The sequence below is a fragment of the Pezoporus flaviventris genome, unplaced genomic scaffold, assembly GCF_033815535.1.
Source record: "Pezoporus flaviventris isolate CSIRO_AGI_PZ_B2104156 unplaced genomic scaffold, CSIRO_AGI_Pfla_v1 ptg000031l, whole genome shotgun sequence".
NCBI lineage: Eukaryota > Metazoa > Chordata > Aves > Psittaciformes > Psittacidae > Pezoporus > Pezoporus flaviventris.
The window spans coordinates 22605066-22728483 of NW_026892579.1; the positions used below are offsets into that span (position 1 = coordinate 22605066).

Sequence of the window (123418 nt, forward strand, 5' to 3'; positions counted from 1 at the left end):
GCACAATCCTGATTCACATACAAGTATTATTTTACCTAGAATATCTTTTTCTTGAGTATATCTGTATTTATGTCATACCAGTGTTGTACAATACCCAGCCAATACTTGCTGCTTGGTGCATACCAGAAGTTGTACTTACAGCTCAAACTGAGCTTCTACAAAGTTGATGATTAAGCTGGATGCTAGCTCCTCATTCAGATGGGAAACTTTCATGCATCCAGAACAGCAGCTGATTTTAGTGACAATTCTTTCTGCTTCATACCACACAGATACCACAGCCAAGACTGATCTTTGGTTTACCGTATTATCTATGCTCAAAAGAACTGTGCGATTCCAAACAATTAACTGCAAAGATCTGCCTGCAAAACCACCACAGCTGGTGACTGTGTATAAATGAAGGCAATGCATCAAGAATACAAGGTTGAGTTTTTGAAACCCAAGATGTGGTTTTACACAGTTATGCTAGAATAAAATTCTACAAATACTTCTGGCAGCGCACTGGATGTCATCCCTGCCAACAAACACTAGCTTTTCACTCTTCCTCACCTAAGTTAAGAATGCATTAAGAATGCTGAAAGCATTCGATTTTTTTTCACCACAAATGTATTTTTGTATGTGTTTAGTGTATTTCAATTTGTACTAGTAATCACCAGTCAGATTAAAAAACTAGTCATTTTAAAAGGTGTATTTTAATAATGATTATTCATGACTGTATTTATCACTCTCAACTATTAATTACCAAATATATTTGCTGGATGTATGCCTTTTGTATTTCAATAAAATATAATAAAACTATTTACTTGAACATTTCACAGGGAATTGAACTGGTATCTAATCTCACACTGAAACACATCACATTACCTTAAAACTACACGTATATAAAGCTACAGCTGAAAGCTGTAGAGAAAGGGAAACAAAATTATATCTTCCCAGGTATCAAAGTCTGAATAAAACATAAAGCTCTTCCTGCCACACACAATCTCAACGTATAAGTGGTTTCACGCAGCATGGCAAGTGATAAATACATTGGAAGTGATGGCAACAAAGGTTACAAAAACAGTAATGAAAGCTAGAAGACACTTGTTTCAACAAATACTGAGAAATGAGGGAGCAAAACCATAGTTTTTTTAATACCAGAGTGTTATTTTAGAGGAACACTTACCTTCGAAGGTACAGACAAAATCTCTACTACAGTAGCTTTAAGTACCGCAAATTTCCGATAGAAAGGCAGCATGCAGCTCCAGCCCAAAATCCTATTATCCTATTCGTAAATTAATTTACCATTAACTTATTAGGCTTTAAATCTTTAAAGACAAAACGGCAAGAGAGATACAACTGATATTTCAATATGGAATGTATTTATTTATTTTATTTTTTTTTTTATTTTTCAGTACAGGATTAGGAGGTCATTTAAATACTTTAAATAAAGATTTTGGAGAAAACCCCGAAGAATTCAACTAGGTGAAGAAAAACAATCTTATCAGTGGATGAAAGACAAGTATTTAATGATCTGGTGATCTTGAAGACACATTCTCTAGGAAATTCCTATTCCTGAGTCACCTAACCAGGGAGGAGTCTCACATGCTAACTTTCTACCTTTCCTGTGCTTTGGGGAGTGTTTCATGCAGAAGATCTCAGCTATGGTGGGCAACTTCACTGAGGCAGGATGAATTATTATTTTTCCTTTTAATCAAACACACAGAACCAAGCCAACATGTTTACCTCATACCTGCACTTTAAAATGACAAATTAAATGTTTTGGTACAACCACAGATCAGAAGGGCATTAGGAACACTATAATTCTACAGATCAGCCCTCTCCCCGCACCTTTTATTTCCTCTCCAGATCAACCAGCAGCATAATTATCTGACACTGTAGACAGGTCTATAGAAACTACCTGTAAGCAGCTCAATATTGCCTGATGTGTAAAAAAAAAAAAAAAAACAATAAAAATCTGAAATGAATTGAAAATTAATTCTGCTGCACAAAAAGATCAGTAAAACTTGAGGCAGATCCTGCTTTTAGTGCAGAGAAAAAAAAAGAAATAAAACAAAAACCAACAAACAAACTGGACTACCCTGATTTTTGGAATGCATCTTCTGCCTGTCTAAGGCATACTGCAGGAGCAATGCAGAGAGGTGGGAACATCTCATCTGGGAGCATCTCATTTGAGGTCACCCAGCCACCAGTTCCTCTTCCACTATTTCAAAGTCAATTTAATTTCCCTGATAGCTGATATTTGTTTGCCGTTTAGTTAAGAGAATTTCTTGCATACCCCATTCTGAAAAACAGATTTTCTTTCTGATGCCAGTCAAGGAAATCCTGGCATAATCAAAGGAACAGACTGGGAAAAATCAGTTAACAGTCTTATTTATTTGAAGTTCCCCACGAGTGTTTTTACACATATATATACACTAAAATATTTAAGCATATATATGTGTATGTACATATACACATACTTACCATGTTCAGTCTCATATGATCTGTTTCATATATATATATAAACTGAGACTGAATATGTTAAGTCAAGAAGCTAAATCCAGATAGAAATAATTACAGGGCAGGGCACCTCCACCCTATCAGTTCAGTGATTTTTCTTCCTTGTATCTCATTAACAATCATAGCTTCTTGCAGTGCCAAGTTTCTGGATACTGGCAGTCCAAGTTCCAATTCAGTAACACATTAAAGCAGTAATCTTAATTTCATAAGCAGCACCCTTAGACTCATGCAACATTGTACACGTTTGTACACAACTTGCTAGCCAGCAGTCTGATGCACTTCTCCTTTCATCTTCCAGGCAAAATCACTGCTTCAGTTAAGAATTTGGGTAAAACGAAAACATTTTCTTGTTTGAAACCACATGACTGATTAGTGAAGCGGGTAGGTAGGGGAAGCTGAGATTCCCTGACATGGTGGACCCATAAACATTGCTCAAGTATCTCCACACGTATGACAGTAAGGGGTGCATTTATAACTGAAAGCAGACTGTGGCATGCAACCACGATCTGAGTTTGGAAAAGATGTATGCATTGGGAGCCTTCTCTGTGCTTCAGAGAAATTTATTAATTTAGTTTTTAAATGCATAAATATACTTAAGTTTCCAAGAGGTTTCAAACTGAACAAACAGCGAGGAAATTATTCTACAGTGTAAGCAAACTTTGTCAATTCATAGAAAAACAGCTCATTTTGACATCAGGTTGAATAGTAATTGGACATCAAGCTACTTATGTTTTGAGTTCCTATCAGAGAGATAATAAATAATCAAGTTTAATTTGTTGAAATAATGGCCAGCATGGTGAAATAATGTTTGCATAAGTGAACAAGATGCATTTTAAAACTGTATGAAATTAATAATTCCCACCCAAAAAACCTCCCATAACAAACTGCTTAATAAGGGAACTGTTGCAAGCTATGAAACCTGACAAAGGAGATTAAGATAAAGCTCAGTGTCTGAATCAATACAATATTGCAGTATACTAAAAATTGTAGCTATTTCATCAGCACATAGCATTAAGATGATTCATTATGTTATTGGAACAAAGTTTTATACAACCTATAGAAGATACAGACCTTGAGCTCATTACAACTAAAATAAACAGAATCTCTGAGGCTCAGGCCTCTTTATTCAGGTAAGTTATACTGCCACCAAAAAAGCTGAACATATTTCCCTTATGTTATCCTGAATCTTATATGCCTTCAGATACAAGTCTTGGACAGTTTTGCATAATATATTGAAATTACACTACCTGGATAAACAAACCGTCCAAGAATTCCTAATCAAAATTTGGTCAGGAAAAGAAAAGTATAAGGAAATTTGTACTGAAAGAGAAAAAAAGAAAAAGAAACTAAGAGAGAAGTGGTATAAACCCTAATGAGCAGTACATTCTTTGAGTACCTCCAATATTACACAATATTGACATATATGAATGCTCTTCTCAGAATGTACAGAAACCCATTTCTCTTAAACCAAGACAGAGAACACATTAAATAGGAATTTATGGGTCTCAAATTTAGGAGGATTTCCCGTCATTTTCTGGAAAAAGTCAGTAAAACAGACACTAACCAGTTTTCAAATCAGGACATAAAATGTCTCAGACTATATAAAAGTATACTCCAACTTCTCCAGAACAGAAGTCAAAGCTAAGGCCTCACGATTCCAGTTATTAGAAACAGCATATCCTCTTTACTAGGCCACCACTTGAAGCTGATGACTCAGTGTTTTAAAGAGGGATTTTACAAAAAGGTGGTAGCAATATGTACCCAAGTGTTAAGAGTTATAACAGAAACTGTTAAAGAAAATGCAACATATAAACAAACCACAACAAGCTACACTGACTGAAGTTTCTTCAAGGTCCTCAAACCTAGTAAAAGTCACTACAGAAATTAAAACGTCATAAAGTACAAATTAACAAACCTCATGATTAATAAAATCTGTTCACTTTATATTAAACATCTCTAATATGATTATAGAATGTGTTTATGTCCTCTGTCGTGCAGAGGAACTCTTCCCTTTGAATCACAGGCAAGGGTTCTCCTCTCAAACGCTACTGGGCAAAATGATCATTTATTTCAACAGGTTCTGCAGCATAGCTGTAGCATATGTAGGACGAGCTTGTCGGCTTTCAATGGCATTCTGAAGATACTGGATACCTCCACAGCGCTCCCAAATCTCTTCAAATTGTCTCGGCAAAATTTCAGCACCTCGCTTTCGAGTTAAGCCAGTCTCTTCAAGATTAAGCTCACACATATCCATATCATCCTTACCTGAAATGATGAAGGGAAGAAGAAAAAGGTTTTACATCATTCTAACAACCCATTAACAAAGACTGATTAGATCTTTCTTAATTAGATTTCCTCTCTCAAGCTCTGCATTGTTAACAGACTGCAGAGCTTATGAGGAAATCAGTTTGCAGAGAGAGATTTTTTTGGTTTCATTTTGTTGTGACACACAGAGCAGAAAAGCACATCAGAAAAAAACTAGTATCATATGCTGCAACTGACAAAATTGTGCTTAAAAAGCGAGCAAAAAGGAACAAAGGAAAGAAGCAGAGAAGATCAGCATGTTTATATATATTCTCCCGAAATCCACTGCAGGATGACAACTACATTTGTTTTACACTTTTGAGTTTTACACAGTTTTAAAGTAAATTTCTGTTCTTATTTTTTTTAAAAGAGGCAAAGCAACTAAAAACTTGAGACTTTTGATCAAGTGGACAGTATTCTTATTCTGTCAGCCTCCCAGGCTAAACAAACAGTATTTACCAAATGGGACTGACACAAGGAATCCAATGAAATGAGGAGTGTAGCTCACTCACTATATTTTAATCTTATTTTTAATAGGCAATCCATTGCATGTGATATTCACGACAGCAGAGCTACTTTTAGGTAGGGGCTTTGACACTGAACAGGCACAGTTGCTATATGGAATTCTATTAAAAATAATTAGCAGAAAACAAAGGAAGTTTTGTTGCTAGCAAAGCATCTCTTTGAAGCTAAACAAATTGGTTATGGCCTTTTCCTCAGTTTCTAAGTTAAATACAAAACCTCAAAACACAGAACAATAAACATCATTTCTCCAGTGTTTTCTCCCCTTCTATTATCCTCCAGAACAGGAAGATGCATTTCATTACCAGATCAATCTCTACCTATCCACTGCTGCATTTAGTTTCTATTTTAGATGTTTAAGATTAACAAGTTAGATCCCCATCTAGGCAGCATAAATGTGGCAAAAGCTTCAATTTGCTATCAGCACCATACTAAACAAACTGGAAAGGCAATATATCACACCCACAACTTGTTTTGATACAAACTGCTGTAATTTTCCAAAGCTGACTAAAAAACCAATGCAATGATAGGGAGAACTTTCACAGATGAATTGTGATGTTTATCTTCACACGGTCTCCTGAGAATAATCTGAGGACACCTAAGAAAAAAGCGATTCACATTTGGATTCCCAGATAAAGTACATGTACAAGTAAAACGCGTGATCGGTTACATCTCCAAGGGATATTTTGTAACAGCCACTAGTAACAGCAGTCCCTAATCCTCACATTCTGCCTATACTAGAACTGCTGATGTAAAAATGAGGATACAATGTGAAAAACCTGTATCATCAGCCTCTTCTTCTAAAGTTGTCAGCTCTGAACCTTTCCAACCTCTGAATTTTGCTTTCAATACCAACCTGCTACAAGAAGAATGGGTGCCTTGTCAGGATGGAGTTCCATTTGTCGAGCAATCCACGGCCCATCAAAATGTGCATACCACCAACCCTTCTTCTTGTTCTGGGGATCTTTGTATTGGTCTGCGGGACGGATGAAGGGAATACGGAAGTAACGCTGCTGCCTGTTCATTTCAATCTCCTGTTGTCTGCCTGGTAGCTGGGTGGTTGGATTCTGTTGAGCTATTGTACAAAAAAAAAAAAAAAAAAAAGCCAAAACATAAACAAGCGAACAAAAAAAAATAATTAGAAAAATTAGAAAACAAGAAAACTGAATTACGACTTGCCTGGTTAATCAGCAAAGCAAGAAAAAAAAACAAACCTCCAAAACCAAACCAAACCCTTCAAAACCTGAGAGATTCTCTGAATACAAGGTCATATGAAGTCTCACTGAGCCAAAAGACTACTCCCATCTCATATAATGCGCATTCTTCTAATCACTTTAAGTACCATACCGGTGAGGAAAGGCTCCCGTTAACTACTGTGTCTATTATGTTGCTCAGTGGCATTGCGTATGTTTAGACAAAACAAAGTGAGTAAAATAACACATTCTGCTTTAAATCAATATTTAAACTTAAATTTCACATATAAAATTTCTTACTAACCAGAAACATTCAGTCCATCTCTTTGCAAAACAAGGTCACAGAGCAAGGAAGCATTTTCAGTTACAAAAACACAAAGCACCACTTGAAGGCTTTTGACAGTCAACATAGAAGGGTGTTATAATACTGTTAAAAATCACTGATTTATTAGTAGAAATGCTGACAACAAATACTGCTTATTATAAAGCTGCCTCCCAACATACCTTTCTTCCTAGATTTCTGCATCCTACACTCCAGCATTCGAATTACTCTCTTGATCACTTCCTTTTTTAAAGAAATTTGTGATCAACAGACCAAACTTCTAGAGACAGTTATACAGAAGCTTCTTATATATTTTTGGTAAATGTTTCCCATGTGCATTTTTGCACTCCCTCGGAGTCCCACACTTTTTTTTTGAAATGTCCCCACATTTCAAACTTAGAAACTTTCTTTTGGACAAAAGCAAATACTTTATGTTAACCCATCAATTGATCAATCATCTTAATGTTATATATATACTACCATAATCAGGTTTAAATAGTAAATGCTTTTACAAGCAAGATCCTTTCCTTTAATAACTGCCTCCTTCAAAAATTTATTACTGATCTTGTTTTAGAAATACCCTGTTCAAGAAATTCTGAGTATGAATTTCTCCTCTACAAAGAAAAAAACCCAGTATTAACAGTTCCGTATTTCAGCTTAAAGGCATAATTGAAAGTTAATTCCTTTTTTCATCCATTGCCTATTAAACAGCCAAGCTAATTTTTGAGCTAAAATCTAATAAACTAAAAATGACTATCACTTCTAATAATGCATTTTTTACAGTTATGAACAAGACTAACAGACAGGGAGACATACCTTACAGTTTATTAGAAATTAATTCTACTTTCTGCAAATTGTCTGAACTTTCACTTTTTGCACTGCAATGGTTATTGCTAAGGCCTGTTTCTACACCTATGGATACCTAAATCCAAGAAGAAATCTAGAGGATAGGAATGCTAAGCAGCCAATATAGCTTCTACTTTTAAGTACTATGGAACTGCAGTGCTTTATTCAAAAGAAACCACCACCTGCATGTTAGTCTCTGTGCTAGAAAAATAGCTGTTATTTTGATTCCAGAGTTTTGCTACAACAAAGTCATGTGCAGACAGTAAAAAAATGCCAGAACAAGCAAAGTATTTCTTGGAAAGGGGGGTGGGGGGCCAGGAGGGAAGGAAGAAAGAAAGAAAAAAATAGGAGGGCATACCTTAAAGCAACGTACATAAAAAGGTTATTTCTTCTTCCTTCCCATGACTACTCAGATAGGTAGGATCTCATGAAGATGAGTACATTCAGAAATTACTAGAGTAACATGCAATTGCCAACAGTTGAATAACATCACCAAATTGCTAAAGAGACTGGGTTTTGGTTTTGTTTTTTTAACGATTAAATTTTATGCATATGTGTAGCAAAACACTGGATTAATTAAAGTTAGTATAAAGCTCTCAAGTCTTCCTATTCTTCAAAGTTAGCTTAAATAACCATCTTCCCACTTACGTGAATTGGTCAAAAATGGTGCAAAATCTGTGAACAAATATTACATGTTGAACAAAACTTTAAAGTGCTGATCCTTTATAAGTTATTGGTTCATTACCTCAATATTTTTTACCAATGTTGGTGATAGACAAATGGAAATCCTACTTACAAAATGACAGATGTTGAGCTAAGTATTTTACTCATTTTTTGCTCACAGACATATGTAAAATGTCTCCTTTTCTCAAGTTTCAGAGATATCCAACTGATTCTATTTCCATCAGGATTTAATTTTGGAATTGATTACTTCAATGATTTGCAATGCCTGTTATGAAACCTCAGTTGTATAGATGCTAAACACAGGTTGCTGTGACAAATCTGCTAGTTAATTAACGTATTCCTTTTAATTTTTGACATTTCTGCTAGGAAAAAATTTCCAGACCTCCATTAATACCAAATCTGCCTATTCCAGTAATAAAACACAAACCAGTGTTTAGCTTCTATAATGAATGTATGAACTTAATTAAGGAATACCTGTAAAATCATACTACATCAGTGAAAAGACAGTAGGAAAAAACTGTATCACTTGAAGCACATATTCACAGACACCAGAAAGACTTTTAGCTTAAACAGCTAAGAAATCAGAGTTCCTTTCTACTCCCTTCTTACTTTCTACTCCCTTAGATCACTGTAATGCATAGATGTGAAAAGTACATGTAGTATAATTATTTGCAATAGGAAGAATTACTTCGGACATTAATGAGAATCTCTTCTAAGGTCACTCTCACTGACTTTCTTCCGAACTGCAATGTTTCTTTAGGAACACAAAGCTGTATTTCAAGAAAAGCAATGCAATGAAAAGCACTGAAAATCATGCTGTAAATGTCTGTGATAAGAACATGAATATTCCAAGCTTTGTTTACACAAATCCAAAGATTAGGTGCTCTTTAATACTCCCCATTGGCAATACTGTGCACGAGTATTTATTTTACCCATTTAACTCCAGACAGAACTTACAAACTCAAATTCAGAGCAACTTATCACTTTGCACAAGTGCTTCAAATGCCCTTTCCTGCTGTTTCAGTCATAAATTTTCTTTAAAACAATGTTATTAGGCACAGCCACAAGGACCTGAGCATGTAACTCAGTAAATTAATCAAGCGGAAAGGGACACCTCTGTGTAAGGACTAACACTGAGAGTAACTAGGGCACCTGTGCCCCTTGGGGTCTGTACCCCTCATGTCCTGGGACAATGCTCTAATCCTAGGCTAACGGGACTTTGGGCAGAGCATCTTCTGCCCTTTTTTCCCTTTTCTGAGCCTCTCCCGTTAACTGTGTGGCCATGAACAAAAGAATCATGTAATAAGAAGACAGCAGGAAAGAATCAACTAAATTATTATATCCATTTGCTATGATTCCATTAATTCCTCAGATTCCTTTTATAACAGACAATCACTGGACTTTAAGGGTGGGTGGCAGGAAGAGAGTAACAATTCACTCTGCAAATATTGCTCCAGAAACCAACCACCTAATTTTCAGGTCTGCAAGTGTTTAATATGGTAACTCCAACACCACCTTGTTGAATTTGAAAGGCACTCACTTATTCTCATTAGTGCACTGCTTTCACAATAAACACCCATCTATGAAATCAGCAGAATGACAGTCTAATAAGAAAGCAGGAACTACACAAAATTTGATATTGCAATTTTTGTTTCTGGGATGACAACACACATAAAATTTTAAAAAAGAGAACAGAACCTAAAGTACGTGAGGCTTACAGTACTGTAAATGAGGAAATTATTAGCACCTTTTAAAAGTATCTGCATCTATGTCTATATACCTATACCTTGTGAAAGAATAAAATAATGAGAAAAAAATGTTATCACCAACACTTCTGCTTGTGTCAGGACCCTAAATATAACAGCGTACTACATAACAGAACGATTCCTTCCAATCTTACTTTTCAGAGCATAAAAAAAAAAAAGAAAACCAAACAACAACAACAACAAAAAACAACCCATGCAGTTCTGTTAAACGGACTATTTGAAAACAGCCACAAGTGGTGTTCCCCAGGGCTCAGTACTGGAGCCATTTCTGCTTAGTATCTTTTTTAGTGATCTAGATGAGGGGATCAAGTGCACCCTCAGTAAATTTGCAGAGAACAGCAAGCTGGGCAGGAGTGTTGATCTGCTTCAGGGTAGGAAGGGTCTACAAGGGAATCTGGACAGGCTGGCTGGATGGGTGCAAGGCAGGTGTCAGTCTCTTCTCCCAAGTAACAAGTGATAGGACAAGAGGAAATGGACTCAAGTTGTGCCAGGGGAGGTTTAGATTGGATATTAGGAAAAATGCCTTCAGTGAAAGGGTTGTCAGGCAATGGAATAGGGTGCCCAGGGAAGTATGGAGTCACCAGGCCTGGAGATATTTAAAGGACATGGAGATGTAGCACTTATGGACATGGTTTAGGGCTGTACTTGGTAGTGCTAGGTTTGCAAGTTGGATTCAATGATCTTAAAGGTCTATTCGAACCTAAACAATTCTAAGATTCTAACTATTTTTAGAACCTCTATTCTACCCTTCATTATAATTCTGTGTACTAAACTCTAACTACTCTCAGAAAGCAGCATTTTTAATTACAGAGTTCAGAACAACCTTAAAAACAAGTCTCAAAAGTCTCAAAATGCAAACCACAGTTTCATAAATGGAAAATTATCATTTAGGAAAAATTCCAGGAACGGCAATAACAAATCAAGAATTATTTTTAACAGACGTGAGATGGTATGAGAAAAGGTTTTAGGGAGAGCTATTCAGTACCTCTGGGTCTCCTGAAAGTACTCTACTTTCTGCAAAGTATTTGTCAGTTCCCATCTTTTCAAATATTTACCTTAAATCAATATAAAAATACTCTTTAAAGAAACCCAAGAATTTCCTTCAACTTAGCAAACCCAAAAGTCATTCTAGAAATATTTTCTTTGGAGTATTGTCACCAAAATTATTAGAAACACAAAATTGTTTTCCCTTACCATAGTCTGTAACTGATTTGGGAGCACGCTGTTCTGCTTCTGCATTACGTTTCCTATTCTTGGATTTCCAAGCATGATACACCTTTAGCCTTCTGTGAAACTCTTCTCTGCAAGCTGCCAGCAGTTCAATATCTGTCTCAAAAATAAGAAATGAACAGAAAAGTGAGAAAAATTGGAAAAATAATTTATGAAATGATTTTCTATATTGAGGTGAAGAACTTTAGAGCACGTTTTAATACTAATATGTTGTATAATAAATCCTTATTCTCTGCAGCAACAGGACCTGTATTTTATGGCCCAGAAAGTCCCTTTAGTGCTATATATCATTTTCACCTTTAGAGTAATGGCAGTCCCCAAAGTAGCTGTTCTACTGTGAGATATGGAGCAGTGAAATATTACAAATAAAATTTTCACTTCACTAAATTTTCCTGTTGACTTTATCACAAGTCAAACAGTTCAGAACCAGATAAAATTTCACTGCTGAACTTTATGTCTGCAACTGAGAAAAAGAAAAAAAAAATGGCAATGTGACTGCTCAGATCTAGGTTCTTCTTCCACTTTTTTAGACATATTTTAGTTTTTCTGAATTTCATGAAACTAAGAGACTGAACAATTGGAAAGCTTTTTCATTAATATCTGAAGAGTATCCAAACTGGCTTCACTAGGGGTGAAAACAAATTAGCATTAGTATTACTGTACCACCTATTCAGCTAAAAACATTGCTCCAGTCTTTCAGATGTAAAAAAAATAGATGCAGAGTCAGAATTTGGAGCTAACTTCAGGTTTTAAATAAAAATAAAGAGAATGGGTTTGTTTCCATTTTCTACATCCATGGAGAAATTCTCAATTATCTTGAATCAGAAATTAACCAACTGCTTTCAATCAGAGGAGGGAATATTTAATAAAGTAATAATTACTGTGTTTCTATCTTCTTAACATTGGGGGAAAAGTAATAAATGTCCCAACTGTGAACTTCCCAAATTAAGTTACACATTCTGAAAATTATATAATAATCTGAACATCTAAGGCAGAAAATATCCTGTGCTTTACATGTCATTCGCTTCTTTGTGATTTGGTGACAGCAAGAAGTGATAGCAAAATATTTCTTAGAACACACATATTCTTGGTAAAGCACAATAACAGTGATTCACTTTGTGGAAATACATAAAACTGAGACAATTTAATTAAAAAATTAGAATGCGTATCTCATGGCCCAAGCAGTTTAACATCACAAATATGCAATCACTAAAAGAGGTAACAAAGGAAATTCTGTTTCCTCAATACGGAAATACGTTATTTGCTGTTCCCTTTAGGGTAACAGAACTTTGTAAAATTAATTTAACATTCATTCAAACCTGAATAAATTCCCAAGCAAGATTTTATCTCTGTCACAGGAAGAAAGTAACAATTTTCATATTAACTACAACTTGACTTCTCAAATCAGGTAAAAAAACCCAAACCAAACAAAACCAAACTTACCACAGGATGTGTTGATTGTATCACGAAGCTCTGCATACTTCCACTTACTGAGATCATGCTTCTTAGTACCAGCAGCAGCTTTCGTAGCTTGAACTGAAGGACCCCTGCAATTTTTTTAAAAAATATAAATGCATTTTTTAAAGTATGAAACAGGAACTTTTACAACAGGATGAACAGATCCCACAATCAATACTGCAACGTGCTTATTACAATGAAAACCAGCAGCAGAGAGACCGAATTAAAAAGCAAAGTACCATATTATTTTCAAGATGTCCAAATGATTAAGTGAAAGCACCTTTTACATCCAAAATCATATAATAACCTGATTTGTTGCCTAGACATTAAAAGGAGTTCTCATAAATAATGACCCCTTATGTGTGAAAAGATACATATTCTATTTATGTGTACATCACCCCATGCTGGTGTACATTTTTCTTAGCACTAGTCAAAATGCAGAATACAGGCAACAAAGAGTAGACACATATACATTTTTAGTTCCATTCATAAAAATAGATGAGGGAAAGTATTTCTAGAGTAGACAAGAAGTAAGAAAAGGTGTTTCTTCTGCTGTTTAAAACTGGACTAGGACAAAATCCTTGTTACAAGACCATAAAAAATATTCCATGTCTTTGACTCAAGTCAAAGTTGAGAGAAGAAATCAAATTAATTCTGTATTAATTATAAATTAGCTGCCTGACAAAGGCAGTATTTATTCACGGGAGGAGGGGGGAGAAGGAAAGAGGAAATCATCAAGAGGTACCAAGGCAAAAAAAAAGACCAAAAGAACTCTCAGAACTCAGAAACTCTCAGAAGAAAGGCCGACCAGTACAAAAAGAATCATCCAGAAACAGTGATTTTCAAAGACAAAAAGTATTCATCTTGCAGGTAGTATGCAAAGTCAACAGCAAATGGAAATGAGAAATCATTACTAAAATCTCCGTCACCTTAATATGTATAAGGTTATCCATATAACAAACAAACAAACAAACATTGCCTGTATGCATATAAAGATAAACCAGATTTTTTTTCTTATTACTTTCTTTTTTTCTTTAAAAATTGTAAGGATGAGAAGTAAAAGAACTCTCCCTTAGAAGGGGCAAACTTCCCATGATTGTTTGGATATAAACAAAGTTCAAAATACCTCAACATTCAGTTCAGAAGGAAGTCAAGAACAGCCGCATGATTTTACCAATCTCTGCATAATGCCCATGACTAAGAACATGAGGCAAACTGAATTATCTTTCAGGATCTCAGAAGATTTGTTCAGAATAAACTAGATATTTAACAGGGTAGCAAAATACTTGATGCAGTATGTCACATTAAAAATTCACAGGAGAGAAAATCAGGAGAAACTGGGCCTTTTCATTTAAAGTCTGTGCACAGCACAGTATTTTCGTGGGACTATTACCATATGACAGTATTTAAAATCCAGTTAATATAATTTTGAAGTTTATTTTTCCATAAATGTCTTATGAAGTTTGATGTTGTTTATTTTCCCTATTTAGTTGACAGCTCCATGTAAATGTAGCAGTTTTGAAAGCAGTTAACAAATGCAATTAAAGTTTCATAGAATAAAACAATCTGTTTAACCAAATGTTCTTTTTAATAGTAACTGAACCATCTCTTCAAATGTAATTAAAAATACACAATCTTAATGTTTATTGCAGCATCAGCTTAATTATGACTACTCATACTACTAATCTGACTCAACACACAGCTTCCAGTTATGGTGTCTGAGAAGTCTGACACAAAATTACCTCTTTGACTTTTAGTCAGTACATAGATGAGGGACACGAACTTTTCCTCACCCTAAGCACTACTTGTAAGTGTTAAACAAATCATTACAGTCTCCTTCAAAACACATATTTTAATATTTTGTTAGCATTGGCATACCTGTACGACATTAAAAGATTGCTGATAAATATAACTTCCATTGCCTGGTCTCTAACCTTCTTGAACCTAATTTGACAAATCCTATGGATTTTCCTTATTTAGCAACACTACCCACCACTCTAAGAGTTTGCTACATAATTTAGAGCAGCAGAACTAGGCTGTAAAATCTCTGGTTAAACTTGTAATCTTTAAGAATGCTAATCCAATTGAACAGCTTAGTCTTTCCATTCCAGTGTTACTGTGCACTCTGCAGATCATTCTTCTGTTTTCTACATGACTTTAAGCATAACATTCTGGCAGTAAGAGCAGCATCATACTTGATAACCAGTCTTCACTGTTCAGTCTTTCACCACTCAATCTGACAAAAGTTATGTATCATAAACAGTATTTTCAGACTTAAAAAAAATTGTCAGTCTCAAGTCAAGAGTTCCAAGTATATGAAAAGTGATAATGAATATGAAAAAAAAAAAAAGTTCAACAAGCATGCAGTAAGAAGTATTGTATTTAGAATTCAACCCAAACACAGAGCCTCTGTGTTTTGGCCCAAAGTTCTGTGATACTTTGCACACTAAGAATTGACCATTGTTATTGGAACTATATAAATATATGCAATATAAACTAGCCATCTAAATTCACATGCAAATTTAATTACACACAACATTGTTTATTCCTATTCTTAAAATACCACTGCAAGAAATAAATTGGTTAACAGCTGCATTCCCAATTTTCAATGCAACAACTAGAAAATTCATCAATCACGTGAGACTGATCACTTTCAGACTACATATACACAGCATAGTACCTTGCTTAATAACAGATTCACTTTTTAAAACTAAACAATTTTACTTCTTACGTAAGCTTCAGAAAATGAATGTCAAAAGGTTATTTCTGTCCTCAAGCTGTACAAAATCATTTCTAATTACTCACTGATATGGAGGATATTATAACAATTTATTTTAACAGAGAATTAGTATTCTAACAGAAACTAGCATGAGACTGTTCCAAAAGAATTTATTCAGATCAAAATCTCCATTCTCCCTTCCTCCCGCATTGTGTGTAAAATGTTGCATTAGCATTCAAGAAATCTCAGAAGGGGATTTTGTTTAGATGTCTTAAGAGGGGTTTTAATATGCTTTTGACATGCTAATTTTCAAAACTGCTTTTATTTGAAGGAAATTGTAACTTGAAGATCACCTTATTAACAGCACTAACAGTTACATTATCATTAAATAACCTCATTAACTCAGTGGTGAATCTGTAGAAACACTCCTTTGAAAGATGTGGAGCCTAGTTTGCTATTATAATTATATGAAAGGTGAAAAGAGAACAGAGCACAAAATACCAGGGTATGTGAACTACTCTTATTCTTTTTTCTATATATTATCAATTAAAATAGCAGAAAAATAATTGCTGAAAAAGGCGTTGATAGAGGAGATTTATCTGAAAGAAATAATTGTTAATCTGCTTAGCACTTAAAACGCCCCAGATTCCAGTATTTTTCATTCCATAATAATTCAACCCATTTCATGTGTGTGATTTCTTTGTATAAATGATTGATTCATTTGCTGTTGTCTTCTCACCTACCTAGACAATATTTCTGACATTTCTGTGGCCATTTGTTCCCTATAAGAAAATTGATAAATAAGCATAAACCAAGCATACTGATATAAAAACAGCCTTTTTAACTTTGAAAGTCTCTTGCCAACTAAACTGAAGCTAATTCAAGGGTATAAAACAAAAGGCTATGTATTTTAAATCCCTTTCCATTCTAATATGCATGCATACATACAGTCCTGATCCTGCATAGAGAAATAAATCACACAGGGCAGGGAAAAACGGACGGAATGGGAAAATGTTTACACTAATTACATAATAGTCTTTAAATTGATATTATTAGGTATATTAGATTATTAAGTTGTTTATTAGACATCAGCAAAGTAGTGGATATAAGGTATTAAAAATCAATCTGAAGATTATTATGGGGTATTAGTAAATAAGAGGACAATATCAATTTTATTTGAATTAATTAGTATTGCTTTTTTTCCTATTAAGGAATTCAAATAGAAAAAAATGCCATACGCAGTCATTTGCAGTTTTGTTCCATCAGCTCTGTAAATAAAAGATATTTGTGTTAGATAGACTACTTCATAGTTACCTTTCTAATAATGTGAAAAAGTAAAAGGTGGGTCATAGCATTTCTTGCTCTCTCATCAAAGATTTTTAGACATGCTACTGTTGTACGTTATGCCTGGATAAGCACATTATAAGAAAAAACAGCAATTCTCTTGTAGGTACTCTGGTAACAGGACAAATGGTTTCTTCACGCAAGCTGTGAAAAGAGAGCGAGTTCGACTGCCTTACAGAAGACCAACATGCACACACATGCAGCACTGAATATGGTACAAACTAGAATTTATTTGGATTGCTCCATGCAAGGCATGGAACAGATATACTGACACCACCTTCACTGAGGCTACCTTATTTTGGTGCTGTATGCTATACTATATGCTTCAATAAGACACATAATTAAAAAATATTGTAGTTGAAAACAGATGGTTATTATTTAACTAATTTTTTATTTAAGTGCTAAGCACTTCTGTTATTTCACCCCTATGTATGGTAACATGCTTTCAAATTACAGATGAGTAATACAATTGGATGAAGTTAGGAGAAGTCCAGTGTATCCAGAACAGAATAAGCACAAATAAAAAATAGTCTATCCACTGCCACAACAAACAACTCTTCTTCTTTGACAGCCAATGAGTATATTTTTCAGAGAAACTACTCATGAATCCTTAAATATCTATGAAAACTAATGGTGAATGGAGCAAGGTATTAAGGAGAAAAGAAATGAAGCAGGGGCTACTCATTTTTAAATATGACAACAAGCAAGTATGACATTGTTCCCTAAAAATGAGCAAAATACAAGAGTTCCTTCAAAGTGGCACATCAAATTCACCTTGTTCTTACTATTTGCACTACACAGGTAGTTCAGCACAATGGAAAAATACCCCTTTATTCATGCCAACATAAATATAAGCAGGAAGTTATAATTTGCAAAATTGTGTGAAAACACTGCAGAACCAGTTACACTGCATTAATTCAATATGGAGTGATACCTGCTTTATCTAACAAAAGCAAAATTTAACAGAAAAGGCAAATATACATACATAAAACTCACAGTGATTTCAGTGTATCATATGGTAACACACCTGTTTTGAATACAGAAGATGGCAGAATATAACTTTTTTAGACTCTAATGAAATTTTAATTTACATCAGTTAAAATAAGTCCTGAAAATTTATATAAATCATGATGTGTTTTTTTCAAACCAATAAATAGTTTTAATTTCAGAGAATTCCCACAGTTTCTATCTTTTAGCCAATTCCTACAGTTAAGTGGAAATCTACCCCTGGATTTCCATAGAAGGCATTGGAGTCTGGAGAATGTTTTCATTTGTTTTTAAACAAACCAAAACAAAAATCAAATCAAAGCAGAAATTAAAAGCACTTTCTTCAATTTTTGGACATGCTTAAACTTCTTTGAAGTAGACTGCAGAAACTGAAGTGAAAAAATTTGCTAATGGCTAAAAAGCCCCTCATAATAAGCTGAAAAATCTCTCTCTTGCTTTTTCTAGATTTATATATTATCTTGTTCAAGAAAGTATTTACATCACTATGTTAACATATTTATACCATTCTGCACTTTCCAATCATTCAGGAAAGTATCTTCATGCTCCTACTGCTACCTACACAGTGAAGAGAAACTGGCAATCATAAATATCAGGATGGTGAGTTCATTACCATTCTGGGACTATACAAGAAAAACAAATACCAGAATCATCCATGAGCAGTTGGAAACACTGTGGAGATCAGAGCTGATTGAAAAGTTACTGAATTGTCCAAGTACTTCCTTCCTATTGCCTCCCTTCTTTTGTATTTAAGAGAATTCTGCCAGGTTGGTGCACTAGAGTGGCTTTGAGTTTACCTTTAAAGTATTGCACCACTATGCAAACAGGTGAAGTATGAAAAATCTCCTGAACGCTTCTGTGAAGCAATTGGACATCTGAGTATATCAAAATCTTATCTGAGACAATATGACAGCTATTTTATAAATGAGGACAAAAGCACAACAATTTTAGTGTGTCTAAAAACCAATATTATACATAACAAAAAAATTACCCAGCTATCTCACAAAGACACACAGTTATTTAAAAAGTATGTATCTAGATAAAATTTGAGTAACAAAGACAACAAAGGTGGGAGCTTGAAATTTCATGGACTCACTTGGGATTTTCTTACACCCCTTCTTTCAACAAGAACAAACTGGGCAGACTAGCACTAATGAAGTCACCAATTATGTGATCATGTTTATAGGTCTCCTTACACAATTTGACCAATAAGTACCATTTTTATTGAAACTTCTAAGTTGCTTCTAAAGCATCATCCTTTACATGTGAAGAGCTCTTGCTCTTCAGGCAACACGGATCCATATACCAAAAGCCAAGCACTTCTTATGACACATAAAAATTCACACAAAACAAAAAAGTGTAAAAATTTAATTTTCAAACCCATCTATGTTAAATATATTAATTATACCTTAAAAACCAATACAACTACTACTACTATAACAGAAAGGGTATAATTTATACTTACCACTGAAGAAATTCCATTCAGTAGTTTAAACGAGTCATAGAAATCATAATTTAAATTGGCTATCATCCTTGCCAGAACTCAAAAAGAGAACTGCGGTCATATTCACAAGCACCTACTAAATTACTGACGTAGCAAGATGCAAAATGGAGACAGTTTTTGAGCAAAAGCAAATTTTACAGGAGACAGAAACACTTAATTCCATACCTGCGCAATCCTAAATCAAGCTGAGCCTCATCATTGATGAGTTCTGCCTCACTCTGGGCAATTCTCATTGCAAGTTCATGATCACGACGTTCCTGTTCAAGCACTGCCTGGTGCTGGGTTTCCTCTTCTCGTTCTCTAGCTAGCTGAGCTTCAATTTCAGCCTGTTTCATAAAAAATACACCTTTAACCTTATCCAATCAAAATAATTAGATGATTTTAAGATCCCTTCCAACCCAAACAATTCTATGAGAATGCTATGTAAGCAAATTATTAGAAAAATATGCCAAGTAGTATATTTATAACTTCCAAAACATGCAAATTTATGGAACTGAAAAAGTATCAGCATTCTGAAGTAGCAGCAGTCCCAAGAAAAAACAGCTACAGCCTGCATCTTGGTTTTTCTATAGTTTATCAAATAATTATTGTCCACCACTCATATTTTGTTTTTAAATTATAGTGCCAATCAGTTATTCCTTATTTAAAAACATGAAGCTATTATGAATATCAGAGTTAAAAAGTTTTTAGGTTGATTCAAACTCATGATACACAGCAATACGGTTATTCCTCCATAATACTAACACAATACTCCCTTAATATTCTGCACTTGGCTTTATCGGACTTTGCAATAGGCATTGCTTTGCATATTGATCCGCGGTTCCTTTTGAAAAGGGATCAAGTCAAACACTGGAAAACTCTGTTTGAGGTTTTGAATTTAAGCAAATGGTCAAAGTCCAACCCATGGCAATGCAGAAGCAATACAGATATACTGCTTCTGCAGAGTAAAACTGTAATTGCAGTTTATCAAAGGGTCCTGCACACACAGTAAGTGAAATGCAGCCATCCAATTCATATTTCTGAAAGTCAGACACCTCAAGGCTTACAGTACCTTTCTTGGTGCCCAAAAGCCAACAAAGAAGACAAAGTTACTTCCCACTCATCACTGAAAATTTGCACCACTAACGCAATGTAGTAATATAAGTGACTTTATCCCATGAATCCCATTTTAGATTAGCTGACAGTAACAACCACCAGAATGACAGATAATGAGTAAATAACTGAATGTAAAAGAAAGGTAATCTAGTAGGGTATTTCTATCTGCTTTGTATTCAAACAGCATTTCTAAGTAAAAGTGTAAACTACATTCTGCATTGCAGATATTCACATCTCAGAAACAAAGAAACATAAAGATGGTCCCTAGAATGCCAGCAGACCAAGTTTTAAAACCTCCTGGCCATAGGCCATCTTACTTTCTCAGTGGACAAAGTTTAATTGATTTAAATTGCCTCTGAATGCAAACAACAGAAACACAAGTGTAAAGGGGACAAACAGCCTCAGAGTGAGAGTTTATGATGTGATCAGTAAGAAGTGTCAGGAATCAAGGGGTAGGCTGTGAAGGAGCAGGGGTTAAACTGCATGTATTTATTCTACATGAAAGTAGCCACAGGGGCTACTAGAGACAGTCCTGTATCCTCTCACTATTACTAATATTCTGAAAGTGGTTATGGTTAAGCTGGTACATGACGCAGCCCGAGGTCCAAGCACGATTTCTACTAAGGGAGTCCCAGACTTGCCTGACATAGAACATTGGCAAAAATTTCGAAGGCTAAGCTAGGGTTCTCCATTGTAGCGTATTTTTAACTTTAAAATAACTTTAAAAACCCCTTAAAAGCAAATGCACCTCTAGTCAGAAGACCAGAACTTGCATGTGAATTAGAAATAGGTGATCTGTGATGCCCTAATCATAATTTGTGCTTTACATTTATTACTAAAGCAATGCTGCTAAACGATTCTCAGACACATATTTAGAAACTGAAGCTGTTAAGACTCAGTGGAGGTCCTAAGCTGTGAAAAAGATTTTCTGAAAAATTAGAAAACAAACAAACAAAACCCCACAAAAACAAAACAGCACAACCGCCACACAGCTAAAACATTAACCTGAATACGCTTTTCTTCCTCTTCCCTCTTTTTCCTCTCTTCCTCGTCCTGCTTTCTCTTTGCCTCAATCTCAGATTTCCTATTACAAAAGAGAAGGAGGAAATGAAAATATGTTATTATGATGCAAGTGAACAAGACATAGGAAAGGATCTCCCAGAAAACTGAAGGGTAATCCAGAAGTCAGTACAGTCCTGATGACAGGACACTATACTGAAAGTGAAGAAACTAAGTTTATCTGTATTTGCAGCTGCATCGTATCATTTCTTCCATACTCTATTATGACTACACTTATAAATCACTGGGAAAGGAAATGTTTTGACATTGCATAGCACACCAGGAGTACAATGCCAGCAACTCTTTTAAGCATAGGACTGTGAAAAATGACCTCATTAAAATGCCTTTCCTATTTTCTTCTTATTCCATAACCAGCAACTTATTCAACACTCACAGGCGTCTTTCTTCTTCCTCCTTCCTTCGTTGTTTTTCTTCCTCTTCACGTCTCTTTCTTTCTTTTTCCATTTCTTCCTGGATGCGTCGTAGCCTCTCTGCTTCCTCCTCTTGCTGCTTCTTCTTTTGCAGTGCACTCAGAAGCTGCTCTGAGCTTCTCACTAGAGCATCATATTCTTTCTGTATCTGTTCCCTAGTCATTATAGTGGTCTGCAAAATTAAAATAAGAAGAGGTGATTATATTCTTTTACATTTGCACTTCACTTTTAAAACATGCATATTGAAAAAAAAAAATGAGAGCATTGAGCAGTACAATTAAATTACATATGCTCTTTAGGTTGGGGGAGCTTGAGCACTAGCTTTCCCTTTCTTCCTGAAATCCTGGAGATCCATTACTCCCCTTATTCTCCTCTCTCATATAAAACCATACAAATTAATCTCCATTTTACCTCTGAAATTAAGCATGAATTCTCTTTAAAACATGCCTTTTTTTTTTTTTTTTGAACCATGCAGTTTTAAGCAACAGAAATTAATTATCACCATTATCATCATTAAGGGCTTCCTACGTGCATTGTGTTTCATGTTGTTAGCTGCTAGAGTGGCTATTTACAGCTCTGCCTTTTATGTCATAGCACAGAATAGTCTTTCTTACTATGTGTGCTTGCATGCAGAAAAAGTATTGGACTGTGCTGTGAATAACTTCTTAAAAAAAGTTATTAATAGCAAATAACAGGTTGAAAATACAGCAATAACCTTCGCTACATGTGTAGCAAACCTCATTCATAGCTACAATTTAATTTTACGATTCACATTAAGGTATACTAATAAAACTACAATATGGGATGTTTGCTGACCTTTCGTGATGGTACGTCATGCAGATGATCATATTATCTTGTCTTAATTATTATCTTAAGAGATCTCTAAGTTGACAGGTTAACTCTATCATCTTTTCAACTGTGATTTTAAATAGGAAAGTCTTAATATGGTACACTAGGAAAGCTATAATTTTGCATGAAACAGAAATTCAACACATCAGTTTTTTTCTAACATTTGCAAACCCCAGCATGCTCTCATTTTGTCTGTGTGCTTCTGTGGTAAGAAATAGAGAACTATAGATCCTGAAGCATAATCAGCAAGCTGAATTCTCTTTACTATCAAGTCTGAAGAAAACTCATAAGTGGAATATAAATCGCTTCACTCTGTGATAAATGCTTGCATGTTTCAGTCCTGATTAATTTAAACCATTGCTAATATGAATTATTCCAATAATAAAAGCAACAAGCAAATTATTAACAACACTTTTCTCACAATAACAACATGCATTTTTGCTTTACATTTCCTAGTGCCAATTTTGAAAGACAGACAATATTATCAAAGTCTAAATGTACGCACCCAGATTCAGGACTCACTTCAGTAACACTCACAAGTAATTTTAAAGAGGATTTACCAACTGCCTCAAAAAATTAAGACCTCTATATTAAAATGTCTTTTCTATTAAGAAAAATACATTGGTCTTTAACTTAATCTAAAGTTTTTAAAAGATTCCAGCAATAAGAAACTATTTCTCTGTTTATTATCATACCTTAATTTTGGTCATTGATGCATCAATAGAATACTCCAGCTCCTTGACCTGCTTGCTCGTCTCTGCCTTGCCCTCCTTCAGAGCACTTACTACTTCATTAAATTTATCAAGTCTCTTCTTCAGTGTACGCACTTTTATAAGGCCATCAATGCTGTGAAGGTAAGACAGTTTATTTCTATCTTGAGATGTTTTTACAAAGTAATATTTTTAAAGTTCCAGTAATCATTCACATTAAAGAGGTAGATAGGGGATACAAGTTATGCCTTCTGATAAAACCCACTTTTTTTGAAATTCAAAAGTTATCACATGAAGTCACCAAGCAACGGAGACTTTTGTAAACAATATTTAAACTGATTAGCAGACAGCAACTCAAAATGTAAAAAGGCAGGTTTTTTGAGACTTCATGAGGGGTTGGGTTGTTTTGGTTGTTGTTTTGGGATGTTTTTTCAATAACAAATCACTAGTATCCATTAGAGGATTTTGACTGGAGTGGATAAAGGTTGAGTTGTTCCACTTATTCAAATAATGGGACTGCATCACATAAAACTTAACTACATGAACCTAGTCATTAGTCCCACAGGTGGAGGGGCTAGAGGGAGAAGTCTGGGGAAGAGTCCAAGAAAACATGGAGCTTTTTTTAAGAACCAATGCTGAAGGCCACACATACAAGTTACAACACTGCAGAGACATCTTCTTAGAAAGAAATCACTGAACTGTAATTCAGGAAAACAAGGCACGAAAAGTAGAAACTAAATCAAATCATTAAAGATGAGTACAGAACAGCTTAAAAATACAGGGCCATGGTCAGAAATGACAAGGTACAAAATGAAATACACTTATCAAAGTCTGCAAAAGAAAACATTTTATAAGACTAGAGAGTTGGATCTCTATCAAAGAAGAAAAAGATGTCAGCAGAATATAATGACTGAAGTGCTTTTTCTGCCAGTATTCCATGCAGTCACATTTAAGCTAATGGAAATATTTAATTTCACGAGAAGAGAAGACAGACGGAACACATAATTATTTTTAAGATGAAAAAGAAAGGGTGCCTATAAAGGAAGGTGTGAATGGGAAAAGGACAAGAAATAATGAGCTTAAGTTTCATTTAGAGAGGCTTAACTAAGGATTTCTAATAACTAGGCTATCACTGAAGGTCTTTATGAACAGACAGCTAAACAAATATCTCTTAGGAGGTTCAGATTTAATCTATACACCTTTTGAAAGAGAAGAGGAACACAGAACCTCCTAAAGTCTCTCAGTCATACTCAGCATCATTCTATGAATTCAGATATATTTAGTTAAGCATAGTAAATCTCCTCTTTACATTCACAACAAAATATTATTAAGAATCCATTTTCTTCAACCAAGGAACATTCTCTTACCGTGGTTTATGCTTTCTCTTGCACAGCCACATACGAATAGTCTTTTGTATCTTAATGCAGGCACCGGCTCGATACTTTATCTTATTTTTTACTGCAAACAGAAAAAAAAACATACTGAGACTCAACGGCTTCTACAATTTAACACAACTCCTTATTACTCACACACTCGATGGCTCAAAACTATGCAGACAACATGTGCTTGAGAGCTAGGTCTATACCACAATACTTAGGACACAGCAGACAACAGAATTCACAATCCTTAGCCAAGGCATGGGGACTCTCACCCAAAACAAATAGGAAGAATTCAGCACGTGCACGCTAGCACACATGCATGCACACACACACACCCCCCCTTCTAGATTCACAGACATCAGAAACCTCAGTGAAAAGTCACTGGACCTAGTGAGCAGGAAGTGCTCAACATAAAGTCTAAGTACTGTGCTAAAGGGTAATCAAGTAGCCAGTATCTGCTAGAGATAATAAAGTGCCTGCAACTTTGCTGAGGATTTCTCTGCAATACTGAAATTAAAGAATACAAAACAAAAACTCCAGCTGTTTCTCCAATAGTGTCTTCATCTTAAAACTCAAATGGCTGGGACCAGGAGAGCGGTTAAACAGAATAATGTCAAGGTACAGGTACTAGCATGTGTGCCAAGTAGCTCAGAATTGCAACAATAAATTTTTTACATGTCTACTAGATGAATCATAGACACCTAAAGATCAATGGTGCCTTCTGTTATCAACTGAGCATGTTTTGTGAACACGGTGGTTTTTAACTACTGGACTTAGATGATCACAAAGATGCACTCTACTTTTTGTGTACCTATTTCAACTTTATTCTGGATATAAAATTAGCTTCTAATTTCCTATAAAACACTAAAAAAAAAAAAGCAAGGGACATCATAACAATATATTATTTTCCTGGGTTGCTACTATTTGGACACAGTGACAGACTTTCTGTCCTATCTTTCTGACTAAATGGCATAAATTTCTAGGTCAAAAAATTATTTTAGTGTTACAATTTCTGATGTCTGAAACCTATATGAAAAGAACTTATAATTTCTATTTGCCCTAGTATAAATAGCAACAAATAGTATCCAATCAGTGATGGATACAGATGTCACAACTGTGCTGGCCCAAACACACAGCCAAAAGGCATGAGGCCTTTATGCTTTTCTTTCCCATATTAATGTATACTTTCCACCCTCCGTGTTATTATATAGATCCCTGACATCCTGCATCAGACCTTACCCCACCTCCCAGATAACTTTATTGAAGCACCCCACAAGCACCAGTCTCTATTCCACACCACCTTATTCCTACTCTGCACAGTAAACTGGGAAGGCCAAGCACTTAGGAACTGTGTATCAATAGTGATAGGCACTTATTTGCTCATCCCCAGTAATTGCTGGAGCAGAGAATGTTTGCCCCATAATTCAGGTCAGTGCTTTCAAACATGCAGTTTCTGTCTGAAGATGACAACCTCTGTGCAGGCACTTCCCAGAACTACGTGACTCCATGTTAGCTGAGAGTCGAACTACTGTTCTTTTCTGCTGATGCAGCAGTCTCTCCCCTGCAAGACCTGTGGCAGATAGTTATTTCTGTGCAATTGCCCAGACTTCAGCAAGCACTGAAGCAGACTGGACTCAGGAGATTGCTGGTGGGCTGGATGTCCCACTTTGAAAAACCCCTGCTCTAAGTCCCACTGTATGTCCCTAACATAAAGCATTTAAAAAATAACAATAAAACCAAATCTCACTAAACTTGAAGTCAATTGCTCAGACTTTAGTATGTAACCATCTGCTTACCCATCCTTGGCCACATTTCAAGGTGATAATAATTTCTTAGCTAGATTTTTTTACATTTTGATTTAATAAAACATGAAATACGCACATTTAATCACTGATAGAGAACACCACTGAACTTTCTTCCAACGACTGCAAATGAGCCAGCGATTTACTCGCTTCACGAGCTCTGCTAAGTGATCTGGATCAGACTTCATTATCTGATCAAACTCTGCAAACTAAAGAATAAAAAAAAAAAAGTTTTACAGAGCAGGAGAACAGAGAAAATTAGACATTATTAAAGAGCATGTTGAGTGTATGCAATCATTATATCAGTTTCAATTACTTCAAGTAAGCAGGTACATCTAGCATTGGTTTATTCTTTGATGATAACAGAAATGACTACAGGGTTTTTTTGTTTAATTGATGTGCAACACTTTGCATTTGAATAATCCAACAATTTATTAACCACTAAAAATATTTCTTGCCACAATTCTCTCTATATCATGAATACTTATTCTGGCCTTCCACAACTTTGAGACATGTATCTGAGAAAAAAATAAAGCCCTGAAAACACTTCTTAATTTTCAACCTTTGTGTATGAATCCAACTACAGGCAACCTTTTCTGAAAATCTTGCACTATTACTTTTCTGTTATTATGGCAGGAAGAACATTCTTCTGGGACTACAATAATTCTCCTTTCCAGTCACAACAGCTCCCTACTTCATCTTTCTCTGCATAGCAACAGCAATGCTCAAAATCACAGCAAGAGTTTTCAGCTATGAATAGATTTCACTGGAAAATACTTTTTCTTTGCTCTGACTAGCTCTTTTTCATAGTCAACATAAGTCTTAAGTGACTGGTAGCACATCTGGGAATACAAATATTGCATTAGGAATTGAGCAGCATTAGCAACAAGACTATGAAACAAACTAAATCAGTATTAATACTGGCTTTTTTCATAGAAAATGAACACTATTTACAAAAAACCTTGGGCAACCTTATTTAAGTTGGCCACACTTTTAGCAATGCTCTGAGCAATGTCACCTTCAGAGGTCCCTTCCAACTGAAATTATACTAAGACTTATATTCATGAAGTCCAAGAGAAACATTACCTTGCCAGGTCTAAAAAACACCTTGGTTAGCCCAAATTTGTAATCATTTTCATTCAGTCCCAAGGCTTTAAATAGTGCCTGAAACACCAAAAACAGTCAGGATTATATTCTGCCACCACTCCTCACCCTCCCCCAGTACATTTTCTGTCCTGGATATTATAGGTGAAGAATTTGTTTCTTACCTTGCAAAACAGCCTAGGATCCAGTCGAGCCAATTTTTCAGGCAAGTATTTCTTGTACATATTATATAGTTCATGAAATGAAGCTCGTGAAGGGAAACCACCTTGCATCAAATCCAGAACTGACACCATTCCTAAATTCATAGAAACACATGCGCAAAAGCTGATATCAGTAAAATGCAAAGGAAGCAGCAACTTTTATTATAACCAATAGTTTATGATGTAAGCCTTAAATATTGTTCAGAGATTAAATCACAAAGCTCAGATGGGACTTGATCGAGACTCTAATGATCATGTGATCATTCACAAAAGGTTAATACTGAACAGATAAGAAAAGCCTATATGATCTTCTTTCTATTGGAGAGGTAACACCCAATCTAATATTTCTCCTAAATATTTTTTCTTTTTAGCAGAATTGACATTTTTATTTTTAAAATAAAATGAAAAACAAGCAAATAATGCCCAACCGGGCTTTTCTTTCCATCATGTCAATGATATTTGGGAGATGTGGTGCAAATGCAATATCAAATACATATGCAGTGCTTGCTTTAGTGTGTTTGCACTGCTAGGTATCAGCTGCTAAGATGTAATTTTAATGTTGTTAACCCGCAGAAACCTACTACTAGGGATGTTAACGCAATTTTAATTGCTGAAAAATTGTTAAGCTTTTGTGACGATAACGTGACACGTTAAACACACGGGTTGGTCAAACCATCAGCCGCAGAACCTGGAAGTATCTTGACTTCAAAAAGAAAAAACATTAAGCGCAAAAATTAAGCACAAAAATACAGAAAAGCAGAAAAATAGTACTATTCAACTCTATCATAATATTTAATAGATCAAAGAAAACAGGTATGTTTCAATTATTAGGTATTTCAGCTATAACTGACTGCCCCTAAATGCACACGTTTCTAACACTTCACTTGCCACAGTGATTTAAAGGGATTCTATTGTTCTGGACCGTACTGCTGCCCTATTGACTTTGTGGGCAACACGAAGAGAAGGGGTTCAACTCCGCCTTGGGAAATCTAAATTTATGCACCAATATATGGCTATATGGCTTCTTACACAGGCACTTTGTGGCTAAACTCTCATTATAATCAATGGAAAAGCAACCAATGGAAATTACACCAACTCTTCTTGTGAAGAAGAGACATTATGGCTGTTCAGATGAATTATTTCTAGGGCTCTACTGACCGAGAGCTAACTTACTAAGAACTAAAGTTACCAAGAATCTAAATAACTGTTCATAAGACATAAATAAGCTACCTTCAAGAAAGCAACTGTTCAAACTAGGAAATTATTGCTTCCATCTCACATATTTCAAACTTAGGTCAATCTATAATACCCAAAGTAATAAACAGAAGAAGAACATTACCTGAACACTGAAGCTGAGAAAGAATCTGTCCTCCTTCAAAATGGTGATTTGTCATCTTTAAATTAGGTTTGATACAGCGAATAAAGCTAGAACCCTATTACCAAAACAAGAATTTAGAAGAATCTACACATTTTAAACCTTCTGAAATAGCAATTCATAATTTAAGAACTGGGGGGGAGAATGAGATACAAAATAATAGTATTTTAATAGAGAATTGCTGACGTTCTTTTTCTCTCACATATCAGTTTTGCACCCTAGCATTGGTCGTGATGTAACTGATCTCAGTGTTCAAGCTATTAATTGGACCCTCAACTTTAGAGTTTTCACTCAACTGTTCTCCTTAACATTAGCACAATCTAATTACAATTTAGCAGTCTAGATTCCACTACCCTCATTACCTTCTACAGGCACAAAACCTAAATGCCTCAGTCTTCCCAAGTTCACGTTAGTGAACATCCTGCCAGCCCCCTGACACTGGGATCACACCAGACGAACCTGACCTTCCTTTCTCCTAATTTTTACTTTTTATAATTTCTTTTGGCACAGTTTCTCTCTCCCTTCATGTTGTTCTAGTCTGCTCCTCTTTTAGCACCATGTGTGCTACCTCTACAATTTTGACCATTGCTTTGTCTGATCATTTCACATTCATTAAGAATGACATTTTTGCAAAACACCACCCAATTATTCAGATTTTCTTGCAATAGGTGGCTGTTAAAGGTAACTTATATACTAAAACTAAATTGGCACTTAGAAAACTGGTTTGCAGTGTCTTCTCTCTTTTTCCATCTTTCAGCTGAAAGACAGCACGTGCCAAGGGAGCTTGTCTTAAAAATACACCCTCAGTCACAGGTTAGCTAAATTCAGAGTACAGCAAGCCTGGCCACATACTTTTTTTCCTAGACTGGGTCTCAGTTACAGAGTGTTCTGTGTTAAAGAGATCATCTTTCTTTCAGACCAGCCTTAAGAGTACAGTAAAATCTTAGTTTCCACTACACTCCAGCACCTGTACCATTCGTTTCCCATGTTTCCCCCACCACCACTTTTTTTTTTTTTTTGACAGGGCATAACCTTTTATCTAAATTTATTAGAATATGCAATCAAGAGCAAGAAGAACGTGTTCCTACAACTCCAAATTCTAAAAAAAAAATGGGTATGTTGAACTACATTCCACAAACTCTCAAATTACATCTGCTAAATTAGCAAATATTCATTATGGGAATCTGGGTTTTTTTGACCATATGTGCATTTACAACCTAACACAAAAGTGAAATGAAACACTTTATTTTTAATGGCTTTACTGAATCTGAAAACAGTTAATAGTAAATTATCATCATGTTACTTCTACATAACATCTCTAAATCTTCTGCAAATTAGTTAGTCATCAGTGATAAGCAGGGAATGGAAGGAAGTAAAAGTGACAAAAAAGGAGACTGCAGCCCACACAGATTTCATATTGTTTACCCAAATTGTGTAACTTTCATTCTACAACTTTTTTAAAGGGGGAGAGGGAGAATGGGTGAAGAGGGGGGAAGGGGAAGGGAAGAGGGATAAGTAACTCAATAAACATCACCAGCACAGGAAGATGTTTCAGAAGTGTCATATAACATCAAACGCTAAAGCAATTACTTATCACATTTATTGTAAGCCATGTTGTTTAGATAATCTATTATGACATTATTTCAGAAAATTATTAGCCTGTATCTGCATATATACTTACCGTACTGTGAAGCTTCTCAAGAAGCAAATTTAATTGTGTCTGCAAAAGAAAATAGGTATTTCAAGAGGCTTACTACAACAATTACAGAAACATGCACACAGAACAGTGGTACAGCATTAATGCATGCATGTTCATTGTTAATATATCAGACAGAACTGATAAACATTCACAAATTTTAACAGACAAAACCATGCAACAGTTCATGAATGGTCTTGCGGGAATTGACTGTGTTTTAACAGTGCAACAATACTGTATGGACTAGTTACTTACTACGAAATAGTTATAAAAAAAGTGCAAGCCCATGTGTGAAATTAAAGGAAATAATGCCTATACAATACAATTATAAAGAAAATGAGACTGATCAGCAATAATTAAAAGAAAAACAGACTTAAAATTTATTGAAGCCCAAATTTAATCTATAACAAGCACATATTTGTATGTTAAGTAATTAACATAAAAAGCAGGTATGTTCAGAGTTTTCTTGGGTTTTTCTGAAGCTAAGACAATATTTATGTGAATGAACCTGCATAATATATTTTTATTCCAAACTTCCAAATTTTTAATACTGTTGATGACAATAGATTATAATTTTAAAATCACATTTACCAAAGTTTCATTTAAACATACAATCATGATAAAAGACCACAGTCATATAATTATCTGGGGGCAAGTCTACAGGATTTCCAGAGACTTAATACTACCAGGGAAAACAAGTTTCAGTTGCTATTGAATGTAACTGTTAGGGACTTAAAATATTCCAGAACCACATCAGGAAAACGTCTATACTTTTACTTTACAGATGTGTCTGCTTCACCCCATTGATTACTGCTGTGCCAGCCTTTCTAGTTACCAGCAAGCTTTAAATATATATAGACTGAAGTAAGACAAAATTCTGTACGTCCTAACATATTCCTCATTTTCCATACTGGAACCAAAATTGAAAGAATCTGACTTTTGACTGATATTTTTAACCAGATCTTTCAATTACTTTGAATCCAAGAAACCAGATTTGTATGGGCAATATGCATCACCTACAGCTGCCAGACATCCTTCCAGTGGATAAAGTCGGTTTATTTAAAGTATCATGGTTAGAAAAAGAGGAGTGCCACAAGAGGCATGACAAACACTAATAACCTCCTGCTCAGTTCTCACTTACACGTACCGTTTATATTTCTATTTGAATATAATCTTCATGTTTTCTTGAATTAAAAATACTTAATTTTGAAAGGGACAGCCTGATTTCCATCAAAAAAAAAACCAACAAACCACATTTCTGCTAGAGGCAAAATACCCCTTCCTTATACTCTGTGATTTGACAAGAAATAAGCCAGTCATTCTTAGGTAAATTTCACTAATTAAATGATCATATGAATAAAACATTCTGCTAAAACTACTGCTCTTTGAATTATCAAGATTTAGTCCATCATTACCATAGTAAGATAAAATCATCCCAAAGATTCTTGAGTAGATCTGATTAACTACTTAATCATTATTCCCTCAAATCATTCATGAGAATTTTAATTAGTTATAAGGAAGGGATGTGTGAAGGATTTCATAAAGAGAAGTCTCTGCAACATCATCCAATAATTTATGCAATTAGAAGAATTTGAGACAGACTGACATAGTGGTAAACAAAAATTCTTATTCTTAAAGGGATGAAATTTCTAATAAGATAACAGAACTCATTTTGATTTCATCTGAAGTGAAATAGTGAAATTTTCAAGGCTATTAGTGTTCATCAGCAGCACGTATTGTGTCTGGGAAGGTAATACTAAATGCATTACTGGAAGTAACACATACATTCAAAATGCCATGAAGCTTGAAAACATTGAAAGAATTAGATTGATGGGCCAGATCCAAAGAGGACTTCAGTCATGTTCGAAGTGAAGAGGTGAACATCCAAAGTCCAAAAGGCAATCCAAAACGTTCCCACTCAATTGCTGCTTAACTTAAAAAAAGTCTCCCTTTTCATTTCAGCCCTCCTTGGACTATGGTATCATTCACATGTCTACATCTACTGTACGTGGGGTGCTAAATATAAGAGGAACTGTAAACTCAGATGTAAGAAAGTAGAAACTATATCACAGAAATCACAATTGGTTTCATTTTGAAAATTGAATAATAAAAAACAACGGATCCTAGCTTCACCCACAAAAGACTCATGGTGCACGGTTTGCTCAGGAGATGGCTTATTTTTATGTAACTCCATTGTTCAGTCTGCATTCTGATCACGTATTTTATATTAAACCAATTGCTACAGTCTAATTCTACAACCGCTATATAATAAAAAGGAGGATGAAATAATCATCAGAGCAAAACTCAAGAGAGCAGGCTGTCCAATTCCCAGTTAAATACCAAAACCCACTACAAGTCAGGCTCTGCCTCTGGCTCCTAGTCTTCCTGGCCCCATGAAAATTTTACTTCTGGCTACACAGCAACCCGTCTGCAGAAAGGTCTAAAGAGAATTCTCTTTGGCAGAGTGAGCAATAACTTGGTGCTACAGGAAATACAACAGACATAAAACACTGAATAAAGTACAGACCTTAAGCAGAATACTGTTTCTACACAAAAAGCAAGTGCTGCTATCATATACTTCCCATTCTTCAACCCCTGCGTTATTAGAAAAGAGTTCTAAACAGTAGCCACAAGATACAATTATGCAAGTAGGAATTTATCTTGCCATCCTGATTCAGCAGTTAACCTTGACATGGAGCAGAAATGCTTCTCCACATAGAGTAAGCAGTGCCCCACTTCAGAGGAAATTTTGGACTGTCTAAGATCTGCTCTCAACACAGTCTGCGAAAGAAGTCTAGCTAGGAACATAATGCGGGGTTTTGGGTGCCCTAGGTAAGGTAGCATACCAAAAATGGTGCAGCACTTGACTTGAAAGGATACAAATCCTTCATTGGATCTGGCCCAGATGTGTTGAGAAGAGCTCTTGCTGAAATTGCAGCAGCTCTACCAACAGTAAATCCATGAGATTGAAAAATTTACCTGCAGCCCATGCTTGTGCCTGCTTTTCATCTCTTAATTCCCCTATAGTTCTCTTTCTAGCCATCCTGAGCTGGAATAGTCCAGCTAAAATAAAGCTGATGAATGAGAAAATGATGCAGAAAATATTTGGAGAAGACAAGGTTTGAAGGTCAGCTTTACAACAAGCAGAAGAAAGGAAAAAATGAGGAGAAGCATCAGATTCAGGTATTGAGAAAGGAAACATTCAGCACAATGAACATCCTTCTGTGAAAGCCATGACTACCTTTATGCTTACAAGAGGAAAAACAGTAGTTAGGTTAGGTACTGAATTTTGAGAAGGCAAACTGTAGCCAATCAATATATCTTCTAGAATGCACAATTAAGAGAGGAAGAAAGAATAACTTTTCTCACATTTAGAACTGCTTAAAGTCCACAGAATCTAAATTTAGATCTCAAGATTTGAGATCTTCCTGGTGGATTCGCAAAATTCCCACTGAAAAACTACTGTATAACCTCTGTAAGGACTATTATGAAACATCTTTCTAACAGAAATGCATAGCATGTAGCTCGAATATACTGGTTTCTTATAATTCAATAGAAAAAAACATCTATTTAACAGAATTTTCTTTATTTGAATCTCAAGTTACCACTTGTTCTCCCAGCCTTAGGTTCTGCTTATGTCAGTTAAAACTAGCAACTACTACAAGAAGATAAGATCATTTGCTATACTGTTACCTTGAATTTGTTTCCTACACTGATGAAACTAAGTTTCCCAGCTTTTTGTCTGGGATCCTTGTTGTTGTTGGTGTTAGATTCAAACAGCTGTCGAACAAACTTATCCTTGGATTCACATATAAGAGATTCAAGGGACATGTGCAAAGCATCGTTGTTTTTTTCCACAAATTGCATCTGAAAAGACAACCCAAGAAATAACAGCACGTTTGCTTCACTGCCCCAGTTACTTAAGTTTTAAAGAAAACTAAAAGAAACTAGTTAAATATGAGATTCAAAAATCGGCAAGAATATGTGGGGTAAGCACTCATACATTAGTTCAAACAACTTTTCAACTGGGCACACAAGACACTTTGGCAGAGAGAGAATATATATTCTTAAATTTGAAGGATGTTGGAATCATGAAACCCAAGGTAAGGTTTAGTGCCTTTTAAGAGATGAGTTGTGTTTTTGTCAATGATTATCCTCCTTGTTTCCATTTCCAGCACTCTGCATATCATCGCTTGGGAGTTGTGAGAAGCTTAATTCTTCACTGCTTGTAATATCACTTAAGATCTGATGTGAAATGAGGATTAACATGCACACTTTAATTGGTGCATTTACACAATTTGGAAAGTGAAATGAAAAATGGATAGTACTATGATTATTTAAGAACAGTTGATTTCATAAAAGATATTGTCCTTTCCTACAAACCTTACCTCTCATGTTTATTTTGAATTGGCTTACCTAACTTTAGAAGTTAAAAAAAACGTTACACAGACATTCTGAGATCAAGACACTACTATGCAATTCCACACTAACAGAATTCTCAATAGCTTTTGAAGCAACTTTAATAGTTACTTTGGTAATTATGAACAGAAGAGGACAAGGCTAATTTGAAGAAAATACGAATTTGTCAGGTATCACATGAAAGGGATGAGAATCAAAAAACACAGGCCTCTAAAATTTCCTTGGACTATGAAAACACCAGATCGGACTCTGAATGCAGCCAGCTGAATGTCCTCACCACAAATCAAATTGTGAGAATTGCCTCAAATGCATTGAGAAAGAGAAACAAATAACAGGTGAGGTACAAGGTAGCTATAGTCGAAAAGTTTTAAGATCCAGGCTAAGAAAGTTCCTCTGGGGAAAGGAATAAATTAAGTCAAGCATATTAGCATAGCTTCTGGACCAAAGCTAACTCATATCTGATTCACTCTGACAGCACAGCTTATGTGCTTGTATCTGGCTTCTCTGTTCCTGAAGACACTCCAAGGTAGTATTAACATATCATGATGAGATACACAGTTAAATATAGAGCACCAGGAAAAACGTGTTCCAATTTTATTGATTATTTTGACACTGACTCACTCAGTGACCTCAGAAAAATGAGGTATAGGTTACACAAAGACTTCAATTTTCTTATCTGTAAAATGACCCTACAGGATATGCCTACTTCTAACAGCACAGCAATCATTACAATTCTTGGAGTGCTCTGAAGCACATATGAAGAAGTATGCATTTTTAAATGACAAAAAAGCCATCTCTGGAAGTAGCTTTGCTCTTACACACTGGAGTTACAGACCAGAACAACAAAATAATTATGGATCTTCTGTTTATCCTAAAACCTGGTATTTTTAAAGTAAGAGTTCAGATATTGGCTTCAGGTGTTTCAATGTTTTTGAATATATCTGTATTTTGAGGATGGCAACTTCAGGTATTTTGTCAGACTGTTAATTTGAGAAGTTAAAAGAAACAGTCAATTCTGTCACATACAAAATTAGTTTCAAATCTAAGACATCAACTTTGGAATTTCTCTTCTGTGAAATTAAATTTTATTATTTAACTGAAAAATACAAAAATACTACAAAGCATAACAGAAAGAGTTTTGCGAAAGTAAACTTACAGTCTCGTAGCATACTGCTCCTGCAAAATGCCGGATAATAAAGCCTTCATCATCTCTGATATTTCTGTGAACAGCCAATTTAGACTTTCTAGGAATCTGCAATTTAAAAATTGAATTACAAAGAAGAATTACACTGGAGAATGAGAAAAAGTTTATTCTTAAAACATCACCACAACTTTGCCAGGAGCACTAGGTTTTAAAAATGGCACTTCCTGCAGTACAATTATGTTGACCACTGACCTTCCCATTCAACACAAGATACTCAAAAACCTGCTTTCATTTTCATTCTCATTCACACCCTTAAGATACCTCACATTCAAAACAAAGGTCACCAGGATTGTTAACATTAGCTTTTGATTTTCTTTCTGCCTTTAACCAACGATTTCAACACCATTCATTTCACAGCTGATGAACAGCCTTGTCAAATGAACAGGATTAGACGGAAGTTGAAATTATATGTTTAGATGCTATATTTTAAAAGACAACCACCTACCTGATCATACACATAGAGATAAAAATGTTTCATTGCACAGTAATCTAGTTAAGCAAGATTAAGTGGGAATTTAACGAAAGATAAATGGAAGACAATTTTATTTAGCTCCTTTTGCTTGCATTTTTCAGCAGGGAACAGAGTTTTGTTTTGTTTGGGTTTTTTTATTTTGCATTTCAACAGAAGTAATGTAAATTGCAATAATTTGTATGACTACTCTACAAGGTGCTGTATGTTAAAGAATTAACAACAAAAGGTTTTGCTTGTTTTCCTTATTTTCATCTGTGAAGTGCTAGCTAGACACTCCATGTGAGTCACATATTCTCTAAAGCAAGCAATTTTTGAAAGGAACAACAAAACAGTTCATAGTAGATATGAAATAATCTAAATTAAAATGTGGCTTTATTTCCTTTTCATGCATTACATGTTAATAAGCTCCAAGTATCAGTGAAGAATATGGCTTTAGCTTCAGCAGGAAATAAGAATTGCTACTTAAGCAAGACTTAAGCCTTCAGTGAACTTTTTAACAAACTAATAACTAAACGTGGCTTTAACAAAAGGATATGGATTGTGCAAACTGGTCTGGTATGAGATTTCTTAGGAAAGGTTTTCATTAACTTGGAAGTGTTACTTTCAACTGTTCCAAGAACTATTTTATTAAAACAAGACAGCAAAAATAAACCTACAGAGAGCCTGAAATGGTCCTTGTGTTTTTGGTGCACAACTGAAGTAAAATGCTGGTCGCTTGGTTGGGGAAGACGATTTTCTTCATCCAGAATATCCAGTACACCTATTAATTTTGCTTCAATCAAATCTATCAATAAAACAAAAGATATTTACAAAATTTGAATATATAAATTCAGATCAGAACTGAACATTACAAATTTAAAATACTACTTATCCAATTCTGTATAAAGGTACCTAGAGAGAGCTGTGAACACAAAACACAGAAAGTAATTTCAAATTAATTCTACATATCCAAATTGTTGATTTAATCTATGTCCTATACATACCAAGTTCTAAGTCTAACACAAGCAATGTTGGGAAAAAAAAAGATAAGGCATGGATTGTTTGGTTTTTACTCTTGGTCTCAAGTTTAATTTAGTCATCTAACTCCCAAAAGGTGCCAAAATACTTCTAATGGTTGTGTGGTATAACTATAGGTCTTTATGTGGTAATTGGTTATCCCACTTCCTAAAACAATAAGCATTACAAGGCAAATACTTCCATTCACAACAAGATCCAGGAAGGAGAATTAAATGCATTTAAGAAAAGCAGATCAGACTTTAGCATACAGTAGTGGCTTCACAACTTTTTACAAGTAACTTTTCACATACATATACAAAAGCCCTTGAAAGCTCACATAAAAATTCATGCCCTTGAAAATATTAGACACAAGAATTTTGCAGCTTTTAAAACTTTTTTGTATTATCTATGAAACTGTTATTGTAAGAGGAATTTTTACTACCCAATTTTCTTCTGTGGGAAGGAAGAAATAATACTTGTACTGCAGCAAGGCCTGTGAACTCTCACCACAGACTTTAAACAGTATGAGGCTATATATAAAGCACAGAGACAGCTTCAAAGCAAAGAATTTATACTCATAAAATCTGAATACGCTAATTTAGCTACAGACAATATTTTTCGCCAGACGCCCTTACATGCTTCTTTATTTACCCTATTTAGGGGTTCCACTTAGTTTTCTAGGAAAACGCACAGGAAATTCACAAGTCCTAGCTGCAGTTAACACACACTGTAGGACAACATGGCTCTATTACTAACCAGAACTAGAATGTTATACAAAGCTGGAAGAATTCACAAGGTTGCAAGTCATTATAAGCATCAAGTTACTAGTACTATGTATATCTTGCTTTTTCTCCTTGAAGCTTTTTCTTCCATGACACTAATGAATAGCTCAACATTTCAAGAAGTACATACCTATACAGTCCTGATTATCTACATAGCGCACTTCATTAACCCCCAGGCCTTCCTTTTGGTAAAGTTCTTGCTCCTAAGAAAGGTAAAAAAAAAGTAATTGAAAAGATAAAGCACCATTCAACATATGGATGCTTCATTTTAATGGATGGTAAAAAAGAAGAGGAAAAAAAGACTGTTGCTTTTTAAAGAGCTATATTATTTTCTGACACAACTAGATGTCACACAGTAGGAAAGCTGTCAGCTGATTTTTTTTTAATCTAAGCATAATGTGCAGTCATACTGAAAGCAGTGCTACTTTAGGTATCTCCCTACTTAAAAATATAAAGCCTCAAATATAAAATTAAACTTACCTCTTTCAGAATCCTTTCATTAAAAAACTGCTGCAGTTTTTCATTACAGTAGTTAATACAGAATTGCTCAAAACTGTTGTGTTCAAAGTATTCTGAAAAACAGAAAATAAACTTCTATGATAAACCAGTGTTCCAAGAACTTACAGTAGAGAATAAATAAGAGAAGCTTCACAGTACTAGTACTTGAAGATGTATTCAGATCCATATCTCTTTACTTTCAGTAAAATACAAGCTTTCACAGATTTTCAAGTTGTGAATAAAACAGATATAAAAATACTGCAACAGATCATATTTCCAAGACAAATAACAGCTTTATCTGGCAGCAAACCAAAGCAAGATGCTACCATACAGTAAAACTGTACCAATACATCCTCACCCATCCATGCTACAACAGGCTAGCATAGCATACCATAGCTCTAGAGACCCGAAAACCAAAATTTCCTTGGTTCATTCTTTATGGAACACCTTAGCAGGGTGAGAGCACACCATAAAACATGCCCTAATCTGAAAACATGCCCCTAAAACTGGACAAAAGCTTTCCAGGAATGACCAATGCCCACCACTTTCTTGGAGCAACCAGAAGCCCAAAGTCCAAATCTGTAACAGCACTATCCACCCTCCGGGAAACAGTATCTTAATTTGGAGACTTCAGTTGGCTGTTAGTATCCAGTGATCTTCTCGGGACTGAATGGGGAAAGAGCACGCACATACAATATGTTTCCTAATTCTACTAGCTAGCCACAGTTCCAAATTATTAGTCCTTCAAAATCTGCGTGTATGTAGACATTACAGGAATCTGAAATCATTACAAAGATGCTTAGTTTCACACTAATGCTTGTTAGTGTTATTAGGTCACCAGGAGAAGCTCTAGACCTCCTCTACTTTCTTGGGTCTCTGGAAAGCGAAACTTTAACTGCTCTCTTGATATTTTCTTAAGTCCCTGTAACTCATCCCCCCCCACAACCACCAGAAAAAACCACTCCCACTCTCCATTGCAAAATTTATCACTGAATCTTTGGTGGCAATAAAAGACAACAAGAAATTAATTTGTATTTTTTATACTTACCAAAACCAGCTATATCTAGAACTCCAATGAAGAAAGAAGAAGTCTCAAATGGAAAACACTGGTTTACCCTATTCACTACATGGTCAAACAGATGACTATACACCGTTTTAGCCAAGGCATCACGAGCATTGTTTGCTTGTTCCACTTTCAAGGGTACCCTAAAAGCCAAAAATACAGATCTTATTTTTCAGAATTCCTTACTCTGTGTCGTGGTTTAAACCCAGTCAGGTAACTCGTTCGCTCACTCCCCCCCTTCTTTCCCTCCCCCTACTCCCAGAGGGACGGAAAGGGGAATCGAAAAGAATGCAACTCCCACGGGTTGAGATAAGAACAGTTTAGTAACTAAGGTATGACACAAATCACTACTGCTACCACCAATAATAACAATGATAAAGGAAATAACAAGGGAAGAGAATACATCACCTCACCACCAGCCAACCGATAACTCGCCCCCCCCAGCCTGACCAAGCACCAACCCATACCTCCTCCAACCCTGCAGTCTCCCAGCCCTTCTGGCTAACTCCCAGTTACATCCTGGGCATGATGTGCTGTGGTATGGAATACCTCTTTGGTCAGCTTGGATCAGGTGTCCTGTCTCTGCTACCTCCCAGCTTCCCCTCCTCCCTGGCAGAGCATGAGGCTCACAAAGTCCTTGGTCAGGGTAAACATTGTTATCAGCTCTGCTCCCGAGCTGAAAGTCAAAACACTGCACTGCACCAGCTACCAAGAAGGAGAAAAATGACTGCTACTGCTGAACCCAGGACACTCTGAAATACTGAGCTTGAACCCTAAACTTAAAAAGTCTAATTTTTGTATATATATAAAAAAATAAAAAATAAAAAATAACACCACCACCACCAAAAACAAAAAGGAAAAATAAAACCTGAGCTGTAGGCCTAGGTAGGAAACAATCTTGCCAAGTTAACCTAACTATCCTATTTACATAAAGAATTTTTCACTATCCTCAGTAGAGGCAGAATGCAGATGTTTTCATACTTGTTTATTAGATAATTAGAAACTATATTGACAATTATCAGAGAAAGATATTTAAAGTATATACAGCTCCACCTACAAAAAACACTTCAGCTATTTATTTCTGAGGTGCCTCGTTACAATAAAACCTATAGTTCAATTTTGCTCTGACATCTTTGTCCCTGTGCTTTCATAAGGGCTGTAACTAAGGTTATAAGGCTGTAAGTTAATCACCAATATGTTAAAAAACATAGATAAGGGAGTGTGAAAGTTAGATGCAATTCCAAAATAAGGATTCTTTTAAAAGACTGGAAAGAGAGGCCTTTTAAGAGATGATAATTTATTCTCTCTCTCTTACTCATAAACCTTTATTCTGCATTGTGATTATTTATTGCAAGTCTATATCCCAGTTTAGCAGCCAAAAAAAAAAACAAAAAAACAAACACCCCCTCCCTCAAAAAAAACACACACACACACAAAAAAAAAAAAACAAGAAGAAAAAAAAACAAACCCACACACCAAACAACAAAAAACCCCACCACCCAACCCCTACAAGTTTTCTCATTTTTACCCTTCCAATTCTCTCCCCCATCCTGAGAGTGCAGCTGAGTGAGGCTTAGCTGCCAGCTGGGGTTAAACCATGACAACAGCTTACTGATACTGCATCATTTCCTTCACTTCCCAGAATTCACAAGCACTAACTAAGTCATATTTATTATTTCTTTATTTTTCAAGGATGGTATTTCTGATAGAGAAACATGAGACTGATGGATTTCTATTGTGACTTGTGTTAAGTCAGGGAATCAGACTCCGTTCACTAAGGACGCCTGCAGCTACATTACATTTGATAGTAATTAGCTTTAACACACAATCTTGTCTTCCGATAAGTATCTCCTGACTTAAGGTAACAAGTACTGACAGAAATCTTATCTTATAAATAGAAAGAAGGTACCTTTACATTCCATTCTGATACGTTTAAGAGATCAGAATACTAATTCCCACACGTCAGCTGCAGGCCTATTACATAATACAATACACTAAAATCATTCATGCTTTCCATTTACTTTTTTTTTTCCTAACAACACAGCAAACAGTCATACTTCTAGAGAATGTATTTATCAAACAGCCCTGTTCTTCAAAAATATCCTATTCTGCCATTATTAAGGAGGACTCCAGAGGCTGCACAAAACCTTATTGTTAAATTTCACAGTATGCAGCAGAAATCTACAGAAAGTAAATGTATCCCTGCAATGCATTTTGCACAGCTGAAAGTACAGAATCACAAAATAATGCTGAAATTGCATTGGGCCAGGAAATACAGAATAGTCCTATTACAGAAGTGACATTCAGAACAAGTAACTTCCTTCTCATGAACTTGCTCCCAACTCTGCTCCTCCTTTCCTGTGGTCTGCACACTAACAAAGGAACCTCTTTTGTCCTCCTGACTGACCAGGAAAAAAATATATTTTCCTATCGCCGTTTCACCTTCTCCCTTCATCAGCTACATGTAAAGAATAGGGAAGAAATTTTACTAAATTCTGAGCCATTTGGTAAGGTTGCAATAAAAAACAAAACAAAACAACAAAAAAAACCCTCAACTTGTTTGGTTTTCATACTAACTTATTCATCATGTTTTCCAGCAATCCAAGGAATCTGAGGCCTAAGGGAAAGCATTCTCGTGGGCTAGATTTATCCTGTGGACAATTCTGTGCAGTACCCAAACATTTTCTAGAACACATAAACTGCAATTAAAATAGGCACAATTTGCCCATGGTTGACAACAATTAAGGGAGAGAAAGCAGGTGAAGTGATACCCATCCATTACTGTCATCCAGTAGTTACTGCTTCACAAATAAAATGGCCTGGATGAATTAACCGTACCTAGTGAAAGGCCTACATAACTAAAGAATATAAGCAGCACATTTGTAATTTGAGAAAAGTTTCAAAATCTGTAGAAAAACCTCTTCTTTTTTTAACACAGTACTTTTCCAACAGAAGCTTTGGCACCACTATCCAAAAATATTGCATTCTGGTAGAAAATGTACTCCAAAAGGAGCTGGAAGATCAGGAGTGATGTAAGTTAAATTTTGCACACTGTAAAATAATTTACTTTATGATGACGGAAACCTTTTTGAAAGTCTTCTTGGAAATGGAGAAACTGAGCAAAAGAGGAGTACAGCACATTTACAGTCTAAGAGGTGTACTGGATTTTGAATACTAACACATAATTTTTGTATGTAAACATACTTCACATGGATGGCAAAAACATCAGCCAACATTATGCTCTTTCTGGGAGACTAACAGGGACAGATAAACACAGTGCAGCTGTCAAGTGTCCCTGGCAGTCCACCGCACATTAGTATCTAATAAAAGTCAAAGAGACAGTATTTAACATCACCCTCCTACTGTTCCTTGTTGGCTCCGTTGTGCCCAGCAGAACAAAACCTTTGTTATACTCTAAGCAGTGATTTCAGCTGAGCTATTCATTCACTGTGACCTGCTAGGACTCACATGATCTACTTGCACACAAAAGGTCCCTAAGAAAGAGAGCAAAATGAGTAGCTCTTTGGGTTGATGGAACAAAATAAAACAATGTGCTTGTCAAAACCCTAATTTTGATGGCAATCAAATAATTTAGAAACTATTGCTACTGTGGAAAACCTGGTGGCTCTTTAATAAACATCTAAAACATTATAATCCACTTTCCTTGCACATGCAGTAAGGCACACGAGAAAAAGATATTTGTGTACTTGTTAGCATATGTTTGCATTTAGCTGCACAAGTTTAGAAAAGGCTAGATAAAGAGGCTTAATGCATTAATCCTTTGAGATAGTGGAAGGAGTCCTCTGAATTAATTTTTGCTATTCACAAAATAAAACATTGGGGAAAAATGAAGTAGTTCCACAGGAACATAGCTTCTTGTGCTTGCAGACTTTTGAAACAGTACACTGCTAGCAATGCCCCAGGCTTTTCAGGATAAATATGCTGAACAGAAAATCTTTACAGTCTTAACCCAAACTGAATTTGAAGCTGTATCAGAAATTGAATTTGTTCTTAAGAAACCTTCCTTGACAGGGTTACTTGAGATGTGGTGAAAGGGAAGCCATATATTATGAAAAACCTTTGCTTTAGTGCTTGCTGTGTGCCATCAAACATTCTCAAAGGGAAACTATACAGAAACACTTTATATGTTATGTGTACAACAGACAAAACTAATCTGCTCTCAGAGGATGAGTCAACAGTTCACTGAGAGCATTTCCAGTGGGGTGCCATCTGAATCTGACATGGATATGATTTGTTCAACCCCCTTCTTCTTCCCATTAACACTTTCACTTAAAAGGAATACGAAAGTAAGGGTATTTTCAAAAAATGGTCTGGTAATACCGAACTAAGAAAGCAGAAAATCTTGGTAACAACATCAGCATACAAAATTATTTTCACAAATTGAAAACACAATCTAAAAATCCACAAGATAAATTTTGGTAAAGGTGTGTGATGGTATACGTAGGAGAATTCAAAAATGCAAATACAAGATGAAGATTAACCAGGTAAGCAGTGAGCTGGCAGAGAAAGTGGATCACAAGTTGAATTAGGTAAAAAACGTTACTAACTTTCAAAACCTTCAATTGTCATACTGCCCTGTGTTAATATGAGCACCATCTGTACTGTATTATATATAATTTTCTACTCTTAATGTTGCCCATAATACTGCTAAAATTTATCCTGGATGAATACATCAACGATTTTGTGGTCAATTTAGACACGGTCTGGAAGACAGCAAACAGTAAAATCTGGAAAATACTGGCCACTGGAGGCACTATGACCTGCAAGACCCATGTCCTCCTACACGTTAAAAATTGTTATAAGGCAAAAATTACTTGTAACTTTCTGTATCAGTTAATAAAGCAGCAAGAAGATAGTGACCAAGAGTCCTCAATTTCTAATAACTGAGGGGGAGAAGAGGAATTTATAACCACTTTCCAGTAATACATTATTGGATATTCTGAAGAGATCTAGATCTTGAGCTTTTAACTGAAAGCAGAATAACCGCTCCCCAGTCATTACTTACTATTTGTCCCAGCATTATAACTCTTTCCATGGTAGTCACTATGAAGTTCTAACTCTTGAACATCCCTTCTTTCAAAGTACAGAAATAAACAGACCACCAAAAAGCTACTTGTTTTCTCTACTAGAAATACACCCCAAAGATCAGCTATTTGGTAATAATGTCTTACTGGAACAACTGCCTATACCCATGCTAAACTTAAGACTCCTGAATATGAATTAATTCAGAAGAGCTTCTGTGTTTCCTAAAAAAAAAAAAACCATTATGGTAAAACAGCACAGACTGTCACTGATGGCTTACTGTGCTCCAGTTTTGGCCAGGAAGATCAGTTTCACCCTGCAGATTAGGAAGCAAACACTGAACAGTATTTCCATTAAAGCTATTGTATTTTAATTTATCTTTATTGGTTAGAATTAGGTAGAGTTCAAGATTACTTTTCCTTCACAGAATGAGTTCTTGACCACTGGAAACCTTCATTACTCAAATCCATTACATCACTTGAGAACTAAAAATGCTGATGCTCTCAAGTTCTCAAAGGTCCACTTTTCACCTCAGAAGTCCGACATAACTTAAGCATGCATTAACTAACACCGGACACCTTACTGGCCACAGTGACATACAAAGGTTAAATCAATCAGCTATTACTTTGTTTCAGTCCACAAGTTTATGATGTATTATCAAATACTTCATACTACAAGACATAAATATAAATTATAGTAATACATTTCAAAAGACATAAAATATGGGAAGAATTTATATATTCCACATTAATGCAGATAATTTTAACTTTCAAATATTAAACTTCTGGTATAATATGCATAAAGCTGTATTTCTGATTCACTAAAACAATCTGGTTGTTTCCACAAGTCAATAGGAAGTACCTGTGCATTCTTCCAATGACTGACGTGAATGCCAATCGGCTTCTGTATTAAAAGACTAATGCATTCAGCTAAACATTGACAACTACTTTCAACATCCTTCAAACTGTTTAGCCCAAGTTCAGTTTTTGATGCGGTGTTTTCTTTACCTCCAGAAAATACACAACACAGAAACCTAAATGTTAAAAGACACAATTCAGTTGCATGCAGCTTAGCTGGTATCCCTGACAGCTTGCATGCTAGTGGGAGCAATCTCAAGAAGAAAAAATTGTGGTGGAAGTTAGAGGTTTCTCACTAGAACAAAGGAAACATCTCCACATACAGAAAGAAAACACTACCCTAATTCTGTGCCTAGGCAGTTACCCTGATAATAGCTTCTTGACAAAATGAAAGGAATAATCACAATTTTTTAAGGTCATATTTACTTCAATAGTGATGCACTCATAAAAGCTACAGGAAAAAAAAAAACAAAACACCAAACAAAACAAACAAAAAAAGACCTTTCCCTTAAATTCATCCTGTTCACTATTCTTATTACAAGAAAGATTCATCCAAGTATCTTCTGAAATACTTCAGGCACAGCACTAACAATCCTTGACCTAGTGTACCTGTTAGATCTTCTAGCATATCTAATTTTCAATGTGAGCTACGGATTTAACAGGCTGATCGCTATGCTTTCTTTGGCCACACAGCGCACTCACTGGAACGTGAGGGACTTCATAAAATGTGATAGCGACTTATTCAAAGCTGTTTTTTTCTTGAAAATGAAACACACTTTAGTCAGTCATTGTACAACTGCCACTCTTCCCAACGAAGATTAAGATAATACTCCAATAAACTAAAACCAAGCAAGCCCAGGCATCTAAAAACATGCATTTGGACCAACTGCTTTGGGAAAATAAAACCAAATAACTAAGAAAAACCCAAAAAAGCTGTGTTAATAATTAGCCATCTCTAAATTATCGTTTGCATGACGGAAAAGAATAGCACGTTGTTGCCGTTTTGAAGGGACGAAGGATGTGAGTCTGCTGCAGACTCGGATTTTTGCAGCACCATGGGGTTTGTGTTTTTGTAAACCACTAAGTAAGCGACATGAACAGCTGCACTTGCGCTGACTGCAACTCGGTTAATACTCGTCAAGAGGGAGTCTGAGCGCGTTTTTCCCGCTGGTACGGGAGGGGACGAACCCCGTCGCAGGGGGCAGACCAGACCTTGATGCGCTGGGGCGCGAAGCGAAGTCTAACAGATGGGAGAGGAGCTGGGCCGGTTCCACGGCCCCCGGCCCCGAACCGCACTTGCTGCAGACGCCCCTGTGAGCACTCCGGCGTACGCGCGTCTCCCCCCGCCACCCCGGGGCCGCGGGGAAGGAAAGAGAGGGGCGGCGCGCAGGACTCACTTGATGACCGTTCCTTTGGCGCCCCCTGCCGTGGTGAGCATGACGCGCGTGGTTAGGCTGCCGCGCAGGTCCTCCCGGTCGAGCCCCAGCAGCGCAGCGCAGCACTCCAGCGCCGGCTCGCTCCGCGGCCCCACCGTGCAGCCCCCTGCGAGCAACAAGCACAACCCAGCTCCGCTACACCGCCGGCACACCAACACCGCCAGGCGCTGCCCGCGGCGGGCAGGCGCTGGCGCGCTCGTCTGCTGTAAAGCCTACTCGCTAGGGTCAGTTCAACAGCTGCCATTTGGGCCGTTTTATAGGAAATTCTAGGGAAAAAACACTGAACTGGTGATGATCTTGTCATGGCGACTAGAAGTAACATCAATTTTAAAGGAATTAAAGATTGCCTCTGGAAATTAATTCCTGTATTAAATGTGAAGAGCCAGTTCTCAAAACCAAGAGCCCCCAAAGCCGAAATAACAACCCAGACAACAACAACAAAGTCAAAAAAAAAAAAAAGCCAAAAAAAGCCAAATGAAAAAAAAAAAACCCAAAACTATGTGTGAAATTCTGTATTTTTTGAACATCGTTCTAAGCATGGGCTGTTCAAAAGCTAAACTGCTTGTAAATGAAAGAACTACCCCAAAATGCTAAAATGCTAATAAATACCTAGCAAGTAACTGCAGCGATGTAACTAACTGCATCTAGGTGTTCCTGCAATCCCCCAGACTTCCTTGCACTGCAACAGAAGTTCCTGGCGCAGCACTCCCAGCACTTAACATTTTCAGATACTGGTATGTACATTTTCCCAGGTAAACAGCAGGGAGGTGTGCTATCTTCTGCCTGGCACAACGGCCTCAGTGCCAGAGCTTGTCCAGCTACTACAGGTTTGTAACTCTCTAACTGAAGCACTCAAAACACTTCAGCAAAATCTAACACTTAATTACATGTGCCATGATTACATTTCCTGTTGTTCTCAGTAAAATTTATTTCTACGGGTTAAGTAAAGAGACCAAAAGGGATAGATAAAAAACTTAAACACTATGTGAAATCCTTAGCTCTACAATGACACTAAGAAAAAAAAAATAAAAAGAAAAGGTAAAAGGAGTCCTTAAAAGATTGAGGCTTTTGTGGCTTGATTTTGGAAGCTCTGAAACAGCATTTGTCTTGTAGTAACCAGCTTTTGTTTGGTGTTTCCCAGGTTTTTGAAGCAGCAACAGGACTTCAGAGGGTCTCTGCTAAGAGACACACTGCCGTGCACCCTGTGTGTACACATACAGTGTGAGAGCAGAATACAGCCTGTATTTGCAACAAACATTTCAGAAGTTCAGTAACTTATTCCAGGGGGGAAAGGTTTGAAATTCCAAATTCAGAGAAAATAAGTTTTCTGGTATCCTCTTTCTCTTCTCTAAATCCTGACTTTCCTCACTCTCTGTGGTTCTTTCTCCTTGTTTGTTTGCTTCCTGAAACTGTCTCTGCACTCACATTTGCACCCTCCTCACTCTGTCCCACCCTGTCAATCCCAAAATCCCAAATCACAGCTCAAAACAGGGAGCTCCCTGTCAGCTTACTGCTGAGCCCTGTGAAGCCACTGCTCTTCTCTACTCTGATGTTTTCCCAGATTCAGTCACATTAATCATGTTCATTTCATGAAGATGGAGACATCATGAACTGATACTGGGAAGGTTCTGATTTGACCAAAGTGGGGAAAAAAACCCAAACCAGCAAACAAAAAAAAACCCCAAACAAACAATAAAACAACCCTCACCTTCTCTGTGACAACCCTTCTCTGTGAACTAACCAGTCTGAATTCTGTATCGGCACTACTTTGTTGAGGACAAATTGGACTAGAGAGCTCCTACAATCTCTTCTGAGCAGAGTGTCTGTACAGTTCTGTGGTGACTGTGCTTGGGGGTGGGAGCCTGTGAATCAGGCTCGATTTACCATTCAAAAACTAGCTATACATACTTGAAGCAGGAGTAAGAAGAACCAATTTCACTGTATCTGTGTATCTTGAAGATAAATATCTACATACATATCTTTTCTACTATAGTTAGATTTGTAGTATATTCAGAACGTGAGTTTTTTCAGTCTTTCAGGAACCTGTGGACAGCAGTTCTTAGAGATGCTGATTTCAGTACTGAGGTAAAAACAAATGTTTCAAAAGTACTCAATCCCCCTCTCAGCTTTCCTGCACATTCTACTATTAAGTCTCAGTTATGCTTATACCAACATATCTTTATATCAAATTTCGCACTGAAAAATTTCTTGAACAATTTCAGTGAGAGCCTATTTACTTTCAAAGCATGTAAAGAATTACAATTTTAAAATAAACAGGTAAACCTGACTTCAAAATGGAGTGAATTAAGACTAAATTACCCTTGAACACAAGGTAATTTTCTAAAGCAGTAATTCACGTGGAAGGGAATCATCGATAAACAAGAGACATTTTCAGTATTTTTACAGAAAACTGATTTGTTTTTTCTAACCTGAAGTGCTCCCAGCTTCCTCAAAATCAATATTTCCAAGGTGAAGGACACCAGCCACTACTCTAAAAAGATCAAGTTTTTCTGCATCATCCAGTCCAATCTTTTTCATTGCTGTGCACATTCTGTTGAAATCTCCATGATCATCTAAGAGTGGATCCTTCAAGGAACCTGCTTTGAGATACTATAAAATAACAAGATAAGCAAAAATTTCAGTAAGTGATTTTAAAGTAAATGCAATTATTAGCAGCCAAGAAAAAAAAACATAACAAAAGGCAGGGAAAAGCATGCTAAACTACGTAGAAAAATATTAGAGCTCTTCATTGCAAGAACCCTAATTTGTTTTAATTTGCTGACACTTTGAAGCATGATCTTCAAACTTCAAAGAAAGCTTCAGCCTATCTTCAGAAAGCAAAAGTTGGAGAATGTTACAGCTAAGGATGGGAATACAGGACTGTACAGGAATACAGCAGTGGAAAGGAAGACTCCAGCTAGGGAGCTATCTAAACATTTATACAAAGGAGTGCTTCTAGCCTCTAGCAGTTGAAAGAAGACTGACGTCCTTGTGATAGCATGACAGAACGTCTAAAAGGCCATGGGAAAGGAGTATAGGACAAACCAGAACTGGAAGAATTATCCCTATCCTAAACAGACTTATTTAGAGAAATATACTTGCAAATGTTTGCTGGTGATTAAGAAACAGAAAAGTTGTTTGCAGTGCTCTATGGGTTAGAAGAATACCAGCTACTTTTAAAACACCAATTTAACATTTTGTTGATTTTCCCAATTTAAATACATCAAAAGCCATTTTAACTATTAATGGGTTTAAATAGTAGCTAGTAACACATCTGCATGCAATCAAGAGTAACTGAACATGCACAGACTGAGCTACATTTTTAGTTACTTTAAAATGTTTTCAACTAAAAAGGATCATTAACTAAATAGAAGCCTCCTAATGTCAAATAAGCTAACACAATTTTCATCAAAACACCACATGCATCTGAAAAATTCACTTCACACAATACTTAGACACATCAGTAAAATTAAACTACATCTCAATTATGTAAAATGATCACCTCATCTTCCTGATAAGGAAAACACAAAAATAATTTTGAGTATTAATTTACTATTCCTTTTATTAAAATAAACAATTATTTTTCATAAAATGACAGAGAAAACACTAAATTTCTGATTTAAAAACCTGAGCAATGCAATATATTTCCTGTTTAAGTGGCTACAATAAGTTTAAATATCACTGGAATTTAATCCTTTATTGAGCCTTCAAATTCATGTGGCTGTGAATTTGAAGGGATTATGTAGTACGGCCTCATATAGTAGTTCCACTACTTAATGTCTAAAACATATTTTCAGAATTACTCTGTCAGTATGTTTTACTTTAGACAATTATTTCAAATCAAGTCCTTTACAGAGCACACTTTATGACAAAACACCCGCCTATAAATCATATCCGTAACAGAAGATTGCACAGTTCATCTTCCAGCAGCAAGAATAAGTGAATATTGATATTTTATGCCTACACAAATGATCAACTTTACAACAGATCTTCATTTAAGGCAAATTAGGTAAACTGAGGCAAAAAGGAAAAAGAGTAGGAAAAAAAGAATAGGGAAAAAAGATAGGAAAAGCCTCACGCTTGCAGGCCCTTGTTCTCATGGGTGACTTCAACCACCCTGACATCTGTTGGAAGGATGGTACGGCCCAGCACAAGCAATCCAGGAGGTTCATCAATTGTGTAGAAGACAACTTCCTTCTGCAAGTAATAGAGGAGCCAACAAGGAGAAGTGCCATGCTTGACCTCGTGCTCACCAACAGGGAAGCGCTCGTTGGAAATGTGACTCTCCAGGACAGCCTTGGATGCAGCGATCATGAGATGCTCAAATTTAAGATCCTCAGGACAGTGAGAAGAGCGTGCAGCAAGCTCACTGCCCTGGACTTCAAAAGAGCAGACTTTGGCCTCTTCAGGAACCTGCTTCGGAAGGTTCCATGGGATACAGCCCTAGAGGGCAGGGGGGCCCAAGAGTCTTGGTTGATATTCAAGGATCACCTGCTACAAGCTCAGGAGTGTTGCATCCCAACTAGAAGGAAGTGCAGCAGGAGGGCCAGGAGACCTCCTTGGATGGATAAGGAGCTGCTGAGGAAAATTCAGATGAAAAAGGAGGCTTATAATAAGTGGAAGCAAGGACAGGTGGCCTGGGAAGAGTACAGGGATGTTGTCTGGGAAGCTAGGGACCAGGTTAGGAAAGCTAAGGCCCAGTTAGAATTAAACTTAGCTAGAGGTATTAAAGATAACAGGAAGGGATTCTATAAGTACACAGCAAATAAAAAACAGACTAGGGAGAATATAGGCCCCCTCAGGAAGCTGTCAGGAGAAGGCTGAGGTTCTGAATGACTTCTGTGCCTCTGTCTTCACTGGCAAAGGCTCTGACCAAACCACCCAAGATTTGGAAGGCAGATGCAGGGACTGTGAGAATGAAGACCTTGGGCCCACTGTAGGAGAGGACCTGGTTTGAGACCATCTTAAAAATCTGAATGTGCACAAGTCCGTGGGTCCTGATGAGATCCATCCACGGGTCCTAAAGCAGCTGCTGAATGAAGTTGTGAACCCACTGGCTATCATATTTGAGAAATCATGGCAGTCAGGTGAAGTTCCCGATGACTGGAAAAAGGGAAATATAACCCCCATTTTCAAGAAGGGGAAAATGGATGACCCGGGGAATTACAGACCAGTCAGTCTCACCTCTGTGCCTGGCAAAATCTAGGAGCAGATTCTCCTGGAAGGCATGCTAAGGCACATGAAAAACAACAATGTGCTTGGTGACAGCCAACATGGCTTCACTAAGGGAAAATTCTGCATGACCAATTTGGTGGCCTTCTATGATGGGGCTACAGAACTGATGGACAGGGGTAGAGCAGTTGATGTCATCTACCTGGACTTGTGTAAAGCATTCAACACTGTCCCACACGACATCCTTGTCTCTAAATTGAAGAGACATCAATTTGATGGATGGACCACTCGGTGGATAAAGAACTGGCTGGATGGCTGCACGCAAAGAGTTGTGGTCAATGGCTCAATGTCTGGCTGGAGACCAGTAACAAGTGGTGTTCCTCAGGGATCAGTGTTGGGACCGGTCTTGTTCAACATCTTTGTCACTGACATGGACAGTGGGATTGAGTGCGCCCTCAGCAAGTTTGCTAATGACACCAAGCTGTGTGGTTCGGTTGATACCCTGGAGGGAAGGAATGCCATCCAGAGGGACCTCGACACACTTGTGAGGTGGGCACATGCCAACCTCATGAAGTTTAACCATGCCAAGTGCAAGGTCCTACACCTGGGTCGGAGCAATCCCAGGTACAGCTACAGGTTGGGCAGAAAAGAGATTCAGAGCAGCCCTGTGGAGAAGGACTTGGGGGTGTTGGTCGATGAAAAATGAACATGAGCTGGCTTCAGTGTGCGCTCGCAGCCCAGAAAGCCAACCGTATCCTGGGCTGCATCAAAAGGAGCGTGACCAGCAGGTCGAAGGAGGTGATCCTGCCCCTCTACTCTGCTCTCGTGAGAACTCACTTGGAGTATTGTGTGCAGTTCTGGTGTCCTCAACATAAAAAGGACATGGAACTGTTGGAACAAGTCCAGAGGAGGGCCACGAGGATGATCAGGGGACTGGAGCACCTCCCGTATGAAGACAGGCTGAGAAAGTTGAGGCTGTTCAGCCTGGAAAGAGAAGACTGCGTGGAGACCTCATAGCAGCCTTCCAGTATCTGAAGGGGGCTACAGGGATGCTGGAGAGGGACTCTTCATTAGGAACTGTAGTGATAAGACAAGGGGTAACAGGTTCAAACTTAAACAGGGGAAGTTTAGATTAGATGTAAGGAAGAAATTCGTTACTGTAAGGGTGGTGAGGCACTGGAATGGGCTGCCCAGGGAGGTTGTGAATGCTCCATCCCTGGCAGTGTTCAAGACCAGGTTGGGCGAGGCCTTGGGTGATATGATTTAGCGTAAGGTGTCCCTGCCCACGGCAGGGGGGTTGGAACTAGATGATCTTAATGTCCTTTCCAACCCTAACGATTCTATGATTCTAAAAATCTCCCAGCCAATGGGAAGAAATGACAAGAAATAAATATCTACCAGCTTTGTGCCTCATGGTAATACCAAATCAGCATTTCTGTTAAGTCACTCTCCACCATCCCTGATTATAGAAATAAGCCCACATTCAGGCAAAAGAAACTGGCATTAAATGCTCAGCATTACAACATACACACACTATAAATCCAGAAGTAGACATTACAACATTGACTTGAGCTATACTGTGTCTCATAGCTAGGCGTGAACTACATACAAGCTCAACTCCAATTTCTCAAAGGTAAAAGAGATGGCATGGTTGTTTTGGGAGAGAAGCTCTTGAGTAAAGCTATCTTTGTATTTTTCTACATGTATATGCAGCTTGCCCTGCTAATGAATCAGAAGTAAAGATCTGATTCAGATCTGAAGTATATTCCAGCTATACAAGTCAGAAATTCATACTTTAGGTATGAAGAGATGAAAATTACATTAGAGAACAGAGCAGAAGTTTAATGAAGTGTTTGAACAACTTCCAATTCACACATACTATTAATTCAGATCAAATTCTTTAGTGTCGTCATGTGAACGCTCAAAGGATTAAATGATACAAATTCTGGTAATTACAAATGATACAAATTCTGGTAATTACAGTTTTTCAAAATGTAAAGAGAGATGGAGCAAGAGGGAAGAAATGTTTTAATGTTTCACAGTTTCTTTCAGGAAATGCCATGCTCTGCTGTAAGTAACAATTCATAGCCAAGGGACAACAAAAAACAATAAAGAATGCAGTGTACTGCAAAGGGGTATAGACTTATGCTGGAAGTGAGGCTACATTGTTTTATAAAACAGTTTGGAGCATCACTTAAAAAATCCAGACAGTAAAAATAGCTCTGCAAAAAAAACTACTACTTATAGAATCATAGAATAGTTATGGTTGGAAAGGACCAAAGGATCATCTAGTTCCAACACCCCTGCCATGGGTAGGGACACCTCTTACTAAACCATGTTGCCCAAGGCTCTGTCCAACCTGGCCTTCTTAGCAGTAGCAAGATTTAAAAGGAAAATTACAAAGTCTTGGATAGGTTTTTGTTTTGCACAGAAGACAAGCTGCATCATTAAGTGTTATCATAATATAACAATAAAAATGAAACAATTTTATAATCTGTTCCATTTGGGATTTTAAATTGTTAAAATATATTGCTAGGACTGAACTCCAAAACCAGAGTTCTGAATATACCAGCATTGACAATACCCATTTAGACTTATAAGGATGTGTAAAATGAACATTTCGTTCCACACTGTAAAACTGTAATCATTATTTTCAACTCTATCTGCATTACATAATAATATAACTAACTGAAAATACAAACGTACCTCAGGACTCTTGCGATTTTGCAAAATCTGCTTGTCTGTTTCTTTGTTAGCAAAGTATCTGGTACAGCCTCGATTTAAATACTGTAACAACAAAAAAAGTGGAAATGTATACTTAGGAGTAAGGAAAACATGCTTTTACTTAAGGCTTGATCTACGTAGCTTGATTTAATCATATGATACCAACAACACAGTAGGTATTCAGAATCCATTCCTTGAAAATGAATTTATTTACATCTACAAAATTACCAAAGTGCAACAGTAACAACATTCTATTGAAAGCTTTTTAATTTTGGCAACTAAAATACTTTTTGATACAGTGGGATATTCAATGTTTTACTCGACTAAACCTGTGACTGGAAAAGACAACCAAAATCAAGAAACAAGAAAATAAATTTTCTGACCTATGTGTAGTATCAAACTTTACTCAATTTTTTCCTCACCAGTAAAATATTTCTCTAGGTAGTAAGACACATAGTGTATTAAAAAGCTTGAATAGTATTAAAAGCTTATAACATGGTACAAGCTGAAGCCTCATTCAGAAGCTGGCTTCTGATATCCATCTCATGTTGTATAGTAAAGGGAATAGACCAGGCATTCAGATAATGACTAACTCTTCCAACCAAATGGGACTGCCAGCTTTTTCCTTCTGATTCGTTCAGCTCAAAGTAAGAGCTCTGTCTAAAAGCTTGACAGAGTTCTTTGTCTAAAGGAAGTGAACTGATTCTTTGCTCTAGCCGCTGAACAAAGAAAATGTTTTCAACTAGGTGAACACAGATAATTCTACACTTTGATTAAAATTTCTATACAAAATTCTAAAAAGGTAATACAGCAATTCTAACAGCCAAAGAAAACTAGGTGACACATTTAATACTAAAGTGACAAGAAACACTGTTCAAAGTTAGCGTTGTGCTTAACAAAATATTGAAAAGTTTTCTTTATCAACCAATAAGAATGCAAAGCACAGCATATTTTAAACACAGTGTATCCCTGTATTACAGTACTAGAAACACTACTGCAGAAACTGGAGATGGAAAATGAACTTTTCAATAGGAGTGTGTGGAAACATACCTGACAGGCTGACAATGTGAACTACTACAGTATTCAGTAATAGCCAGTGTAGGAGACATTTAATCACCAGATAATGGCTTTCATTTGAAAGCTAAAAACTCAACTATATTTACATATTAAATGTAGGAGAAATTGTATTTTTGAAGCACACGAATGCACAGCTTGAGGTTACGATATACTAAGCCTAACAAACCATTATTCTTTTTTTCCCTTTTTTTTTACTGTGAAGTACAACACCCCCATACAACATCAGTGACCCAAATATAAGATGCACTGATTTCTCTCATATTAATGAGAATTACCTTAAATTTGAGATGGTCCTATCAAGTGAGTTTAGTGAAGATAAACAGGGCATGAAGTAAAACATGCTTGAATCTTGATAAGTGAGAAGGCACAAGACAGGTGGCACAAAACAGCCAATGCAAAACTGCGACTTTAGGGATGGGGTTTTTAAATAACCAATTTAAGAGTATGATTTTTTTTCTCAACTAAGTTCTTGTCCAAAAAAAAAATCAGCATCACTATCAAAATCCTGAACAATCATCAAATCTTTCCTAGTCTAATATCTCCATGTATTATTAGAAGCTTAAAAGAAGGCATTTATGTGACATTTGAGAGACATGCAGTCAACAAAAAATGTGGTAAAAAAGTGGCACAGGTTGATCATTCAGACCCATTTCATGATAGATCCTGGAGCAACAAGTAAGAATGAAGAAGACAGAAAAAAAAATTATCTTGACAAAAGTAATACAAATTTAGGAAGAAAATTAACCTTTTACAGGTCTTTTTTCCAAAATTCTTCTATAAAGCACTACTTCGCAAAAATTTAGTGCAATATAACTAATACATTTTAAGTATACTTACACTCATTTATATACATACAATGATGAAAATGATCCTAAGGGTATTTTAATTGAAGATAATGTAGTTTAACTTGGGTAGGGGGAGGGAAGAAGTGTCAAAATTTTTAAATATAACATGCAGGATGGCCCTTTCACATGAGCTCAGGATTGAAATACTAACTGATAGTACAGCAATAAACATTCTTAATGGAAATGAAAATACCTGCTGCAAAACTTAGAAGCAAACAAAATATGTCACAGTGTGGTAAGGCTGATATGACTGTAAATTATAAATGAAAAAGGCAAGTGCCTACTGTAAAGGCACTCAGGCTGTCCAGTACTGCACCAGCCTGATTTTCCGCAGGTTGCAATTCTGACCGTGACATCTACAACCTTGTGTGCTCACATGAGTGGAACTTTTGATTAAAAATGTCCCCAAGAGCGGGAACATGGCATAGTCAGTTCCAGAATTAAAAATCTATTAACTACAAGAAAGAAGTCTAAATAGAAAAATGGCTGCACAATAAAAAATATAGATTTGAAAATTTGTTCAAGATTTTAGCTTTAAATCATAGATGCAGATATTGTACAGAATAACTGCACAGTAAAGAAGAAAGTTTTGAAAATTAGTTCCATATTGCATTAAAATAAAATAAAAAAATTCCCAACCCTTTAAGTATTGTGTTGTGTGTTTCAAAAGAAAAGCCTTCCTCCTAGAGAAGAGAAGCATTTCTTAATAAGCATCAGATCAACTCACAACTGAGTACAAAGAGATGAACTATAAGAAGATACAAACTAAATATTTAAAGAAGTAATATGAGATTTATAAAGACCCCTAGGAACACCACTAAGGAAGTAAGGAAACTTACCCAAAAATATTGCCAGTGTCTTTTAGAGAGCAAGATCATCCAGACATCACAGTACAGATGTATGATGTGCACAATATGCAGTTCTGTGCCTGCTTCCTGGTTTATTAGTAATCAGAGATTGACTTGGCCAAGCCAAGGGGTAGCAGCAACCTGTTTTGTTATCTCTGTACACCCACCTTCCCCACAAAGAATGCACTGATTCAGGTCTTTCCTATGCAACCCCTGCTTTGCACAAAACTAGTAAGAACTTTGTATCTTTAAGGCTTCCAGCCCTCTGCTGAATTCTGATGAAACTAAGCACAAAAGATCTTAGGGAAAGTAACAGAAAAGTACAGTCCAAGTTTTATTTAGAAAATCAAGCAGGAGAATACACCAACAAAGAAAACAACCAACGCAGCAAGGTATTCTTTGTTAGCTGTGCTCCTCACCTCATTTAAGATAAAAGAAGTGTAAAAAGGTGACAGTTGATTAAAAGAAGTCCTTGTAATTCCACATTGTTGTGTTACAAAACAATTCCAAACCCACAGCAGGGATTTGGTCTATTTTAGAAACACACAAAATTCTCTTCTGTGAGATTCCAAGCCAAGCAGAAGCCAAGAAAGCAGTGAGAAATGGAGACAAATGACAGAATACAAGCAAACTGACCAGCATTTATCAGTAGGATTTGATCTGCCAATATTTTTTCTTTTTAATACAAGTCAACAAAGCCCATTGCAGTATCTGTAGATACTTACAATTCAAGTGTGATTGTCAAAAGGAAAAGAAAAACAAAACTAAACAAAAACCTAACAATAGGTTAGCAGGAAGGAATGATTGAAGGCTAGTCTTCACCTTACAAGTAACATCGGTGATGACAGTGTAAAGTGTGAAAAGGCTTAGAAGGACTCTGAAAGAGAAGGGACAATCAGGAAGACAATGAGAAACAGCTGTATCAGTAAAGCTGCACTGGTTGTATAGGGGTTCAATAATATTCTTTCCTCAAGATTAAAAAAAAATAAAAAAGCAATTATTGAGATATAACATGCTAAGAAATTAAAAGAGAATTTAAAAATAAGGGAAATGGGGTTGGAGCCTCTCAGGGAAACAGTCAACGAAACAGAGAACACAAAAAAACACTGCCAAGAAGGAAAAGAAAGCAAAAGGAAACATCACATTATTTGATCATTTTAGAAAACAATTCTGTGAAATCTGAACATAGAGTAGGGCAGGGGAAAGAAGGAAAGCTGGAACAAGTTAAACTGAAGTAGTAAAAAAGGTGGAAAAATGGTAGGAAAGGAATGCAAGAACTGAACTTAATGGTAGGAGGGAAAGCCAGCCTTTCTGTGGGATTGGGATATCTACTAGAAACCTAACACAGGATCAGGGTTTATCAGGAGAAACCTCATGGCCTCAGAAAAGGGCAGAAACCCCTAAAAATAAAGCATAGGGAGAAGAAGGGAAGGAAGTAAACAAATCAGTAGTAGTAAGAACAGGCTAACTGGATTGAATTTAAAAAGCCCATACTATCCAAGAGCTTGTCTTCAACCATGACCTCTGCTTCACCCAAGGTTTTCACCGTACCTTTCCGAGTTGGGATGACAAAACCGTGTATGCTATTTGCAAACACGGATATACATTGCAGCATAACTATTTCACTCTCCCTTCATTTCCTAACTAAAATTCTACTCTGCTTTTCCCTGGTATTGAACATTAACTTAACATTTTTTTAAAGAACTATGCACAATGATTCAAGTCTTATTTTCCTACTGTTTAAGTTCTCTTTCATTTAGGTATATTTATGAGTATTACATTCAGCACAGATTTTATTTGCATCTTATTAGCTTGTATGCAATATGAGCAGCTTTACAAACAGTGACTCCTCATACTCACCCTAAAGTTGTCAGGAGAGCTTAGATACAGTTTTTCCCTAATGTCTTCTGGAGCACCAGCACAAAGCCTGTAAAAGATATGATAATTCCTCTCCTCTTTGCCTTGCACACAAATCCTAGATTTCTCCAGAAGGTAATGCGATACAAATCCACCGACCACCAAATTCTAGGAGGAAAAAAAATATTTTTCTGATTATCTGAATATTTTTTTTAATTATTCGAGATTCAGAAGTTTTAAATTTACATTTCTCTGATCATAGGTTACTCAAGCACTGCTCCAAAGAAGATTAAAATATATCTACACCTAATACATATTAAGCTTAATAAAGGAAACCATTGCCTCCAGCATAATTTCTCCTCCAGCTCATATATTGTTACTCATACATTCCTCTTAAAAGAAGGGTCTGCTTCACCCAAACAAGCAGAAATCCTTGGCAGAATTCCAGTAGCTCCTGCAGAGCATTGCTACAGCCACCCTTGTTCTGGCCAGCAATAAGCACTATTACCAATTAGAACCTTCTCTAGTTGCATTTCCCCAACACTGTTGCAAAGGAGAATGAAGGGTTAAAACTGAAGATGACATATTTGGACAGCATCTTAGGCAGACTAATTATGAGCAAACATTTTATTTCAAACACTTGCTCTTCTTTTCCGAGATGGAAGTCTGACAGAGATTTTGAAATCCATTTATCTGGCCTGTGATAAAATTCCCTGCACCTAGACAAATCTTAATAGCAAGGAAATTCCTGAGCTTATGGCCATTACAGCAACTAAGAAGGACTTTTCATTGATGAGAAAATGAACATGAGCTGGCTTCAGTGGAGACCTCATAGCAGCCTTCCAGTATCTGAAGGGGGGGCTGTAAGAATGCTGGGGAGGGACTCTTCATTAGGGACTGTAGTGATAGGACAGTAACGGGTCAAAACTTAAACAGGGGAAGTTTAGATTGGATATAAGGAAGAAGTTCTTTACTGTAAGGGTGGTGAGGCACTGGAATGGGTTGCCCAGGGAAGTTGTGAATGCTCCATCCCTGGCGGTGCTCAAGGCCAGGTTGGACAGAGCCTTGGGTGACATGGTTTAGTGTGAGGTGTCCCTGCAGTGGGGTTGGAACTAGATGATCTTAAGGTCCTTTCCAACCCTAATATTCTATGATTCTATGACTTACTGACTGACAAATTTGATGCCCCAGTCTGTACTCATATTGCTTTGAGAAACCAGACCTAATAAGGTCACCACAAAGTGAAGTCTTGTGAAGCATGAAGTCTAGTAAAAAAGGGGCTCAAGTAAACAGGCTGATCTTACACTGGAAAGCTGAAACAAGCTTTTAAACAGTTTCTGAAGATATTGGGAATGCTATTTACTTCAGCTGAAGTAACATAAGCTTATTAACATGAACTGGATGAACAGATAGTCCCTCTACCCTTAAAAGGATTATCTAAACTTCCAAAGATTGGAAGTTTGGTTACAAAACCACGTGATGACAACTTAGGAAAAGACCAGATAATGAGCTCAGAGTCTGCAGCAAGGGAATGCAATAATTTGTTCATGTCATCAATCAGAAAGATTAGGAGGCTTGTACATAATCTATACAAAGATTGTCAACAAAAGTCTTCAACTTGGACATGCTGGAGAGCCATACACTCATACTTAGTTGTGGAATGTGTGTATACATACACTATCCAAACAAAACTACTCCCAAACAAAGAAAATTTTTCATAAGCTACACAGTGAATAGCACTTCTGACAAAAAAACTGTTCCATTACTTCTGTCACATATATAATACTAATGTGAGGTCCCAGAATTTCATACAAATACATAAAAACATCAAGAATTTATTCAGCATATTAAAACATTATAATATTACTATATTTGCTTATATTTAATATGCAGTTTACGCTTACTTGTGCTTTAAAGGAACGCATAAATACTTAAGAGCAATTAAGTTTTTCTTTAGATACACCTTTTTGCAAATGAAGGGAACAATTTTATTCTCTTGTGGATGAAGTAATTTTGCTGCTGACTTGACCCACTGTTTTCCAGTAGTGACACAGTACTGTGTGGCTTTGGTTTTCCTTTCAAGGTGATAGAGTGCAAAATAAATCTATTAAGTAGGACAGCTATTTGCTGCAAGATTAATATCTGTTCAGCCTCCTCAGTCTAATGTTTCCATTTTATGGCAAAAAGTCATCCCTGGTTATCTGTAACAAAATTCCAGTACCTTTTCATTGAAGTGAATTTCAACAAATTTCCCAAAACGACTGCTGTTGTTGTTGCGAACAGTCTTTGCATTTCCAAAGGCCTCTAATAGGGGATTTGCTGTTTAAAAAAAAATGAAAATTCAGAGTTTTGAAATGTTAACATTTGATCAATAAACTACCAAAAAGAAAGAGAGAACAAATATATACTAATTATTCAGTGAACTTACTGAGGAAAAGGTTTGAAAATTAAAGGAAAAATACCACCTACTAGGAATGATCAATTTCATAAATTGTACTGGGTATACTGTGGTGGAACTTACCATGAAGTACTTAAATATCACATAACACTGCAAAATATTTGAATCGATACTGTAAGAAATTCAGAGACAAACACTAAATATAATTCAGTGATATTCTTCTACAGCAAGTAGGTAAATAATTGATACATAAACTGTATGAGACAACACACAATTTGACACTTCCCAATGAGTTGTTAGTCATAAAATCTTAACTACCCACTTATCCTGCAGACAAAAATGCCACTTAAATGTCATGCATCCAACATGTCAGATTGATTGGGGAATTAAGAAGAAAAAAAAAAACCAAACCAAAACGTATTAGAAGAGTGCACTGATTTCACAAAACTTTAAAATGCCCTTTTAAATTAGGTCAGTTAAGTGACTGAGTGATTATATTTTTTACTGGCTGCTGTTTTCAAGTGCCTTAAAGCCCATACAGAAGGAGTGTCAGCAATCTCATGCATACATATATATACACACACGTATAAACATCATTTGCAGTTTAAGCAGTTTGAAAATGCTTAGTAGTTATGAAACACAAGGCCTCTGAAAGACTGCATTCTGATAGCTCTGAAGATCAGGGAAAACTGATTTAATGAATCATGCTAAAGATAAACCGTTGAAAATATCTGCAAGATTTTTTATGGCTTCTAACTAAAAGATATGCATTGGAAACTAAGCAAGCAAGAAACTCAGATTTAAAACTCCAACATCACCATCTAAAAATCTGCCCCTACAAAACCCAAAGAATGAAAGAATAGCTACAGTGGTTGGATAAAGCATAGATGATAATCAAATATTTAGTACAACAACATCAGCATTAACCTTTTCTTTTTGGCTACATTTTGGTTTTTTTTTTAATATTTAAACTTATGAAAATGCAAATCTGACTTTCAAAACTGAATTCTTAATATATCTTTCATAACTATTCACATATTTTACGTAATATTAACAGTTTTAAAGGAAAGATTATGAATAAAAAGAAACTGCAAGAGGTCTTTCAGACAGGTTAAAGGTTTCTCTAGTAACACATACTCCGTAAGCATGCTCATTAAAATTGTGCCTAAAAAACTTCAAAATTCATGCAGCAGATGCTGTTTCAGATTAAAAAACCCAAACTCTTCTAAGAATACCTACAATTACCAGTTAATTTTATGGCATACTGCATCTGGCATTATCCATCTCTTGGCCGCTTTATGAGTTCCTTTAGTACACAGTAGATTCCACTAAGGAATTGGTTTAAGCAAACCTACAGTAACAAGATATTAAAGCCCAAAGTACTTCTCTTGAATAATCCAGTGGCTCAAATTTGAAAAGAGAAAAATTTAAAGAAAAAGTAAATATTTTTGGTTTAATAAAAAGACACAGAGTAATGAAATTACAAAATAAATCTACCATATGCTATAGAAGACTAAATCTGACATATGAAGCATTATTAGTTTGGCTGAGGGTTGTTTGATTTTGAGAGATACATTTTTTCTCCAAAAGTTATTTTCTGTGCAATTAAGTAGTGCCTGCAACATTAAAGAGGCTCAACTGGATTGTCCACACAGTATCTTTGGACCTTGTTTGGGAGTCTACTATAAAGATAGTCACAATGAAAGGGTTAATCCAAATTATGTGCTTTCTGAAAAAAAAAAAAAAAAAAAGTAACATAAAAAACACCCAGAACCATAACTGAAAAGAACTTCCATGTTTATCTGATTTTGGTAAGTTTATGGTGAGGAGGAGGAATTACTGGTACTAACAGATAGTAGTGAGACTCCTGGTACTAACAGATAGTAATGAGAATACAATCTTGTCCTTGCAGATTTCATACAGCTTAAAATCCAATCTTGGGTACATGTGTGTGAAGTTCAACTCAAACACACACTTAAAACATTTTCTAGACCAAGGACTGTATGACACTGTACTAAATAAAAATAAAAGTGAATCATAAATAAAAAAGAGATGTTTTCAGAATTTAGGATCAAGGTAAAGTACACAGCATTAAATTATGCCCTATGAAGTCTGACTGCATTCCTGTCCTAGCTCTTATTTAGTTAAGCTGATCTTGAAAATTTCAAATTTGGAAAAAAAAAAAAAGAACACATTGGAACTTTTAATTCAATGATGGAAAATTCAATACCTTCTACAATTCTGTCATCAATATCTTGGCCAGTACCATAGGATTCTGTCAAATACCTGTAAAGCAAGATAAAAATATCATTATCATTCATGTGTCATGTTACTGCAATTCAACAGTTCAGCACGGCTGTGTACCATACTTACTAAAGGGAAAACATACAGCCTGTAAGTTCCAAATACCTGTATCTTTGACAATAAATGCAGCCTGACTTTTCTTTTTTGTTAAAACAGAAATATTCTTGCAGACTTCAGATTTTTTTTTTTAATACTTCAAGGCACCTTAGGAAGTTCTTTTAGACATGTATATGGAAATTACACTCTTATTCAAATATAATGAAACTATTACTGTACTATTTGTATTAATTAAAAATCTTAGTAAACACATAAGGTTTCATGTGTATTTCCTGAATTAAAGACTGTTTTCATGCATACAGTTTCTGCATTTGTCACTATTAGTGTTATTAAAAATCCCACATAGAGACAGTGAGATAGGAAACTGCAAGTGCATAATTAAAGCAAGATTTAATTTAGCAATTGAAAAAAAAGAATTTGAAAATAAATCCACAACGTACTTGCTCCAGAGTTGCAGCCTTTTTTTATTTTTTATTGTTTTCCGTGCACACAGGGCATGCTTCCGGAAATTTGGGACAAGTTAAAAACAGTTCTTGAAAATGGGGCCTTCAAAAAAACCCCAGCATTTCAGGAGAACTAACAGAGCTGTATTAGTAGCTTTTGCTTTCTGATTATACAAGGGAAAAACCTTTCTGCTTTTAAAACTCACTGTTTTGTACCTGGACTCTATGGGAGCAGCTAGTGAGGAAAAGCAACAGCAATGATGTTTGCTGCTCTGAACTTCCTTTGCTGAAAAGCAGAATAACCTCCTTTGAGAGCATTCATCAAGAGATATTCTCCCAATGCCTGCCATCATTTCTTACTCTTAGCAGGACCAAAGTTAGGATGTCCTCTGTAAAAATCATTACCAGCACCTTGCAGTAGTTGTTACAGCTATCTATTAAAGGTTGCACAGGGGCAGAAAAGAGCAGTATAAAGAACAGACAGTCATGACAACTCTTGATGGGATCTGGAAGATAATACTGCTACTGTACATAAATACTAGAGGACACATGATGTCAGGGAAAAGGGAATTAAAGATTTATGCAGGGAAACAAGGACAAGCAGGGGAAGAGAGTATATTTGCACTGCCTGCACTGTGCTTCCCTGGATAATCAGGCCACCTATGATATACATCAATTTAATGGAGAAGTGCTCTTCAGCTGCAGTGTTCCAATGTGACTTAAAGCATTTAAACTATAATGAAAATATGGTCAAAAACGTTAAGAATCATGTAAGAGGAAGCAAGGCTGATACGTATCAGCAATATGGCCTCTATGTAGCTTGATATGCTTGATTTAGTATCAGTCATACATGAACATCAATAAATAAATAAATCCCATTATTCGGTCTTATTTGAGCAAAGTATATTAAAGAATCCCTGCAGTCATCTCAAAATCAAGAGTTAAAAGCCCTGGATACTCAAGCAAACTAAAAAAAACTAAGGCAGTGAAAACAGAGAAATGCACGTTTATGGCAAAACCAACAGTGTCTTTCAAGATACAGTCAAAATGCCTAGTTACATTTTTATCTACCACAATACCAGATGTGCAATACCAAAATGACTGCATCATAAACCATAATAACTGCGTGGTGTCACTACAACTGAGCTAGGGTTTCTGTGAGTATGTAGTCATTTCCATATATTATCCTGTCAGCATTTAAATTTAACCAAATTAATTTCTTGTATTAAAGTGCACACAGAAGTATATATTTACCTTACTGACTTGTGTCTGAAGCCTACTGATTACCTTACAATTCACCCTGTGTGTCAACCAAATGCATCAACACAAGAGATTCACAGAGTAACTTTTGTCCAAAAGCACAAACCTCAAAACAAATTTCGTATTTTCTGTCTTGCCAGCTCCTGATTCCCCAGAGACTATGATGGACTGACTCATCTTCAGCACTTTCATGTCACGGAATGCTTTATCAGCTTAAAAAGAAGGGTATGTTAAACATGACAAAAAAATACTTTGTAGAATTGCAAGATTAAAGTTAGGCTACAATGCAAAAGTGAAAATGTAACATTTTCAGGAATAGAAAGTAAACCTTTAAAATTTATTAGAATCTGCTTCCCCTTATATTATAGTTGCTCACCCTCCAACACCGTAACAGATGTAAGAGCTTAAAAGTCTTTCAAAACAAAGACATACTGAACTATGTCCAGGAGAAAATAAAACAAAAATATCCACCGAGAACGAAATCTCTTGAATTACATGTATTTACAGAACAGTAACCAGTCTTACTTTAATATGCTTTTTAAAGGGAAACTTTCAGTTGTACTTCATAATAAGTAACATCTGAGACAAGGAAACTAGAAAAATGTGGGTTTCTTGTTATGCAAAAGGTACTAAAACCCCAGCTGTTTATACTTTTGATTACAAAACAAAATGCAACACAGTGAGAAGGCTTTTAACAAGTCAAGTGTTGATTTGTAGTTTAGAATTTTTTTTCTTCTTAATTTGTGACTGAAATCAGGTTTAACATTTAAATGGACTTTCTGCCTAGAACACTAGCATATAAAACGATACAGTGCATGTCCTCTGGCAACATAATAAAAGGCAAAGGAAATCACTACACTAAAAGACTGTACCAATCATAATTAAGTCATTCTGCACTTGTACATTCTGAATTTCTTTTTATTTTTTTTTTAATGGTTGTAAATTAGATTTAAACTGCTTAGACATAAAACACTGCAGGTGCAGAATAATCATAGCAGTGTTGCCAGGGCTGCTAATTTCAAAGTTCTTTAAACTGCATATCAAGGATAAGAAGATCTGCAATTTTAGCATTCAGTGTTTTTATTTTATGATACCTTAAAGTAAATTAATTGCTGTTATAGGTGGCAATTTATAGATAACTGCAAAGTATTTAATGTTTGTTTTGTAAAAGACAAATACAGGCTCAATACATACCAATAGCAAAAACATGTGGTGGCAATGTTCCAAGTGATCTACCCTGGTACTTTTTAATCGTGTCTGAAGAATAAAACTTAGGTATATCAAAATATGGATTCACTGCAATAAGAATGTTGGCTACATAGGTCTGTGAAGAAAAGAATTAACAGCAAACTATTACTTAGTATCCAAGCAAGCAGTTAACAGCAATTTTCTGTTACTGTTGAAGACTTCAGCCTAAGTACAACAACTACATTTACAATTCACCCCAGCTAATGCAAATACAAGCAGGGATATATTTTCAGAGTTCCTTTAATTATCTTCTACAAAATTCTCTCTGGAAAATTTCCTAACTACTGAGCTTTGGATTATGTCCTGAATTTGACCTTTCCCCCAATCTCCTTTTAAATTATTTCCTATTGTGTGAGTTACTGGATGAAGGATAGGACAACACAGCCTCCTCTTCAAAAGTGAATAAACTAAGCTCCTGGCTAGCATAACACTTCCCCAGTGAGGAGGATAACTTTTCAGTATCTGATGGAAGCAGCTCAGCAGGAAGAACTAACAAGATCCTGCCTGGGAACACGCTAAAGCCAAGCAATAAAAGCATTCAGCCGAGAGAAAATCAGCTACGGCTGCTTCCACAGCCTGAAAGACAGAATGCAAATGTGCTCTCTCACAGAAAGAATTTGAGAACAGTCTCAAACCAAGACTGCTTTTTAAATTTACATAGCATAAAGAAGACTAAAGGGCGGTTTTAGGTATATGGAAAACCAAACAAAACCCAGCTTTCACAGCTTTGTTATAATGGCCAGATCACATACAAGGAAGTAGAGATATCAGAATCACAGAAAAAAAAAAAAGCAGATTTGCAGGAAAATATCAGATAAAGATAAAAAAATAAGATAAACCTTCAGCTTAAATAACTTATTTGGTTTGTTGTTACTGGACATATCCCTGAAATACAGACACTATTGTGGTATGTTGATAGAAGGCTGGATCACACACAATACATGAATTTTCTTTGATGTTTCTATTTTCAGCACTTATTTCACTGAAGGAAAACATTTCTTTAAGAGCTGCAAGTACTAATATTAGTTTTCCTTTTAGTAACAAGACCAATATTGCTCACCAGAATTGAACAAAAAGAAAAATAAAAAATAAATTGTTGACTCAATCTATATCTTAAAGCTACAAGAAAAAGTAGTTAAAATATAAATGACCTTTATTTTTTGTTTCTTCAGAAGATACACCCACTCATGGTAACTTATTTGTAGTTCTGCTTTACAATAAAAAAGGGGTTTATGAACCTAAACACTATCCTACCTTATAACCAATTAGATTTAGAATTTTACTTCTTTTTTTGTTTTTTTTTTAATTAATATTTTTCCAGAACAGCATTCAACTGGCCATTTTTATTCATTTATTTTTAAGCTGGTGCTTGATCTTGAGCCATAAGGTATTTATAGTGATGTAAAGTTAACTGCAACAAAGAAAAACAACTGCTTTATATTTATATAAAAGGCTTCAACTCCAATTCATTTTAGAGCAGTGTGACAACATAAAAGTTGATTATTTCAACACACTTGAAAACATGTAGAACTGTTTCACATTATCAGTAGATAGCTTTCTGTAAGGAAAAAAAAAATTGAGAAAAAAGACAACCCTTATCTTTCTTGTATTTCACAGCTATCAGTGTCTGGGCAGATGGCAAGGACAAAATGTAATTTAGTCAGAATTCATTAAGTACAATTAGGCAATTTGATAGCAATATAAAAGATTAAGATGGACATCTGAGCTAGGAGGTGTCAAAGATGGCACCTGTTTGCTTCGTTCAAAAATAATGAAGAAAGAAAACCATCTTTGTTAACAGCTACTCTACTGGCAAAGTAAGTTACCTGCAGGAACAGACATTTGTGATACAATGCTGTGCTGTGGTAGCACATAAACAGTTATGCAGAGAAAAAGACCATTGCTCTGCCTGGTAAAAACTAGCTAACATTAATGTGTGCTAAATGTAATTAGATCTCAAGTATAATGTAAAAAAAAAAAGAAAACAAATAATCCTGAAGCCTCCTAACTTTCCAATGTTACCATTTCTGTTTAGTTATAGGAAAAAATGGAATTGAAAAAACACTGGTTTTGTTGATTTTTTGAAAGAACATGTATCATTAGGTTGGTTGTTATGATACGTAATACTTACGTAAATTCTGTCCTTACTGTATCGCACTTTGATATTGTGAAGGAGAGTAGCCTCATTTAAATACATAAGAGAGCCTGCAAGCAGAAGACAATCATATACCATTAAGAACTCAGGACTACCTTCATGCGCAGCTGAAAAAAAATCAAATCTTAGGATTAAGGAGAATTTTACTTTCCCTCTCTTCAGTTACAGTTTAATCCTATCATTTCTTTATTCTGTCTTGAGGCAGAACTTCTGATTCAATATACTCTTTAAAAACGATAGACCTGCTCTATGCTGTACAACTGGAGTTACAGAAAGTTGCTGAACAAAGAGTCAGACTCTAGGAGTCTCAACACAAGCCTTGCTCAGCATAAGTTCCCTTTTACCAGCCTTGCAGATGAATATGGTGCGTCACCTTACACTCCAGTGAGAAACTACAGAAACCAGTGCCTACCAAAATCCTTAATGCTGGCTGTTTCCTTTCTTCCAGCTCCCCACTCCAATCTCAGGCACAGTGTCCCCATGATAATGCCACCTGACATTCGGAGTAACTACTGGCTCCTGTAGAGGTGGCCGTAAGGCATGACTGCAACACCAGACACCAAACAACCTTTTCTGTTTCAATTCTAGATTTTGTTTCTAGTGGGCCACCTCAAAGAAACTTCTGGAGGGGCAAAAGTTAACACAAAACCTAGCTTTATTTTCCTCCTTAGCTCATTAATATAAAATAATTGAACCAGCTCTTCTGAAATGTTACAAGCAGGCAGCTCAAGGTAGTGAGTGGGTACCCACAGAAAGCTTCAGATCATACTGGTTCACATTCTGCAAAGCTGGTCCTTGTTTTCAGCTATAAAGGACCAGAAAGTGTCAGCAGCCTTCATTACAGAGGCCATTCCCAGTTCCCATATCAAAAACATCAATAAAACAGCTGAGGGTACTACTTACTGCACAGCCTCCATTTTCAAATATGGTAAATCCCCTAGTAGTGTGCAACGCTACTTTGTATATTTACAACTGTCTGACTACCATACTGGTAAACCTTACAGTATTAGTGCCACTTAAAAAGTTGTATACATCTGGCAACTGGTGATGGAGAAGGCACTGTGCCTGTAGTAGTAACTGCTGGCCTGCGCCTCATATGAAGGGCACATATGTGCCTCTCATCTGTAATGACCAAAAGATTTTTTTTCTCAAGTTGGACCAATGCCTTTTCTTGAGGGCTCCAGCAGAGAAAAACATGTTCCAACTTATTTACACATATGTGCAAGAAGGACCACCACTTCTTGTGACCTGAAGTCAACGTTGCCCTAAAAGGACACATGAAGCTCAGTATGCAGCTCTTAACATCTCCTTCAGCACTCCTCCTGCTGAACAAAAAGATACTGGCAAAGGATAAGGTGAGCTTCTCAAGAGCATCTGTTTTTGTTTTCAACCTTCTATCCTTCATCCCACAGCAGACCAAGGAGTGGCTGTGGCTCTGCCTCCTACCACCTGCACCAGACCAGCCTGAAGCAAAGGAAGGTTCAGCAACAATTTGCAGCCTGCCTTTGGCTTGTAGCTCCACTGAAGAGCCCTTTATTCCCTCACATGACTAAATGAGTTTTGCTTCTAATAGCTGGAATCATTCACTCTTCTCAAAAGACTTTGCAGCTTCTGGATTGCTTTGAAGAAAACATCTTCCTCCACAAAATACCTTGCATGCACATCCCAGTGTTGGCAGAGGCATACAAGGCACACTTCAGCTTTACCACTAGGCAAATCTCCCCTTGTATCACAACAGCCTTGTAATTGAGCCTGTGCACGAGACCCTGCTGAAGCAGCAGGCTGGCACCGATCACCATGGCTGTTCTACTGCCACCTCAGCAAACCTACTTTTCCCCCTAACCTCATGGTACACAAGGCAACAGAGCCCAGGCACCCAGAACTGCACTGCACTGCAGAATTTCTCCTCCTCCCCTCCCCAGGTACACTCAGTCCATGCAGATGAGAAAATGGTTCTGGGACCACAAATTTCCTCCACAGACCTCTTTCCACCTTCACCTCTCTTAATGAGGTCATCCCAAGAGAAAAAGACATTAAAAGGAAATGGGCCAGAAACAGAAACTCCTGAATGCTCTAATGAAAAAAAATCTCCTCCCCTTGTGTATACCCTGGGGGCAACAGGATGTTAACTTGTGAAGTTTGTTAATTTTTCAAGTCATCTGGATTCTCAATACTGAGTTGAGAAACTACTATATAGTAATTGTCTACACACACTTCAGAAACAGTCATCTCCCTTGACTCTATCTTCCTAAGAACCTCTCAGGGTTTTGCAGGATGTTTTAGAGGAAACAGTCATCAGTTAAGCACCCTAATAAAAACTTGATAATTAACTAAAGGACAGAGGACTCCAGGTTTCAGTGCTTCCCCAGAATTCTCTTTGAAAGTCCTTAAAGAAGTTACATCTGCAGACTTGGTGCATAATGGGAGCTTGCTACTGAAGGAATGTCGCTGCCTTCACTGAAGAGATGTAAACTAAGGCTTATGTCAGCAGCTTTGAAATGAATCTTCTTCAGAATAAATCCTTTAAAGAGGCATCCATATCCAGAGCCAAAGAAGTCACCAGAGAGAGAATTCTGAATATTCATATGGCTCATGACTAAATATAACCTAAATGCAATATGTATGTGCATTTTATAGTCCATATACTTACTTATACACACACACAGAGTTCATAGGAGCAAAGTCACTAAAAGCTAGAAAATACCAATGTCAAATTTACTCATATTGGCTCATCTCTGCATGATGAAGCCAATGAAGCAGGGTTTGTATGGAAAATAATTTTATAAAGTACTTGCAAGGCTCTGATTCTCTAAAATGAACTTTAAGATTCTTATCTGATACCCTGTCCCCTTCTTTTTTTTTTTTTTTTTAAATTGTTTCACCCCAAACATAAAATTTAAAAAAATCTTTTTCTTGGCCATAAAAAAATTAAAATTCCACATATGGTGACAATCCCCAAAACTGAGTGGGGCTTGGGGAAAGCAGAAGAAGAGTGTGAATCACACACACACACACAAAAAAAAAAAACAAAACACAACCCAAAACAGGTAGTAAATGCTTTGTCTCTGTACTATTTGCAATATCCACTGAAAATTCGCATTTGAGAAAGGCTAGATTCTCAAAAAGGTGCCTCTTGCAGCTAGCGCATGTGGAATATGGAAGACTAAGGGTGCAAAAAAAGCAGTACTTCAGCAAATTACTTCCCAGAAGGGAGTTAATCGCTAATGCATAGGTTGGAATGCTAAGTATATTATTAACTAGTCTTTCAGGATTTTTCAGAGCAGTATTACAAAGAAAGACTGAGAGCACTCAGTATTTATTAAGTTTTTTCTTAAAGATCAGTGATGATCAGCACAAATGCTCTCTTACAGAGGAAAATGAACTTTAGCACATCCTGGAGATAAACCTCAACTATGTTAGAAAGATCTCAAAATAATGTTTCATACAGAAAAGATTACTGGACAAAGCATTTTTGAGTTTTTTTATTTTGCTCAGCAAGCCAAAGAAGACATTTTCTCTGATAGGAAGTGTTTTGATTTAACTGAATTTTGCTGGAGTCTCAAATCATATCCATAAATCTTATTCCAAATTTGAATTTCTGACTAGGACACTGAGGTGCTAGGACATGTCAGGACATGTAGAATCACTGTGACAGATGCACAGATTAAATACATTTGCCTAGCAATCATGCACAGAGAGTACAGATACCAGCTTTGAAAAGTTTCAACCCATATAATGTTTGTAAAAATATAAGCAACTGGAAACAAGGCTACCAGCTTGGTTCCTCCTGTAACAACACCACACCATCTAAGTCAGATCATAAGCCCCACGTTTCATGTTCCTTATGGAGCAGCTGTAACAGCTGTATTTCCTGTCATGGGATATAAATACTAACCCCTATTCCAAAACAGGAATTGTGGTTAAATAACCTAAACAACTTTCAAAGTCCTAGCATCTATTTTAAATGAAGAACAATAGAAGATACTTTTGCCTACCATTTACAAAGGCAGATCTTTTCACCAACCAGCAAACACCATAGGAAGTATTTAAAAGCATTCCTTCATCAGCTTCTCAAGACAGGAAAGTCTCTGTGATTTGTTCACACAGAGCAACGTCAGCAAAGTATGTAACAGTTCTCTAAAAGCTGATGCTAGACCTTACTTGGTACTCTCTCTCCTCTCTACAGATCTGAATACTGTGTATTTGTGTCCACACATCTAACTATAAAATATTTAAATAAAAGCCCTGCAGATCAACACTGAAGTTTATTACACAAGTTCACATCAAAACTTGTTCTCCAGTAGTACTCTGATTCACTATAATCTCTTTCCTTTTCCAGTGGCCCCAACAGGTCCAGATTCCCATGTCCAGTTTTGGGAAGGTTATCTTAAAATTAATTTTCAATTACCTGTACTTCCATGGGAATGCTATCTGAGAAACGGGTAACATGCAGGAAAATGTCATACATGCTGTACAATACAACTGCTGATAAAGCAACTAATTCTTTTGCTGCATTATAAAAGATAAATTTAACCCTCATAATGCTGAATGCAGTTGATCCTGATGCAGTTAGGTGAATATCTGAGATATATCCGAAGTCAAGTAACAGTTGTAAGTGGGAATAACGTAACTATGAATTCCTCTAAAGTGTCCGTCTGAAAACCAAAAACCACAATAAATGATATTTAAAATGGGCTTACTTTAAGAACTTTAAAGGACTAGTAGAGGTCATAAATAAATTCAAGCAAAGAAGCAAAATGACAGCTACAAGGAAGAAACAGGAAGCTTGTAAGGAAACAATATACTCCTCTATGCAGATTTTTTTTTTTTATTCCAAATGCATAATTTATTTTAAAATCCATAACTTACAATTATCTTCTACATCCTTCGTGCTGTCCTCTTCCGCAGGAAACACTTGATTGATAGCAGCCTGGAAAGTCTGTTAGATGAAAAATATTAACATTGTCAGAATTCCATAAAAATAGAAGCAGTTCCAAGATATCTGGATACAATGATAAAAGTGAGTGCACTGTGACTGTGTGTGATTTAAAATGAAGTTGCCAGCTTTACAGTTCAGCACTGGAAATTTTACTGAGTTACTAGATGGAGATAAGAGCTGCTGCATTTACATGGCTACACTACATTATAAAAATGTAGTCACTGTAATACATATTTTATTGCATTAATATCTGATGCTAAATTCCAAATTTTATATTGTAATATTGTGTAGTATAAAAAAATAAGGATAAAAAAAAAGTACTGGAAAGGGAACAGAATTGTAAAAGACAGTTTCCTCAGTTCTCCAAAGCAGCACAAAGAATTAAAACCAAATTACACAGTCAAAAGACTCTGCTGTCATTATCATATGCTGTTTTAAAACACTCCTACTTATAATATAGAAGTTCAATACATAGTATCCTCCGTATCAGTAAATACTGTAGCTTGGGTTGTTGCTTGCTGGGTTTTTTTTTTCTTCAGTAAATCAGTACTAACATAACCAAAAGCCTTCCTTCAGCCCTTGTATTCCAGTTACACAAAACAGCCATTTATCAAGTGTTCAGATCCAACTGGAAAAAAGCATAACAAAAGCAACATTGTTTCTTCTTTATTCTCCAGAAATCATAATTTATATTGTTGTAAAAAGGAAGGAAAAACATCCTAGCATACACACGCATTATAGCATCTGCACAAAAACACCTATTGTAAGAGGTATGTGTTTAATTATACTTTTTTGTTTACTGTAGTAATAGCTTGTTTGAGTTACCTATGAATGAACAAAAACCCTGTTGTACCAATCAAACACAACAGCCGCCATGCTGCCACAGGCACTGTCTCCTTTTCCCCCATGGAAAAAGAGACAAGAAGTCTAGTCGAGTATTTGAAAAGGCAACCAACTGGATCTGAATAACTACCTTAATAAACAAACACATTTGCTTGTTTAACACTGTGCTTGGCAAAACAGTCCCAAGAGAAACATCTCACATGGAAGTTTAGGAGAAAGACAGCAACTTGCTTCATCTTTACTTCACTACCACAGACACAGTATGTGAGCTCTCTTTGAAGTGGGAAAGGTTAAAAATGTCTCAGAGCAGAACCAGTTGATGCCAGTAGGAAAACAATATCCCTTCCCTACAACGTTATCATGAAGTATAAAACTCATAGCCATAATAAATTGTATTTTGTTATCCCCTTATCAGAATCTAATGAAGAAAAATATGCACAAAAAGCTTTCCTCAGGGAAATTGAGCTGTTTGATTTCACTGGAATATCTGAACATCCATCAGACCAGCCTCCTCTGAAATATCCTTTATCAGAGACTGGTGGAGACAGGGAGGAACTGAACATCTTTATCTACCTCAGAAAGTAGCCAGCTGCTATTCAGATTTTTAGCAGAGCAGAGAGCCCCCTGCCCTTTCCTCCCTCTCACAATATTACAGTTAGAACATACTATCATAATAATCTTCTCTGCAATTTTCTCAACAATAAGTGTGTATCTCATTGGGTAAAGATATATTTGAACACAAGTTTCCCTTGTAATCAGTTCCTTGTGCATGAAACAGTAGAAAAGTTTAAAAAGAGTATGACTGACTTCAGGAAAATCTAACTTCACTTCCCATCTGCTGATGTGTAAACCAAATTTAACCACTAACAAAGACACAATTATTTTTTTTTTCCACAGGAGAGAACAAACACAATACCCAGCTATTCTGTAAGACTCTTCACAAATCTCGGATCTTTTTAGCATTTCATGGATTTAAAGTCAGCCATACCAGATCTATCCCAGAAGAGGAAGGAAGAGGTTTTTCAATGTGCTCACCACTCAGCCTTCTGATTCAAGACAGATTTCAATGAAAAAAAATGAGAATTCACCCTGGTTTCTCCTCCTTCATGTCTTACACTCAGTGTGAATTGTATGTTAATTTCTAGAATATTTCAGAAGTGATTAAATAAGCAATATGAAGGTGGCTTATCTGAAAGCTGATGTTTTTTCTGTTGGACTTTCCTAGATCAGAACATGAAGCCCAGTTTCAATTATGTCAGCAAAGAATTTCATTCCTGTGTGTCACAGTTGGACTACTGCTTTATGTAAGGTGATTATCTGTTATGTAGGCAAGTATGCTAGCTAGATGTGCAGAGCTCCAAGTATTGCCAATTACTATTAAAATCTAATATAATAAATAGCAAATTGGGCAAGGTAAGCCAGGTCTATCAGTAAAAAAATATCCAAAAAATTCTTTACTAAGTTGTCCCTTTTCGGGCATTTATTACAAGGAGGAAACACTTCAGGCATTTGGTGGAAGACTTCTGCATTAAGACACAGCTTAGGACAAATTTATTCTAAGAAAATGGAGACGTTATTAATGTTATGAGACAATAAAGTGACTCAGGAGGCAAAAGACTGGGTTTAGGGTTTTTGGTATGGGTTGGGTTTTGTTTTTTTTTCCCTCTTTGTAATGAAGCAGCCCTTGAAATCCCATGGCAATCTTAACTATTCTCCCAGAAACCAGATGAGTGAAAAATGATATCTTTCCATTCAAGAAGGATCTTCTTTCTACCATGTAATCCAATATGTGTAACCATGCCTCCCTTTATACCTTCCAGATACAGACAGAAGACATTCTTATTCTCAGCTGTATTTCACAGACCAACCTCAAGCAGTACAAAACATTGTCTAAGACAGACAAGAACGTGTCTCATTTGTGCAAGCAAGCTGCACTAACTGCTAAAAAAACCCCCAACAAACAGCAAACCCAGCCCTTAGTTTGAAACACTGAACTTTGGACATTCTGATCCTTACTTTGAAAGTACATGTATTCATTTATACTTAGCCTGGAAAAATACCTTTCTGGTTATTCACAGCATACCAGAGCAGGTGTCCCATAAAGCCCTACCATGACCCTTCAGAACCGGAGCAGAGCCACACCATGAAGCTCATTTGAGGGCAGGAGGGGTGACAGTAAGCACCCACACTACCGCACACTTTCCCCATGACTGCCAGAAACTCATTACTGCTGCTGGTTTAGGAAATGCTGCCCTTCACTCCTCAGTGCCATGAGGGTCTCAGGATGGCATTTTAGGGTGCAAGTCCCTTTGAGGCATCTCTTACCCATAGCTTTACTTAGATTTGCTACCTCCAGGAAAACAAGTAAATACGCTGTTTGTCAGTTTCGCTGCCTCTACCTTCTCCCTGCTACAGCATCAAGCAACAAAACAAAATAAGGTATGTGCAACAGAATCTGAGGTTAGGATTTCCAGTAAATCCAGGAAAGTATACTCCAAGTAGAAGTGTAAGCTAATTGAGTTTAACTGACTGCCTTTCTACCCACATCCTCTCTTTTACACTGCGTGACTGCTGGTAGGACACAGGCCAGGGCTGCCAGCCCCGTGGGTCCTAGGTGGGACCACGCTCATTAGCGAACCACTCTCCAGTTTCTCTGTTTTCTTTCCCGTCCTGGCACTTATCAGCCTTGCAAGCCAATGATCTAGTTTTCACGGAGTCACTCCTGCCATGCAACCTCTGCTCTGATAACACGTTCTTGCAGCTTGGATTACCCTTCTTTGTACAGTGCAAGCTTGGTGACTCAGATCCTCACCTCTCTTCAGACAGCCAGCTTTTGCAAGGAAATGTAAACGCTGTTGTTAACTCTGTGGTACCCAAAACTGCTATTGCTGTTTATAAGTAAATCAGCATGTGGGACAATTTGACACAGTCTGGGCTCAGTAACTTGGTTTCGTAATACAAAGCAATCTACGGCCACACTGGCCTCCTGTCTTCCATCCTCCTGCCACTGCTTGCTGCCATCCTGAAAACTTTCCACTTCTTTTTAAAGTGGATCCGTTCTCTGACCCCATGTGCTGTGTCACATACAGCTCAGCAGGCAGAACTGACAGGGTGCTACTCTGCAACACCAGAGCTAGCTATGGGTGGGGAAAGCAGGGAAGATTGTAGGACATCATGAAAGTGCTGCCTTGCAGCATTTTTTGCAATTATTAACAACATACTTTAATTAACCATTAAGTGGTATAAAAGGCAATAATCAAACATATGCATACACATTTCCTTTCCTACCTGTGATCTCTGGTAAACTACCAGCACCTACAGAGAATACGTATGACATGTTAATGACCCAGATTAAAAAATAATAATAAGTTACACTGCCCGGATATGTTTACAAGATCAGTTTACTCCTCTCCTCCCTGTAATTAGCATGGCCAACTCTTGGAGCTGCTGGATCACTCCTTCTTACTGAAGAGTCTGAACTATCTTTTTATGTAAACAAAGTTGATAATCATGGGTAATAATGCTGACTACTTCAAATTAATGTTCTAAATGCATAAGAACAGAGTCATCTTAAAAAGAAAACAAGCAATAAGAAACATTTCACTATAAAAAAAAAAATCAATGACACCTTGAAAAGGCTGAGAAAGTAATTAAGAAAATGTTTTACTTCACCTCTATTAATATAATGAAGTTTGATAATTAGAAATATAGGACTGTAATCTCTATGGTATTTAAACTGTGAAGTGTTTGTTCCCTTGGATGAGGGAACATTAAGTCCTTAATTGATTTGCTTAATTCAAGAAAACAGCCAACAGCAGAATAACAAACTTTCTAAACAAAAGAGATTGTTCATTGTGAACCATAAAGCAAAATATTTGTAGTTTAATTTTTTTTTTTTTTAATATGCTCTCTGAAATGAACATATGTCAGAAATAAAGAGCGACTCAGGAATCTGCTTATTTCCTGTTTCAGTTTCAATATGCAGACTTTTGCTCTTTATCACATCAGAATCACTTGGGAATATAAACAGAAATAGAAGTGGGGGTCAAAATCATTGAAGCAGTTGAAGACTACTGAGCCATAGCTTTGTAATATTTAATATTTGTATCTGTGTAATTTTGCTCTTCCCCAAACTGAAGAATGCATACTGCTGATACTAAACCTGCAGACTTTCTCTCTGATGCACAAAAATCAGACATTACAATTACTTTGTATTTCTAAGGAAAGCAAAATCAACTTCCTCTCCAAGATGCAGAAAAAAATAGAAGTCCTCCGCTGAAAGGAAGGACTGCTTCATAACCTTTTGACCTGTGACAAGACATTCTCTACTACTGCTGACATAAAAAACAGAGGTTAACAAAAAATGTTTTGTCTTTTCCATACCTGAAGATACAGAAAGGAAAAAACACGTTAGGAAGGGCATATACCAGGTATTCACAAAGACCAGAGTCACAACTTTTACAACATTGTCTGCTCTTATTCCAGCTAGTAAAAATAAGGATGCTGACCATCTGAACTAGGATAATTGATAGATTCAAGGTGGTTCCAGTAAAAGCTTAAATTTAATTATGTCATACTGAAAGATGTCATGATAAATGAAGTAGTTGGAAAATGCTAATTAGAATTATGACTTCATTTTAAAAGTGACATTTACTTTGCCTTTAATTTGATGAAGCAATTCCATAGGACCTTTGTTTGACATTATGTTACTTGTTAAGGCACTTGAAGTTAAAGATTTCATCTCTCAGTCTTCATCATCTAACAGCAAAGAGTCTAATCTAAAACAGAGCCTAGCACACTCCTGCAGGACACTCTGTGTGGGAAAAGACAAAAACTAATCTCAACAGTAGACTCTTAACCAGACTCTAGCTGAGAAGAAAGTTTATAATACTGAATCAAATGGCTGTGTAGATTCAATCCTCCTCTCTTTCATGAGCACATGCAGATAACTGACAGAAAGCATGCACTTCTTAGTGGAATGTTTCATTTGCAATGCAAGCTAAAGCTGAAGATCCTTAGCCAAACTTAGAACAGAAAACTGATCTTCCATTCTTTTAGGCTGCATATAATTGTAGATACTGGCAAAGACATGGCCTAAAGGCAAAATAGTTTTTGTAAGGTTTTTCTCTGTTTCTTTGGTTGCAAGACACTTACCTTGCCTTTCTGGTTCAAAGGTTCAATAGTTAAGTTGTCAGTGCCAATGTCCACAATCATCCCCATCTGAAACCCATCAGTTGGGTGTGGAGCCCAAACGGGCTTCCCATCCTCCATTGTGCGATCTATCCAGTATTTCCTGTAAGAAAAAAAAAATAATAATAAAAGAAACTGTATACAAATTTAGTAAGCTATCAGGATTCACCACACAGGCTTTAGTTTATGATGTTTATTCCTATTAGTCAGTGTGGAAGGAACCTGCCTGTAGAATGGAGCCAGCTTGTCAGGACAAGACTCTTCCAGCCTTTTTCCAACCTGAAATGCTTTGCTTACAGAGAATACCCTCAGACTTGGAAAGTATGGAGAAGATTCAAGAACAGACAAATCTGGTGGGGGTGCCCAGGGAGACCCTCAAATTTGGGGAAAAGACTGCTCTCTGCAGCTTATTTCCTGTTTTCCCTGATTTGTGAGCCAAAAGGGGATCTACCTCATGATCAACTTAGAAATACAAGACCGATTCAAAGCTAGGGCTATACTCAGGAGTGTGTATATACACATATGTATATACGCCCGTACAGACACACACATATATATGTACATGCAGTGGGGTCATATGACTAATGGATATTTCTCTGTACGTGATTTGGTGTGCAAATACTTGACTTTCTAAAGGGCACATGTCAAGGCACATGAGCAGAAATGCAGTCTCTTGTCATCTGAGACGAATGAACGTGCTCACTCTTTTCATGTGCCTGGGCATATGGCTTTTAAATAACCCACAAATATATTCACTCACAATTGATTTATCATACTTTGAGAGACTGATCTCTGATACTGTAACATTACAACTCTGCCTCTTAAGGAACACCAACTTTACCGTCTATAAAAATACAGAAATTGTTTCAGAGGAACCTATGATATACAAATGAAATAGATGCAAAGACCAAGACATTCAAACCTTAGGTTCCTCAAGTTATGCAGCTAAATAAGCTCCCAATTAAGAGGTATTTGATTGCATGCAATGTGCATTGAGCTGACCAGGAAAGTTGCCAGGATTGGCACACTCTGAATGGCTAATGGTGCCATTTTAAATATACAGAATTAGTCCTTTTTGGGTTGTTGTTTGTTTTTTTTTTAAACCTGTTTTATAATCCTTGCCCTAATAAGAATAGAGAGTCCACACAGCTTGAAAGGCTCATGTCTCCTGGCCATTTCTTACTCCTTTCCAAAACTCATTCACATACTAAACTGGTATGCTTCAGTGATTCCAAAAATTAGTAAAAAGTATCTCATTTTACTAAGGTGTAAGTTACCTCTCTTAGCATGAACAAAATGAGCCTGCCAAGCAGCAAAGAAAACACTGGCAGCAAACTCCAAGAGTCTGTAAGCTAGGAAACATCGCATATTTTTCTTCTTCCCACATCTAAAGGAAAAAGGAGCTCCAAAATTTCTCGCTACCAACAAAGACTCCAACCTCTTTACCATAAGCAGCAGCAAGGAAAAAGAGTCATCGACCCATCAGAAAGCTGTACAACCAAGAGCAAAAAAGGACACTCTTGAACCATAGAGGGGATGTCAGGACATGCTGCACATGACCTGCTTTTTGCTGCCTGCAAGGAGTTGTAGAAAACTGAAGAGAAGGAAAAGCCTTGCTGTGACTGCTTTGAGAATGCTGCTCGTCTTAGCATCTTTTCAAGGAATAAGACCACTTACTGTTAACTTTAATGCTAAGTAACAGCAGATTAAAATTAATTCTAAAGCAAAGACTCAGAATGCAAAGTCAAATTTTTTTTAAATGAAGTAGCATTGAAAAAACTAGCTATAGAGCACTGAATTTAGCACTGGTGTCTTCTTTTGTGTTTAAATCTACTCAGTTAAACGGATTCCAACCCCCCCCCCCCCCCCCAACACAGTTCAGAGAAGCTCATGAAGATTTTAAAAAATGTTTCTAGTGTATTCTAGTCATGTAATTCATGCTATTTAAACATTATACTCAACACAAGAAAGCTTGTGGCTTACTTTTCCCCCATAAACAGAGCATATTAACTTCTTTTAACTACTCATAGAAAGTTTATGTTCTAAAACCTCAAGTGTCAAATTCCCTTCTATTACTTCACACATTTTGCCACATCCCACAAACTCTACAAAACACCATCATCTTCATCATGTGTCACTAGCATCATATGATAAATGCTGTAAAACAACGTCTGTATTCACTCACAATTGGCTGTTGGCCATTTTGTCCTTACCTTAGAATCCTGTAAATCAGATCTAGTATACACTACAGTTCTAGGGTTTAATTTTGGCTTGGTGGGTTTTTTTCAGCCAGATCTGACCTCTGAGTACAACTGCCATTGTGGGCACGGTTGCTAAACAGCTGAATTTATTTCTGGGTATACCCAGGCCTTCATTTCTTCACAAGCCTATAATTTGCTGTTAAAATGCGAGTTCAAATTAGTACTTAAGTGATATGTCACACAACCACTAAAAAACAAGGCTCTCTTTTTACATCCTGAGTAGCACGGCCAGGGCTCTGGATGTAACTCTGCTGCACAAGAAACAAACCCTGGAATCAGTGCCAAAACTTCTGCCAATAGTTAGAATCCAACCTCCCAGTTAGCAGCCGAAGGCTTCTGCTTTGCACACTGACGTGGGCTTTTGCATTCTTACATAGTCTTAAGAGCACTTCATGCTTTATGAAAAAATTATTCTCGGGGAGCATCACAAGGTTAAAAAAAAAAAAGAAGTCCTCTTCAAGGACAGAGCAGTGACTGAATTCAGCCACCACCAGGAAATGCATGTTTAAGAAAAATACCTGAGGCTTTGCAAGTGTCTAAAAAGCCACTGGGTGAAAGCATCTAAATACAAGTGTAGTAGTTATTCCTTTTAATAAATACAGTCCTCTGCCTGAGAAGTGACATAAAACCAGCTGTAACATTTTGGTTTTGGCACCACTCCATCTCTGTCAGCTGAGACTCCGACAGGCAGCACATTAAAATTGGATACTGAAACACAGCAGATCGTATCTGCTCTATTATCTACCCCTCCATCTGATGTATATGCCACTGCCCTTGAGAGAGATGCACAAAGTCTATTCCTGAACAAACTCTTCAATAGCCAGTTTCTAGCCCAGCATTCTAAGGTGAACAGAAACAAAACAAGTTCAAAGTTCAACTACCTGACACAGAATCATAGAATAGAACAACTCCCACAATGAGTGGGATCAAGCTGACTTTTTTTTTTTTTTCCCCCATGTACATCCATCTAAATCCAGTCTACATGAAGCCAACTTCACTACACTGTTAAAGAGCTCACTGTTTCTGAAAGCAAAAAGATTTAAATCCAGGCTAAAACCACCAAGGCAACAAATTTAAGAACACCAGCAAACGCAACAAACCACCTGTATAATTCTTCCAAATAAAGGAGGCCAAAAGGAGCCACCTTCCACATTTGTATATATGTACTCAATACATATTAAAGTAGTTGATTATAATTTGCTAGGTCATTTTGGTCTCCACAACTAAGACTTCTCCAACATGAGGGAGAGAATTCACAAAGGCTACACTTATAACCGGGAAGCCAGCTGCCATTTTCTACTTCTAGAGTCAGTAGAAAAGGAGACCAAGAACCCCATGCTGGAGTTTGTCTCTCTGTTGAGCAGGAGAGGGACAGTAATAAAATAAGGCTTTGTCTGAAGTCACTAAATTTAAGAGCTATTTCTTCAAATGTCAGACTTTATATTTTCATAATTGGCAAGCAGTAATAAACCTTGCCTTAATCACCAGTGAAAGTACTCAACGCATTCAGCACTGGCTAAACAGTAGCAACCAGCAGTTCAAACAACTTGCAAGACAAAACTGTACTGCACTCCCCAGACTACAACAGTGAGAAAAACATAAGCCAGCGCTTCTCTTTTTCTGCACTGTTATTCTCTCTTTTGGAGAATGTTTAATAACATTGTTTCTCAAAAAAATTACCTACATATCACATTGAGCATATGCAACAACTAAGAATTCCTCAGTTGAAAGCTGGCACATGACCATTCCATTTACATTTCCTGATTTTGAAAGAATGTAAAATAACTGCATTTTGATTTTGTAGAGTATTCAAAAGGAATTCAAACACTACTATCTGGCAAAAGAATTCTAGGAAGGCAAAATACAGTAACGCGATTTTAAACTTGTTACCTGAGACCAGAGGTAGGCATTTGCATGATCTGATCCTATTTACTACCTTCTGAAGTTTACTATATGAAGACACTGTACTGATTGCTGAATTAAGTAATTAAAAGAAATAAAAAAATAAATTTCATTAAACAACTGACAGTATCTCATTACATTCACTAAATCAAAATTCATTAAACAACTGACAGTATCCCATTAGGTTGGCTAAATCCAAGGGAAATAAACTAGTCAGAATGGGTATATTAGGTAATTATCACAGTGAAAATATAATTACATAACTTTATATTTTAAAAAATCTACTTATTGCGTGTTTAAGAGCTGCTCAAAATTCTGCAGATTACACTGGGCACATGCTAATGCTTTGGGAAAGGTCCTGTAAAAATACAGGACAGAGAAGACAGAGGAAAACATCAATACACAGTGGTAGCTTACTGTCAATAAAGTTTGTTTTTTTTTTTTTCAATCTAGTTGATTGTTTGACCGAAATTTGAACAAATCAAAGTTCAGGCGGCATTCAGCACTCTCCTGCAAGGGACATAATATTTCAAAGGAACTGCAGATACACTACAGCGATTTCGTTTGTTTTAGCTAAATGCAACAGTCACAACTGCATTATTTTACTGAATATTCAACCCATTTGCTTTTTATTTCTTATTTAATTTTTCAATGTACTAGAAAACTTCTCTGCACTAAGACACTTTATTTAGTTTCGCCATACCAAACTGCAGTTTCTCATACACACCACACAGCAAGGTAAATGTGGCAAGCAGAGACTTCTGCCAACTCAGGAAGGAAGAAAATAGGCTAGAATACAGCCCAGCAAAAAGGTATCTTCAAAACCAATTTGCCTTGAAAATGCTAATGCTGACTTGTTGATTGCCAATGCATTTTGTAGATGTATGCAGGTGAAATAAAGAGTAGGAGTTCACACATTTGAATATTACTAGATAAAAACTTCTTTTAAAGCTACATGCTCTAAATGCCAGAGACAATTTGAGTTGATTAAATCATTTTCATGGCATGCACATTTTCTTGTATATTTGCATGTATCAACATGTTTTCAATACTTAGCAGCTAGAAACTGATTTCTGTAGTACTTCTATAAGAATCACTCTTTCACATTTGTATTCACTTCGTATTAATTTAGCATTCACATAGGAAATGTCTACTCTGATGTGTTTACTACTCAAAATGTTTTTGAAAAGGCAATCCCATCCCTCATGCTTAAAGCAGAGGAGAAATATTTTCTTTTTCCACATTACATGTGTCAATTCCCAATGACAAAAAACCTGTTCTGGACCTTGGTAAAGCAACCCTGCAACACTCTGCATCGTTTCTCAAATACCTTTGCCTGGAACACCCACTCTGCAGGTAGAACGAATTTTAAGGAACAGAAAAGGGTGTGTGGTAGGGACAGGATGAGCAAAAGACCTGTACAGCTTACTCTAAACCATGCCACCTTCCTGTGTCCTAATTGCTGCTCAAGCCAATTCAGCCCAACTACACTTCCAGCTTTGGTCCCTGGTCCTGCCTCCTCCCCTCCCAGCCACCTTGAGAAATACTGATACAGGTCAGGAGATGGTCTGAGGTAGAGCAAGTACTTTGAAAGAAACACACAACTACTTTGTCTGCAAATATTTATATGGCTGTTACATTCAAAGAAGATCCTAAAAAGAACAAATTTGTAAAATCAATTAATGGTAAAAATTATCTTCACAGCAATTGATTTTTCATGCTTTTTCAAATGCATTATGTTTAACCAATTATCACTTTTGTATGTATATGCACTTTTCACACAAACATGTAGCCTATTAGAAAAGGATGACATCAAAACAAAACCACCTATCATAGGAAGCTCATCTAACATAATTTGTAGTTTAACTGAACAGATTTCTAAAAGGCCAAGTGCCTTTCAGCTTTTGTTCACTAAGTGCCAAGAGCTTCAGTACTGCCTAAGAAACAAAAATAAATACTGTGTGGCCAAGGAAATCTGCTATTGGAGACTACAATGAAGCTCCAAGAAATCCAAAAGAAGGAGGCTTTCGGCAATTACAACACAGTAAATCTGCAGGTATGGCAGAAGAAATGAGTCCACAACAGGGGCTGGAAAAAGAGGACCACTTGTTGCATGCTGGCAAACACTCTCACAAACTGTACTATGTGGGAAGACGATGAGGAGTAGAGAAGATGGAATGTTGAATGAGACTTTGCAAAGGAAGACAGCGACATGTATTTTGTGTGAACTAGCATATTGACATTGGTTCATATTAAATCCTGAGGTAAACATGACCACACCTGTACCTGACATGATGTACTTCCATGAACAAGGACCAATGCATATATGAAGAAGAAGAAAGAAAAAGTTAATTTCTATAAAGCTGAAAGAATAAACTGAAGGGAACAAGCAGCTTCCATCTGTCATCAGTGAAGACAGATGCAGCTCCCAGCATTGCTAGCTGTAGTGTGCGAGCATTTGCTTAGATCTTTGACAGAAAAAGCCATCTTCATTTTACATGAAATTCTGTTTGGGGACCCTATAAAAATGTTAAACAGTAGTTCCAGCTTCAAGAATTTCAAATCTACCAGAAAGCAACATCTTACTTTTACCAGGCCTAACCAAAAGCACTAGCTGCAAAAACCTTGGTGCAAAGTTTCCCCATCTGCCAAACAACAGGGCCTTCAGGAGCGAGTGCTTGTGGAGGAAGCTTCCCAGTGGACTCTGCCCAACTTGGCTTACTATTTCTTGGAACTGCATCCCTCACCAGACCCTGCGAGCATCGAAAGTCTTTGTTGCACCTGACATAACTGTGCTCCACTTGCACTGTGCTACCTGCACTCTTAATGGCAAGTACTGAGTGGTTCTGTTGATATGTGACATATGCAGCAATATCCTACTGGAGGAACACTTCAAAATGAGAACAAAACACACACAAAACCCCCTCAATATCATGAAGGCTATGCTGAAACAGCTCTTACTTGCAGCAATGTAACATTCTAGTTAATTTCTTAATAACATTCTTGCTAGCTTTAAAATTCTACGACTGTTAAAATTCTGCCAGTATCTGTTAAGTTCCAACTGCCGTTATACAAGACTGAGATGAATTTTGTGCAACTTGTAAGCTTGTACAGCTTTAACCATAGAGGCTGTGACCTTTTCACTATGATATTGGGAAGTTAAATTTGATTCATACTAGGATCAACAAGGTCTGATGATTTCTTCTGTGACTCCTGCTCTTCTGCCAGCTTTTTAAGCTACTGTTCTTTCAAGAACATTGGTCTTATTTTAGCTCCGACTAACAAAAATGCAGAGGTTTCTGTCCCAATTCTTGCTAATTAAAGTAACCTGAGTGGAACTTCCTGCCAAACCAAGGAATAAGTATGCCAAGGGGATCTGCACAAGCAATACCTAAGCCAGTAATAGCAGCAAGCAGAAAAGACGAAGAGTAGCAAAACCCAAAACACAATGTTGAATTTCAGCAAGAACCCATACACGCACAAAAAAGCTGAAGTTACAATTAAAGAAAGAACTCCTCAGTTATGGTCTGGACACTACTTCAGAAGCAGTGCAAAACAGAAATGAAGACCAGAAAAAAAAAAAAAAACAGAAGAAACCCAGTATGGCTAAGAGACAGTTTGAAAGAGGCTGTTGAAACTAACTGAACTCTTTCATATTGTGCAAATCAGCCCTGGTGAAACCAGCGAGCAGAAAAAAAGTACAAGGCGTAACTCAGCAAACAGATAAAGGAACCAAAGCAAAATCAAAGATGTCTTAAGCCGTCTCATGATAAAATATAAAGAACACACAGAAGCAGACACTCTGTCTTGCAGATTTAACTGGAGTAGTTCAAGCCGATGAGGTGAACTCTGGAGTTAACTACTCCTACAGCTGAGAGACCACACTGTGTGACCACTTCAATCATATTCAGTGATTTAAAGGCAGGTAACTTCAGACCCCTTAAGCCAGCACTTTAACATACACCCTTCTGTACTACCTTTTCCAAGTGTAAACATCGGAAAGAACAAGTACTTCTTGAAGGTTGAGGATGACTCTCTCTAAGCTAATGAAATTTAAATTCTCCTACAGTTATGTCATTTTCCAGCCTCCCCCACCCATTCATCTTGTACGACTCAAACTCTCCTACTGCAAATTAGAGTGCCCCACTTCCCCACCCAATGCACACTATTGCCAAGCTATTGCTCATCTTCAGGTGACCTAATACAAGAACATATATGTTTATTCTCTCTTAAGACTATGTACCCATCAGTTTCTCTTTGGGCTTTTTATACAAGATAAAAACTATAAATGAGCCTCAAGCCTGCAAAACACAAGGAACCTCTGCTCCAGCACAAAAAGTAGAAAATTAAATTACACAAATAAATAAAAAAAATAAAATACTAAGATAAGAAAGTGCTTCCTTTGATATACTTACAAGAAATGCTATCACTTACAAATACTGGTTTGGTATGTAAATACCTGGTCATTAACTGCCATAATCTGAATCGCAGGAGCTGTACATTTTCAGTTATCAGGACCCCAGAATTTTAGTACTCTGTAGACCATCATAAATTGTCAGCTAAAAGCTCAATTTAGTGTACCCAAAGGGGCTTGTACCAGTTAAAACAAACATATACTGCATTTTAAATCAGCTTTTGCCAAGCTGATTCAGAAAGAGGCTGAGGTAGACCGAATCCCAGCAATATATTCTAATCCTATGAACACAGATAAAGCCAACGAAGTTCATGCCGTCACAAGAAAATCGAAGGCGGACATAGTCTAGAGTGAGGCATCTCTGCCCTTGGCAGGGGGTTTGGAACTACATGATCTTAAGGTCCTTTCCAACCCGAACCATTCTATGATTCTGTGATTCCTAACCATCAATTTAAAGGAAAGAGAGAAAGAAACAAACAAAGCCCCAACTTTTAAGAGCTTCTGAATTTTTGGTAGCTCACCAGGAAATTCAAGAACTCTCCTCAACTAATTTTTCAGGAAAATACCTGAAGAAGAAATCCTACACTAACCAGTGACAATACCATGCATTTTGCTCTTCAGCAAGAGTCATGCTCAGCCCCTGAAGCTGAGGCAATCCTACAATTCCAACAGAGAAAGTCAAGCACTAACTTGTAACTTTAAGCCTATCAGTAACTTGGCTGCATTTGTGAATCTTCAGAAATACTCCGGGGACAGTCAGGGGGTAACCATCACATAACTTTGGCCACTTCCCTGAACCCATTTGTCTTGTTAAATTCTGAATTTCACCTATATAACCCTCTCGCTGCAGGGTAATAAAAAAAAAAAAGTAAGTAAAAAGTAAATACAGAGATAAGCAAGAATGAAACCTGCACTGGGTTCTATCAGTTTTGATAAATACATATGCATATAAGTACAAGAACAGTGAGACACATTTGTGTGATGATTTGTTTTAGAAGTCCAGCAATCAAAAACATTGCAAAACACCACTTCCCACTACGTATCAGAGTGAAAATGGACTGATATTTTAGAAAAATACGAATACATAGTCAGGATCCAAGTCAACTCAAATAAACTAAGCACTGAGGAAGGCAGCATCAAAGACTGGGGAAAGGTCTGTAGGAAACCTCAGATGATTGACCTCAGACGACTGAAGAGAGGCTAGACTAGAAAAAATACAATTGTACTTTCTGTCTTACTACCAGAAAAATAAATAGCAAGTAAATCAGAGGTTTCCAAATAGTACCAACTTTGATTTGGCCACTTGATTAAAGGAGAAAATACTAGAAACTAATGACAATGAGCATTTGCAGATTAATGGGTATAATCCAGGAACTGTCTATTGCCATCCTTCTTTCTACAGAAATCGTAATTCTTTCAGAGACAGAATTAGTTCCTGAAAACTTTTACATGACATTTCTCTGTATCAGTTTGTACTTCTTACAAAAGGTAAGGGTGTAATTTACAGGCAATGGGCTAAAAAAAAAGACGATCCTCTACAGATCACAGTGAACTCAGGATAAATTCCTCCTTCACAAACACATAACTACAAAAGTAAGACTCTTGCCTGTATTTATTCAATCTTGTCAAAAAAAAAAAACCATAAAAAAACCTATTGCCACGTTCATAAATGTCATTGATAAAGTAATTCTGATGGACGAGACTGAAAGCCTTCACTTAACATAAAAGCCATTTAAGGCAGTCTTAACAGCAAAGAACAAAAAAGCTACCCAGAGGAAGTAATACAGGACACATTTTGTTAGCAAATCCATTGGTTTTCTTGGGAAGGTGATTATAATGGTCCCGTTACTATGATGCAGGCAAACAGTAATTACACAGAAGGACAGTAATTGCAAAGACAGCATTTACACTTATCTTAATCTCCAAAAAAAAAGACCAGGAATGTATGTTTTCAGTATAAAATCCATCTAAAATCCATAAAAATTATCAGAGGGTTGGAGCACCTCTCGTATGAAGACAGGCTGAGAGAGTTGGGGTTGTTCAGCCTAAAGAAGAGAAGGCTCTGGGAAACCTGACTGTGGCCTTTCCACATATAAAAGGGGCTTAGAAGAAAGACAGACAGACTTTCTACCAAGGCTTATAGTAACAAGACAAAGGAAACAGTTTAAACTGAAGGAGGGGAGATTTAGATTATACATTATATGTATATATATATATATATACATATATATTTAGATATAGGAAGAAATTCTCTACTGTGAGGGCAGTGAGGCACTGTAACAGGTTGCCCAAAGAAGTTATGGATGCTCCATCCCTGGAAAAATCCAAGGCCAGGTTTAACGGGATTTTGAGCAACCTGATCTAGTAACAGAAATCCCTGTCCATGGCAGAGGGGGTGGGCCAGATATCTTTAAGGTCCCTTCCAAACCAAACAATTCTGTGATGCTAAAAAAAAACCCTTTAATTCTTGTACTATTCCAGAAAAACTCATATTTTACCAGAAGGGAAAAGTGCTGTAAAGGCTAGAAATCTGAACAGCAACAAATCAGACAAAATCCGCTATTAGCACTGACAGGATCTCAGCAGCAGGGAAAGCTGCAGACCGTAACAACTTCCACATTAGCCACATCCTGACCACACATCTCAACCCTCTCATTTTTCTGGTAAGACAGTAGCTCCCTGCAAGGTTTGAGAAAGTTTTGGGCTTTCCTCAGCCTTGGTACTGTCACGGAGACTAGGGACTCTGGACCACAGCTAAACTTTGCTCAAATTTTGCCATAGCCCAAGACAAATATACTGCTGCCATACATGCTGTTTTTCTCACCACTGACTCAGTGTCTCAGGGAGCTGCAGACAGTGATGACGCAGCTCCCATAGCTCCGTACTTTTACGGACCACAGGTCCATAAGAAATCCAGGTCAACAGGCTCAGTTCTTGTTCTGAAAATGGTTAGAAGAGCTAAGGCAGAAGACCAAGATAAAAGTCCAAGTATTTTACTGACTCATTTTAAAACCTCATACATCTTCTGAACACTAATCCCCATTCCTGCCACATATAAAATGCTATTTATTAATTTAACAGGAATTCTGCTTGAAAGATTCTGTTAAAGACAACAACGACTAAAAAATACCAACCAGCATTACCACTAAAACCATTATTAATTTTCTTTCCAAGTGCTACCAGATCTATACAACAGACCAGGCTTGGCCAAACCCATCTTTCAGAGAAATCTGGGGTAGCTGTAAGGCTTTCAATAGCAAATCTCAAGGCGCAGGCAGTACAGTGAACTCACTGGCTCTTCACAAGCAAGAGAGCCATCCCTGAGGCTGGGAACTGTACTAAGGCACAGCAACCGCAAGCATATGCGGTCTCCATAAATCTGATATGAAATAAATTGAAAAGAATTCATGAAGAATCAAGACTACCAAGACCAGCCCTTAAGCATAATTATGAGTTCTGGGCACAAGCTCATGCAGAGGACAAACCACCACAGTCACATGCAAAGAACAGCCTATTTATTTTGGCAAGGAGGCCAGCAGCAGAGTCAAGGAAAGCTTTTAGTCAGGTTGTAAATTTAGCCACAAAATGAGGCTCAGGTGTTTTTAAATTCAAAACTTCCTGAGCAATTACAACTAGAAAAAAAACTCTGGGAGAACGAGCACTATCTTGGTGCCGCTGCTACTTCCCAGTTGGACTCAACAGCTCAAAGATGAGAGCATTCTTCCACAGCACTTGGCCCTTCATTTCAGACTATGCAAAATATTTCATACAACAAGCATACCTCCAGAGGTCAGGAAACTTGTCTAAGAAACAACACCAGGTCACCAAGTCCTGACACCACACACTTAGGTCAACTGTAATAGTGTCAGTCTAGACGTCCAAGACATATCCAGTCCGTCTGATGATAACCTGATGGATAGACACTTTAAAAGGCATAGTGCATCTCAGGTTCTCTGATAAATAAAAAGATACTGCAATTATCATGAGCTCTTTTTCCTTTTCTTCCTACAATTACACCAATATTTGTTTCCATTTAACTTTCTTTTCTTTTACAAATAGCCCAAAATTTAACACTGCAGTGGGGCTAGGATCATATTACACTGATCTTCATCTCAGGAACAAAATGAAAAATGGAAACACCAATATTCTTTTCTACTCTAAATAACACATTTCTTCCATTTTGTTGCTTTTTAGTCCTTTTGGCAATATTCTGAATTCAGCTGTAGGGTAAAACATCTTAAAGTATTATTCTTTCAAAACCAAAGGTGTCTTATGGAAGTCCTGTATTTTAGATATTTCTGGCTTGGATTTTTTGTTTTTCTTTTTTTCACTAATTATAAAGATGTGAATAATATCAATGAAAGAACTTCAGAAATGGGAGAGTATATTATTTACAAATTTTTTTTTTTGTGTCATTATTTGTCCAGACATAAATCTGAGATAAGTTTTAAACTAAATGGATACATTTATGTTAGCAAGTAATACAGTACACAGGAGCAAATCTGTGCAGTGAAACAGCAGCTCCGGAGGGCCAGTGTCCATGCTATGCACATTTTGAGGGTTTTACTAGTTCTAGTCTGTACCAAGTATCACAGTCCTCCAGACTGGATTTGAATTCATGGCTGGAGAGTATCAGGTGTTTTTCCTAAGGAGTATCTTCCACTCCCTTTTCATCCAAATGGGACTCAGTTTGGTGCCTGGACCTGCGGGGCAGTTAGGTGTAGACAACTAGGAGGTTCCCCACAAGAGCAAGCTCCCGAGATGAACTAAAACCCCAATGGAGACAAACCTCTACTCATTCTTCATCCAGCTGCCGATGGTTCTTGGCACGGGAAAAGACAGAAATTGTAGTCTGTTGTTCTAAACATAGTCATGGGCCAAGTTAGCGCATTTTTGCCCTTTTTTATCTGCACTTTATCTTCAATTTATTGCCATTTTAATCTAAGCTTTATACTTTCATACTAAGCATTAGTGATCACATAACATATGGCTACCAATCATACAGTGCTACCAAACCCGCAAAAAAGGCCTTAAAACAATGCAAAGTTTCTCATAACTTTTTTTTAAAATAACATCAGCTAAGTTATTCTTCCTTCTTCCCTCCCAAAGACAGACAACTGCTACTACAACATGAAAATTTTGCCTTAAACCTTCAAAGTTTAATACTTGAAATGTATGCTTCTTTAAAAACCAGAGTTCAAACCAGCTAAACCAAGTTTCCCACTTCAGAGCCTATATAAGAGTAGTGATCTTGCTCTCTAAAAACAAAGCATGATTGAAACTATCTTTAGTTGCCTCTACATTGTCCCAAGATGATCTAGCAGCCCCCAGCCTGTGAGCTTTCCCTGGCCCACCCACAGGCACTGCACTGAAATGAACACCCGAAAAGCAGCCCTCTCCTTGGCTGCAGGTAGACAACTGTTGTTAATCAAGAAACAAAACTTAAAATAAAGTATTGCTTATACACTCAGCTGGTAACTTGCCACCAACTCCCCATCAGATGATGCTGTGGACTGGAAGCATGGAAGCAACAGGAATGTGATTAAGCCATGTTCCTGCATGTTTTGACATAACCCTGTTCAGCAGTCCCAAACAAAGGCTTGCACTTATTCAACCTACAAATAACTTTAATCATCATGTTTTGTCTAAAACTGGGGTATGGATTCCTCTCTCTGGAGGAGATTAATCTTCCTGCTCCTTGTCCGACATGAGATTTGAATTAGGGCTTTAAGCCAAAAAGCACAGCTAACATTTGTAGTTGTGCAGACCTAATCATGTATCAAAATTTCTGCTCTTGTTCCAACACCACATTCTAAAAAGTAAACTTTTCTTCCATTTATGGGCAATATATAAAATTTAAATTCAAATTGTTTTAAAAACACACTGAAGGACACTATTAAAAATACCCTCAAGGAGACCATACAAGGTTCTAACACAAGTTTAAAGTTTCCAAATACAAGATCAGTGCAGTGTTACTCTCCTCCACAAAGCATAGCTATCTCTATCAAAAAAGCCAAGTAAAATATTCTTTCTTCCAGGACAACTCGGCACCCTTACTCACTGTGCAGTGATCCACTCACATTCAAATAGGAAACTGTCAAGGGGTATCAAGGACATTTTGTGACTTAAGGAAGAGCTTCCCACCCAAAAAAAAAAAAAAACAAAACCAAAAATCAAGCCACCAAAAGAGCAGGTGAGGTAACTGAACAGCTCTCTGCCCCAAGGGCAAAAGTCACATTCCCCATTTCTTGGTCCCCTCCTCCCAGCTCAGCTAGTACCAGCCCCAGTGCCTGCAAGCCAGCTCACTGCACTGCAACAGCAGAAAAACATCTCTGCCGAAGTGCATGGTTTAATCCACTTAAATAATTCTTCCCAATTCCAAAAGAAGATGGGTGAGCTCCACTGCTCACACAAGACAGAAGTAGATGATAGTATATCCACAACAAGGCGGAGATGAGAGCAGAAAACTCTTCCTTGAGGCAACGAGTTGTTATCTTGGCTCTCCCCATCTCTGAAAATGTGCAAAGGATGCAGTCTAAGAGAAACAATACAGATCAAATATCTGCTTTTTCTAAGGCACAAAAATGAGTCCTCTTGTAATTCAAAGTTAAGGCAGACTCATTTTATTTAACATACAATTCTTAGACGTAAAGGTTTCTCTTTACTAAAAGCAAAGTATTAGATGCAGAAATATGAAAAATAACTGAAACAGCAGAGCTTCTAGAATTGATTAGCAGCATTTCTTTGAGCTATCCGAAGTCAAGGATTGTTTATGACGTGTTCTCCAACTGTAAAAGTAGTGCACTTTATGTGGATCACAGATATTTGACTAATATTACCTTTATAATTTAAGTAACACTTTTCTAGAATAGTTATTTTTAACTGCTGCTTTGCCAGCCCCCAAAAGGGGATTAAGAAAATTTAATATTCAAAAAAACCCCACAGATGTGACATTTCTGACAGAATCCAGGGGCTCAGCAGAAACTTCAGGGGCTCAGAAATCAAAAATACTATATCATTTCTACAAGGTAATGAGCAAACCTGACATCACAGTTGACATGAGAGGTTCAAACCATGTATCAGCTACACTTCTACACATACACAGTGCAGTCAATAGGCTCGATATCAAGACTATCCAGAAAGGCAATCAAATGGAATTGCCTAAATGAGTGAGAAGGACCCAATGTAGCTGAAGCAGAACCATACTGAACAGCCATTTCCACTTATTAATTTTAAGTTCTTGAAGTAATTTCTAACTTTCTCAATAGCACTCCCAAGAAACAGGCACAACCCAATTTAATATTTTATTATATATCCTGCTATACATCACTAGGATTCACCCAGAAGACACAAGAGAAAAAACAAATTTAATTAGATCAATTTAGATTAGTTGTTATAACATCCAAGGGTTTTGTTATTTGGCACATTTAAACCTATTATCCAGTTAATCAATTAGAGAAGAGGATAACGTGAAATAGTTCTTAAGCATGCTTCAAAGATACTTAAATCTTCTGGTTTTAATTTTCATTCAAACACCTTCTGTGATCAACAGCATCTTCCTCCAATTCTAGTCCAATCTAACCAACAGTTTCAAGACCTTCCCACTAAAAAGTACATTATTACTAATTTCTAACCTTGAAGACACATGCACTTTGTTTTTCCAAGGCCAAGGCAAAACATTTTCTTCTGACGCATCTTTACAACTTTCCTCTATATGCTACAGTTACAATTACAGCCACACAAAAATTCCATGTAGTTTTAAACAAATCCTTTGTCAAATGAAAAACTGTAGGGATAACAGAATCACAGATTAAATATATAAAATATTTACATGGAAAACAGGCTATAGAATTCTTCAGTCTAGCAGAAAAAGCTTCAATACAGAGTCACTGGAAACAGAGGCCACATAGACTAGAAACAGGCACTATTTTAAACACAACCATCAATCATTTTGAAATTCTTTCACAGAATTACTTTTAACCAGTAAAACAGATTTTAAATTAGGACAAGATTTTTTTTACTAGATTTTTTGTCTTCCAAGTTCAATATTTCCCAGTCTGATTTGCAAGACATGCTAACCACTCTGTGAAGGAGTTGCCTTTTTTACCTTTTTTCAGTACATACACAAACAGAACCAAAGATAAGTGCTAGCACCTTCTGCCAGAACACTTGAGAGTCAATTCCTGGCTGGTTTCCACACTTGCAGGTATTTCAAGTACTCAAAAATGCCAACAATGTCAATCAAAATGCCTATGAGATTGTTAAAAAAGTTGCACACAAAGTCCTGATGATAAAAACATTTAATTAATACATTTATCATTACAAGCAAGACCTTCACTGCTGACTGCCAAACAGTAAATCAGAAAATAGTCCCTCATTTTCTTCATGGAAAACTAACATGTTACTAACTTTGAAAGGGTAAGAAATACAATTCTAAACCAAACAAGTTGATCAAAGATGCAAAACAGGCTGTGTGCTATTGAAGGAAAGACTGTGGGATCACATGAAACTCATCATCAATTGACCTACAAGAAAACAACCCGATGACTCCCTTGCTCAGGTACTTTACAAAGTATCCTCTTCAGCTTTCAAACCTGTGATCTGTAATGCTCCAACTCAAGTTCACTCAAGCACTCTATCTGGGACTCCAGTCTGGAGGTCTTCAGCACTTTCTGTATTAGAGCAAATATATTCTTTATTGCAGATTCACATAGGCCATATATCTTCTTGGTAAATTCATCCAAAATTTGAGCTCCATAGGGGCTTAAATGACAGCAGATCAGGAAATCTACAAGGAAGTCAGATACAACCAATTCAAATAGTTCCTTATGAACAGAAATATTTCAAATCTGCTTTCATGATGGGTATGTCTTCAAACTGTTGAAAGACCTGAGCACCCTCTTGAAGGCACAGGGGGATTAATACTAAACTCACAGATTTCCTGTATTTTCTCTCTGCAGTAAAGATCTTCCCCAGGGAAGATGTTTTGCTTTTGAATTATTATATTATGGGAAGTAGAAAACTAAAAGCTGATAAGTATAGCTGTCTTACGACACCATATGATTAGAGATGTAAGGTCATCTTAGAAAAAATTTCAAAACACAATGTAAAAGAAATAATTACGTGTAAAATCTGACTAAAATGAAGAACCTGGAGGGTTAATTCAAATCAGGCACTTCCTCTGGAATCCAGAAAAGCTCAATTCCACTGTTTGGTGCAGAGACAGAGCAATAAACGCATGGGTTTCAGTAACATTCCAGAGATCTATGTGAAGTCTTAAGAACTCGAGAATAACTGCATACAAAAGTGTAAGATGATTGTACAAAGCAGACAAACTGACACAACTCACAACCCACCGAGCTAAAAAAAAGCAAAAACAAAACAGAATAACACAGTCAACGCACAGACCCATTTTGAAAATGCCTCAGCAGATGAATCAGTACCCACGTCACACCATGTTAGTGGAGACTCCACCTCTCTTTATGAAGATGCACGTTCTACCTTCCACAATAGCATACGTGTCTTCAATTACAGGGACGTACATGTTGCCTTTTACCGATTGAAAGACACAAGGTTTGAAGAATTAGCTTATTATTTCTATTAATAAATAGAGGATATTTAAAAGAAACATTCTACTATAGTTCAGAAGACTGAGAGCACATTTTTTGCCACAGTATCCCCCCAAAACCAAAAGCAGTTTACTTACTACACAAAAAGTAAATTAATCATATTTACCATCAACCTGACATTGCATTTCAGGATCAGTACTTTGTCAAAAGGAAATTCACAACTTCGGGAGTTTCTGTTTTATTTGGGTAAAAAGTAAAAAGAACTTGCTAGCTATAACAGTTTACCCTAACAAACTTAAAAATGAAAACAAAACAAACACACACATGTTTCTTGAATAACTCCCAATAACTTGGAAACAAGAGAAACAAAAATTAATCAAATGCTTCTGTACAGCCAGCAATAGCCATTTTCTATACTTATTTCACAGACAGGGGTGAGCCACAGTGACTAACCTCCCAGTGTTATGGCCTGTAAAGACAAATCTAATTTTGCTAAAAGAAAAAAACCACTGGTCTGTTAAGAGATAATACATATATATATATTTTTAGAAGTTATGAGTTAGCAAGATTTGCTGATCTTCACGTTTAAGTGCACAGCAGAGAAGCACAAATATATTTCACAGGTTATCAAAAAAGTATTTGTTTTTTTCAGCTTCTGTTCTATAAAACCCAAGTTTTACTGGATGTTGCAATTTAACCAGCTTCTTCACACACCCAGAAGCCTGTGATGTTGATGATCCTCCTCTGGTACCAAAGCTTTTGCCATTATTCTGCAAATATATACAGAGTGTGCTCTGTAATTACAGCACATGAAACCCCCATACATGAGGTGTGGCTTTAGAGGCAAATCCTGAGCCACCCAGGAAGTGCTATAATAACTATGGCAGCCTTCCTGTAAGCCTGCTGTGGGTCTCTTGAACTAGTTTTATACTGAAAAACATAAGGGAAGGAACTAATTTTTCACCTGGCCTTCTGTTCAATTGTAGCAGTGCAATAAAAGATAGGCCTTGACTGCAGTGAATGATTTTCATCATCTTTGACACTTGGTTTCTCCCCTTTCCCTAAGCATCCCACAGTTTGTATCTTCCCCCTCCTCAAGATGTTTTGGGTGGGGTTTTTTTGCCCTCTAGAAAGAAACTGTAAAGTTTCTCTTTACTTTCTATGAAGAAACACACATTTATTGTTAAAACTGTCAGCTATCAGCTAGTCAAAAACCGCAGAAATGGCAGGATCACTGAAGAGAAAACATGGCAGCAGAAACGGCTAATCCTCGAAAACCACCACTAATGCTATTCCAGGTAAGAAAAATTCCTTGAAATGCTCTGTACTGATTTTGGTGAGCTTTCCATCCACCAGTGGAGTTGTGCCAGTCCTGCACTGTGCCGTGCCTCTGAACACAGCTAGCCAGCAAGGCTCTGCCTAGATGGTCAAACACATCTTCTCAGACTCCTCTGCTCAGCAGGTCTGTAGCCCAGCAGCCACTGTTGGGATAGCGCTTTCCCTACATCACATAGCTGCTTCTGCTTACACCACACCCCACTGGTTATCACCAGCATTGATAATTCTGTATCTCTGGTAGTTATCTTCTCAAACCTTCCTAGTCTAAACTGCCTCATATTTTACACATTAAGTTGCACCTAAAATAAGTTTGTAAAGTACATCTTCATCTCAGTGCAACAGTATCCCCCCCACTTAATATTTTTCCTGAAACAACAAAACAGATTGCTGCTTTGGTCTAGGAATCTACTGAATCCACACGCATTTTGGGTGGCAAAAGGCATAGGGTTTTCTTAGCTAGCGTGCTCTTAGCATGATGATGAGGTGCTTCTGCTGACCCAGACAAGATCAATGCAATACCATCTGGTGCAAGGACCACTATGAGTAGCCAAAGTTCCCAGCCAAAGTTCCCAGTCACTGTGAGTAGCTCAGCTGTTCCCAGCAGAGCAGGAACCCGCAATGGACCGCAACAACAAAAATTACTGCTTCCTGCTGATTCACATGGGCAGCAAGCACATTCTACTGCAGGGCTTCCTAGGCCATGCTGAGCACAGATCAGCAAATGTGTCCTCCACATCACTCTTCCAGCCTCAGGCTAATGAGCAGGGTTAATTTTAAGTCAACAGCTTCCAAGCAGCTACAGCCATCTGCAATCCAGTGCTTACTGGTATGACATTGGTCATCCTCAACAAGGAAAGGCAGAGTAGAGAAAAATGTGGATTTTGATTAAAACTCTCTTTCCAATCCTTAAATCCTGCTACCTCCAGATGTTCTGCCCTACATGTCTCCACCACCCTTCTCACAAAACACCAAGCCTGGCTGCCAAGTAAAACAAAAACCAACATCTCTTTCATCCTTAAAAAACCACACTGATGCAGCCAGTTTTACTGGCTTTATTGTACAAACTCCATTTGCAATCTGCCTTGGTATATACAGTCCACAAAGAGCATGTGAAGCTGGCATGCTCATTTGTAGAACTGACGCCATGCAAATCCTTCCCATTTCCAGCAAGCTGTGAAATACAAAGGGCAGGATATCCTGGAAGTAGCAACATAACAAAAAAAAAAATAAAAAGAAAACACACACACAAAAAGAAAAGGTTCTTTAAAAAAGACAGGTGTCCTGGGAATGAGTTACACAAGGCAGGGCTTCTTTAAGGGTAGCAGTTGATCCTGAAAGAAGCAGTCTGATTCAAAGTGAGCCACCCACAAATACCTGCACTTGAAGCACCAAGGATCCAGACCACACCTCAGCTGCAGCCTGGATCCCAGAATGATCCAGACAGATGAACGATGGGCAAGACACAATACAACCCAGGAACCCAATTCAGGTGACATGCTAACAACATACACTGGAGCATTCACTACATTTTATGCTCTGGTGAAATCCAAATGAACACAATCACATGCATCTGGGTCAAAATTTGACTGCCATTACATCCAGTACTGCAAAGAAGCGATATCAGTTATCACCGAACCAAGATCTTCATCCTTGCATACATGTATGACCTGCTATAGCCTGAAGCACCCAAGCTCCACACCAAGCCATTCACATCCCAGCTGGCTGGGGGCCCTTGGAGGACAGTCCCAGTACCTGAAAAAGGGGAAATCCCCCCTCAACTACAAGATCTTCAAAAAAAACCTTCATTCTTCTCCCATGTTTTCTTCTTGATAGTACTTAAATATATGTGAAGACCTTGACAGAAGTACAATAATAGAGAAGGCACTAGGTACTAGTACAAGCTTCTAACTTGTATCAAAAATTCAGCAGAGTACAAACACCTGCAGCAGATATTTAAGGGAAGTGGTGTTGTTGCAGGAAAAAAAAAAACTATCCTTCTTTTTGAGTAACAGTAATTTGAAGACTAAGTGTCGTGGTTTAAACCCAGTGAGGTAATTCGTTCGCTCACTTCCCCCCCCTTTCTTGCCCTCCCCCTGCCCCAGTGGTGGAAACACAGCCCTACCATTTGCCATGTACCCAAGAGTCGGGCCACTGAGGAACACCAGAACAACTCTGAGAGCAAATTAAACGTGAGATAGTTCATGCAGCAGCCCATTGTTCACTCACTCCCAGTGAGTGGTGCCGAGCTGACAACAATCACTTAGATTGGCAACATAAAGGTGAATTATTTTTGGCCACGTTGGGCCCCACGTTGGGCGCCAAACCACAGAGCAATGTCTCCACCAACTAATAAGAAAGAAACGCAAGATGGACATAGACAGATCCCCACAGATGAGATCAACATGATCAACGGGCATGAGCTTCAAAACACAGTCCCCACTCCAACCACCAAACTTTATTTAAATGCTTTCTAATTCAGTAGGCTAATTCCTCACAACATAAAACCATTTTTCCTGCCACATGGCTACTATTTCAGAGTCAACTTGTTTCCCCTGTATTTTCAAGCATGCAAGTTACACAGATTTTCCTCAAGCAAAGGCTTGAAACCAGTCAAATGAAATACTTCTTACAAATTCTGTATTTATCACAGAGATGTGCTTACCTCATTGTCAGACTGGAGGCTACCGGTTAGAGTTTTGTGGGTTTGCTTGCCTGTCCACCACAAAGTTAGGCCATGAATTTAAAATGGAGCAGCAGATCAAACAAAACACAACAAAGCCATGTGAACTTCATACACAGCTGTATCTTGCCTGTTGAAATTTCTCCATGAAGTATGTAAAGTGGAGGCAATAACAGATCCTTTTGAGAAAGCTCCTATCTTACCTGGATCCTCTCAAAACCCCTTGGCCATTTCCAACAAGCTGACCGATGGAAATGAGAGGCTACTAGAGAGAACACGCCGAATCCTAGGAAAACATGAACCAATTAGCTTTCATTAATTACACCTCAGCACACCTTCAGATGTCACTCCAAAGCCTTCACCTGTCTTTGGGTGAAATGCTTAACCCAAATTGTAAGACCTCATGATCTTCTTACACCCACGGCAGGCACACCCAGGGTCAGTGCCCAGGCACGTATGGGCATCAGGCAGCATCCTTCAGTTGAGGGGGAAAACACATCTTTAAAACCCAGACAAGGCAGGGTAGGAAGGACAACCCCTGATGCTAAGCAGTTTTGCCTTCAAGCAGTGAAACCTGCATTTTGATTCCACTATGATCTTCAAGTGTTTCCTCTTCAACCTGCTGGAGACCTTTTGCCCTTTCAGCTTTCCAGCCTTTCCCACCTTGGCATCATCATTCCCCCTTCACATGTTCCTCCAGAAGGAGTTCACTTCAAACTAGTCTCCTGGTAGTTTTCCTCTCCTACCTTCTCCCTAGGGCTAAAGCAGCAGAGTCACTCCGCAAACACATCAGCAACATAAAGTGGCCTTTGTCCGCCCTCTTCCCCTCCCACAGGGATTCATAAAGAAACCAGGATTAATACACAAAACAACTCATCTGACTGCTACAGCTGAACCCAGAACAAACCACACAAATTTCCACTTCCATCTGATGTACTCCAGCAGTCAGTACTTACTACTTACATGAATTCACAATTTTGTAAAAAAGAAAAAAAAAAAAAAGAAAGAAAATCAGGAAATAATAGAACTGCATTTTTTTGAGGGGATAAAAAAAATATTTCTCCTTCTGCAGAGCTCAGTACTCAGTAACTGATCTAGGACCATAACAGAAGGGTCTGCAACAGAAGCTGTGAAGGGCATTTTAAAGAGTCTATGAACCAGCTTCATTTCTTAAAATTCCTGCTAGGCCAACTGCTACATGAACAGACACACAACTCTATCAAGAGAAATAAAGAAGGTTAACTCCCACACTTGTCAACACAAAAGTACTTTTAGTTCCAAGTTAAAAGAAATCTGACATATTTTCAAAATAGTAATATTTTCAAAAATACAGGAATGTATGAAAAATTGGGCAAGGCTGCAAGGATTTAAATTGAAAGAGAATAATCCATAAGAGAATACGGTTAACATATTACTTATGTTAATCATTGCTATTTTGGTGTTGAACATATGTAAGTTAGCATGTAACATAGAAATACCCATAGCATCAGATGCTGTATCACTGAAAGACCATAATTTCATTTACAATAGGAAAGAGTGTTACAGCCCCAAGAAAAGCAGCTACTTACCCACTGCACTGCAAAAAACATGTTCTGTGGGTGTTGACCTTTTGAGCAGACATGATTTGTACAGCGTACAGGCTAAGAAACTTCATGTTTAAATTTTAGTAAGAAACAATCTTTTTCTTTGAAAGGATGTAGAACTTCAAAGCAAAATATAAAACATCTAAAATTTGTTTCAGATTACCGTCAAAATGATACAAAACGTATTTGAAAAACATCCTTGACCTAAACAAAGCTTAAAATTTGTTCTTTTATACATGATCTAAAATACCCTGAGGTATTTTTTTCAAAAGCCCATAACGCATCTCCAAACATACAAAGAAAAATTTATTTTAATATATGATGTTCATGCAGTGAACCAAACACTAACTCAAGGTCCATATAATCTGAGATTGAATGTCTGATCCTAACTAATTTCAGATGCTTGAGAGGATGCAAGAGTACTGTAATGGGATGACAGCTGAAGGTGAAGATTATCACACCATTTCTGAGCCCTCTGTTTCTTCTGTGCACCTACAGTTAAATGCTTTGTTCCCAACAGCTCCAATTCAAGACAAGCCCATTTATTTTTGTTTCCCTAGAACTTTGGAATTTGAAGCAATGCCCTTAACCATAGCCACAGGAAGATCGGTAACTGAGATCTATAAAAACTGTTAAAGTCTGAGAAATTATCCCAGAAAAGAGCAAACGGGCAATAAAGTGATGATGCAACATGCACATGTATTCCCACAAATAAATACACAGCTGCCAAGTCTGTTTTGGGATTAAAAATAAAATAAAATAAAATAGTAAATAAATAAAAATAAATTAAAATAAGCCTTAGCAGCATGGTCATCAAAAGGAAGGCCAACAAGCCTGAGAAGGAGAAACTGCATCGTCCCTGTAGTGTCCACATAACTAGCACTCCCTGCAGTAGAGCAGGGATAATAGAATATATGCAGAATGCCATTCATGTACCCAAGCACCTGCCAAAAAGGCTCCCTGCATGAACACAGCAAAGGCTTTAAAGCAATCAGCAAACACTGCAAAAATAGCAACTTACTGAGAACCCATAAAACAAGACAAAAGATTTATCTCATTAGTTTTCCTATCATTGTAAAAGGTCCCAGGTAAAGGTAAAAAAAAAGAAAGTAAAGGGCCTCCCCACCCCCAAAACCACCACATGTTCTAAAGCCAAGTGTTCGTATCTTTACAGAGTAATAAAAGACAATGTTATCTCAGAGCCCTCTGAAGTTGGTGACCTTTTAAAATCCTTTCTGGTCCTACTGCTATGACTGAAATTCCCTACATAGACTCTTTAGGTCCACATTTCACTCTGCCACAGGGCTACTGGAGACACTTGTGTACTTTTTGGTAAAGGCAATGGAGGGTTGCATAGGTTTAAGAGACTGCAAAAGATGCTGTAGTTCACTAAGAGAGGGTGCGCTGAAGGGGTAACAGCTTACCATCCTGAGAAGGGAAAACCCCTCATCTGCCTCCCCTCCTTCCTGCTTCTCCCTATGTGCTCCTGCTGCCCTGCAGCTGAAACACAATGTCTCTCTGCAGCAGGATACAGAGAAAAAGCAATGTGGCTTTCTGCAGAGGCAGCAGTTTCCACTGAGGTGTGGAAGACCCCAGTGACCATCAGTGCTGCTGGGAAGGGAGCAGAGGGAAAGGCACAGCCATGGAAAGATTTCCCCCTTTCAGAAGCCAGCAAGCCATCACCTCAGCCCCACAACTAACAAAACTGCAGCCCTAGGGAATCAATTAAAAATTAAATTATTAAAAATATTTGTCAGGTTCTTCATTCATTCCTGAATGCTTTGATCCCTGTCCTGGAAACTCTGCAGTAGGTAAGCAGGGCCAGCTGCAAACAGTGCTCACCCAGCTGAGAAAAAGGAAGACACAGCAAAATAACCTGTCTTTGTCAGGAAGGATTTTGTAAGAGATTTGTATGGCTATCACCTCCACACTGTAAAGGGGGTTGATGCGCTGCACTTGAATAAATCAGGAAAGAGTGAAATACAGGTGGGAACTCAGAAGAGGGTGTCTTCATCCCACCACAGGCACGGCCTCCCTCATGGATCATGCAGCTTCTTCTTCTGAAATATGGCTACCACAGTACCACCTTTTAGTCAGGCTGCTTCGGATGTGGGCACTAAGAACAAACCTGAGATGACCAAAACCTTGCTGAGAGTCATAGCAACAAGGATAGTACAGCAGATGACAGGGATGGAGCTCTGGACCATTCAAATCACAAGCTGCACTTGCTCAAAATCTGAAATGTAGCAAGACTCACACAACTTGAGATCAGGCCTGAAGGAAACTTAGACATAATTCGGAAAGTTGCTGCTACCAGTATAGCTCGACATCTTCCTGATGCCTGAAAGAGCTTTGTGAACCACTGACTTTGTTACATTTCCTACTTCTCTTTCTCCCCCCCAATTTCAAATCAGTCTGCTAAATCTTGTTAATTACAAATTTGTTCATGAAACTAAATAATTATCCACTGCATAAATAATACTCTTAATTTAACTGTCTGATTAACTACCATTGCAAAAGAAATCTAGTTTTCTCTTGTTACAAATGGCTCTTTGTTGAGTGTTTACAAATCCAGGGTTCATTCAGACTTCCTCCTGAAGACTCTGGGAATTTCTCTACTGATTTTTCCAAGAGCAGACCAAATGCCAAAAGATGCAGGTACAAATGTGGCCACCCTAGCTCTAGCAGTGCTCATGACTCCTCCATTCATCACTGCCAGGGCAGGATCCCAGTCTGGAAACTACTCCTGTTTGCCTTTCTCACCAAGAGATCAGTTGAGAGCAGCAGTACTGCAGACTGCACATATGAAAAGTGAAGTTTAACTCCAGATGCCTCATCCATCTCTCACTCCCTGGAGGAAGCAGTAACTGCCCTTCATCCACCCACTTGAAGAGTGGGGAGAAGCATTCCGCTGACAAGGAAAGACCCCTGGCTTGGCAGAAGTGCTTCAGGAGTCAGGTAAACCCTCGATATGACCTGCAGAGTAGCCATGGCAGCACAGATACCAACCCTTGCTAACCAAGCATTTGTACATGCGCGCTACTGACAGTAGCTGCAATGGAGCTTGCAGAGCTCCAGCATGCCTACAGGAGCTGCAGCCAGCACAGTGACAGCAAGGTAAATACTGCCTGGCTACAACTCACCCTGCAACTCACTCCCTTTTCACTGGGAAAAAATTAATGCGCTGTTGTTCAGCATTCCCAAACCACCTTCACAAGGCTGTGCTAAGCGGTCCACAAGTGGAAACAGGCTTTGCCTTTGAGATACAGTACCAAGACCGAAACCAAACCAGCCCTCCTCCTCAGCCCCAGCTGCCTTTGCTCTGATTTTACATGTTGTTCAATGAGAAAAAAAGCAAGAACTCAGTATGGCTAAGTTAACTGTTTTTTTACTGGTATTCTAAGATAACTGCTTATTGAAAGACAGAATTAGTATGATCTTTCCAATAAAATACATACTATTAATTAGGTATGGTCATTACTTAGAGAAATCATTCTACCAGAGATGAAAGAGCCCACAGATTTATCTGTCTTGCCATCAAAACCTTAGGGAAAAACATGAAGGCTGCTGCTACTTCACATTTAGCATCACCAAACTGGTTTGGTTTTGTTGTTTTGTTTTGTTTTTTTTTTTTGGGGGGGGGGGAGGGGAAGTGTTCATTCAGACTTCACTTCAAAAACCGTATTTTTCCTATGTGTTATTTATATTATTATAGCATATATATCAATACTTCAGAAACATAAGTCTCAGTCACCAGTATTGACTACAAATGTAATACCGCTGCTCCAAGAAACATCAAAGCAAAAACCTAAATAGATGGCATGCGATGTTAAAGTGTTATGTCATTTTTATCTGCCCATGCATACTTTAAAAAACAGATTCAAAATGAGGGTACCTAAAGAAACAAAGGTACCTTAACAAGTACTTAACAAGTCTGCTTTATGTCTCTTGAATCGGCTGACAGTTCTTTAAAAGTGTTTCAGAACAGAAGATACTGTAACATTTCGACACAGATTATGAAGCCACATACAGTATATATTACAGTGGATAATGAATACCTCAGGCTTTATCCCTCTGATTTTCCTGGTTTAAATCACAGTATGATCCTACACCTACATTTCCTATGGGATTACAGGCTATGCTCCTAAACCACAACATTTTGCTGTTGAATGCGATAGTTTACCTCAACACTATTTTAAAACTAAATGCGTTAAGCTGTAACATCAGACGACCAGCAGTAACTGAAAGATTCTAGGTCTTTCTCACAGAGGCTGCATTTCTTTTGAGCATTAACATTACTTTTCTACATAAACCCAGGCCAGAATACAACAGCACCTGAAGAATTAATCAAGTTCAATCCCCTGCATGAGAACAAATAAAACAGTTGTAAGTAAAGTCTTTAATATATCCTTAACACAAGTCCTATTTGACTTTCAAAAATTTCTCATAAAGCAGATTGCACAACCTCAGCTCGTTCCAGTTTTCCCTAAAGCATAACAGATTTTAAGAACTACATTAAATCTTTTATACAAACTAGTTTCACCTCCTTCAATACAGTCACTGACAGAAGAACACAGACCACTTCTCACTAATTTTAAGACTGTAGCATCTTCCTGTGCCACCATCTCATCCTCTTTCTGCTGGAATTGAGCTTGTCTAGCCTTTGTAGAATACACTTTCCAAACATGTGTGGTCTTTGTAGATGATGATTTCCAAACCCTTCCTAAACCTTGATGATTATTTCTGCCAGACTGAGATGTTTGAGCCATTTACTAAAGGGCTGTGGCCAAAACTGAACACATTATTCTGTTAATTTAGGCTTCATTAGTACAAAAAGTTCATCATTTAACTTCAACAGTGCTGCATCCCACTGCTTCTCATGATCCCCTATAAGCCTCAGATCTCCTTCTGTGGCACTGCTGCCACAGTGAAGTTGACTTTACCTACCTGCATTATGGGATCACCTTCTTGAAAATAGTATCTCGTATTTGAACACAGCCACTGAACAGATCTAAAACCTCATCTTCCAAAACAGAGCATGAAAAATAAGGTCCAAAACCCCTCCTTCAAGACTTTCTGATAATTCTGTTTATCAAAGACATCAATGATAACGCCAAGTACAAAGGAGCCAGAACTGCCCCAGCACCACTTAAGCTGACGCCCCAGTTTGATGATGACTCATAATCACTCTGTAAGAATAAGCACCCAGAGTTGCTATCTCCAGACCTGGTCCCTTTGGCTTGGCTGTTCTCAAATGCTTCAGATGAATAATAATCCTAAGAGCAGCCCTACTGGGTTAGGCTGTTGTCTTCAGTATGCTGCCTGCAGCAGTCAATGCCTGAAATCAATATAAAAAAATCAGTAAATACTTGACAGCACTTTCCCAGTATGTTCTCCCAGGCTCCACATGCAGCTCAGTGACTCCCTGAGCTACAAGAGGTATTCCATATGTGTCAGCCTGAGTGGATTTTCCTCCCATTGTCCAGCTGCTTTTCAACTCCTTGTAAACTTTAAATATCCACATACTTCAGAAAGGATTTCCAAAGCTTAACTAACTACACATTGGATCAAAAGCAAAACACACCCCTTTTGTTCAATTTGAACATGCCAGTTTAACCTCATGCTTTCACGTTTTGCACTGAAAGTGACAATTAAAAGTTAGTCCCTACTCAACTTGCGACATCACTCATGATGCTGTCAAAATTTCTAAAACCTCAAAGCTTTCCTCTGACCAGCACTATCAAATACCAAGAGAATATGAAGGTCAGACTGGGTCACAAAACCTTCTCAACCCCTGCAGACCAGGCACAAGGAAGCACTACTTTACCTTGCTTACAAAAACATTATGGCTAATGGGTCAGAATACTGACTCAGCATCAAAACAAAGCACATGGCGATCCCAGGTCCTGAAGGACACAGTACTTAGTGCAGATTGTACATGAACACCCACTCGGGCTAGAAACAAGGAGATGGGGAAATTAGTTTATCTTGCAATTTCTGCAAGCTAATACTGACATGGTTTTAATTTAGAAAGCTATAAAGCCTCGCAGCAAACTTTACGGCCTTTATGTTCACATCACTGGTTTTATAGTTTCACAGTCGAAGGCATAACTGTACCATTACTAAACAGCTTGCTAAACTGTACCATTACTAAACTGACATGCCTTAAAAACGTATCCACTAAAAATACAAGTCAAGCTAAATCCCAATTTCTACATTAGTAAAAACTAATTCAAAGGTTCCTAACTTGAGCTCTGACAATTTCAATATTTACTTTGCTACCCCAACAACAGTGGTATTTTGCTTTTGCAGTTATTTCATAAACCGTACACTTCACAGTTAACTTGTAGAGTAGCACAGTTTTATGATATTTTAAACAAATTCTGCAAGAAGACATTTGCTTATACTTTTAAATTTGCAAAAGGATAATTTCAATCCTAAAATCATTTCTACCATTATCAGGCTTTTCACCCCAGCATTTCCCTCTGTCTTGAAGAACAAAACCGCAGATGACCTTAAATCATGAGTTCCTCCACACCGTGTTAATTTGTCACATTTGCAATGGAAGGAAGACTCAGCCCCATGGCCAACCTTTGTACTCCGATGGCTGCAAACTCAGTTCATAGGCCGCTCTGCAGCCCAGCAATGCCAACTGAACTGTAAATCAGACTGCCTCAAAGGTCTTTTCCTTCAAGGAGGAGGAGCAAGTCAAAACTACTTCTCTCCACCTTTGTAAAAAAGGGCTGACAATCGGCAATATTCGGATGAAATAACAGGTAACAATCATCCTTCTCTACAACCTGTAATCTATTAGTTTAGTTATCTCAATCTCACAGGCCGCTCGTGGCATTAGGATTTAATAGTTAGGAATCTGAGGGATGAGTATTAGGCAAGCATCAACAATAAATATGCTGCACTGCAAGTTGTACTAAAGCGATGGCTCATGAAGGGGGTGAATCTTCTAAAGTTTTCCTATTCAAGTAGCGAATGCAAGTTACAGGAATCAGGTATCAGGTTTTGGTAGGACATCACATTTATGCACTCTGCTCTACAAAAGTGCAGCCTGCAAAAGTACGTCAATAAGAAATCCTCCAAGACAAGATGGTTTTCAATCACACTCAGATCACATTGTGTTCGGCCAGTCAAGGCTGTAAAAAACCCTCTTCTGTGACAAGGGCAGTATTACCAGTGCAGAAATGTTTTGGAAACGAGAAGAGCTCAGCTGTAGCTCACCAGAGAGTGCTTCTTACAGAGCATGAGGCTCACAAAAAAAAACAAAAAAAAAAAATGGAGAGGAAAGGAATTCCCATGACAGTTCACTTAAGGAAGTACAGGGAAATCGCTGCGGAGGGTGACTGCCCCTCACGGGGAGGTGCGGGTGCGGCACACCCACCCCACGGACCGGCCAGTCCCGCTCCCCCCCCCGCTCCCCCGGAGCTACCGGGTCTTCCGGAGCCTGCAGACCCCGACGCCGGCGCCAGGAGGGCGGCGGTAATACGCTCCCGCCGTTACTGAGACGTGCAAGGTGGGGAACACCGGGCGGCCCTGCCGCCCCGTCCCCTCCCCGCAGCGCTCGCCCCCAGCCCCGAGCAGCACTTACAGAGGGAACCGCGGAGACAGCCAGCGATGGCTACCACAGGATCTGCTGCCCGAAAGCCCTGATCCCCGCCACAGAGCCTCTGGCGAGCTCCCCACCGGCGAATCCGGTCGCACCTGCCGCCGGGCCGGGCCGCGCTGCCCCGGCGCCTGGCGGGAGGTGCCGGCGGGGCAGTGCGCCGCGGCCTGGAGGGAGAGGGGCGCGGAGAGCCAGCAAGGGAAGACAAGGGGGGGGGGGGGGGGGGGGCAAAGGCCTGCCGCGACACCCGGCGCTGCGTCCTTACCTCCTGCTGTTACTGCGCTGAGCGCCCGACTGCCAGCCCTGCCGCCGCCGCTACTGCTGCGCTGCTCTGCGCCGCCCCCCGCCGCCCGGCACGGCCCGGCCCGGCTCAGCCGCCCGGGACGTCACGGCCACAGGGGCAGGCCGAGGGCGGGGGCTGCGGGGGCTGAGGCGGCCCGAGGCGGGGGTAGGCGGCGGCGGCCGTGGCGGTAGTCGCGGAGGTCGGCCCGGACCCGGCGGCCTTCCCTCCTCACCGGCGTTGCCTGACAGAGAGCCCGGCTTCGCGCCTGCCCTGGGACTCCCGGCAGCTGTCACGGGCAGCGCAGGGTAGGGCCTGGCCTGGTGCTCCTCGGGCAGCCGGACACAGTTACAGCGGTGCTGTTCAGGGGCTGGCGTGGGGGCTTGGCTGTGGGGCATGGATCGTGGTTGTTGTGCTGGGAGAGGATGGGTTTCTTCCTTATTTCTTACCAATGCAGTTACATAGAGGGTCAGGTTTTGGGTTACCTTTGACTTCATCAGCCATTACCCCATAGAGAAAGGTATGGAGATGGTGATGGCCCTCCTGCTGCAGCAAACCTCAGAAGTCAGAGATTGTTTAACCCCTGTTCTCCTCCCCTGAGCTCTCCCAGGCCATTGTCTGGGGTGTCCCTGCCCTGACAACCTTATCCACAGGGGCCTACACCAACAGGTTTTGCACGGCTGTAAGCGGCCATGGTTGTGTCTGATGCTCAATGGTGGAACAGCACCCACCTGCCCGAGCCCCGTTCCCTGTAGCTTCTGCAGGGCTGCACAGGTGCCACCCTACATGGCAGCTCTGCGGGATTTCCCTGGCACCTGCCTACACCCGACTGTTCATCCCCGTGGTGGCTGGTGTGGCTCAGGGAGAGCAGCCCAACTGGATGCATTGCATCATGCTCAGCCATGGTGTCACAGCACCGATGGCACCAACAGCCGCCCCTCCCTGACCCGTTGTGCTGCAGTTTGCGTCCCTCAGCTTTACGAGCATTCATTCCAAGCATCGCCAGCTGGTTTGTCAGCTTCCCTGTAAACCCTTTGCTTTCTTTGCACAATGCTTCACAAGTGACACAATGTCACTGATTGTATGCGCAAAGCCTCTTTGCTCTCCACCTGATAGCCATAAAATTCTTCTGTGTTTTGCTGACAAAGGGAAACAAACCAGGCCATACTTCAAAATCTCTTGTGTTTTCCTTTATCTTGCAGCCCTGGCTACCTTTCTTTAGCAGGGTGTGCTTCACTGCACTCTTTTTGAGCATTTGGACAACACAGGGACATTGTGAGTACAGCTGCTAGCTGATAAATAATTTAAACAAAATTGCTCCAGCCATATCAACCCCTGTAAATACAACAGCCATAACAATGCCTTGGCCTTTTTTAGGCAATAGAGAAAACCCAGGGGGTTCTCTAGGTAAAGGTTCTGTCCGGGATCAGTGTGGATGTACACAGGGAAAGGAAAATGGGAGTACACCAAGTGCCTGAGTAATCCTGCATCCTGGGCAGAGCACGGGTGGAGTTAAATCCTGTGTCCTGATTAACATTCCCACAGCTCCTGAAATGTGCCGTGAGCTTGCATTGGTTTTTGAAACATTCCTCACGCCTGCAAAGCAGCAAGGTGAATGCGACAGTTCCATCTTTGCTTGAGGTAATTTAGGAATGTTTAACAGTTTGGACAAATCAAAACACTATATAACTTCTAGAGAATGGGAGTTGCCTTTGGCATTACCTTTCAGAGCAGGGCTTTGTTTGTTCAGCCTTACTTTTATTTGTAAAAGACAGATAAGGATAATAGTTATCTAGGAAAAAGGAAAAAAAGACTGGAGAATTAAATGCACACTTAAATTTGCTGACTGGTTGAACCTCCCTCTATTAACAGAATATCCAATGCCAGGAAATAGCCACCAAAGTGTTTTCAGTGTAAACTAACCGGTGGCCTCCTCAGTGCCATGGAAGCCGAGCAGTGCCAAGTGCTATCTGACATGCCACTCCCTCATCAGGAGAAGCGCATCTCCATTCTCTCTTTTCTCCCTGGAAAATCTAAAAATAACCGGAGACACAGCAGTGTCTGTTCTGTAAATCCTCTGGGAAAATACAGGAAAACTCACAAGTAAAATTAGAATGTAAGAACTTCAAAATAAACAAAAGGGGGTGGGGGAGGTGGAAAGAGAAAAACAGGCAAAATGTATTGACTGCACCCTTTGCCTGTGTATTAGTTGGCAGGAAGCATTTCCAGTTTAGTTCCAAGGAAAGCTGAACAAACCTCTGTAATTTCACACTAACCAGGACTTTTCACAACACCGAGAACAGCGTGGAGAAGACAACCAATTTTTACTTAATAGCTGTATACAGGAGAACCACAGTTGGAGGCTGGGAGGGAGAGCTGAGTGCCTTTGGCATCCCTCTGTTCCTCCTGCACCCCAGTGTGTCAGGCAAGGAGCATCCGTTGGCAATTTGCAATGCACAGATGAGGTCTGCCAGCATTGTTTTCACTCAGGGGCAGGTTCTACCATCAGACCATGCTCTATGCTCTACCTGTCAGACCATGAGGGTATGCGATGAACAAGAAATACAATGAATGGGAAATATTTATTAGTGCTGTGTTAAATGTGCCAATGCATTATTCCTTACAGCCTACCAGGTATCCCGTGAGAGCGCCAAAGGGAGAAAGATCACCAAGACAAGGAATCAGGACATTCTAACAGGACTATCAACATACACACACACACCCCTCTGCTGTAGCCCTGCTGCAAAGAACTGATGACATTCTACATGTCCAAGGTGTCTTCCTTCACTCAGGAAGTAAAACTGAATATTTTAATATGAGTTCAGGTTGTTACAGGTCATAGTAAACAGTTTCTGTCATTAAAGTTGTCACATATTTTAAAAATATGTGTTAATTGCACGAGCAACTGCATTTGTCAGAGGCTGATGACTGGTAGTTTGGAAGGGTGAGCAGGTAAAGGGCCCCAGGTGACTTCTCAGAAAACTCTGGGAGGTTATTATGTATGTTTTCATCTCAGGATACAATGTCCTGGCTATTTACATTTCTGTGCAAGTAGATTCTTATGTGTAATTCAGTCGATTAAAATTTAGACCGTTCAATACAAATACAAAAAAGGTAAAGGCTCTCACACTGGTTCTCAGGTGGTTAGTACGATGGGTGTTCAGTTTCTCTCCCCACACTTAATTATGAAAATTAAATGCAAAAATCAGGTTTGATATCGACAACAAGCCTTCACTTTATGCATCTTTTCAGACAAAACACTTGTGTTTACATCATGTTGGTATTAGCTGTTTCCCCATGGATTACACGTAGCTACAACTGTTTTACACATCGCAAGTAATGGGTTAAGTTCTGCGTATAAAAATGTCCATGGGCATTGACTTAAGTCAGCCACTGACTTAACAAGGCCAGAAGTTCATTTACTTCACATTGCTTTGTTGGCACACTCTAAATACGTATGAATGTGATGTCATTACACTGTCTCTGTGTCATGTGGTTGTGTTAAAATAACTCACAGCTTGTCAGCATCACCTCCTAGAGTTCCCTGACTGTTGAGTATTTCAGTTTAGTGGTGCCTTGATACTCCCCAACATGATTTTACAGTTTCGCAGTTAATTTCTGAGAACAACTAAACCCAAACTCACTGGGTTTAAAACTGTTTGGAAATTACCCCTGCAGAGTTTCCAAACGTAGCCATCGTAGCTGCCAATATAGTCATGCCAGCACGATTTATGTGTTACTTGTCTGAATAAAGAATAGCTTGCTCATATGTTTGGAAAAGAACAATTCTAACTGGCTCAAGGTTTAGCAGCTTATGTTCAGAGACAGAGAAAGAACAGGAACATTTGCTGGGACTTTAGCAGTAGTTGCTTACCAACTCCAACATGACGTTCCTTTCAGGATCAACCTTTGTTTTCTTTCCAAGGAGGCTTACTCTAGATAAGCACCACTTATTTCCTTATCATGTGAATTATGTACTGGAAATTGGAGTGCAAGTCGTTTTATCTGCATCCTTTCACTTAGTATTATGTGCACACACAATTCTCTGATTTTGACATCTGTGAAATTATCCTTGTATTTTTTCCTTCCTCTTTCTCTCCAGTAGACTTTACATGAATGCCAGTTTTGACTACATGTAATTTTTGTAATATTCTGACTTTTCCACAGGCCTTCTGTATTTCAACAGTTTTGTTCGAGTTAGAAAAAAATCAGACATTATGTTTTAAAGCAAGAGCTCCTATTTAAATTCTTCCTGTTTCATTACAATTGGTAAATAGTTTCCTTTTTCTTGTTATCAGACAAGATGTTACTTAGGGAAGGTTAATGGTTTTGCCTTTCCCCCCTAACAATGTGTGACCCATTCTGAAACTCTGGTTTTGACTGGGAGTGGGTCTCTTGGGGTATCCCCCATTTTTTAATTTCCTTTCCTTAAAGGATAATTTAATTAAGCAAATAGATTATTTTGAATTGTGGGTAGCTCCAAAGAAAGATTATTTTGAATTGTGGGTAGCTCCAAAGAAATAGACTTGTGTAAATAACAGCATGAAAGGAGGTAAAAGGAATACTGAACTTGTCAATTTATAATCCTGCTGAAGTCCATTTCTTTTGTTTTACTTTTGTGAGCAGATTCATTCTCTGAACCCAAATGGTGAGGGCAGGAAAATGAGATTACAGCTACTAGAATAGCTGGAAGATATTCTTGTAGTCATCCCAATATTTGAAGACAGATAGATTTCATTCCTGGTGCAACACGCCCCATGTCTCTAGGGAAAGGATTTGCTTTTGTTTCTGCTGAAGCTTCTCTCTGGCAAAGACAACACAGGCCCACTCTCATGCATGTTAAAAGTAGAATGGGCCCCACTGGTTTAGATATTTCATCTGGAGAAGGAATGAGAGCCCAGTACAAGCCACGCAGATAATACACAATGGAAAAATAACCTATGGTAATTAAGTTTTGCTTTCTTGCCTTCACCCCCCCCCCCCCCCAGCCACACACTGTGATCACCTTTTTGGTGAGAAACAGCTATTGTCAATAAAATAACTGCAGGGTCATCTGAAAAATGAAAGTAGTCTGCAGTAAATAGGTAGCTTGTGGGTGCTGATGGCTTCTCACGCTTCTTAGAGAAGTGGAGACATTTTTTAGTGAATTCTGTGAGGATATTAATCAATTTTTAAACCTTTCTCTAAAGGCCACTGCTCACCTAGAATGTTCCTTGATGATCATGTCCTGTTAAAGATACTGTGAGGACTGCTTTTCTATTCTGTTTCAGACATTTCATTTTAGACATTTTTAGCTTCAGCTTTTGAGCCAATCTCGGGAAAGAGGTTAAGAGGAATGAGTGATCCCCTTCAAAGGCTGACACACCTTTGGGCAGGGACCAGAGGAGGTCTGGCAGTAATCTAATTCACGAAATATGCGGCTCTCCTACACTTTCACATTGATGTAAGAAGCAAGTTAAAAATATATAGTCTTGATTAAAAGCAGTGTGAGGAACACATTGCTAGGCTGAAAAGGAAGATTGCTAATGCTGCTAAAACAAGAATGAAATCCTGCAAAGCTCTTGCAGGCACCTCTCTCCTGTCTAGCCCTCCCATATCACTGTGGGGTTATTATCCAGAACAGAAACAGTTCAATTTACATTGATGGTTGATCAAATCCACTCTCAAAGATGCAGATTCTGTCACTGATACCCATCTGGGCAAACCACTCAATGAACTTGCCTGGGGACCATTGCTGTATGAAGGAAGGGTAATACTTTGCCAGAAACATAGGCTGCCAAAGTGGCACCGTGTTCAGTTTCCTTTGTAGTGCAGTTACACGTGCACTTGAACACTGTCAAAAGCACACACAAACTAAACTTGCCCCCTCATACCCTCCCCATACATGACAAACTTAGATGACATCAAACCTCACACTGAGTGCTTTCCTGCTGGTGAGTAGCCCCTGACTTGGGATTTACACCCACCCTTAAATTCCACCGCCAGCTCTTCAGCCCTTGTGGCAGGACTTTAAGTACAAGATAAGGCAATCCTCAGTGAGGAGGCAAATACCCAGTGCAGCATGGTATGCTCTCCTGGTGTGCATATTTGGCTCTGGGAGTGCCAAATTGCCCAGTTCTGACTCAGTTACTAAATCTGCTAATAATGCAAATCACTTACCTGTTCACAGTTCTAGTAATGCGAACCAGGTGGGAAAGACTAAAGATAGCCTGGTAGTTTAGTTAATTCCTTGTGAAACCACATATCTGAAACAGATGCAGAATGACATCTCAGATGTTGATATTCAATGAAAATACTAGTAAATGGGGGTGTTTTCTTGGCATAAATAATCGAACCTCATGGATTCAGAATGCTCTTCTTAGCAATGTCAAGTTCTCAGACAAATGAGGATAAACTCTGTGGGTAAAATTAAGTTTGGAATCAAAATACATTTCCTCCCCTGAACTCAGGGGATTTCTGACTATATAAATAGTAATTTAGTGTCACATTGGCTGAAAAATGGGAGGACTGTGAATAGTTTGGTATACACAGGACACAAACTGGAGCATGTCATATGAACAAAAAGCAGAAATCATTAATACATCACAGAAGTTAATATGCTTGATAGGTCCTACTTTAAAGCACATTTAGCTTGCATGTTTCCCCAGAATAGCTGCAGCCAAGTCATATTTCTGTTCTAAAGGTAAAGTCACCAGTTCCTGATACCAGTAGTTCTGACACTTTCTAACCTTTTATAAATGATTTTTACAAGACTCCAAGGTTGCCTGTATAATTAATGTTTATAAAGTTATTACCTGAAAACTTCTCTGATGAACAAAATACCTAAATTATTCTAGAAAAACAGCAGGTATCAAAAATTGCTGTGTTTTTCTTTCAGTAGCTTGTAACGCCTTCACTAACCTTTAGCTGCTCAGTTAAAATGGTCCAAGTAAGGCATGTGCTGTAAATTGACTGCTGGCTAAAATGTTTCTGCTCATGACGTTAAAGAATAGTTAACACTGATCAAGTGCTGCAAGAAAGTTTCCCACAGACTTGTAGCATAGATTTCAACTCAACAAGCCATTTGCCTTGTATGCCAGAGATGTGCCCTTGCCATCAGTCTTTCAATGCCACCAAATTTAGCCAAGTTGCAAGCTCTTGATGAGTGTTACTAATGGGCTGGCCTCAACCCCTGTGGCTTCGCTCTCAGTCAGCACACCTGTAACTGCAGCACTCCCACTGCAGTGCTGCCCAGGATTTGCTTTGCAGCTGCCTACACCTCCCAGGTTTGTCTCACCAAGCACAGGAATCAAGAGCAAGCTTACACAAACACAGAGTGGTTGGGGTGGGCAGGAACCTCTGGAGGTCATCTGGTCCACCCCCTGCTCCAGCAGAGCCACCCAGAGCCAGTTACACAGCACCATATCCAGATGGCTTTTGAGTATTTCCAAGGAAGGAGATTGCACAGGCTCGCTGGGCGCAATAACAGCATTTGAAATAGACAATGTCCCTGTGAAAAACGGAATGTCCTTTGACTCAGAGGACTTACTTGCTTCACACAGGTAACTGAGAAACAGGGATGCAAATTAGACCCAGAGATCAGGGTGACTGCTGCATCTGAGTTCATTAATTATATGTGAAAGCCGGAGAAGAATTGAGACTAGAATGAAAAGCTCACAAAAATGACTGGGCAGTAAGGTGTGAGCAAAAAAAGGACTAAGAAATTCAGTCAGGGAGCACTATCTTGGCACAACAAAGGCCTGGTTTCCCTGGGCAAAAAAAAAGAAGCTGTATCACTTCCTAATTAAATATTGTATCATAAGCTGTCCATACAAACACATTCAGCACATTCATCCAGGCAAGCATTGCTTCTGGAACCTAAATATCCATTTGCAGTGTAAGGAGTCACTGCAGAGTTTGTCTGAAATCTGAAAACTTCAGTGGTCTTGTAGGATGGGAGGAGGCTGAGCAACTTCTCATGGCCTTTTACTGCCCTTTTGTAACACGGACACATACTATGACAATGTTGTTTACAAAACAGTTTAGGTTTCAGAACCAAGGAACGTTTAAGTAAGAAACATATTCCATTTGTTTGCATTCCAGTGCAACTTATGTCCTATTTAGTGTCATTTTCTGTGAGAAAATTGTCATGCTTTTAATATTGCTCCTTTGGGACAAGCCTGTCTGATCTTCTTTTATTACCAAACCAACACACAGTCTTACATATTACTGACGTATAGTATGAAATAAATTTCCAGGCTTGAAGCTACAGAATATGCAGTTTGCTAGAGCTAAAATACTTTGTTTTCAGCCTGATGCATAAATAATACACTCATCCTAGAGCTTCAAATTCCCAAGTATTTCCTGAGAGTTCCTATGGGGCTGGAGCATCTCTCCTATGAAAAAAGGCTAAGAGAGCTGGAATTGTTCAGCCTGGAGAACAGAGGGCTCCGGTGACACCTTACAGCAGCTTCCACTGCCTAAAGGGGCCTAAAAGAAATCTGGAGAGGGGCTCTTTACAAGGGAGTGCAGGGACAGGACAAGGGGGAATGGCTGTAAACTGACAGAGGGGAGATTTAGGTTAGATATTAGGAAGAAGCTCTTTACTGTGAGGGTGGTGAGGCACTGGAACAGGTTGCCCAGAGAAGCTGTGGCTGCCCCATCCCTGGCAGTGTTCAAGGCCAGGTTGGACAGGGCTTTGAGCAACCTGGTCTAGTGGAAGGTGTCCCTGCCCATGACAGGAGGGTTGGAACTGGATGATCTTTAAGGTCCCTTCCAACCCAAACCATTCTGTGATTCTGTGATCACTGTTGTAGGTTTGGTCCATCAGTTGCTAGTGTCCCGATCCATGCTACCACTGCATTCCTCCTTAAGTGCGTGCAAAGGTAAGGGAAACACAATGGTAATTTTCAAAAATTTGAGTTAGGAAGAACAAACCTGATGTAAACAGGCAGTGTCACAGAGTTTGATTTAAAAACTGTTGTATTTAGTAGACAACAGGCAAGGAGGCTTGTAGTAACAGTTTGCACACCACTGCTGTGAGTTGGCATCAGTATATTTAGTACGTATACATTTAGCTGTCATCAGTATACGTGCAAAAGTAAACCAAGTTCCTGAACTTTCAAATATGGTTAAACAGATACAGTTTTGTGTAAACAGCTGATAAATTTCACCAACTTAAACCACAGGGGAAATCTAACATGCTTGAATTTCTGGATTAAAGACCAGAGCCGAAGCAGACTCCAAAACCAGGAAGCTCCCACTGGCTGGAGCAGGGTGCTCCCCCTTAAGTGGACTCCTTACTGCCTACAGGGGGAAAAGTACTCGGCTGAAACAAACCAGTCTGGCTCCCATTAACCTTATAGGTATTGAGACAGCTTATATACCATAAAAGAGAATCTCACCCTGAATATGGACTTTTTAAAATACTATCTATCTACATCTATGATATTGGGCAAATGGACACATATACTCCCTGGCTTTGACTGTTCTGTTAAAGTAAAACATTAATTTTTAAAGCACATCCAGCTTTTTGTTTGTGGGTTGTGTTTTGGGTTTTTTGTTTGTTTTGGGGTTTTGTTGTTTTGTTTTTGGTGTTTTTTTTCCTTTTCCCTGCTGCTGTTTTTCTTATACACAAGACTCTTTTGTTTAGAAGTGTTCTTCCCTCCCCTGAGTTAGTTACCATTACACACGGATGATTACTTTGGGTAAAGTCATACCCAAAGAGCTCTCAAGAGAATCTGATCACAAAACCCAACAAAATCAGGAGGCATGGAAAAGACAAAAAAAAGGGCAGACAAGGTTCTTGTTCGCTACAATATGGATACCATATAACCTTCTGTTTGTATATATTCATAAATGAATGTAGCTCATGTATCTTTTTAAATGTTTTCCATCACAAATAGTGCTGTTTACTCTCCTCCAGGAACATCAACCATAAGCCACACAGGAAAAAGGCAAGGTAAAAACTAAAAGGAAAATGGGACCCAGAGACCCAGCAAAGTAGCAGCCTGGCTGTTTGAATCTAGGTTGCGGCTTGCAGTTAACTTGCAGAGCTGAATAAAGAATCCCCTAGCTGTGGTGTACATTACCAACTTTCCTTTTGTAACGGCAGCCTTGTGCAAGTCCACATGCAAATTTGATAAAAGTAAGCAAAATCTAGCCCGTCAGAAAACTGCAAGAGGCCACAACAGAGGGAACAGTCACTTCCCAGATTACATCCTCACTAGACCAGACTGGAGCCTATGAAACAGACATCTTTCATCACATCTTTGGGCAGGTGTGATTGACTTCAGCAGAAACAAGTTGATTTAAAAATATGGTGGTGAAAGATAAGGGAAATAGCTGCTACCTCACCCCTTATGTTTCAAAGTTGTACTTTGTAACATCAGTTCCCCTTTGATTTCCAGAGGCAGATGGGAAGTCAGAACACTTGGGGCAGAGAAGCACCGTTGTGAACACAAGTCACTGCACAGAGGTTCTTCAGGGGTACTGAGTATGCAGAACTTAAGACAGGCTGTTATAAAAAGTGCCATACCAAAATGAAATAAAATCTTTTATCCAGACTCCAG

The 123418-nt window shown here is 37.9% G+C and overlaps 1 protein-coding gene across 4 annotated transcripts; it reads right to left on the reverse strand.

Annotated features, from left to right (window-relative positions):
• Nucleotides 1–2493: 2493 nt before the first annotated feature.
• Nucleotides 2494–81326, reverse strand: MYO6 (myosin VI). Of its 4 annotated transcripts, XM_061460442.1 has the most exons (34): nucleotides 81191–81326; nucleotides 75124–75193; nucleotides 70231–70304; nucleotides 68046–68175; nucleotides 66958–67063; nucleotides 65018–65073; nucleotides 62611–62708; nucleotides 60393–60557; nucleotides 55745–55825; nucleotides 50296–50476; nucleotides 47828–47972; nucleotides 40516–40673; nucleotides 39450–39541; nucleotides 39100–39172; nucleotides 37848–37975; nucleotides 36672–36767; nucleotides 34790–34963; nucleotides 31082–31120; nucleotides 29365–29458; nucleotides 27990–28120; nucleotides 27808–27885; nucleotides 26801–26930; nucleotides 24908–24998; nucleotides 23526–23676; nucleotides 21945–22153; nucleotides 21497–21575; nucleotides 19562–19722; nucleotides 16782–16811; nucleotides 16287–16325; nucleotides 12810–12913; nucleotides 11331–11462; nucleotides 8335–8361; nucleotides 6182–6400; nucleotides 2494–4764 (listed from the first exon to the last, which is right to left on the reverse strand). In XM_061460442.1, the coding sequence occupies exons 1-34, from the start codon at nucleotides 81305–81307 to the stop codon at nucleotides 4565–4567; spliced, it is 3858 nt and encodes a 1285-aa protein (XP_061316426.1). In that variant the 5' UTR covers nucleotides 81308–81326; the 3' UTR covers nucleotides 2494–4564. The 4 variants fall into 4 exon arrangements, with proteins under 4 accessions (XP_061316426.1, XP_061316427.1, XP_061316428.1 ...); XM_061460443.1 differs by lacking the exon at nucleotides 8335–8361; XM_061460444.1 differs by lacking the exons at nucleotides 16287–16325; nucleotides 16782–16811.
• Nucleotides 81327–123418: the final 42092 nt, after the last annotated feature.

Bases quoted from the DNA above. Each gene is read 5' to 3' on its own strand.
- MYO6 (XM_061460442.1), bottom strand. From the start codon at position 81,307: ATGGAGGATGGGAAGCCCGTTTGGGCTCCACACCCAACTGATGGGTTT. The intron at 65,074-66,957 runs GTTTGTGCTTTT...CTTGCTTTACAG, and splicing joins AATACGAAATTTGTTTTGAG to GTATTTGACAGAATCCTATG. The intron at 26,931-27,807 runs GTAATGTTTCTC...TTTATTCTTTAG, and splicing joins TGTTTTTTAGACCTGGCAAG to TTTGCAGAGTTTGATCAGAT.